At 49.0% G+C, this 138,707-nt stretch overlaps 4 protein-coding genes and 2 long non-coding RNA genes across 11 annotated transcripts; 3 read left to right on the top strand and 3 right to left on the bottom strand.

Moving 5' to 3' along the window:
* Positions 1-17,250: 17,250 nt before the first annotated feature.
* Positions 17,251-46,922, bottom strand: TP53 (tumor protein p53). 2 transcript variants are annotated; one of them, XM_082197783.1, is made up of 10 exons: positions 46,774-46,922; positions 38,921-39,032; positions 37,133-37,339; positions 32,061-32,247; positions 30,045-30,160; positions 28,653-28,762; positions 25,584-25,834; positions 22,914-23,014; positions 20,846-20,940; positions 17,251-18,303 (listed from the first exon to the last, which is right to left on the bottom strand). In XM_082197783.1, the coding sequence occupies exons 2-10, from the start codon at positions 38,993-38,995 to the stop codon at positions 18,264-18,266; spliced, it is 1,182 nt and encodes a 393-aa protein (XP_082053909.1). In that variant the 5' UTR covers positions 38,996-39,032; positions 46,774-46,922; the 3' UTR covers positions 17,251-18,263. The 2 variants fall into 2 exon arrangements, with proteins under 2 accessions (XP_082053909.1, XP_082053910.1); XM_082197784.1 differs by lacking the exon at positions 46,774-46,922 and adding an exon at positions 46,359-46,539.
* A 7,866-nt stretch (positions 46,923-54,788) lies between these two features.
* Positions 54,789-59,389, top strand: LOC309518148. Of its 3 annotated transcripts, none has more exons than XR_014213360.1 (3): positions 54,799-54,851; positions 56,586-56,626; positions 58,623-59,389. It is a non-coding gene; the product is annotated as an uncharacterized lncRNA (long non-coding RNA). The 3 variants fall into 3 exon arrangements; XR_014213361.1 differs by lacking the exon at positions 54,799-54,851 and adding an exon at positions 56,340-56,523 and having other exon boundaries at positions 58,415-59,389; XR_014213362.1 differs by lacking the exon at positions 58,623-59,389 and having other exon boundaries at positions 54,789-54,851; positions 56,586-56,757.
* A 30-nt stretch (positions 59,390-59,419) lies between these two features.
* On the bottom strand, positions 59,420-63,759 carry LOC309518157. Its single transcript, XR_014213372.1, has 2 exons — positions 63,443-63,759; positions 59,420-59,965 (listed from the first exon to the last, which is right to left on the bottom strand). It is a non-coding gene; the product is annotated as an uncharacterized lncRNA (long non-coding RNA).
* LOC309518102 (thialysine N-epsilon-acetyltransferase-like) lies at positions 61,915-70,068 on the top strand. Its single transcript, XM_082197936.1, has 6 exons — positions 61,915-62,211; positions 63,766-63,817; positions 64,548-64,631; positions 65,406-65,504; positions 67,486-67,526; positions 69,641-70,068. The coding sequence occupies exons 1-6, from the start codon at positions 62,149-62,151 to the stop codon at positions 69,827-69,829; spliced, it is 528 nt and encodes a 175-aa protein (XP_082054062.1). The 5' UTR covers positions 61,915-62,148; the 3' UTR covers positions 69,830-70,068.
* A 10,324-nt stretch (positions 70,069-80,392) lies between these two features.
* Positions 80,393-94,674, bottom strand: TRIP6 (thyroid hormone receptor interactor 6). 2 transcript variants are annotated; one of them, XM_082197692.1, is made up of 9 exons: positions 94,395-94,674; positions 92,127-92,185; positions 88,151-88,267; positions 85,376-86,032; positions 84,061-84,151; positions 83,601-83,770; positions 82,624-82,802; positions 82,111-82,231; positions 80,393-81,576 (listed from the first exon to the last, which is right to left on the bottom strand). In XM_082197692.1, the coding sequence occupies exons 1-9, from the start codon at positions 94,588-94,590 to the stop codon at positions 81,445-81,447; spliced, it is 1,722 nt and encodes a 573-aa protein (XP_082053818.1). In that variant the 5' UTR covers positions 94,591-94,674; the 3' UTR covers positions 80,393-81,444. The 2 variants fall into 2 exon arrangements, with proteins under 2 accessions (XP_082053818.1, XP_082053817.1); XM_082197691.1 differs by having other exon boundaries at positions 92,127-92,239; positions 94,395-94,671.
* A 13,537-nt stretch (positions 94,675-108,211) lies between these two features.
* On the top strand, positions 108,212-125,710 carry BCL6B (BCL6B transcription repressor). Of its 2 annotated transcripts, none has more exons than XM_082197732.1 (9): positions 108,212-108,347; positions 112,475-112,646; positions 113,609-113,830; positions 115,504-115,923; positions 117,427-117,536; positions 119,073-119,264; positions 121,352-121,482; positions 122,553-122,690; positions 124,759-125,710. In XM_082197732.1, exons 2-9 carry the CDS (start codon positions 112,480-112,482, stop codon positions 124,888-124,890), a joined length of 1,512 nt encoding a protein of 503 aa, XP_082053858.1. In that variant the 5' UTR covers positions 108,212-108,347; positions 112,475-112,479; the 3' UTR covers positions 124,891-125,710. The 2 variants fall into 2 exon arrangements, with proteins under 2 accessions (XP_082053858.1, XP_082053859.1); XM_082197733.1 differs by having other exon boundaries at positions 108,212-108,401.
* Positions 125,711-138,707: the final 12,997 nt, after the last annotated feature.

The raw sequence follows: 138,707 nt of genomic DNA, 5'->3' as shown, positions 1-138,707 counted from the left end.
CGCCGCAACGAGACAGATTGTATTCTTCTAATCTCCATGAGTAACGCAGTAGCTCCATCCCGGGTCTCCAGCACAATCAGCTTCTGGCAGGACACTCTCTGCAGCCCCAGCAAACCCGATTTGCAGGGTTCGGCGTTTGAGCAGCTAGACATTATTTAGGAGCGGATCTGCAAGCCCCTCTGCAAAGCACTATCTGCTTAAAAACATCATACAGAGGCAGACACATGCCAACAGGGGTGAGCCAGCAATAAATCACACTGTGCCAATTTGAGTTAACTCTTTATTTTTCCACCTTCGCTGCATCAAGCAGTTGGTCCCTTACCTTTCCCGCCCCGACCTGGCCACAGTGATCCATGAGACCGTCACCTCCAGGCTTGACTACTGTAATTCGCTCTACGCGGGGCTGCCCTTGAAGCTGTCCCAGAAACTCCAGTGGGTGCAGAATGCTGCGAGGCTCCTCACGGGGTCTCTGCCATGGGAGCATATTCACCCAGTGCTTTTCCAGCTGCACTGGCTCCCGGTGGAGTACAGGGTCTTCTCATGAGGTGGCCAAAGTCTTGGAGCCTCAGCTTCAGGATCTGTCCTTCCAGGGAGCACTCAGGGCTGATTTCCTTCAGAATGGAGAGGTTTGATCTTCTTGCAGTCCATGGGACTCTCAAGAGTCTCCTCCAGCACCATAATTCAAAAGCATCCATTCTTCGGCAGTCAGCCTTCTTTATGGTCCAGCTCTCACTTCCGTACATCACTGCTGGGAAAACCATAGCTTTAACTATACGGACCTTTGTTGGCAAGGTGATGTCTCTACTTTTTAAGATGCTGTCTAGGTTTGTCACTTAGGTAGGATTGCCATATTTCGCAAAGTGAAAACCCCAACGCAACCGTTGCAGAGCTTTTCTTGGCAAAGCTGTTGAGCTTCTTTTCGCTTTTACGGAAAAATCAGCAAAAACGACACTGACAATTAGCCAGCTTCACAGATATTCGGCCAACTTCCGCACGTACACTGCTTCTGACTGCAGTATTCCGGATTATGTCTGTGAAATTCCAGACGTATGGCAGCTCTTCTGTGTCTCCTCTTTTCCAGGTTCAAGACACCTCCAACCCTTTTCCAGGATATTCCATTACACCCCTTGCTTCCTATTTCCCCCTCTATCCCTGCATTGGCAACAGACCACATTCTGCACATGCTCAGTGCTCCTTTCGCCGCCTGGGGTTTCTTTTTTTCCTTTTTAAAAAAGATTGTATTGATTTTATTGCATATTACAACAGATCACAGAAGGAAAGAAAAAGAAAAATAATAAGATACAGTGCATATCTTAACAAAAACAAACATTAAACAAAAATGGACTTCCTTTCATCAAAGTGTGACTTTATTGTTATTACTATAATTTTAATTGTTGTGTCATTGACATTAGTAAAGGGACCCCTGACCATTAGGTCCAGTCGTGGCCGACTCTGGGGTTGCGGCGCTCATCTCGCTTTACTGGCCGAGGGAGCCGGCGTACAGCTTCTGGGTCATGTGGCCAGCAGGACTAAGCCGCTTCCGGCGAACCAGAGCAGCGCACGGAAATGCCGTTTACCTTCCCGCCGGAGCGGTACCAATTTATCTACTTGAACTTTGACATGCTTTCAAACTGCTAGGTTGGCAGGAGCAGGGACCGAGCAACGGGAGCTCACCCCGTCGCGGGGATTCAAACCGCCGACCTTCTGATCGGCAAGCCCTAGGCTCTGTGGTTTAACCCACAGCGCCACCTGCGTCCCTTTTGTCATTGACATTACTTTGCCTTTATTTCTCTCATTTCTTTTCCCCCCTACACTTTTCCCAAAAGTGGCCGGCTGGGGTTTCATTAGGACGCAATGAGAGACCTGGATCAGGCCAATGGCCCACCTGGACTAGCACCCTTTGTAGAGGGTTGGACAGGACCTTCCAACTCTACAACTCCACGAAAGTTTGCTTGGTGGCCTCCTGTGGCAGGGAGTTCCACAGTCGAACAGCACACCGCACGACGAAGGGCTTTATTTTACCTGCGCTGAATTTCCCAACGTCCGGCTTTGCCAGGTGTCCCCTTCCAAAACCCTGCCATTCTACAATCCTAGGATGCGGGCTGGCTGGCGGGCTGGCACGCCCCCCCCACTGCGCGCTGCAACATTTTGTTGCAGGCCTGGCCTGCCTGCAACCTTCCAGATTGCGAGACAGACAGGCAGCTTGTGTGTGTGTGTGTGTGTGTGTGTGTGTGTGTGTGTTTTAATGCGGCTTGCGCTTTACCAACCAGCCTCCCCGCCTGCCTCCAGCTTATATTCCCCAGGGGCTTTCAGGCTGCATTTTGTCCGACTGCCCAGCTGGCCCCTTGCCACCCTCTGCTTCTCAGCCGCGGTGCTGCTTGATGCCAGACTGGGGGAAAGAGAAGGCAGAGAAGAGGAGGAGGAGGAGGGGGAAAGCTCTCATTTTGCTGCGGCCTCACATGCCCTCGGCTCTGCGGAGTCATGAAACGCATTTTGACTTGGCGCTGTGCCCTGCTGCTAGTCTCCCGTTGCCACGTCCGCCCGCCCAAATCTCTGCCACCAACATCCCTCCTGCACCAGACACCCCCCTCTCCTTCGCAGTCAAAACTCCTGCCCCACCCAACCCGGCAAAAACAAATAAATTAAAAAATCCCCTGCCAGGGGCAGATCGATGCCAACATAAAGCGGCCTCGTTCATGAGCAATTACCCAATCGATTTCACCCCAGACTGGCTAGCAGGAGTCACTAGGGGCTATGGAGCCCAGCCTAGTGGGGAGGGGGCCGTTTCTGGGGGCCTGGGCAGATTCATAGAATCATAGAGTTGGAAGAGACCCCAAGGGCCATCGAGTCCAACCCCCTGCCAAGCAGGAAACACCATCAGAGCAATCCTGACATATGGTTGTCAAGCCTCTGCTTAAAGACCTCCAAAGGAGGAGACTCCACCACACTCCTTGGCAGCAAATTCCACTGTCAAACAGCTCTTACTGTCAGGAAGTTCTTCCTAATGTTTAGGTGGAATCTTCTTTCTTGTAGTTTGGATCCATTGCTCCGTGTCCGCTTCTCTGGAGCAGCAGAAAACAACCTTTCTCCCTCCTCTATGTGACATCCTTTTATATATTTGAACATGGCTATCATATCACCCCTTAACCTCCTCTTCTCCAGGCTAAACATGCCCAGATTCATGGGGGAGAATATGGCCCTTCAGAGAGCCTAAGCCAGATAGGGATTTGTAGGTCACAACCAGAGCTTAGAATTGTGCCCAGATTTCTTCTTTGGCGACCCCTCGTAGCTGAGTAAGATTGTCTTCCATAAACATGGTTTTAACAATGAGTCCGTAAGTGACTGTGGAGGCCAGTTCAGGATCCACACGTCCTTCCACAGTGGGGACATTGGTTTCCAGGCGGGAGTCCATCACGGTGTGGATTTGCCAAGCGTGCCTTCCTCTTAGGATGTTTCTCCCTTGTGTCCTGAGTTTGAGTATCTTCAAAGCCCACAACACCTTTGGTCAAGGCTGTTCTCCAACTGGAGCGCTCGCAGGCCAGTGTTTCCCAGTTGTCAGTGTTTATACTACTTTTTTTTTTTTTAGATTTGCTTTGAGACAGTCTTTAAACCTCTTTTGTTGAGCACCAGCATTACGCTTTCCATTTTTAAGTTCGGAATAGAGTAGTTGCTTTGGAAGACGACAATCAGGCATCCGCACAACATGACCAGTCCAACAAAGTTGACGTTGAAGAATCGTTGCTCCGACACTGGTGATCTTTGCTTCTTCCAGTACCCTGATATTAGTTCGCCTGTCTTCCCAAGTGATGTGTAGAATTTTTCGGAGACACTGCTGATGGAATCTTTCGTGGAGTTGGAGATGGCATTAATAATAATAATAAATAATAATAATAATAATAATATATTTTATTTGTATCCCGCCCTCCCCGGCCAAGAACGGCTAGCATCATAAAAACAACACAATATGCATAAAAACAGACATCAATTAATTAAAATACATCTTAAAATTAATTCAGATAAGTTAAAAGCTTGTGAGTGGTCCATACCTCAATGGAGGGAAACGGTTATGGGTTTCAGGGCAGCAGATCCCGGGAAGAGGTTTAGGGGGCACCAAGCCCTAAATTCAATCCACGATGGCCTCCCTAGGTAGGGCTGGGGGAAATCACCTGAGTCTCAAAACTGCCAAGCCGCCCCCAGCCTGTGTAGACCTTGCTAAAACTCAAAACTGCCGTATTTTTCGCTCTATAACACGCACCAGACCATAACGCGCACGTAGTTTTTAGAGGAGGAAAACAAGAAAAAAAATATTCTAAACGAAATAGTGGATATATGATTTTTGTGGTTCATGCTGTGGCCACAGACATGTGATCTGACGGTGAGTTTGGGGTAGCCCAATGCAAAAATCCTGAGGATCCATGTGGATCCATGCTTTGTAACCACGGAGGAGGGAAGGAAGGGGAACCATGGATCCTCTGCTCACGACTGCAGCAGATCCCCTCCGCCACCCGCCACCCGCAGGCATTCGCTCCATAACATGCACAGACATTTCCCCTTACTTTCTAGGAGGAAAAAAGTGAGTGCTATGGTGCAAAAAATACGGTAATTCCTCTGGGTTTCTCCCTGAAGGAGGAGTCCTATTTCACGATAATAAAAGCATCAGTTGTGAAAAGTCACTTTGTAATACTAATAATAATAATTTGTTATTTACACACTGCCCATGCGGCTGAGTTTCCCCAGTCACTCTGGGCAGCTCCCAACAAAATATTAAAAATACAATAAAACATCGGGCATTAAAAACTTCCCTAAACAGGGCTGCCTTCAGATGTCTTCTAAAAGTCATCTGGTGGGAGGGTGTTCCACAGGGCGGGTGCCACCACCGAGAAGGCCCTCTGCCTGGTTCCCTGTAACGTGGCTTCCCACACTGAGGAAACTGCCAGAAGGCCCTCGGAGCTGGACCTCAGTGTCCGGGCAGAACGATGGGGGTGTGGACGCTCCTTCAGGTTTGAGGCTGTTTAGGGCTTTCAAGGTCAGCACCAACACTTTGAATTGTGCTTGGAAATGCCCTGGGAGCCAATGTTGGTCTTTCAAGACTGGTGTCATGTGGTCTCCCAGTCCCCAGTCTAGCTGCCACATTCTGGATTAGTTGCAGTTTCCGGGTCACCTTCAAAGGTAGCCCCACATAGAGCGCATTGCAGCAGTCCAAGCAGGAGATAACCAGAGCATGTGCCACTCTGGTAAGTAAAAGAAAGACTGTGGGTGTGTGAGTGTGCAGGGGGAATGGACATTTTGTTAAGGCTGAAGTAGAAGCTGCAACAAAATGTTGCAGCATGGGATGAGGTGATTATTGCCAGCCAGCTTTCCAATAATCAGTATCTCTCTCTCCCTCTCTCTTTCTCTCTCTTTCCCAATACAGTGGTAATAATAATAATAATAATAATAATAATAATAATAATAATAATAATAATTTATTATTTATACCCCGCCCATCTGGCTGAGTCTCCCCAGCCACTCTGGGCGGCTCCCAATCAGTGTTAAAAACAGTACAGCGTTACATATTAAAAACTTCCCTGAACAGGGCTGCCTTAAGATGTCTTCTGAATGTCAGGTAATTATTTATCTCTTTGACATCTGATGGGAGGGCGTTCCACAGGGTGGGCGCCACCACCGAGAAGGCCCTCTGTCTGGTTCCCTGTAGCCTCACTTCTCGCAATGAGGGAACCGCCAGAAGGCCCTTGACGCTGGATCTCATTGTCCGGGCTGAACGATGGGGTGGAGACGCTCCTTCAGGTATACAGGACCGAGGCCGTCTTAACCTAGGGTTAAGAACTTAATTTGTTCCGGAGGTCGGTTCTTAACCTGAAACTGTTCTTAACCTGAAGCACCACTTTAGCTCATGGGGCCTCCTGCTGCCGCCAGAGCACAATTTCTGTTCTCATCCTGAAGCAAAGTTCTCAACCTGAGGTAATATTTCTGGGTTAGCGGAGTCTGTAACCTGAAGCGTCTGTAACCCGAGGTACCATTGTACTAGGCATTCAGTGAAGCTGAACGCTGCAAGGTTCTGGCCAGAAGAAAAAATAAAGTCCTTTTTCACGCAGCCCAGAGTTAGCGTCTTATTCTTTTCCTCGCTAAATATTTCCCATGCTTCTGCAAATCTTGGGGTCCCATCCTCCCCAGAGCCTCGCCTGTACGGGGATGGCACTGTTTGCACCACGTAAATGAAAATAAAATCCTTGCAGAATCAGTCTCTCTCTCTCTCTCTCTCTCCTGGCACCTGGCCCAGGAACCGCCAGGCTTTTGTGAATGGAAGGAGCAAGACCGCTTGTGGAAGGGGGGTGTTGTGGCTAGGGGTGTCGTCAAGGCTTTCGGCACAGAATGTTCCCAACTCTTTCCCTGGAGAAACAGTATGGCTATCGTCGCCGTCGCCTCTCCTGCTCCAACAGGCTGAAATTCATCTGGTGGAGATTACCCTCATTGCTGCTGCTGTGTTATAAACAGCACCTGTGCTATTGACACCTGCCCTGCTTCTCCTCAAGGTATTGAGTCATAGTACCACAGAGCCTAGGACTTGCCGATCAGAAGGTTGGCGGTTCGAATCCCCGCGACGGGGTGAGCTCCCATTGCCCGGTCCCTGCTCCTGCCCACCTAGCAGTTCGAAAGCACGTCAAAGTGCAAGTAGATAAATAGGTACCACTCCGGCGGGAAGGTAAACGGTGTTTCCGTGTGCTGCTCTGGTTCGCCAGAAGCGGCTTAGTCCTGCTGGCCACATGACCCGGAAGCTGTACGCCGGCTCCCTCGGCCAGTAAAGTGAGATGAGCACCGCAATCCCAGAGTTGGCCACGACTGGACCTAATGGTCAGGGGTCCCTTTACCTTTAAGTCGGCGCAAGATTTTTGGGATTCAATTCTGACAGAAAGCGAGAAGTATTACCAGAGGAACGTCTGTCTGCTGTCCAAAATGAATTCCGCTAAAGATTTTTGATGATGGCAATGTTGATGCGTTGTCAAAATAACTGGTAGTACGCTTATCTTGCTGGCTCAAGTAATAATTGCAGCTCAACCCAAAACAGCCGGAAATCGTACACCGAGCCCTTGGTGCCACTCACTCTGGTATAGAGCAATAATGGAGAAAATCACACATAATTCGAGATAATGACTAGATGATAATTTGACAAGACAATAATTCTCTCTTTATACGATTGGACATTCCTTTATATTTGTATTGTGGATACGTGCCCTATTCTATTATCCTAATACTATGTTTGTAGGTTGCTAAGTTGCAAAAAAAATCACAAATGGCCGTGGCCTTATTGATTGATTATTGATTATTACTTAAGCAACAAAACCATCATTTTCAGATTGCCCTCGTCACAAGCCGGGCAAACCTGAAACTATATTTGACAATCAGAAAATGCCAATATTATTTCCTGAGACATTTGTTCCATGAACCCATGCGCAACTGTACTCATGTTCCGTTTTACATTTTCACTTTTCCAGAAGGATAGCTCCGTCAGTAGAGCACAAGGCTCTTAATCTCAGGGTTGTGGGTTTGAACCCCGCCTCGTGCAAAAAAAATCCCTTCATTTCAGGGGGTTAGACTAGATGACCTGTGTCTCCCCTTCCAACCTGATGCTATGATCTCTTAATTTCCACCTGTTATAACTGTTCTCTGCAGTGCTTTTTTTCGGGGGGGGGGACGCAGGGGGACGCATACCCCCAAACATTTTGTGAATCTAAGTTTGGCCTCATTGAGCAAACTTTTCCAGCAGGTGGCCGGTCCACCGTCCTTCAGACCTTGTCGGGGGCCAGACTATATTTTTTTGGGGGAAATGAACAAATTCTCAAGCCCCACAAATAACCCAGAGATGTGTTTATTTAAAAACACCAGGCGGGCCCCACAAATAACCCAGAGATGCATAAATAAAAGGGCACATTCTACTCATGTAAAAACACCCTGATTCCCGGACCGTCTGCGGGCCAGATTTAGAAGGCGATTGGGCCGTATCTGGCCCCTGGACCTTAGCTTGCCTACCCATGTCATTGAGGGTCAGTATTTCAATATGAGCAGGAAAATGAAAGTACCCCTAAACATTTTTTTTTGGCGGGGGGAAGCACTGGTTCTCTGTGTTATTAAATGAAATAAAAACATCTCTGCAAAAAGGTGTTGCAGGAATTTATGTATAGGTTGGGGGGGTTGCCCCTCCAGCAGATATCATGCACATGCAGCCCACTACCAAAACCAGCACAATCGCTTTTGTGACTTTTGTGACTTGTCCCCACAAAACACTCCATCACAGTTTCTTCCTATCTATTCAAAGGGCCTCTGCTGCAGAATACCAAATGTAAGAATTCACTGATCAATGGATCTCTGTACTGGCTCACTGGGAAAACTTCAGAAATTCATATAGACATGTGAACTCAGCTCCTCAGCAGCCCCTTTTCTTGAGTGATCATCCCTGGCATCCTGATACCTGAGTGCCATTCCAGAAAGAACAAACCCAGATGAAGACAAAAGGGTGTGATTAACTTGGCTGGGAAACAGGGAAATGTAAAGATCTCTTTTGTTCCACTTGATGGGTGTGTGATGGAGGGCAAGGGGAACCATGGGGCAGGGTCCAGGATGCTCAGATTCCTGCCACCAGACCTCCCCTTTCATGATGTAACCGTGATGTAGTTTGGGGGGGTGTAACATGGGGATGAGCAGCTAATAAAAGTTTGGGGGCTCTTTTGTTTGGGGCTTCCATCTTGTTCCACCTTGTGGCAGGTGGGAGTCCTGTCACGACAGTCTTCCATAAAGACAAAGCATACTGGCTGCTGTTTTGCTCCAGTTTTCCTGGCTGGTGCCCTTGTTTTTTGTCCAAGGGAGCCCTCAGATTTCTCCGTTAACAAAGGCAAACCCACAGAGGCACATCATGGCTGCACACGGGCCCACTATACATGTCCCCAAACCCCCACCCTACCAAAAAAAAGACCCCACCCAGAACGTCCCTCTGTCCCAACCTCTGCAGCCTTCCCAACTTCCAGGGCCGAAAGCGTTAACCCCAACTAATCCTTCTACAAGGACAGAGGAAGAGCAGCAGCTTATGGGATTTTCCTTGGGGTGGGGTGGGATTATCTGGCCTTTGTGTAGGGAGGGGGGGCTTTAGACAGCATCTCTCAAGCGCCCCCCCTCCCCGCTTCCCACTGGCCTGTAGTCTCTGCAAAGAGAGGCACCATACTGTATTTATAGCAGGACTATAAATACTCCCATTGCCTCCTGCTACCTTCTGTTTTCTCCAGTGTAGCCGGGGCGGTGGGTGTTTTCGTTTTTTCCTTGGTGGGGGGCAATGAGAAGATCCAAGGCACAACTTTTGGGGGGTGGGGAGAGGGGTAAATTGGCAAGAAAGCAAATTGTTGTTGTTGTTGTTTAGTCGTTTAGTCCTGTCTGCCTCTTCGTGACCCCCTGGACCAGAGCACGCCAGGCCCTCCTGTCTTCCACTGCCTCGCGCAGTTTGGTCAAACTCATGCTGGTAGCTTCGAGAACACTGTCCCACCATCTCGTCCTCCGTCGTCCCCTTCTACTTGCACCCTCCACCTTCCCCAACATCAGGGTCTTTTCCAGGGAGTCTTCTCTTCTCCTGAGGTGGCCAAAGTCTTGGAGCCTCAGCTTCAGGATCTGTCCTTCCAGTCAGCACTCAGGGCTGATTTCCTTCAGAATGGAGAGGTTGGATCTTCTTGCAGTCCATGGGACTCTCAAGAGTCTCCTCCAGCACCAGAATTCAAAAGCATCATTTCTTTGGCGATCAGCCTTCTTTATGGTCCAGCTCTCACTTCCATACATGACTACTGGGAAAACCATAGCTTGAACTATACGGACCTTTGTCGGCAAGGTGATGTCTCTGCTTTTTAAGATGCTGTCTAGGTTTGTCATCGCTTTTCTCCCAAGAAGCAGGCGTCTTTTAATTTTGTGACTGCTGTCACCATCTGCAGCGATCATGGAGCCCAAGGAAGTAAAACCTCTCACTGCCTCCATTTCTTCCCCTTCTATTTGCCAGGAGGTGATGGGCCCAGTGGCCATGATCTTAGTTATTTTGATGTTGAGCTTCAGACCATATTTTGCACTCTCCTCTTTCACCCTCATTAAAGCTCTGATATCATTTTAAACCTGTTCCTATTTTATCCTTTTGCTAGAAAATAATAATGCTCTTTTAACTCTTTTCACCTTAGTTTTTCCCCCCTGTTGCAAATCCATAGGACTGTGTATTAATATTAAGCTGTACAGAAATGCTTTTGAATGAGTAAACCAGCCCCACAGGCAACCCTAGAGTAAGGGGAAAGGGGTCTGAATTGTGTAGGGCCTGTTTGCTTTTTAAAAAGTTGGGTGTGTGTCTCTGTGTTACAAAGCGTTGCGGCCCTTGGTGTGGCAGGATGGTTAGAGTGCCTTGCTAGGACCTGGGAGAGACCTGCGTTCGAATCTCCCACTTGACAGTTGCTGCCTCTCTCAGAGCAATCCGCCTCGCAGGCTTGTTGTAGTGATTTAAATACAACTTTGAACACCTTGGAGAAAAAGATGGGCTTTAACTGCAATAAAATTCACAAAAACACAACATTTAGGGACCCTCCAGACTGTTTTTGTATTTGCATTTTGCACCGATAATGACAACATTAAATAAGATGTCTGCAGAAGACATCTGAAGGCAGCCCTGTTTAGGGAAGCTTTTAATGTTTAACAGACCACTGTATTTTAATACTTTGTTGGAAGCCGCCCAGGGTGGCTGGGGAGACCCAGCCAGATGGGCAGGTTATAAATAATAAATTATTATTATTATTATTTATTATTAAGACCACTCGTGCAAAAATGGCTTTTTCTGACATGAAATAATTAATAATAATAATAATAATAATAATAATAATAATAATAATAATAATACTTCATGTCAGAAAAAGCCATTTTCACACGAGTGGTCATAATAATAATAATAATAATAATAATAATAATAATAATAATAATAATTTATTTATACCCCGCCCATCTGGCTGGGCTTCCCCAGCCACTCTGGGCGGCTTCCAAAAAAACATTAAAATACTACAATACATCAAACATTAAAAGCTTCCCTAAACAGGGCTGCCTTCAGATGTCTTCTGAAAGTCTGGTAGTTGTTCTCTTATTGCTTATTTATCGCGTTCATAGCCCACCATAGCTTAGCTCTCGGGAACAAAGCTTTTTATGATCTCGCCAAGCGACTCCAAACTTTAACAAACTGCAGAATTATATATATAGGGAAGTTTTATAATGTTGGAAGCTGCCCTGAGTGGCTGGGGCAGCCCAGCCAGATGGGCAGGGGTACTGTCAGGGTTACTTCCAGATCCTAGCTCACAGAGGATCACGCTAGCCAGCGGTCGTTAAATAAAAGTCTTTATTGAGTTACAGTCTCCATTCTTGAGCTGCTGCGTGCAACCCTACGTCTTATGCTTAGATCGGCGAAGCTCCGTCTGAGTCTCCGCCCCTTGCGCACCAACTTAATATCCTAGCCCTGCTCCACCTTTTCCGCCTGACAGTTCTCCTCTGGATCCCTCTGCCCCCCTGGGTCTCTTCCTTCCGGGATTCTTCTGACGCTGACCCCCCTGACTCCCCTGTCTCCTTGCGCCGGGCTTTAGGACCTGGCTCCCTTTCCGGGCTGCCTACTGCGCCACCTTCCTGTGCATTTGAACTTGGCGCGCGCGCCCAACCTTCCACTTTCCGTCTAACCGTCACTTCGCTCCCCGATGAAGGTGTGGCCACTCCTGACTCGTGCCCTCCCTCCTGTTGCGAGCTGCCAGCGCTAGCTCCCTGGCGCTCTTCCTCTTCCCTACTCTCTGGCGGTGACGTGGGTCCCGATCTCCAACTGCTCCCCTCTGAGTCCCTTCTGGCTCTTTCTTCCTGGGGTGTCCCCCTAGTCTCCCCCCTTGCCCTGGCCACTGGTGATCCTCTTTGTGAATCTTCTGATTCACTGGAAAGACTCGGAGATCTCGGGTCGTCGTCATCACTCATCCTTTCTTCTGCCTCCTCCCCCTCGCTCTCTGTTTCCTCCCTTGCCCTCGCCTCTGCTCCTGAACCCCTGACAGGTACGAATTGTTGTTGTTGGTTATTATTATTATTTCCCTCCACAAAGGTCGACACAACCACCCTGCGAGGCGGGCTGAGCGTGCGAGAAACAGAATGGAACGAGGCGGAATAAAATGAAAAACAGGCTCGTTTTCCTCCTGTCCCTGCCAAAGCTGAGCCCATAGCTGCCTCGCCACCAGGGCTACTTCAAGGTCGAAGGAAGGGCAGGATGCCAGGCTGCTCTCTGCAGAAGGAACTTGGCAGCGCCCACCGACTGGGGGATGTGGAAGGACGGGACGATTCGGGTGAGAGGAGGAAAGCTGGGCTCTGTTCCTTTTCCTCCACCCCCCCGCTTCCCCCCCCCCAACATGGCAAAGTCACCCCGCCATCGCCAACTTGGTGCCCTCCGGGGGCTTTGGGCTACAGCTCCCAGGCAGCGTGGTTAGTGCAGGGGTCGGCAAGCTTTTTCAGCGGGGGGCTGGTGCACTGTCCTCAGAACTTGTGGGGGGACGGACTATATACATATATATATATATTAATAATAATGTTTATTAAAGTTTCACAAACAATAAAAAATTTCCAAAATTTAAACATAAGAAAAACTACAAAGATATAAAAATACAAAAACAAAACACAATAGAAAACAGATAACAAAAGAAAAGAAGGAAAAAAAGAACAAAAACAAAAAAAACTATATTTTGAAAAAAAATAAATGAACGAATTCCTATGCCCCACAAATCACCCAGAGATGCATTTTAAATAAAAGCACACCTTCTACTCATGTCGAAACACCAGGCAGGCCCCGCAAATAACCCAGGGATGAATTTCAAATAAAAGGGCACATTTTACTCATGTGAAAACACGCTGATCCCCGGACCGTCGACGGGCCGGATTGAGAAGGCGATTGGGCCGGATCTGGCCCCCGGGCCTTAGTTTGCCTACCCATGGTAGAGGGCTGGGCTGGGACCTGGGTTCGAATCCTGACTCGGCTACCGTCTCTCAGCCTGTGTCGGAGCCAGGAGAGTCCAGGGTTCGAATCCCCCGCTCAGCCGCCCTGAAGCAAGCTCACTGGCCCGCTGCCTCTCAACCCAGCCGACCTCGAAAGGTTGTTGTGACGGTTAAATGAGGGGGGAAGAACCGTGCGCACGCCCGCCCCCCCCCAGCCTCAAACTCCTTGCAGGAAAAAAAAGACAGCGAAGAATATCTGGAGGGTGCCAGGTTGCCGGCTGCAGAAGACGTGTGTGGGGTCTGCTTTGCACGGAGCTTTCATATAAAGGAGGGTGTGGGGTGACTTGGCTCAGCCCCCCCCCTTCATAGAAGGCAAAAAACCCAATTTCTTGAGGGTGGGGGACTCTCAAGATTTCTTCATGGCGGGGGAGAGCAGGGATTTGGCAGCGGCAAAGGCAAGCTGTGTCCTGATTCCATTCACCCCACGTCTCCCCCCCTTTTTTTTTACAATTCTGCATCTCCCATTCATAAGAGTCCTATTTTTGCTCTTGAATGGATGCAGCGAAAATGGTCCCCAGGAGACAGATTTCTGCCTTGTGCAGCGCTGCCTCCTCCTGGCGCAGCATGGGAACTGCAGCACTCTCCTGGGCAACTGTTCAGTGACCAAGGAGCCAGCCTTGCAAGGCTGTTGTTGCGGCCAAATTGCCACCCTCAGAAAACAGCAGACGGGCTGGATGGAGCGGGGAGGACCCAAACCACCGAAGGGCAAGAAATGATATTCTGACAAAAAATGGGCTTTCCGGCCTTGGGAGATTTTTAAAGAGGTCAGATGGCAATCTCTGTCCAGGTTTTGTTTGCTGCGACTCTGGCATGGCAGGGGTTGGACTAGATGACCCTAGGGTGTATCTTAAAGGTAAAGGGACCCCTGACCATTAGGTCCAGTCGTGGCCGACTCTGGGGTTGCGCACTCATCTCGCTTTACTGGCCGAGGGAGCCGGTGTACAGCTTCCGGGTCATGTGGTCAGCAGGACTAAGCCGCTTCTGGCCAACCAGAGCAGCACACGGAAACGCTGTTTACCTTCCCGCCAGAGCGGTGCCTATTTATCTACTTGCACTTTAACGTGCTTTCAAACTTCTAGGTTGGCAGGAACCGAGCAACGGGAGCTCACCCCATCGCGGGGATTCGAACTGCCAACCTTCTGATCGGCAAGTCCTAGGCTCTGTGGTTTAGCCCACAGCGCCACCCACGTCCAAGTCCACAGTTCTGATTTCCCCTTGTTCAGCAGGCAAGAGTTTCTGTCTTGATCCTTGAGCTGTAGTTAAAAAGATATTCCCATTGCATGCAGATGGCCTGTTTTGATCTCTAGCATTGAGAAAAAGGTGTTGACACCAGCCTGTTTCTGAAACATGCAAAACATGGACCCACTTATAAACGCCATCTCCAACTTCTTGAAAGATTCCATCAACGGCGTCTCCCAAAATTTTTTCACATCACTTGGGAAGACAGGTGAACTAATATCAGTGTACTGGAAGAAGCAAAGATCACCAGTGTTGGAGCAATGATTCTTCAACGTCAACTTTGTTGGACTGGTCATGTTGTGCGGATGGATGCCTGATCGTCTTCCAAAGCAACTACTCTATTCTGAACTTAAAAATGGAAAGCGTAATGCTGGTGGTCAACAAAAGAGGTTGAAAGACTCTCTCAAGGCAAATATTTAAAAATGGAGTATAAACACCAACAACTGGGAAACACTGACCTGCGAGCGCTCCAGTTGGAGAACAGCCTTGACCAAAGGTGTCGTGGGCTTTGAAGACACTCGAACTCAGGACTCAAGGGAGAAACATGCTAAGAGGAAGGCACGCTTGGCAAATCCACACCGGGATCAACTCCCACCTGGAAACCAATGTCCCCACTGTGGAAGGATGTGTGGATCCAGAAATGGCCTCCACGGTCACTTACGGATTCACTGTTAAAACCGTGTTTATGGAAGACAATCTTACTCGGCTACGAGTGATCGCCAAAGAAATCTGGGCACAATTCTAAGCGCTGGTTGTGACCTACAAATCCCTATGTGGCTTAGGCTCTCTGAAGGACCATATTCTCCCCCATGAATCTGCCATCTCTGGGGGGAGGTCATTTTCTCTCCCGCCACCCTCCCAGCAATGCTTGGTGGCGTTAGACGGGGCCTTCTCAGTGGTGGCTCCCTTCCTGGAGTTTAGATTGGCTTTCGTCCTTTCAACGGCAGGCGGAGACATTTCCTTCTTTCAACAGGCTTGGGGGAACCGACGGCTTTTATTGAAGGCGGTTGGTTTTCGTTGCTGTGGTTGCCCGTTTTCGACAGTCTGGGAGTTGTAGCTCAGCAAGCTGGAGTGGTGCAAGAGTCACTGCGACCTCTGGATCTGAAGCTCGCAGGGTGGTCTTGCAGGGCGAGGGGCACTCCCTGCCTCTCCTGGCCTAAGCTACCTGGCAGGGCTGTTGTAAGTAAGGAGGGAGCACTCAAGAGATTTTCAGGTGAAGGGCAGTCGAGCCATGTGGCCCCCCAAGTTTGGAATGGAAGGTGGGATATAAAAAAGGCAGGAGACTACGCTGTGGGGCTGCCTCCTCCCACCAGACATTCATCCAACACCTTCATCGCCCAGATTTCAGAGGACTCTGAAGACACACCTTTTTCGATGCCCCAGGTGTCTCTTTTTGGGGACCCAACTTAATTTCTGCGGCTGAAAGTTGTTAGACATTGCATTACTTAAAAAAAACAAAAACAAGCCAGAATGAAAAAGTTGTGATGGCCTGGGATTCAGACTTGGAGGCTGAACCTGAGGAATCCCAGCCTGCACATAGAATCATAGAGTTGGAAGAGACCACAAGGGCCATCGAGTCCAACCCCCTGCTAAGCAGGAAACACCATCAGAGCACTCCTGACATATGGTTGTCAAGCCTCTGCTTAAAGACCTCCAAAGTAGGAGACTCCACCACACTCCTTGGCAGCAAATTCCACTGTCGAACAGCTCTTACTGTCAGGAAGTTCTTCCTAATGTTTAGGTGGAATCTTCTTTCTTGTAGTTTGGATCCATTGCTCCGTGTCCGCTTCTCTGGAGCAGCAGAAAACAACCTTTCTCCCTCCTCTATGTGACATCCTTTTATATATTTGAACATGGCTATCATATCACCCCTTAACCTCCTCTTCTCCAGGCTAAACATGCCCAGCTCCCTTAGCCGTTCCTCATAAGGCATCGTTTCCAGGCCTTTGACCATTTTGGTTGCCCTCCTCTGGACACGTTCCAGTTTGTCAGTGTCCTCCTTGAACTGTGGTGCCCAGAACTGGACACAGTACTCCAGGTGAGGTCTGACCAGAGCAGAATACAGGGGCACTATTCCTTCCCTTGATCTAGATGCTATACTCCTATTGATGAGGCCCAGAATTGCATTGGCTTTTTTAGCTGCCACGTCACACTGTGCACAGGATTCCCCGCCTCCAGAACCAGCTGAGCCAGGGCTGGGGCTTGAGCCTGAAGGGCCCTCACCTGTGCCGGATCCTCAGGAGCAGACACCAGCTGAATCCGCTCTGGCTCCTGAGATGATGGAGGACCCATTGCCTGCAGGTGCTCCACTCTCAGCCCCGTCGGGGGAAGGTGAGGTTGCCTCTGGGTCCAGTAACCCTCCAGCCTCTCCTGAGCTGCAGAGGCTCAGGGCAGAGAGGCGGAGGGAACTAAGTTCTCGCAGGAGGAGTGCTCGCCTGCAGGCCAGGAGAGGCGACTCACCTGTGGACCGGGGCTGCCCTATGCCTCGGGGCAGATAAAAGCCATCCAGCCCAGTCCCAGGTTGCGGGAGCAACATCGCTGGTTACCTGTTCCTGCTGGCACCCTGTCCTGCTTTCTGCCAGAGTTCCTGACCTCACCCGACTCCCTGCCTTGGACCCCGTTTCAGCCTTGGACCGGATATGGACCACGCCGCACGATAACCGCCCCCCCCCCGGGGGTCAGCACAAAAGTAATGTTCAGCTTATGGCAAAGAGCGAAGCTGTTTGACATTGCATTATTATTATTATTATTATTATTATTATTATTATTATTATTATTATTATTATTTATTTTAGAAAACCCAGAATGAAAAGTAATGTTCAGCTTATGGCAAAGAGCGAACGATAAAGAAATAAGCAACAACAAAATAATAATATAAAAATACAAACATCTGGGGTGTGTCCCCCCCGGATTTAGAGTCACAAAATACCGCTTGGAGGGATGTTAAGAGGAAAAAACAGGAACAGGAGCAAAGTCTTATCTTTTATTAAAGTACAAAAAATGAGGTTCTACAAAAAGCCATGCAAGGAAAATCGAAGCATATAAAATAAACTACAAAGCAATTAATTGGGGGGGGGAGGCGGAGGATAAAAGGAGAGGGCTTTGCTAAACTTCGGGACAATTAATTGCGGGGGGAAGGGCTGTATGGGAGAGTTTGCTAATGCGTCAGATCATTGTAGTTTTGGGTTTTGTTTTTCTTTCTCCTTTTCTACCTTCCATGATTATTTTATTTGGAAACACACACACACACACCCTCCATTGCCAACCTGGTTTGCCTTTCCAGATGTTCTGGTGCTCCACTCCAGACAGCGATGGCCACCACAGAGCACTGGGAATTGTAGTACAGAGCGCCCGGTGGGCACACCAGGTTGGGGGAAAGGCTGCGCGGTCAAGGAATGTGGAGTATAACCGGGTCTCCACAGTCTAATACTGAACTGAATTAGGGGGTGGGAATGAGTGCCCAACATTTCGCCCTTCCCGTTCCTTAGCAAGCCCTCGCCTGGGGAAATGTATGTGGGGCAGGTTGCAGCGTTACGAAATAAGCAGCAGCTCTTTTGTAAAATAAAAAATAGAAATTAAAAAAAGGAATACTGTTTGAGAAACTCAATTTTTATAAAAATAAAAATAAAAAACGAAGTTTTGACGGAGCAACAGTTCTCCATTCCTCAGTGAGGCGGTTCAGGAAAAAAAACAAGAACTGGCAGTTATTTTGTGCAATTAGGAGAGTGCAGCCTGTCCCAAACCATTTGATGGCAGGGGGGGCGATAAAAAGAGGCACCCCTCCCGCAGCAGCTATAAGGGAAACTCTGATTGGTCCAGGGAGGTTCAGCACTGCTGTGACCTGGCCCAATCAGAAGGCTGGAGAATGGCTCAACCATAAGAAGGGACTTTGGGGGGGGGGGAATGGGGTGAGGAGTTGGGGGGAACAGGGGGGATAGGAGAAGCAGCGCCCCTATTCAGTTGTCCTTCACAACCACAGCCATCTTCTTCTGGAGCCTGGGCAAATAAGAGATGGAAAAGGAGGTGTTAATTTAAGGTTCTCCGTATTTCAAAAAGCGAAAATCTGGAGGTTTTGAGCTATTTTTAAGAAATCGGCCCAAATCGACACTCCCTGACATTTAATAATAATAATAAATTTTATTTATACCCTGCCCTCTGCAGAAAAGGCCAGATTTTTAAAGAAATCCACCCAAATCTACACTCCCCGACATTTAATAATAATAATAAATTTTATTTATACCCCGCCCTCCCCAGCCAAGGCCGGGCTCAGGGCGGCTAACAACCAATAACAAAAACAAGTTGAACGATTACAACTTAAACACAAGATTAAAATGCAACATTAAAACGCAGCCTCATCACAGGAGGAGAAAGGAAAAAAAGAAAGAGGGGGAGGAAATCAAATTTCAGCGATTTCCGCCTGCACGCCGTTTACAAGGGCCAAATAATTCGGCCAGCCCAATTAATCTGAATTTATGGTGCGGTTTACCTCTGTGGATCAGGGCACAAGATCGACATGACTCTAATTATGACATGAAACCGACTGTGATGAGCTCTGGTGACTCTGGACCAAGTCAAGTTGCCAGCCGCTGGCTCAAAGAAAGGCATTTCGGAATATTCTAAATGGCCTCGGTCCAATATACCTGAAGGATCATTCTGCCCGGACACTGAGGTCCAGCTCCGAGGGCCTTCTGGCGGTTCCCTCCCTGCGAGAAGCCCAGTTACAGGGAACCAGGCAGAGGGCCTTATTGGTGGTGGCACCTGCACTCTGGAACGCCCTCCCGTCAGATGTCCAAGAGAACAACAACTACCAAACTTTTAGAAGACATCTGAAGGCAGCCCTGTTTAGGGAAGCTTTTAACGTTTAATAGGCTACTGTATTTTAGTGTTTTGTTGGAAGCCGCCCAGAGTGGCTGGGGAAACCCAGCCAGATGGGCGGGGTATGAATAATAAATTATTATTATTATAATTATTTTTTTATAAAATTTTATTAAGTTTTATCAAACAGAAAGATTTAGAAAAATACAAAAATAAAAAGTACAAAATACAAAAGTATCAATAAGAAAAAAACAAACATTAAACACAAAAAAGAGAAAAAGAAAAAACACATATAAAAGAAAAACAAAATTTCCCTCTTTCTTACTCGTCTTTAAATAACTTATTTTCCTGACTTCCTCACGTCTCCCCTTTTTGTATCCCTTTTTTAAACGTTGGTTCAGCAAATTCATATCCTAATTAGTTTATCTATTATTGATCCCCTCTTACATTTTTCCTTGTTGGTAGAACCCCTTCAATTCATTTCAATGTCTCAGCATTCATATTATTATTATTATAATTATTATCCTGAATATTCACCCACCTCCCACTTAAGGATGAAAACAGGCAAAATTGGTTGCCAAGGACAGAAGACTCAACTCCTTGATGACACCCATCCTCACAATATCGTTGACTTGAAGGCAGACATAAACACTTAGGTTCGGATAATGCTGAGCTGCCATATGTCCAGGTTTTCCAGGACAAGTCCTCTTTTGGGGAGTCGCCATGCCCTCCTGGGCAGATTTTTGCATTTTACATGAAATGTCCTGGTTCTGGGGGGGTTCTTTGTTTTTTTAAAAATTGGGGGGTAGCCCACACTCATAACAGGAGGAGCGAGAAGCCATTATTGGGTGGGGGGAAGAGAAATCAGCAAGCTCTTAAGGCGGGGTGTACTAAGCCTTGAGCGGCTCGAGTCAGTGAGCCAAGCTGCGCCTCGCAAAAGCAAGCAAGCAAGGAAAGGTTTAAAATTCACTGCATGCAATGCCCTAAAAGAAAATGTGATGAAAATAATGTATAGATGGTATATTACACCTGTCAGGTTAGAGAAATTGTATAAAGTTAGTAATAAATGCTGGAAATGTAAAGAAAAAGAGGGAACATTTTATCACATGTGGTGGGAATGTAAAAAGGTGAAATGCTTCTGGGAGATGATATATATTGAAATGAAAAAAAAATGTTGAAATATACTTTTATAAAGAAACCAGAAGCATTTTTACTGGGCATTGTTGGGAGTGATATAAATCGAAAGGAATATAAGCTCTTTTTATATGCAATAACAGCAGCAAGAATATTACTGGCCCAAAAATGAAAGCAAGAAGAACTACCGACGATTGAAGAATGGAGGATGAAGTTAATGGACTATGCAGAACTAGATAAACTAACAAGAAGGATTCGAAACCGGCGGGACCAGAAATTCACGGAAGACTGGAGTAAATTTACGGACTATTTGAAAAGTATTTGTGAAGATCAGACGACGTTTGTAGGTTTGCAAGACGTTTTGTGAGGTGAATTATTGGAAGTATTGAAAAAATGGAGAAGGGGGAGGATGATTTGTTAAGAGATGTAAAGGCAATATAAAGTTAAGAAATGCGTAAGAAGTGGTTAAAACGGTGGGTCATCAGAGGTGCTGATGGAAGTCTAAAAAGATCTAAAAATCAGTGCCAGTCGACACTTGAGACAGATGGAGTCAGGAGAAGGGCAAAGGAGGCAGCGTTTAACCACTCACACTTTGGCCGGCTCCTTGTTTTGCTTCATCAAATCTTGAAACTCGATGGCTTCTTTTATTTTCTTCAGCAGCTGGTACAGCTTCCGGTCACGAGTCTGGAAAGGGAGGAGGAAATATTGTCATTATCAATTCTTCCCATCGTGTTTATTTATACCTTCGCCTTCCCCCACGGACCAGGAACCGAAGCGGCTTACAAAAATTAAAACAGCGCATCTCATCTCAGCTATCTGCCAATCTCCCATTCCCACCACCCTTCTGAGTAATACCCCTCCCCACCTTCTCACTATATAGAAGGATCTGGCAACTTCTGTTTCAGTGTATCTGAAGAAGTGTGCATGCACACGAAAGCTCATACCAAGAACTAACTTAGTTGGTCTTTAAGGTGCTACTGGAAGGCATTTTTTTTATTAAAACAGCGCAGATTGAGATACGAAAAAGCTAAGCGGTGGAAGATCATTGTTCCAAAGTAATTAAGATGCAATTTATTTATTTTTAAAAAAACCTATTAAAATGTAGATAATAAAAGCAGCATGGCACTAGACTATTTAAAAGCCCTTTCCTTAAAATCCCATTGCTTCCCAAGAGCCTGTTGGAATAAAATCATTTTCACCTGCCGGTGGAAGGACAGTCTGGCTTCTCTAAGCAGGGAGTTCCAAAGGTGTCTGGGAGCAGCCACCACCAAGAAGGCCCTGTTCCATGTCCCCACCTGTGAGGGTGGCAGGACCGAGAGAAGCCCCCCCCCCACCGAAGATCTCAGAGTCTGGGCAGGTTTGTATGAGGGAAATACAGTCCTCAGGCACCCTGGGCGCAAGCCATACACAGGGCCTTCTTGGTGGTGGCTCCTCCCAGGGAACTTGGGTTCCAAGAAGTGCTGTTTTGGGGGGACAGGAGGCGGGCGGGTGTGGAAGATTCCCTGGTCCTGAACGAGGCAACTGTGCCCCTGAAAGAGCAGATACACAGCCTGAGACTCATTTTGCACTCACAGCTGTCCATGGAGGCGCAGGTTAATTCTGTGTCCAGGGCAGCTGTCAACCATCTCCATCTGGTACGCAGGATGAGACCCTACCTGCCCGCGGACTGTCTCACCAGGGTGGTGCATGCTCTGGTTATCTCCCGCTTGGACTACTGCAACGCGCTCTACGTGGGGCTACCTTTGAAGGTGACCCGGAAACTGCAATTAATCCAGAATGTGGCAGCCAGACTGGTGACTGGGGGCGGCCGCCGGGACAACATAACACCGGTCTTGAAAGACCTACATTGGCTCCCAGTACGTTTCCGAGCACAATTCAAAGTGCTGGTGTTAACCTTTAAAGCCCTAAACGGCCTCGGTCCTGGATACCTGAAGGAGCGTCTCCACCTCCATCGTTCTGCCCGGACACTGAGGTCCAGCTCCGAGGGCCTTCTGGCGGTTCCCTCCCTGCAAGAAGCCAAGTTACAGGGAACCAGGCAGAGGGCCTTCTTGGTGGTGGCGCCCGCCCTGTGGAACGCCCTCCCACCAGATGTCAAAGAGAAAAACAACTACCTGACATTTAGAAGACATCTGAAGGCAGCCCTGTTTAGGGAAGCTTAAAATGTGTGACATTTTAATGTATTTTTAATACAATAAACCCGGACACTGAGGTCCAGCTCTGAGGGCCTTCTGGCGGTTCCCTCATTGTGAGAAATGAGGTTACAGGGAACCAGGCAGAGGGCCTTCTCGGTGGTGGCGCCCGCCCTGTGGAACGCCCTCCCACCAGATGTCAAGGAAATAAGTAGTTATCTTCTCTTTAAAAGACATCTGAAGGCAGCCCTGTTCAGGGAAGTTTTTAATATTTAATGCTGTATTGTTTTTAACACTCGATTGGGAGCCGCCCAGAGTGGCTGGGGAAACTCAGCCAGATGGGCGGGGTATAAATAATAAATTATTATTATTATTTATTATTATTAATCAGGGAGCGGCCATCTTGCAGCCCCCTCGCAGTCCGAGGGGGGACACTTAAGCCGAAAGGACGCAGTTCGGCGGCAACATTTACGCAAGGTCCGGGACGCGGCTTTCAGGCTTTTCCGCCCCCCGCCCCGCGAAAGTCACCTGGATGGTGTAAACTCTTCCTTCAGCGCTACTGCCGACGCCACTGGGAGCTTCCACGATCCGCTTTTTGGAGCCTCCCAAATCGCTGCTCTGAGAGAAAGCTGTGGAAAGGGACAGGAGGAAGGGTCGATTTATTTTATTTATTAAATCTGCACACACACACACCCCACTTCATGTGCAGCTCTCAGGGCGCTTTTCAACGGTTTGCCACGGAACAAATGCAAAAGGCGTAATAACAATAAAAATCAAAGCAACCATCTCACATGTAGTAATAATATAATTTTATTTATATAACCGCCCTCCCCAGCAGAAGCCGGGCTCAGAGCGGCTAACAACAGTAAAAGTAACACAGTTTACATAAAATCGCAATCAATTAATTGAGATACATTCTAAAATCAATTCATTCTATAATCAATTCAGAGTCAAATTAATGGCAGCCATTGGGCTAGAGTTCTATGAGGATTACAGAAGGAGGGGGTCAGACGTCCAAAGGTCTGCTTGAAGAGGAACAAATATTAAAACAGTGTTACCTTGGCTCCCGGACAAATTGGCTGCCAAAGACCAGAAGCAAGTGTTCCGGTTTGCAAACGTTTTTTGGAAACCGAACGGACGGACTTCCAGAACGGATTGAATTCGTGAACTACGGTACCACTGTATATGCGTCCCCTTTTGAAAGTGCCCTCCGCCCAGGAAAAAAACCCCCCAAACCCAACCATAGAACAGAGGGAGAGAATTGCATTGAGGGGGCAGGCTTGCATTTAAAAATACTTTTATTTTAAAAAACCAGAAGCCTTTTTATTGGGTATAGTGGGTGACGAGATACCAAGGGAGGATAAAAGACTGTTTATGTGTGCGACAACTGCGGCGAGAATCATTTTAGCCCCAAAATGGAAACAAGAAGAAATACTGACGCAAGAAGAGCGGAAGATGAAAATGATGGACTGTGCAGAACTGGCAAATTTGACAAGAAAAATCCGAAACCAGTATTCCCAAAAGGACTGGAGTAAATTTATACAATATTTGAAAGATCACTGTAAGCAATTAACATCACTAGCAGGGTTGCCTGAAGACTTGTGATGGGAAATTTTCTACCTTTCTATATTTAAGTTTCGAGTCCTGTTGTAATGAGTGCAATTAGAACTGGAAAACGCAATGTCAATCAATTGTTTTTGTACCTGGTGTTGGCCGCCCTGAGCCTGGTCTTGGCTGGGGAGGGCGGGGTATAAATAAATTTTATTATTATTATTATTAAAATGCAATGATATAAAGGTTAATTTTGAAAGCCGTGAGGCGGGAGGGAAGGAAGTACCGTATTTTTCGCTCTATAACACGCAACAGACCATAACATGCACGTAGTTTTTAAGAGGAGGAAAACAAGAAAAAAAATATTCTAAACGAAATAGTGGGTATATGATTTTTGTGATTGATGCTGTGGCCACAGACATGTGATCTGACAGTGAGTTTGGAGTAGCCCAATGCAAAAATCCTGAGGATCCATGTGGATCCGTGCTTTGTAACCACGGAGGAGGGAAGGAAGGGGAACCATGGATCCTCTGCTCACGACTGCAGCAGATCCCCCCCCCGCCACCCGCAGGCATTCGCTCCATAACACGCACAGACATTTCCCCTTACTTTCTAGGAGGAAAAAAGTGAGTGTTATGGTGCAAAAAATATGGTAAGTCAATAGGCTCTCAAGAGCCAGGGCAGTAAAGTAGAGAACGATGGTGTGAATGTATATTATTACTGTATTTTTTGCTCTATAAGACGCACCTTTTCCCTTCTAAAAAGTAAGGGAAAATGTGTGTGCATCTTATGGAGCGAGTGCAGGCTGCGCAGTGCTCCCTCTCCCTGTTCTAGCTTCTGGCTTAACTGCGCGAAGCCTCCACAGGGCAGTGGGGTGCCTTCATCCTGCTGCCCTGCAGAGGCTTCACAGGCTGTCCCAGAAGCCTCCGCAGGTCACGGGGATGAAAGCTCCCCGTGCCCTGTGGAGGCTTCGCGCAAACTAGACCAGCTAGACGGAGCGCTGCGCAGTGCTCCCTCTAGCTATTCTGGCTTTTGGATGGCCCCGCAAAGCCTCCGCAGGGCAGGGGGATGTAAGCTCCCTGTACTCTGTGGAAACTTCGCGCAATGCTAGACCAGCTATCCCAGCGGCTATCCCAGAAGCCAGATCCCTCTTGCTGTTCTGGCTTCTGGGATTCAGAATCCCCCCCCTTTATTTCCTCCCCCCCAAACTAGGTGCGTCCTATCATCTGGTGTGTCCTATAGAGCAAAAAATACGGTAAACGGAAAAGAAATAAAAATTACAGTGGTGCCCCGCAAGACGAATGCCTCGCAAGACGGAAAACTCGCTAGACGAAAGAGTTTTCCGTTTTGGAGGTGCTTCGCAAAACGAATCTCCTATGGGCTTGCTTCGCAAGACGAAAATGTCTTGCGAGTTCCTGCGGGTTTTTTCCCCTCCCCCCTTTTCCTAAGCCGCTAAGTCGCTTATCAGCTGATCCGATAAGCCGCTAATCCGCTAAAAGACGCTAATAGCGCTAATCCGCTAATCCTTCAATGGGCTTGCTTCGCAAGACAAAAAAACCGCTAGACGAAGAGAATCACAGAACGGATTCTTTTCGTCTTGCGAGGCACCACTGTATATATATATATCTGAGTAGCAGGCTTGCTTACACGCTCCTGGGCTCCCCGACAACCATTCCTGGGACGACTCCTCTTCAGACTTGCACTGTTTGGCGTTCCCGCTGCCGGCTTCCAGTCGACTCCGCTTGGCGTTCCCACCGCCGTCAGAGTCGGGTTTATTCCTCTTGGTGCTAATTCCAGAGGGAGCCATTCTCTTGAAGTTTTCTTCCTCCGTCTTGCGGTCCCGGCCTGGGCAGGCGCAGACACGGGCCTCAAAGCAGCGTCGTCCGAGGAGCTGGCCCCTGTGGAGAAAGGGGGCAGGATGAGGAGAGGAGACGTCAGACGAGGGAAAACCTTTTTCCTTTTTCTTTGCAGACTCACATCTGAGAAGGCTTCCGGGGGCCGCATACAAGCAGCAAAGGCAGAAAGGGAAGAAGGAATGAATGGGATTTTTTTTTTTACCTCCGCGAACTAGGCTCCCCATGCAGACAAAGAAATAAATAATAATAATAATAATAATAATAATTATTATTTATTTATTTCCCGCCCTCCCCAGCCGAAGCCGGGCTCAGAGCGGCTAACAACAGTAAAATGATACAACACCTGGGCACCCACTTTGCAAATTTGCAAATGACAGCAAGGAAGTCAGGTGACGGCGTTCTCGCAAGTGGTTACAGTGGTCCCTTGGTTCTCAAACGTCTTGGTACCCAAACAACTTGGAACCCAAACACTGCAAACTCGGAAGTGTTCCAGTTTGCGAACTTTTTTCGGAAGCCAAACATGCTCCGTTTTGAGTGTTATGTAATAATAATAATAATAATTTATTTATACCCCGCCCATCTGGCTGGGCTTCCTCAGCCACTCTGGGCGGCTTCCAACAAAATATTAAAACACAGTAAAGCATCAAACATTAAAAGCTTCCCTAAACAGGGCTGCCTTCAGATGTCTTCTAAAAGTCTGGTAGTAGTTGTTCTCTTTGACATCTGGTGGGAGGACGTTCCACAGGCTTCCATTTTGAGTGTTATGCTGAGGTTTGTCAGTTTTTGCTATTTACAGTGGTACCTCAGGTTACAGACTCCACTAACCCAGAAATAGTACCTCGGGTTAAGAACTTTGCTTCAGGATGAGAACAGACGTTGCGCAACGGCAGCAGAGGGAGGCCCCATTAGCTAAAGCTTAACCTCAGGTTAAGAACAGTTTCAGGTTAAGAATGGTCCTCCGGAACAAATTAAGTACTTAACCCGAGGTATTTTGCGTTTTTCCGGCTCTTTTTTGTGACTATGCGGGACCCAGTTCAGCTACTGATTGATTGTGTGACTGCAGCACATTGTTTATTGCTTTCGTTTTATGGATCAATGGTCTTGTTAGAGAGTAAAATCCATGTTTAAATTGCTGTCTCAGGGGTTGTTTTTAAAAGTCCGGAACGGATCGATCCGTTTTGCATTACTTTCTATGGGAAAGCGCACCTTGGTTTTGGAACGCTTTGGTTTTGGAACGGACCTCCGGAACGGATGAAGTTTGAGAACCAAGGTACTGCTATAGCCAGATTTGGACAGGATCCCTCCCTTCCTTGTGGTTCAACAGGATCAGTACCCACCCACCCACCGTCACAGATCTCTAGAGTCACTGGGCAACCTTCTCCCCCCCCCAACCCTGGACCCATAGCTAGAGCAAGGATCTATATAATAATATAATAATAAATTTTTATTTATACCCTGCCCTTCCTGGTTCAAAAACCGGGCTCAGGGCAGCTAACAACAAATTTAAAACACTTAATTGGCTCCTTACCTCTCTCGCCCTGACCTAGCCACTGTGATCCACGCGGCGGTCACCTCCAGACTGGATTATTGTAACTCGCTCTACATGGGGCTGCCCTTGAGACTGACCCAGAAACTCCAGCGGGTGCAGAATGCCGCAGCGAGACTCCTTAGGGGTCCTCGCTCCGAGATCACATTCACCCGGTGCTATACCAGCTGAACTGGCTCCCGGTGGAGTACAGGATCAGGTTCAAGGTGCTGGTTTTAACCTTTAAAGCCCTATACGGCCTAGGACCCTCGTACCTACGGGACCGCCTCTCCTGGTATGTCCCACAGAGAAATTTACGGTCTGCAAATAAAAACACTAAAGATCCCAGGCCTCAGAGAGGTTAGGCTGGCCTCAACCAGAGGCAGGGCTTTTTCGGCTGTGGCCCCGATCTGGCGGAACGCTCTGCCACAAGAGACTAGGGCCCTGCAGGACTTGACATCTTTCCGCAGGGCCTGCAAGACAGAGTTGTTCCGCCTGGCCTTTGGCCAAGGCACAGTCTGACCCCCTCCTCTGGCAACCTGCACAAAATTTTGCTTAATCGGTTGCCATCAATTTGATTTTAATTAATTTTTATAATGAAATATTTTTAGAATGTGTGATTATTTGACTGTTTGATTATTTGATTGTTGTTAGCCGCCCTGAGCCCGGCTTCAGCTGGGGAGGGCGGGATATAAATAAAATTTATTAATTATTATTATTATTATTAATTATTTATTATTTATAAAAGCGGCATAAAATACAGTATAAAAACATGAAAAACAATAAAAATAAAAAAATCAATTAGATAATCCCCAGGGCTAGCTGGCTGAATTGGTCCTACTTGGGCCAGCGAGGAGACCAGGGGAGAATTAGCTGTGGGGTCTCAGAGCGGGTGATCTTCATAAAAAGGGGAAGGGAGGGGAATAAAAGATCAGGCTGGATTCAAATTAAAGGCCAGGCGGAATAGCTCTGTCTTACAGGCCCGACGGAAGGAGGTTAAATCCTGAAGGGCCCTGGTCTCAAGGGATCTAGAGTCAAGTACCAGAGAAATTTTCAAGTGACCGTCAAGCTGGTCCTCAGATCTCACGAGAAATCTGGTTCTAGAGTTGCTTCAACTCTGCCTGTGACCTCTCTATCTGCAAACAGGAGTTCAGAGTCCCATCTCCCGGCCCCAGACCCAGGGGCACTGGCCTCATCCTTCCCAGAGAACCCAGGAGTCCTGGAAGCCAGGAGACAGCGCCCCCAATGCACTCTCGAGGGCCCTCCTTGGGGGGCAAGGAGGTGCCGGGGGGAGGAGGGAGAAGAGAGGAAGAGGATGAGAAGTGTTTTACGCACAGGTGGGTCTCCAGGGTGATGATGATCAGGATGGGGCGGCGGTTCATGCCCCCCTGGCAGGAACTGTTGCACATGAAGTTGTAGAGGATTTTGCTGCTCTCCGTCCCCAGCTGAAAGGCAAAGAGGGGGCAGGAATTGGGGCACAAGGACCTGCTGATCTCCCCCCCCCCCAGACTATTCAAGGGGAGCGTCTTTGCAAGGTGCAGTGCAAAATTATTACTACTATAATTACAATTATTATCAGCAGGGAGAAAGTGTGCAATTTTCTTTGCAAGCCGCATTGTATTAAAATTACAGTGGTACCTCAGGTTACAGACTCCGCTAACCCAGAAATAGTACCTCGGGTTAAGAACTTTGCTTCAGGATGAGAACAGAAATCGCGCAGTGGCGGCGCAGCAGCCGTGGGAGGCCCCATTAGATAAAGTGGTGATTCAGGTTAAGAACAGTTTCAGGTTAAGAACGGACCTCTGGAACGAATTAAGTACTTAACCAGAGGTAACGGTAAAGGGACCCCTGACCATTAGGTCCAGTCGTGGCCGACTCTGGGGTTGCAGTGCTCATCTCGCTTTATTGGCTGAGGGAGCCGGCATACAGCTTCTGGGTCCTGTGGCCAGCAAGACCACGCCACTTCTGGCGAACCAGAGCAGCGCACGAGACGCTGTTTACCTTCCCCGCCAGAGCGGTACCTATTTATCTACTTGCACTGGTGCGCTTTCGAACTGCTAGCTTGGCAGGAGCAGGGACCGAGCAACAGGAGCTCACCCCGTTGCGGGGATTCGAACCGCCAACCTTCTGATCGGCAAGTCCCAGGCTCTGTGGTTTAACCCACAGTGCCACCTGCGTCCCTATAGCCAGAGGTACCACTGTATAATTAATATTATTAATTAAACGTGCATACTATAGCCCTACATCCAAAGATCTCGGGCGGTTCACAGCGTTAAAAATACAGCGGAACCTCAGTTGTCGAAGCTTCGGAGGCAGAACAATTTGGAACCCAAACGCCGACAGATTCGGAAGAGAATGCTTCCGTTTTTGAACGGCTTCCAAGGCACGGTTCTCCATCTGTCAATGGATTTTGCCGGCCAGCGATCGCACCTCTGTTGTCGAACATTTCGGAAACCGAAAGGCCTTCCAGAACGGATTACAGTTCGGCAACCGAGGTTTCGCTGTTAACGCAAGATAAAAAACGCTCCATCGCCAAACAGAGTTCGGAAACTTCAGTTTGGAGCAGAACTCAGCAGCCAGGACAAGACAGCTTGACCCATTTGCACCGATCCTGGCCCGACGTCACCGGCTGCCGTGACACCTGAACGCAAAAGGTAGATCTCCAGCGTGATCCGGGGATCTTTTCCCGGTCCAAGCCCCCTCCCCCAACGCCCCAATTTCGATAACCTGGGGTGCCTCGTAGGGAACGACGACGCTGTGGCGCTTGGTGTTCTGGTCAGATAAGTACTGGGCCTGCCGGTTCCCTTCCACCCGGATCAGGTGCTCGGCGGGGGCGATGCCTCCTGGAGGACACAAAACCGGATCGGGGCCGGGCGGGGGAGGGAGAAAGGGGGGAGAGAGAGAGAGAGAGAGAGAGAGAGAGAAAAGCGTGGGGACGGCTGCTTTGCAAAAGGGACAAAGGATTGGGTGCGGATGGCACCTGCGGCGCTCAAAACGGGAACGTGTGCCGCGTGATGGTTTTGACGGCGTGGCCTCTGAGCGCGCACAGAGGGCCCACCCCACACCGGAGGCTAACCACCCCCAAACCGCCTGCTCCACATAGGTAAAGATAAAGGGCCCCCTGATCATTAGGTCTAGTCAAGGCCGACTCTGCGGTTGCGGCACTCATCTCGCTTTATTGGCCGAGGGAGCCGGCGTACAGCTTCCGGGTCATATGGCCAGCATGACTAAGCCACTTCTGGCAAACCAGAGCAGCGCACGGAAAGGCCGTTTACCCTCCCGCCAGAGCGGTACCTATTTATCTACTTGCACTGGTGTGCCTTCGAACTGTTAGGTTGGCAGGAGCAGGGACCGAGCAACGGGAGCTCACCCCGTCGTGGGGATTTGAACCGCCGACCTTCTGATCGGCAAGTCCTAGGCTCTGTGGTTTAACCCACAGCGCCACCCGCGTCCCTCGGAGTAAATCTCAAGGAGGGTTACCTGGGGAGATGCTAAGAGGCAAGAGGAAGTCAGGTGAGCACTGGGGGCGTAAATCGCCGCCCAGCTTAGGAAAGGTCCTTTCGCCAGATCAAGCTCATCCTGTTTCACTGAATTAATCAAACTAGTTTCAATCAGGTTCTGAGCCAATGCGCAATTCATCGCTCTTGTTCCGAGATTTATGGTGTTATTCTTATCTCCCTCAGTGCGCTGTCCGAACCACTCTTCCGAATAACGTTTTTTAATAGTGCAGGGGAACCGATTCTCAAACTTTTCCCCACGAGTTGCACTTCCAGGATAAAAATCTGTTCATGCGACACCAAATTTGTTGCTAAGAAATACGACGGAAAATGAAAAGAAACAACTGCTCTGTTTATAGTGAATAACACAGTTGCTTTATAATTTAATTGTATATAATCTAATTGCACTTTAGACCCAGGTTGAGGTAGCCAAAACTGAATGTCTAGGCACCTTTTCTTTATAGTGAGGATTATTATTATTATTATTATTATTGCTTTTATTTCTGTCCCACTTTGTTTTTGTTTTTAAGTTCCTCTTCAACCAGACCTTTTGTTGTTGTTGTTGTTATTTATACTTTTCAAGTTTATACATTTCATTTATTTATTTACCGTATTTTTCGCTCTATAAGACGCACCAGACCACAAGACGCACCTAGTTTTTGGAGGAGGAAAACAAGAAAAAAAATATTCTGAATCTCAGAAGCCAGAACAGCAAGAGGGATCGCTGCGCAGTGAAAGCAGCAATCCCTCTCGCTGTTCTGGCTTCTGGGATAGCTGCGCAGCCTGCATTCGCTCCATAAGACGCACACACATTTCCCCTTATTTTTTAGGAGGGGAAAAGTGAGTCTTATAGAGCAAAAAATACGGTATTTATTTGTGTTTGTTTTCCTTTCTGTTTCCCTTTTCCTCTTTTTTTGTAACCTTCCTTAATTTCTTTTTCCTTTTTCAAGTGTGCAAGTATTGATTTCTATGTATTTGCCAATAAAATTGAATAACATTTTTAATACATATATAATACATATATATATAAATCAAGTCTTACTGACTAGTCATTTAAATAATCGTGATTTGATCTGATTTAAATCAAACCCACCCTGACCACAAAGCATGCATTTGGACGGGGGAGGAAAGAGGAAGCGTGCACTGGGTTCGAATCCTTTGTAGACAAGGCCTTGTCCTCGTCCCCAGAGACCAGCCCCCCCCCCTTGCCCAAAAGAGCCAGCCCATTCCCTCTGCGGGAGCTTACCGCGGCTGCCCTCGCCAGAGCGCTCGTGGTGCGGGCATCGCTTGACCACCTCGGCGATGTGCTCCGACTTCTTGAAGATGGCCGTGGTGCGGATGATGGCCGAGGGAGGGGGCGGCGTGGCCACTTTGATGAGGACGGGGCAAGTCTTGCCCATCTGGCAGTAGAGCTTGTTGAGATCCGGTGAGTACTACACGTTGAAAAAGAGAGGGAGAGAGAACATTACAAGATGGAAATGATACGATTTATTATCATCACCTTGCCAACAAAGGTCCGTCTAGTTAAAGCTCTGGTTTTCCCAGTAGTGATGTATGGGAGTGAGAGCTGGACCATCAAGAAGGCTCATCGCCGAAGAATGGATGCTTTTGAATTCTGGTGCTGGAGGAGACTCTTGGGAGTCCCATGGACTGCAAGAAGATCAAACCTCTCCATTCTGAAGGAAATCAGCCCTGAGTGCTCACTGGAAGGACAGATCCTAAAGCTGAAGCTCCAAGACTTTGGCCACCTCATGAGAAGAGAAGACTCCCTGGTGTTGGGAAAGATGGAGGGCACAAGGAGAAGGGGATGACAGAGGATGAGATGGTGGGACAGTGTTCTTGAAGCTACCAGAATGAGTTTGACCAAACTGCGGGAGGCAGTGGAAGCCAGGAGTGCCTGGCGTGCTCTGGTCCTGGGGGTCACGAAGAGGCAGACACTACTAAACAACAACAACAGGCGCCGGCGCAGCTTGCAAGCACACAAGCAACATTTAAAAAACAGCTTAAAAAGCAAGTTAAAAAGGATAACTGTAAGATGTCCAAACAACTGGCTCCTCCAGCCTCCGAGGGAACCCAGGCGTCCGGGCCCCCCTCAACCTCGGAGTCGAATCTATACTCATTCTGGCGCTGTAAACCCTACAATTCTGTCCCACCCCACCTCAACAGCTCCCTTCTTCTCTCCCCAAATGCCCTAGATCAAATACTGGTAGATCACCGGATGTCTGCGGTAGATCACCGGCTCTCCGCAAAGCAGCTCAAGAACTTTGGCTCCCCTAAAAAAAGCTCAAAAACTTCCCCCCAAAACAGGGCTTTCCTTCCTACAAAAAACAGCTCAACGACTTTGACCTGAACCCCTAAAAAACGGGAGTAGATCACTGCCAGTTTTTAACTCTGCGAGTACCGTATTTTTCGCCCTGTAGGATGCGCTTTTTCCCCTCCAAAAATGAAGGGGAAATGTTTGTGCGTCCTATGGAGCGAATGCAGGCTTTTGCTGAAGCCTGGAGAGCGAGAGGGGTTGGTGCGCGCCGGGGGGGGGTTATTTCCCCCCAAAAAAACTATGGGGCGAAAAATACGGTAGATCACGAGTTGGCCACCTCTGGCCTAGATTTTATATGCTTGCAGGATAATCCAGCCCCCTCCTTCACCCTCACAGGAATGTATTAAGCCTGACCCACCCCCAAGAATTTTTAGCACCCCTCAAAAAACGTAGGAATCAATTCACACCCATCCTTTTAGGTAACCCCCCCCCCCAAAAAAAACCCCAGCAGTCTTTTTGCTGGCCCTTTGCTTTACATTAAAATTCCTTTCCTGACACTGTTTTTTTTGGGGGGGGGGATAGTGATCTCGACCACACAGGATTTCCCCCCCAAAAAAAAGCCACACACACCACGATCCTATTAACATGCTCAAAGTTCAACTAACCTTTTCGGCCATCACGGCACAAGATCGAGGGATTTAATTTCGGACACTGAGCACTCCCAGCAACACACGAAACTCAATGAACTGCGCAAGGAGGAGAGCAAAACATGTCCAAACTTGCCTTGCGGAGTTGTTTGGGGGGGGGGCCTGGAGAAAAGGGGCCTGGTCTCAAGTCCAGCCTCCTCAAATATCCGCCTTTAAAAAGCTGCGAGACTCGGGTCGCAGTCACAACATGCGACCAAAGCACCACTTCCCAAAGCCGGGAGTTTTTTCCGCCCAAAGAATTGCGGGAACTGTAGTTTACTGAGGGTGCTCAGAGGCAAGAGGAGGCCCCTTCCCTAGTGTCCCGTCCCCACTGTGGGATCTACAATTCCCAGAGCAGTTTAATAATCAACCACCACCCCTTTCTGGGAATTGTAGCTCTGTGAGGGAAAGAAGGGGAGCCTTAAACTATAACTCCCAGAACTCTTGGGTGGGAGGAAGCGATTGACGGGTTAAAAGTGGGACGGTGCTGCTTTAAATGTACAGTGGTACCTCCGCTTAAGTGCTTAATTCGTTCCGGAGGTCGGTTCTTAACCTGAAGCACCACTTTAGCTAATGGGGCCTCCTGCTGCTGCCGCGCCGCTGGAGCCCGATTTCTGTTCTCATCCTGAAGCAAAGTTCTTAACCTGAAGCACTATTTCTGGGTTAGCAGAGTATGTAACCTGAAGCGTATGTAACCTGAGGTACCACTGTACAGTGGCGCCCCGCAAGACGAATGCCTCGCAAGACGGAAAACTCGCTAGACGAAAGAGTTTTCCGTTTTGGAGGTGCTTCGCAAAACGAATCTCCTATGGGCTTGCTTCGCAAGACGAAAATGTCTTGTGAGTTCCTGCGGGGTTTTTTTCCCTCCCCCCCTTTTTCTAAGTCGCTAAGCCACTTATCAGCTGATCCGATAAGGCGATAAGCCGCTAAAAGCGCTAATCCGTCAATGGGCTTGCTTCACAAGATGAAAAAACAGCTAGATGAAGAGAATCACAGAACGGATTCTTTTCGTCTTGCGAGGCACCACAGTATAGTGAAAATGGGGCCTTAGGAATTTCTTGACAAGTCTTCAAAGTGAATTTCCTTATCCCATCTGCGCCATACATTTAATCTCTTTAAACGGTAAAAACTGAGCGCACCCCCCAATGTATGTATGTATGTATGTATATCTATCCATCTATCTCAGGGAAACTGTAGTTTATAAAGGGTCCGAATATCCCTTTTACAAAAACCAGAGTTCCCTGGGAAGAAGGATGGACTGTTAAACTACTCTGGGAATTATAGTTCTGTGAGGGGAATAGGGGCTCTCTCAGCACCTGGAACAAGCTACAGCTCCCAGAATCCTTTGGGGTCGGTGAAGCCATGATGGTTTGGACGTGTGGCATCACAGCGCTTCAAACGCATGGCGCCAAGGCGGCCGACATCCTTCAGCTGGGTTCCCCTGAGCTGCTTTGAACTACAACTCCCACCGGTCGCCAGGCGGCACGGCAGGAGTCAAGGATGGGCGCCATCTGCCCAAAGTGCATTTCTAAAAAGAATGTGGCTATTTCTGAACATTTTGGGAAGGAGAGAGGAGGCTAGGGTCTTCTGCTTGTGAAAATGAAGCGTTAATGGGTGACAGAGATTGGCACCAAGATATAAGACTTTGAAAAGCTGGTATCACTGGACCCAAGTTCAGCTATTCCTGCCATCGCAAAAGGGTTTGACAACATTTGACAAATTCTACGATTCTACAAATCGATTAAATTAGTTAAGAATTAATTGTAGAGTTAGTTACAGTGGTGCCCCGCAAGACGAAATTAATTCGTTCCGCAATTTTTGTCGTCTAGCGAATTTTTCGTCTTGCGAAGCACGAAATCCCATAGGAATGCATTGAAAATCAATTAATGCGTTCCTATGGTCAAAAAAAGTCCAAACAAAGCCAAATTTGGTACAACAACAGTTTATTAACTGCTCTTTAAAGTCACACATACTGTAAAGAGCAGTTCAAAAATTTAAGGGAAAATAAATTAACTTTATAAACAAAACATGTCTTTGTTTTTAGTCAAAGAAAAAAAGTCGCGAGACGTTTTCGTCTTGCGAAGCAAGCCCATAGGGGAAATTCGTCTTGCGAGGCAAATCGCGAACGGAAAAACCTTTCGTCTAGCGAGTTTTTTGTATTGCGAGGCATTCGTCTTGCGGGGCACCACTGTAATTTTGAAAGCCAGGGCAGTAAAGTCAATAATGATATTGTAAATGTATATTATTAACTGGGAAATTAAGATTGCTGGAAGAAATATCAACAACCTCAGATATGCAGATGACGCCACCTTGATGGCAGAAAGTGAGGAGGAATTAAAGAACCTTTTAATGAGGGTGAGAGAGGAAAATGCAAAATATGGTCTGAAGCTCAACATCAAATAAACGAAGATCGTGGCCACTGGTCCCATCACCTCCTGGGAAATAGAAGGGGAAGAAATGGAGGCAGTGAGAGATTTTACTATCTTGGGCTCCAGGATCACTGCAGATGGTGACAGCTGTCTTGAAATTAAAAGACGCCTGCTTCTTGGGAGAAAAGCAATGACAAACCTAGACAGCATCTTAAAAAGCAGAGACATCACCTTGCCGACAAAGGTCCGTATAGTTAAAGCTATGGTTTTCCCAGTAGTGATGTATGGAAGTGAGAGCTGGACCATAAAGAAGGTCCATAAACGACCATATATTCAACACAAAAAAACAGCGACAATTTGTTGCTGACAAAGTATAGCTGGGCATATAAAGGGCCCCGTTACCTTCAGTAGCTTATAATAATAATAATAATTTATTATTTATACCCCACCCATCTGGCTGGGTTTCCCCAGCCACTCTGGGCAGCTTCCAACAGAATATTAAAAGGTAAAGGGACCCCTGACCGACTTTGGGGTTGCGGCACTCATCTCACTTTATTGGCCAAGGGAGCCGGCATACAGCTTCTGGGTCATGTGGCTAGCATGGCTAAGCCGCTTCTGGTGAACCAGAGCAGCACACGGAAACACCGTTTACCTTCCCGCCGGAACGGTACCTATTTATCTACTTGCACTGGTGGGCTTTCGAACTGCTAGGTGGGCAGGAGCAGGGACTGAGCAACGGGAGCTCACCCTGTCATTGCGGGGATTCGAACTGATCGGCAAGTCCTAGGCTCTGTGGTTTCACCCACAGCGCCACCCGCATCCCAACAGAATATTAAAAACATGATAAAACATCAAACATTAAAAACTTCCCCAAACAGGGCTGCCTTCAGATGCTTAGGGCCTCATCAGACCTAAATCCGGCCCCCAATGTACCCCAACCCATTATTATTTTTTAAAATAGATCATTTCCGCTGCCCCACTTCCACCCCCCTGCCCAGCTCCGTACGGTGCAGGTGACAGATTTGGCGGTCCCCGACGGCTCAAACGCCAACTCGAACCCGTGCTCGCCAGGGTAGTTTTCAGTGGAAGGGACGGCCGAGGTGGTGGGGAGGATTATGGCCTCGCTGCTCTGCTCGCCCCCCTGGGGGGCACTGCCCTCCTCCGGAAAAGGAAGGGCAAAGGTCTCCAGGGTCAGGTCTTTATGAAGTTCCTCCTGGGAGGGGCAGAGGGTGGGAAGAGAGAAAGAAATTAAAAAGAGAATTACGGGGTTGCAATTTGAAGGGAGCTGAGCGAGCCGAAGCAATGTGGTCTGAGCAGGACAAGTGCCCAAATATCATCATCATCTTCTTCTTCCAGTGGTACCTCGGTTCTCAAACTTCATCAGTTCCAGAAGTCCGTTCCAAAACCAAGGCGCGCTTTCCCGTAGAAAGCAACGCAAAACAGATTAATCCCTTCCAGACTTTTGAAAGCAACCCCTAAAACAGAACTTTAAGATGGATTTTACTCTCTAACGAGACCATGGATCCATAAAACGAAAGCAAAAAAACCCATGTACTGCAATCACTCAATCACTCAATCACTCAATCCATCGGTAGCCAAAAAACCCCGTATTTTTCGCTCCATAAGACGCACCTAGTTTTTAGAGGAGGAAAACAAGGGGAAAAAATATTCTGAATGAAACAGTGGATGTATGATTTTTGTGGTTCATGCTGTGGCCACAGACACGATATGTGATTTGATGGTGAGTTTGGGGTAGCCCAATGCAAAAATCCTGAGGATCCATGTGGATCCGTGCTTTGTAACCACGTTTTTGCGCCATTGTGGCCCCACGAAACAGTGGGTGCGTGATTTTTTTTTGGGTGCAGGCTGTAGCCATGGACATGCTATGTGATCTGATGGTGAATTTGGGGGGACCCAATGCAAAAATCCTGAGGATCCATGGGCTGTTACCTCCCCCCTCCCAGGCAGCCTCCTTTACCAGTAGCGTCCCTTATCTCCCTCCCCGATCGCTTGCCGATCAGCTGCTTCCTTTCAACACCCCCTTCCCTCTTTCTAAAAAAAAAAAAGAGCATGATCTTCTTTTCTCCCCTGGGCAATTTGGCTCCAGGGACCAGGCATTCGCTCCATAAGACACACAGACATTTCCCCTTACTTTTTAGGAGGAAAAAAGTGCGTCTTATGGAGCAAAAAATACAGTAGTTTCCTATTTAACTTACATTATAGTCCAAAGGCTATTCATCAGGAAATAAGGATTTATTTCCTGTTTTAAGTTTTTCATGTGTGCTAAAACTCAGTCCAAGTTTAAAAAACAAAACAAAAAAAACCATTTAACCCCATCAGTTAATAAACATGGATACATATGCTATAAAGTTATTCTTTTAGTTAAATAGTTTCGATTGTTATTAAGGAAATGGTTATTTTTCTCTTTCCAGCAAAGTACAGCAGAAAAGTTGTCCAACTATAAACAGTTGACTTATTAAACCTCACAATAATTACACAATTATCTATGTATTTCTAACAGTATAAACAAATCAGTAATTTTTGATATAACTGTAAAAACCACTCTGAAAATTTATTCATTCCAAAAATGAAACCTTCATCTGGTTGTAAATATTAAGATTATACCAGCAAGAATGAATCATTCTGTAAAAAAATAAATGATTTAAATCAAGTCTTACTAACTAGTAATTTAAATTGTGATTTAAATCGATTTGATTTAAATCAAATCCACCCTGTATTAGATCAAACCGATCGAGTCCCTTTCCAACTCTACAATTCTACTAATTCCACTTACCTCAAAATCTGTGCTGGACTGCATGCAAGTCCATAGCTCATTGAACACCGCGTCGGATTCAAACAACTGTTCCATCTTCAAAGCCGGGAGCAGGAGAAGCAGACAGATGTCGCTTGAAAATAAGATACAGATTTGTTAGATATCGGTCCCTCTATCTCAGGCCTAGGCAAACTCCGGCCCTCCAGGTGTTTTGGGAATACAACTCCCATCATCCCTAGCTAACAGGACCAGTGGTCCGGGACGAAGGGAAATGTAGTCCCAAACATCTGGAGGGCTGGAGTTTGCCTATGCCTGCTGTCTCCTTCGTTCAGCCTTCTCCAGCCCAATGCCTTTCCAGATGTTTCGGGCCTACAACTCCCACCATCCTCTGCTGCGGATGATGGGAACTGTAGTCCCAAACATCTGGAGGGCTGGAGTTTGCCTAGGCCTGCTCTGCCTCCTCCATCCAGCCTTCTCCAGATGTTTTGGGACTATAACTCCCATCATCCTCTGCTGCGGATGATGGGAATTGTAGTCTTAAACATCTGGAGGGCCAGAGTTTGCCTTGGCCTGCTCTGCCTCCTCCGTTCAGCCTTCTCCAGCCCAATGCCTTTAAAGATGTTTGGGGACTACAACTCCCATCATCCTCTGCCGCGGATGATGGGAATTGTAGTCCAAAACATCTGGAAAGGGGACCAGATCGAGGGAGGAGGACTTCGTTTCAAAACAGGTAATCTGCTAATCACAGTTCTCTTTCTCCCCCTTACTCCAAGGCAAACCATCAAGGGGAAGGCGCAGAGACGATACCTAGGCCACTCGCATACATGAATTCGTTTGCAATATTACTGCACTGCAACAGAAACACAGGATTGTACAACTGGAAGGAACCCAGGAGTCATCTAGTCCAAGCCCTTCATCTGGTTGTAACTATTAAGATAATAACAGCAAGAATTAGTCTTTGGGGGGGGGATTTAAATCAAGTCTTACTGACAAGTGATTTAAACCAATTTGAAGATATTTTTATTAGTTTTACAAGAAATTTTAAGACAGTACTAACATATACAAAGACATACAAACATGTATAGTTTCATAAACAAATTTTCATAAACTTCGTTCCTCAGACTTCCCCATACCTCCCCTTTCTGCATCCCAATGCCCAAAGTTTTTCAGCAACTTCTAATAATTCTGTCAAAGGTATGTCTTACTAGCATTTCCTTCAATCTGGTATTATCTCGCTGTAACCCTTTCATTCTAAAAACCTTGACATCTTAACCTTCATCAAGTTTGTAGTAGTCCTTAAGATAAATTTTAAATTTCTTCCATTCTTCTTCTGCCATCTCTTTCCCCTGATCGCGGATTCTGCCGGTCATCTCCGCCAATGTCATATAGTCCATCACTTTCATCTGCCATTCTTCCAGAGTGGGGATTTAAACCAATTTGATTTAGTTGTGGTTGCTGCTCATATTTTGTTAGCTAAAAAGTGGAAAACCCAAGAATTACCAACGATAAAAGAATGGCAGGTGAAGATGGTGGATTTTTCGGAGCTAGCCGACCTAACCGGAAGAGTCCAGGAAGAGTGGATTAAATTTAATGATTACTTAGTTAAATATGGTTAAGTTAAATTAACTGAAAACAGCTTGCAGATACTTAATTGGCATTGGATTTTATTTATGTTAAGTGTCGAATTAATATGTTTAAATCCATAAGGTGAAGATTTAAGGGTGTTAATGTTTAAGTTAAATTTCATAAGAATTGGGATTTGGAAAACCGTTAAAAGGATATGCAATGAAATTCAACCAAGGGGAAGCGAGGAAGTCACTGAACAATGTTAATAAGTGTAATTTTCAATAAGGCTATGATTCATTTATGTTTGTTTGTTTGTCTTGTGTGTTTGTTTGTTTGTTTATAATATTGTGAAAACCAATAATTTTTTTGAAAAATAAACCAATTTGATTTAAATCAGAACCACCCCGGATACAGCCGACAATCGGATTGGCTCTTTTTGCTGCTGCATCCCACTGCTGGCCTCATGTCTAGCTACAGGGGTCCCTTGGTTCTCAAACGCCTTGGTACTCAAACAACTTGGAACCCAAACACTGCAAACCTGGAAGTAATTGTTCCGGTTTAGGAACTTTTTCCGGAAGCCGAACATGCTCCGTTTTGAGTGCCACACATCTGGTTTGAGTGTTATGTCTCTTTTTGCTATTTATTTTGCCTTTTTGTTTTTGCGGCTCTTTTTTTGCTGTTATTGTGACTGTGTGGAACCCAGTTCCGCTACTGATGGATTGACTGTGTGACTGCAGTACATTGTTTATTGCTTTCATTTTATGGATCAGCGGTCTTGTTAGAGCAGGGGTAGGCAAACCGAGGCCCGCGAGCCGGATCCGGCCCAATCGCCTTCTCAATCCAGCCTGGACAATCCGTGAATCAGCGTGTTTTTACATGTGTCCTTTTATTTAAAATGCATCTCTGGGTTATTTGTGGGGCCTGCCTGGTGTTTTTACATGAGAAGAATGTGTCCTTTTATTTAAAATGCATCTCTGGGTTATTTGTGGGGCACAGGAATTCATTCACTTTCCCCCCCTTCAAAATATAGTCTGGCCCCCCACAAGGTCTGTCTGAGGCACAGTGGACCGGCCAACGGCTGAAAAAGGTTGCTGACCCCTGCCTTAGAGAGTAAAATTCATGTTAAATTGCTGTTTTAGGGGTTGTTTTTAAAAGTCTGGAACGGATTAATCCGCTTTGCATGACTTTCTATGGGAAAGTGCGCCTTGGTTTTGGAACACGCTTTGGTTTTGGAACAGACCTCCGGAACGGATTACGTTTGAGAACCAAGGTACTAAGACCATCATTTCTCACTGGATGGGGAAGATAATAAAACATGGCAAAGGCATAGCTGCCAACCGTCCCTTATTTGGCGGGACAGTCCCTTATCCCAGCGCCATGTCCCTCTGCCGTCCCTTATTGATGATGTCCCTTAAATTTCCCGGGTTTCAAAGGAAGCAGCTCCTCTCCCTCCCTCCCTGCCGGCCAGGGAGGAGGGAGGCTCCAGCTGTGTTGCTTGGCTGCATTGCTCACCCAATAAGGAGTCTGAGAACGACTGGGGGGTGGAGCTTGCATGCCTTGTGCCAATCAAATCGGCCGCGTTGCCTGGGGACTCGCCTTTGCTCAGCGCTTCCCAGCGGAGAGGGGACAGTGGTTTTCCTTGCTGCATCCCCTTTGCCGGGTTGCTGCGCTGTGGGAACCATCGCTTGAGGCTTCGTTTGGCTGCTGGCTGGGCTTTCTGCCTTTGGCTCAGAAGTTGAACATACCTGTGCTCTGAAAATCCCTTATTTTGGCTGCTGATCCCTTATTTTTGAGGCTGCTGGTCCCTTATTTTCAAATCTGTAAGCTATGGGCAAAGGCAGGAAAGCTTATGACACTTTCAGTTGCCCAAGGACCCCAAACAGGTGTCAATCAGCCAAGGAAGAGATCCTTATGGCCTTATGGATTCTCCCAGAATCTTAAATGTCCGGAAATTCTCAGGATTTACTAAGCTGAACTCTCTTGGCACATCACTAAGTTTTACCAACTAATACTGACCGCACGAAACAGACTTAACTCAATTATCTGATCATGAGAGCAGCAACTCGTGGGCACCACGTAATAATACATATTCCCCATATTCCTACAAGGGACGCGGGTGGCGCTGTGGGTTAAACCACAGAGCCTAGGGCTTGCTGATCAGAAGGTTGGTGGTTTGAATCCTCGTGACGGGGTGAGCTCCCGTTGCTCGGTCCCTGCTCCTGCCAACCTAGCAGTTCGAAAGCACGTCAAAGTGCAAGTAGATAAATAGGTACCACTCCAGCGGGAAGGTAAACGGCGTTTCTGTGCCCTGCTTAGTCCTGCTGGCCACATGACCTGGAAGCTGTACTCCGGCTCCCTCGGCCAGTAAAGCGAGATGAGCGCCGCAACCCCAGAGTCGTCTGCGACTGGACCTAATGGTCAGGGGTCCCTTTACCTTTACCTATACAGTGGTGCCTCGCAAGACGAAAAAAATTCGTTCCGCGAGTCTTTTCGTCTTGCGGTGTTTTTCGTCTTGCGAAGCACGGTCCGTCGCAACTGCACCTCTTCAAGCGGCTTTTTTAAAAAAGCGCAAGACGTTTTCGTCTTGCGAAGCAAGCCCATAGGGAAATTCGTCTAGCGAAGCAACGCAAAAACCCTTTCGTCTAGCAAGCTTTTTGTCTTGCGAGCCACCACTGTATTCCTACAAACCACACTGGCTTAAAATATTGAGTATTTGGGGAAAAGGTGGCTTCTCAGCTTATGCTAAAGTATTTTTCTATACCTGATGCTAATCTCTCGAAAATATTTATTCAGGACTGAACATGCCACCGGTCCTCAGTGTGGGGTTTGTTTGTTTTTTCTTCTCCCCGCCTCCTCATCTATTCACCTTACTCTGCTTTTACTACAATAAAAAATGCAATCCATGTATGCACTTTGTTATAAGGAAAACACTGCTCCCTTTCCCTTACTCTCCTTTTCCCACCTCCTTTGTTGCCTTTCTTGGGGCCAACAGGAACACAATACAGTGGTACCTCGGGTTAAGTACTTAATTCGTTCCGGAGGTCCGTTCTTAACGTGAAACTGTTCTTAACCTGAAGCACCACTTTTGCTAATGGGGCCTCCTGCTGCTGCCGCGCCGCCGGAGCACAATTTCTGTTCTCATCCTGAAGCAAAGTTCTTAACCTGAAGCACTATTTCTGGGTTAGCGGAGTCTGTAACCTGAAGCGTATGTAACCTGAGGCACCGCTGTATATGTAATCCAAATTTCCAGCAGATCTGCATTTGAAACCAGGAGCCCCACCAGTTAAATCAGACACACCCAAAGTCCGTTTTGGGGCCTAATCCGGCCTGCTGGTCACAGTTTAATCCGGCCTCTGAGGCAGTTTATTTCCTGGGGTAAAATCCTAAAAAAATCTCAACAACTTCAATCCTAAAGAAAGCTCAACAACTCTGAGGTAAAATCCTTAAAAAAGCTCAACTTCAATCCTAAAAAAAGGTTAACAACTTTGGTCGGCCCTCACAGCCCTTCATTTCATCAAATCTGGCCCTCTCTGAAAAAAGTTTGGACGCCACTGACTAAAATAAAAAATGCAATGCAAGTATGCACTTTGTTATAAGAAAAATACTGCTCCCTTTCCCTCACACTCCTTTTCCCACCTCCTTTGTTGCCTCTGCGTTTGAAAGCAGAAGCCCCACCAGCTGAATGCATTCTGGGTTAATTTTTTTTTTTTTTTAAAAATCCATTTATTCATTAGGAAGAGCAGGATATAAATTTTAATAATAATAATTCCACTGATTAAAAAATAAAATAGATTCTTTTCTGTGCATGCACAAACAAATAACCCTAAGCAGGCAACCAGGATTTTATTTATGTTAAGTGTCGAATTAATATGTTTAATTTTATACTGTGAAGATCTAAGGATGTTAATGTTTAAGTTAAATTTTATAAGACTTGTGACTTGGGAAACCATTAAAAGGACATGCAATGAAATTCAACCAAGGGGAAGCGAAATAAAAAAATTCCTTTCAGTAGCACCTTATAGACCAACTAAGTTAGTTCTTGGTATGAGCTTTCGTGTGCATGCACACTTCTTCAGATACACACATAGTGTGCATGCACACGAAAGCTCATACCAAGAACTAACTTAGTTGGTCTATAAGGTGCTACTGGAAGGAATTTTTTTATTTTGACTATGGCAGACCAACACGGCTACCTATCTGTAAGGGGAAGCGAGGAAGTCACTTAACAAAGTTAACAAGTGTAATTTTCAATAAGGCTATGATTTATGTTTGTTTGTCTTATGTGTTTGTTTATAATGTCTTGAAAACCAATAATTTATTTATTTATTTTTTTGGGGGGGGGACCCTAAGCAGGCAATCATTGTAGAAAAAAAAAAATAACAACAGATAAGAGGAAGGCCTAAACTCTCCTTCCCCAGCCAGAAACGTTCTTAGTACGTTCCTTTCCGGCCTCCAGGCAGGAAAAAGGGTTCTTTGGCCCGGGTCGTACCATTCCTTAAGGCGGGGGGGTGTATATTGAGAAAGCTCGCCAACTACGCTTCGCTCCCTATCGTGTCTCCACACACAATCCTTGCTACACCGCTGTCCCGCTTTACACGCGACGCTCGAGTTATCAGAAGGGCAAAAATGTATACACAAATGTATAAGGCGCCTAGCAGTTCCCCATCACCCCTCCTGGCATCGTTATGGTTCCTTCTGACACCAGGGCGGACTGTACCATGTAGCAGGTTTCCGGACAGGGGGGGGAAATGGTAAATCTAGGGCAAAGGTTTAATTCTATTAAAGGGGCAGGAACGCATTTAGGGGGGATTCGTTCCCACGGTGGGGTTTGGGGTTCTTTTGAACAAAGAAATCAATGATTGGGACTAGTGCTGGGTTTATGCACAAAGCAAGTAAAAGCTGCAATTTAGGGTACAAAAATAATGAATAAGTTTTTCATACCTGGTAAAATAACATTAAAAGGATAGCAGGCTCTCAAAGCAGACGTTAAAAAGTTTTCTGACTTGCAAATCGTCCAGTATTTTTCACTCAAATGAATTTCATATGCAAATAAATTTAATGCATGGAATATGTTTGTAGCCGGAGCATCCTCTTGCAGTAAACCTATTTGCATATGAAATACCTCCGACACGGGACACACTGATAAATCAAGAATATTGCGGGGGGGGGTCAGATTTTTTTGGGGGGGAGAGATATACATATTACGTCGGTTCCATTTACCCTCTCGCAAACACCTATACACAAAAGCAGTCTTCCTCAACATCTGGAGCCCTCCAGTTGTGTGGTTTTTTTGCATTCCCAAACAGCTGGAGGGAACCAGGGTCTTTTTCTTTTCAGGACGGTGGAAACTCCGAGATGGAAACATTTTTAAGCAGGAAACTTCCGATCATCTTTGCTCTCCCTCTCTCTTCCCTGCCCTTCCCTGCAATCTTTGCACACTTCAATGAAAAATTGCACTGCGGGCCTCAGACCTCTGTAAGGATCGGGATCGCGCCCCCCCCAAAAGGTAACGTTCCCCCCCCCTTTCCAGAAAGATCTAGAAACGCTGCCTCTCCCCACCGTTTACCTGGGAGTAAGCCCCACTGAACACAATGGGTCTACTTTCCAGGGAAGCACATTGGCTCTTAAGCAACATCTAAAAAAAATAAACTTGCAAGTTTGCATTCGCTGGTAGGATTCGGACCGGCTTACTTCCCGAGTAAACGCCTGCGGGGATCGGGCCGCGAGCTCCTTTTTCAATCTCGGAGGGACGCACAAGAACGGGGGTGGGAGAGAAGGAAGCCCCGTTTTTCCGACCCTCTTGGGGGGCAAAGTGGGGTGGGGTGGGGGAGAGATTGGGGAAGCGCCTCCCCTTTCTCCCCCCCCCAAGCCGTGCTAAGCGAAAGTTCCTCACCAAAGCGAGGCCTCCCCTTTCTCCTCCTCCGGTTCCCTGCACGGGCAAATCCCGGGGGAGGCCGAGCTAACGTTCCACGGATGGAACCCCGCGGCCGCCAACGTTCCACGGGATAGAACACGGCGGCCGCCAACGTTCCACGGGATGGAACGCGACGGCCGCCAACGTTCTTCCCGTGGAACCCTGGCGCTGGCAACGTTCTACGCCCCCGCTCCTTTTTCAATGGGGCTCATCCGTGGGACGGAAGCGGCTCATCGGCCGGTGACTCAACCCCGCCAGAAAAAAATAAACAATTCCGCATAACCCGCGCGCGCCTACCACGGCCTGGCCTTTACCCGGGTGGGCAGGAACTCTGTTTTCTTAAACCCCCCCCCAAAAAAAAAAGGAAGGGCAAAGGCTGTGGCAATCTCTTTACCTGCTCCAGGTAGCGGCCCCTCCACCAGCAGCCCGGCCTCGCCCCTCGCCCTCCGGCCGACTGAACTGTAAGCGGCGGCAAAATCAGATGGGATCAGCGGAGGCGTGGAAAGGGCCATGCTGCGGGGATTCCCCTGTTTGGTTCCCGCGGGTGAGCTCAGTCTCGCGAGCGGAAGCCGCGGGCGCCATCTTGAGGAAGGGCACGGGGGTTGGGGCGGGGCTTAGCGAGGCGAGCGGATGCGCGCCAGAGTCCAGGCGAGGAAGCTGCTGTCCGCCCTAGGGGTCACTTATACAGTACAGTACTGTATCCCTCAACACGCTTCCGGGCTTCGTGTTGAAAATGAAAGTTTCAGACACAAGAATGCGAGGCCAGTGGCTGGCCAGATGCCGCCCCCACCAAAGCCCTTTTAACCCCTGGCATTCAGAGATAGACTGCCTCTGGCTATGGAGGGTGCATTCATTTAGCTCAGGTATCCGCAAATTAAAAGAAATTAAAAGACGCCTGCTTCTTGGGAGAAAAGCAATGACAAACCTAGACAGCATCTTAAAAAGCAGAGACATCACCTTGCAAACAAAGGTCCGTATAGTTAAAGCTCTGGTTTCCCCAGGAGTGATGTATGGAAGTGAGAGCTGTACCATCAAGAAGGCTGATCGCCGAAGAATGGATGCTTTTGAATTCTGGTGCTGGAGGAGACTCTGGAGAGTCCCATGGACTGCAAGAAGATCCAACCTCTCCATTCTGAAGGAAATCAGCCCTGAGTGCTCACTGGAAGGACAGATCCTGAAGCTGAGGCTCCAAGACTTTGCCACCTCCTGAGAAGAGAAGACTCCCTGGAAAAGACCCTGATGTTGGGAAAGATGGAGGGCACAAGGAGAAGGGGACGACAGAGGACGAGATGGTGGGACAGTGTTCTCGAAGAGACCAGCATGAGTTTGAAAAAAAACTGTGGGAGGCAGTGGAAGACAGGAGTGCCTGGCGTGCTCTGGTCCAGGGGGTCAGGAAGAGTCGGACATGACTAAACGACTCAATAACAACATCCCCAAACTCAGCCCTCTAGATCAGGGGTCAGCAAACCTCAGACCTTGTGGGGGGGGGCTGGACTATATTTTGGGAATAATGAACAAATCCCTATGCCCGACAAATCACCCAGAGATGCATTTTAAATAAAAGGACACGTTCTACTCATGTAAAAACACACTAATTCCCAGACCGTCCCTGGGCCGGATTTAGAAGGCGATTGGGCTGGATTCGGCCCCCGGGCCTTAGTTTGCCTACCCATGCCCTGGTGGTCCTTTGCAACTCAACATGTCTATGATTCTATCACTGTATCGGCCATCAAACTGGTCCAGGAGGGCTCATCTTACACGCTTAAGTATTCCAGCAATTAGGGTGGTGCTGTGGGTTAAAGCACAGAGCCTAGGACTTGCTGATCAGAAGGTCGGTGGTTCGAATCCCCGTGACGGAGTGAGCTCCCGTTGCTCGGTCCCTGCTCCTGCCAACCTAGCAGTTCGAAAGCACGTCAAAGTGCAAGTAGATAAATAAGTACCACTCCGGCAGGAAGGTAAACGGCATTTCCGTATGCTGCTCTGGTTCGCCATAAGCGGCTTCGTCATGCTGGCCACATGACCCGGAAGCTGTACACCGGCTCCCTTGGCAAGTACAGCGAGATGAGCGCCGCAACCCCAGAGTCGGCCACGACTGGACGTAACAATTAGGGGTCCCTTTACCTTTACCTATCCCAGTAATTGCAAATTTGCCCCTCGCAGAATTACAGTTCCCAGCACCCTTAGCAAACTAAAGTTCCCAGGCTTATTTGCAGGAAGCCTTCAATGTATGATTCTACGTGATGTGAACAGGGTTCGTAAAATCGCAGAGCCGTCAAATCCTGCACTGATGCAGAGCTCAAGGTGGGAAGAGGCGAGAGCCGACGCCTGCCTGGATTTGCCGGAAAAGGTAAACTTTGGGCGAGGAAGGGAGGCGTTTGGACCTGCTTCTGGAATTTGTGCCCAGCGGCCGTTGGGTGTCAAACCAGTTTTGCCCTCACACGCAGGGGTTGGCGTGGGTGGGGTGTGAGCGCCTGTACCAAAGGGTTTATTGTATGAACCAAAAGCCGTAACAATTTCATTGCAATTTGCCAAACCGCAAAACGTACCGTTGCTCACAGCAAGGGCACAAAGCAAGGCATCGGCGATTTAAAGAAATGCCGCCGGAATCCATAAGTACCATCAGCTACCAGTTCATACCCAGCTTCACTTTTGCTAGGCCTCCAAATCTCCAGCCCCCCCCCATCGTAGAGTTGCAAGGGACCTGAGGGTCATCTAGTCCTACCCCCTTGCAATTCACTGATTTTTTTGCAACATTAGGGTTGCCATACGTCCAGGAAATCCTGGACACGTCCTCTTTTTTTGGGCTGACATGCCCATCTGGGGGGACGTTGATATTTGATAGCAAATGTCCATTTGGGTGTTTTTTGGGGGGAGTCAGGCTCAGGCGACAACTTTTTCTGTCCCGATATTTACCTCTTGAAATATAGCAACCCTACTTCTCTGTTTCCTGTCTTCCTTGCAGCCAGAGCATCTAATACACACACACACACACACACACACACATATATATATATATATTAAATCTACATCCTTGTTTCGCTCCATTTAACGTTTTAAAGGCTTCAGCCAGGCTCCCTTTACACCAACTCTGACCCTTATCTCTGTATTGCTATGGAATCCTTGAATCAATTCCTCCCGCAAATCCTGATTGTTTTTCTTGTGAATGATTCAGTTAGTTTGCAAGTAGTCTAGTAAGGTAAAGGTAAAGGGACCCCTGACCATTAGGTCCAGTCGTGGCCAACTCTGGGGTTGCGGTGCTCATCTCGCTCTATGGGCCAAGGGAGCCGGCATACAGCTTCCGGGTCATGTGGCCAGCAGAACTAAGCCGCTTCTGGCGAACCAGAGCAGCACACGGAAACACCATTTACCTTCCCGCCAGAGCGGTACCTATTTATCTACTTGCACTGGTGTGCTTTCGAACTACTAGGTTGGCAGGAGCAGGGACCGAGCAACGGGAGCTCACCCCGTCGCGGGGATTCGAACCGCCAACCTTCTGATCGGCAAGTCCTAGGCTCTGTGGTTTAGCCCACAGCGCCACCCGCGTCCCTCTCAAGTAGCCTAGTAGTGGATCGTTTATTTAGAAGGTGCAAAACATAAAACATGGGTAGGCAATCTAAGACCCCGGGGGCCGGATCCGGCCCAATCGCCTTCTGAATCCGGCCCGTGGATGGTCCGGGAATCAGCGTGTTTTTACATGAGTAGAATGTGTTCTTTTCTTTAAAATGCCTCTCTGGGTGATTTGTGGGGCATAGGAATTTGTTCATTATTTTCCCCCAAAATATAGTCCAGCCCCCCCACAAGGTCTGAGGGACAGTGGCCAGCCCCCTGCTGAAAAAGTTTGCTGACCCCTGACATAAAGCAAGGAGGAAAAAGCTCAGTCGGGAGAACACAATACTCTTAATCTCTGGGTCCTGGGTTCGAGCCCCATCTTGGGCGAAACATTTCTGCATTGCAGGGAGTTGGTTTAGACGGCCCTGTGCTCCCTTTCCAACTTTACAAATTATTTCAAGAAATATCTAGCAAGCTAATTGGAGATAGTTAAGAGGATGGTACCTTGCCCCTTCTTAAAAATCTGTGGAAAGGATGCTCAGTTTCCAGCTCTGTGTGTTTTGTTGCTGCATGACTCATTTTTTCTTCTTCCAGGTACTTTCCCACTTTAGAAGCATAACAAAAGCCCTTTGTGCTTCGTCAGGTGCCCCAGCATCCTGTCTCCAGCAGAGAGAAGCTCTCTGTCAGCTCCCAGCCTGGTGTCTGGAATTCAGAGTTAATCCTTTTCTTTAAAAAAATGTTGTGGATTTGTTTACAAACCAACAGAATAAAGGTTCTATACGGCCTTGGTTCAAAATTGGGAAAGGAGTACGACAAGGCTGTATATTGTCTCCCTGCTTATTTAACTTCTATGCAGAATTCATCATGCGAAAGGCTTACAGCAACAATCCAAATTATTTAGATCGAAAGTCTTTCAGGATTTGGAGATGGAGGTTTTGGTGTTCCCCAAATCACGGTGGGCTCTCGTTCCTTGCAGGTTTTTAAGCAGAAGTCGGATGGTCAGTGTAGAGACAATACTGAGCTTTTCCTTTGGGAATTAGAGAGACAGAACTACCTAAATTGTATAGAAATGTATTTATGTTTGCGACAACAGCAGCAAGAATGGAAAAGAGCAGAAATCCCAGCAAAGGAAGAACGGATGCAAAAACTTGTGGCATATGCAGAAATGGCAAAAATCACTGGAAGAATGAGAAATCTAGACAACAAACTTTTTAAATAAAAGAATGGAAACGGCTTATTGAATATTTACAGATAAATTGCAAACAGATAAACACATTGGCAGGATTATTGTAATAACCTGCAGTTTTATAAGAGTATATATTTACAGTAGATAATCAAATGAATTTGGATATGCAGAAGATATTGGAAAATAAATTTAAGGAGCCGCAGAAAGAGGGGGAAGGGAGTCGGATTTTGAAATGTTGAATTGATTGTAAAACGAATGAAAATGTATAAATTTGAAAAGCATAAAGAAAAAACTAAAAAAAGAGGGAGACAATACTGAGGTTAATGGACCAATGATCTGGCTCATTATAAGGCAGATTCCTCTGTTTTCTCCCTGCCCTCCCTATTGTGATGAAGCGTTCTGTAGAACCTGGAAGCTTACTAGTGACTCAGTAATATTTTGGTTGGCCCTAAGGTACTTTCCCAATTTTGATCCAACCAGTTGTTCCATATCCAGTTCTAACTGTAGCTTCTTGTCCCGCATAGAGATTTCTCAGGAGACAGATAAGGTGATCAGGCACCCCCATTGCTTTAAGAACTTGCCATAGTTTGCTGTGGTCGACACAGTTAAAAGCTTTTGCATAGTCAATGAAGCAGAAGTAGATGTTTTTCTGCAACTCTCTAGCTTTCTCCACAATCCAGCGCATGTTTGCAATTTGGTCTCTGGTTCCTCTGCCCCTTCGAAATCCAACTTGCACTTCTGGGAGTTCTCGGTCCACATACTGCTTAAGCCTGCCTTGTAGAATTTTAAGCATAACCTTGCTAGCGTGTGAAATGAGTGCAATTGTGCGGTAGTTGGAGCATTCTTTGGCACTGCCCTTCTTTGGGATTGGGATGTAGACTGATCTTCTCCAATCCTCTGGCCACTGCTGAGTTTTCCAAAACTTGGAAAACCAAAATATTGAGTGTAGCACCTTAACAGCATCATCTTTTAAAATTTTAAATAGTTCAGCTGGAATGTCATCACTTCCACTGGCCTTGTTATTAGCAGTGCTTTCTAAATATCTTTGCAGAAGCTTACGAAAAGCTTGGCCTATCACTCAACATCCCAAAAAACCAAAGTGCTGCACCAACAAGCACAAAACAACCCCTCTGCAGCGCCACAAATCCAACTCAATGATGTAACGTTGGAAAATGTCAATCACTTCTCCTTCCTGGGCAGTTATCTTTCCACAAGGGCCGACACTGATGCCGAAATCCAGCATCGCCTGAGCTCTGCGAGTGCGGCTTTTTCCCAATTGATGTGCAATGTGTTTGAGAACAGGGACCTTCGCAAGGAAACCAAAATGCTCGTTTACAAAGCTATTGTACTACCAACCTTACTGTATGCTTGTGAAACATGGACCCAGTTATAAACGCCATCTCCAACTCCTTGAAAGATTCCATCAATGGAGTCTCCAAAAAAATTTACACATCGCTTGGGAAGACAGACAAACTAATACCAGGGTACTGGAAGAAGCAAAGATCACCAGTGTTGAAGCAACGATTCTTCAACATCAACTTCGCTGAACTGGTCATGTTGTGCGGATGCCTGATGATCGTCTTCCAAAGCAACTACTCTATTCTGAATTTAAAAATGGAAAGCGTAATGCTGGTGGTCAACAAAAGAGGTTGAAAGACTGTCTCAAGGCAAATCTTAAAAAATGTAGTATAAACACTGAAAACTGGGAAACACTGGCCTGCGAGCACTCCAGTTGGAAAACAGCCTTTACCAAAGGTGTCATGGGCTTTGAGGACACTCAAACTCAGGACGCAAGGGAGAAACGTGCTAAGAGGAAGGCACGCTTGGCAAATCCACACCGTGATCAACTCCCATCAGGAAACCAATGTCCCCACTGTGGAAGGACGTGTGGATCCAGAATTGGCCTCCACAGTCACTTACGGACTCATTGTTAAAACTGTGTTTATGGAAGACAATCTTACTCGGCTACGAGGGATCGCCGAAGAAGAAGAAGCTTTCTAAGGCCCATTTGACTTCACTCTCCAGGATGTCTGACTCAAGGTCAGCAACCACACTGCCTGGGGTCTTTCTGGTATACCGCATTTTTCGCTCTATAAGACGCACCAGACCACAAGACACACCTAGTTTTTGGAGGAGGAAAACAAGAAAAAAAATATTCTGAATCTCAGAAGCCAGAACAGCAAGAGGGATCGCTACGCAGTGAAAGCAGCGATCTCTCTTGCTGTTCTGGCTTCTGGGATAGCTGCGCAGCCTGCATTCGCTCCATAAGACGCACACACATTTCCCCTTACTTTTTAGGAGGGGAAAAGTGAGTCTTATAGAGCAAAAAATACGGTAATTCTTCTGTGTATTCTTGCCACCTATTCTTGACGTCTTCTGCTTCTGTTAGGTCCTTACCACTTCTGTCCTTTATTATGTTAATCGTTGCAAGAAGAGTTGAACACGACTAAACGACAACAACATCAAAAGGTATTGCAGGACAGTTTGCAGATTTCTCTCTCTCCTGACGAACCAAACATAGCTTCCCTGTCCTTTTCCCCTCCCTGACCACAAGGTGCCACCAGACTCCAGACCATAAGGACGAAAAGTAGTTTTGTTCTGAAATACAAGTGGAAGCTGGAACTGTTTGTGGAATTGGTGGGAGGGGGACGGGAATGGGGGGAGGCCAAGGCAGCAGCTTCCAAACTGGACTTGTTCTGCTGCTCACAGGTTCCGCACCCGTGGCCTCGACCGCATTGCAAGGTTGTTGTGACGATCAGGTGGGGAGAGGGGGGAAACCATGCGTGCCATCTTGAGCTGGAAAAGCAGGACGGAAACGGAAGAACTACTAAATAAACTGCAGACGGTCCTGTTTTCCTCTGCAAAAAAATCCCCTCCACAAACCGTTCTCTTTTATCTAAACCAGGGGTCCCCAAACTATGGCCCGCGGGCCGGATAAAGCTTGAGGGATTTGTTTATCCGGGCCACGGTGACCCCTGCCGCCTCCTGCTCTTACCGGCGCTGCGCTGCGCAGCTGCCCACTTCTGGGTCAGAGGAGCACCAGAAATAGCTTGTGCACATGCACAAGTGTTATTTGAGCATGTGCAAGCGTTATTTGCGCATGCGCAAGCGTTACTTGTGCATGTGTTGGTACTGACCTTGAAAGCCCTAAACGGCCTCAGTCCAGTATACCTGAAGGAGCGTCTCCACCCCCATCGTTCTGCCCGGACACTGAGGTCCAGCTCCGAGGGCCTTCTGGCGGTTCCCTCCCTGCGAGAAGCCAAGCTACAGGGAACCAGGCAGAGGGCCTTCTCGGTGGTGGCGCCCGCCCTGTGGAACGCCCTCCCACCAGATGTCAAAGAGAACAACAACTACCAGACTTTTAGAAGACATCTGAAGGCAGCCCTGTTTAGGGAAGCTTTTAATGTTTAATTGGTTATTGTATTTTAGTGTTTTGTTGGAAGCTGCCCAGAGTGGCTGGGGAAGCCCAGCCAGATGGGCGGGGTATAAATAATAAATTATTATTATTATTATTATTATTATTATTATTATTATTATGCGCAAGCGTTATTTGTGTATGCACAAGCGCTATTTCCGGTGCACATCCGGGCAGAGGAGGCCCGTGCACATGCACACAAGCTATTTCCAGTGCTCCTCCGACCCGGAAGCGCGCCAGAAATAGTGTGTGCGCATGCGTATGGGCACGCGCCCTCCAGCCCGCCATGTGATCAGCACTGGAGACACCGGCCCGTTGCGCGGTAAGTTTGCTGACCCCTGAGACCTTCCTTCCCACTGAAGGCAGACGTCAACCCTCGCCCTCTGTTCCAAGGTGCATCCGTCTGAAATCTCGCCTCTCGCTGCTCAGAAGGCAGGTACGGGCACCTGTGGACGCCTTGAACCTCCGCTGCTCAAAGGTCTCCGTTGTGCGACAGCCATCGCCCAATCGCCTCCTCCTTTGTTCCTTTCTTTCTGCACAAATGCTGCCTCACTCAAGTGTTGAGAAACGCGGTTATCAAGACGGGCACCGTTCCCCAGAGATGAAAGGGCTGGGTGTGCTCAAAAGGGGATCAGACCCCTATGCTGCCTTATCTTTTTTCAAATTTTTCAAATTAATTTTCCATTTTTAACACAACACAAAACAACAAACATATAAAAAAGAAAAACAAACATGCATTCAAAATTTCTTACAATTAAAAATCCATTCCATTTTAGGTGACTTCCTCAAATCCTTCCTAACTGATTTTCATTACATTTCATTTTGGCAATTTTCCAATACCCACGTCTAATAAAATTAACTTGTTCAGATTACTAACTTCCTTTCTTTTCACAATATTCTCAATCCATCATCTTATACATTCAACATAATTTAATGTTGAATGTATAATGTCCAGAGGACAGGATCACACTTCAAAACGACCTTGACAGATTAGAGAACTGGGCAAAAACAAACAAGATGAACTTTAACAGGGAGAAATTTAAAGTATTGCACTTGGGCAAAAAAAATGAGAGGCACAAATACAAGATGGGGGACACCTGGCTTGAGAGCAGTACATGTGAAAAGGATCTAGGAGTCTTGGTTGACCACAAACTTGACATGAGCCAACAGTGTGACGCGGCAGCTAAAAAAGCCAATGCAATTCTGGGCTGCATCAATAGGAGTATAGGATCTAGATCAAGGGAAGTAATAGCGCCACTGTATTCTGCTCTGGTCAGACCTCACCTGGAGTACTGTGTCCAGTTCTGGGCACCACAGTTCAAGAAGGACACTGACCAACTGGAACGTGTCCAGAGGAGAGCAACCAAAATGGTCAAAGGCCTGGAAACGATGCCTTATGAGGAACGGCTAAGGGAGCTGGGCATGTTTAGCCTGGAGAAGAGGAGGTTAAGGGGTGATATGATAGCCATGTTCAAATATATAAAAGGATGTCACATAGAGGAGGGAGAAAGGTTGTTTTCTGCTGCTCCAGAGAAGCGGACACGGAGCAATGGATCCAAACTACAAGAAAGAAGATTCCACCTAAACATTAGGAAGAACTTCCTGACAGTAAGAGCTGTTTGACAGTGGAATTTGCTGCCAAGGAGTGTGGTGGCGTCTCCTACTTTGGAGGTCTTTAAGCAGAGGCTTGACAACCATATGTCAGGAGTGCTCTGATGGTGTTTCCTGCTTGGCAGAGGGTTGGACTCGATGGCCCTTGTGGTCTCTTCCAACTCTATGATTCTATGATTCTAATCCTAAACTAAATTTAGTACTTGCAAGTATTTCCTCTTATGTGATATTAGTGTATTTTACTAAATGTTCCTTAAATTTCATCCACTCTTCTTGATGTTCCTCCTCTCTCTGGTAAGGTCGGCTAGCTCCAAAAAGTCCAACTATGGTGCCTTCTCCAGCATCTTTGATCTGCAAGGAGGTGGGAGTGTTTTCGTGCTCAGGTTCGCAGCGGGTTGGTCTGTTCATAAACTAAGCTGTTCTGTTTTTCCTCCCCCCATTTTAGAATATCTAACTGTGAAGATACACAGAATGAAAGGGTTTAAGGTCAGTGAGAAAGGAGAAGATATTGAATTATTTGGGTAGGTTTGAACAATCTGAGGCAATTAAAATGTTAAAAGTTAAATAAACCTTGTGGATGGAGGAGCGTTAATGTATATAAAATTGTACATATGGTTGATTTGAATATGTTATTATTGATTATGTATACCCAATGTATCAGCCACCTGGGGGGTTTCACTGTTTGTGTTTTGGTTGTTGGTTAAAAAAAAAAATTAAACTAAGCTGTTCTTAAACCAAGGTAAAGGTAAAGGGACCCCTGACCATTAGGTCCAGTCGTGGCTGACTCTGGGGTTGCTCATCTCGCTTTATTGGCCGAGGGAGCCGGCGTACAGCTTCCGGGTCATGTGGCCAGCAGGACTAAGCCGCTTCTGGTGAACCAGAGCAGCGCACGGAAACACCGTTTACCTTCCCACCGGAGTGGTACCTATTTATCTACTTGCACTTTGAGGTGCTTTCGAACTGCTAGGTTGGCAGGAGCAGGAACCGAGCAACGGGAGCTCACCCCGTCATTGCGGGGATTCGAACAGCTGACCTTCTGATCAGCAAGTCCTAGGCTCTGTACAATTAACACCAACGATAAGGTAAAAACCAACTTTCTCCATATTTGGGTCGGCTCAGCTAAACAAGTGTGTTTAAAGCAGGTGGTTCCACAGCGCAGGTGCTGCCACACCAAAGCATTGATTTCCTACGCATGCAGAATTCATTTTATGGTCACGTAGGTATAAATGGGATCTCACAGAAAAAAACAGCAGCCATTGCCGCTAGGAGCCATTTATTTGACAATCCCTGAAGACGACCCCCCTGCTGCGAGTTGTCAGTGGAGACGCCCCCTTCGATTGCAGCCACTTCTGGGGCCAGGAAAGCGTCTCTGTACCGTGACTATTCGCCTGGCACTGAGGTGCAGTCTGTTACGATATGGATGCAATGCGGCAGCGAGCTGCAGCTAGCTGGAAAGCAAAACATGATGGGAATGTTGGGACTGTACCGTGGGAACCAGAGGGACAGTCTATTCACTGTGCGGAGCACCGGAATTAGCTCAGAGTGTATCATGAGCTGTACAGGAAGTACAGAAGGAGGAGTTTAATAGCTCTCGGTTGTTGGAGTTTGATGAGAGCAGACGTGTTTCTCTGTAACGCTGCAAGGACAGAAATAAAGACATGTAAATACATTTCTGTCTATCTCTTTTCCCCTCCCTGGGGGGAGCAGGGAGCAGGGAAGAATGGCGTGTCCTTCTCACGCTGAGGAGGATTGCTGATCGCGACCTAGCCTGTATCCTGCCGGTAAACGCAGACAGGGAGGTCGACTGGAGATCAAGCCGGGTGCCTGGAGAGTGGAGTTCTGCGCAGTCAAGAAAATATTGGGTTTGGGCGGGAGTTGAATGAGGCTCTGCCTTGGACCGCACCTTTTCTTTGAGAATTACCGTACATAACTTTATGACATAGCAATTGTTGTTATACTTTTCCATTCACCATATAGATAGGGTATGTACCTTTGGTTCTTTTTCACATGATTTTGACATTATAGTTTATGTGTATCAAGGTAAAATGTAAGGGGACCCCTAACCATTAGGTCCAGTCGTGACCAACTCTGGGGTTGTGGCGCTCATCTCGCTTTACTGGCCGAGGGAGCCGGCGTACAGCTTCCGGGTCATGTGGCCAGCATGACTAAGCCGCTTCTGGCGAACCAGAGCAGCGCACGAAAATGCCGTTCACCTTCCCGCCGGAGTGGTACCTATTAATCTACTTTCACTTTGACGTGCTTTCGAACTGCTAGGTGGGCAGGAGCAGGGACCGAGCAACGGGAGCTCACCTCGTCGTGGGGATTTGAACCGCCAACCTTCTGATCAGCAAGTCCTAGGCTCTGTGGTTTAACCCACAGCGCCACCCACGTCTCATACACTTTGTGTGTATAGTTCATAATATTTTGAGTTTATTGTAGTTACCATGCATATGCAGGTCATTGTTTTAGTATTCTTTTATAGTTTATGAAGCAATTCCGTATCCTTCTGCTGTGCTGAAGAAGAATTCCACCAAACAGTGGGTATATCCGGAATCACTGTTCACAACGTCTGTTTGCGAACCATTTTGGCAGCGTTGGACGCCATAAACAAAGCTTTACAGCTTCTTTTCACCAGATAAGAATCTGATACATTGCTTCTTTCAGAGACCTATAAGACTTACGTTTATTTGGTTTTATATTTTCAAGAGAATCCATTAAGAGTGCATATTTTGTGACTTTCAGAGATTCATACGTTTTCTGTTTATGTGATTTAATATATTTCATATTATATAAAGAGTGTGTATTGATATCGTATCATTGAATTTGGTCACCGTGGTGCCTTGGATATTACTACAGAACCTTTTCCTTGAGAACGGGGAGGCGGCGGCCACTGACCCACAATTTCTCCTAACTCAGCAACTAGGTTCTCTGACGCATATAGAAGGGAAAACGCTGCCAAGGCAAAGTTGGTTTAGATACCCGTTTGCAGATAACATATCAGAAACAGAGGCACAATGTGCATGTAATCTGGATTGTGTAAAATTATGTAAGAATTCGTAAAGGGGCGATCACAGAGTTCACGCAGAGCAGAATCCCCTTGACCCAGAGACAAACAAACTCCAGGGGCATCTTAAAGACTGACATATTTGTGTGTGTGTCAGGGGAGTGTCATGGGCTTCAGCCGTATTAAATGTGATTGGCTATAAGATTGAGGGGGTTGGGTTTGCATGCAGGAAAAACCCCTGATGGCAGCTGCAAGGAAGCTAGGCTAGCATGTGATTGATAACAACAACCACAACCACAACAACAATTTATTACTTATACCCCGTCCATCTGGCCGGGCCTCCCCAGCTACTCTGGGCAGCTCCCAACAGAATAGGAAAAGCACGATAAAACATCAAACATTAAAAGCTTCCCTAAACAGGGCTGCCTTCAGATGTCCTCTAAAAGTCAGGTAGTTGTTTATTTCCTTGACATCTGGTGGGAGGGTGTTCCACAGGGAGGGCGCCACCACCAAGAAGGCCCTGTGCCTGGTTACCTGTAACTTGGCTTCTCGCAGGGAAGGAACTGCCAGAAGGCCCTCGGAGTGGGACCTCAGTGTCCGGGCAGAAAGATGGGGGTGGAGATTCTCCTTCAGGTCTCCTGGGCCTTTGAGGCCGTTTAGGGTTTTCAAGGTCAGCACCAACACTTTGAATTGTGCTCGGAAACATATTGGGAGCCAGCGTAGGTCTTTCAGGACCTGTGTTATATGGTCTCGGCGGCCACTCCCAGATTGATTGATTGATTGATAATACATTTCTATGTTGCTTTCCATTCAGATGAATCCTAAACAATATATAACGGGGACACACCAAAATGTCACAAGTACAGCATAAATTATATGTGATGTGATTAACAAATCATCGAAAGGAACATAAGGACATAAGGGTAGATTGCTGGACCAGACAAAGATCCCATCGAGACCAACATTCTCACAGTGGCCAAAAAAAGATGCCCATTATGGGAAACCTCCAAGCAGGATTCGAACACAAGAGCAACATCCACATCTCCCGTAGTTTCCCACAACTGGCATTCAGATTGGTGGCCATCACTGTCCCTTGTGGCGGGGAGTTCCACAGTTTAACTCTGCACCGCACGAATAAATCCTTTCTTTTCTCTGTCCTGAATTTCCCGACATTCGGCTGCCTCCATGTTCCAGGGTTATGGAAGGGAGAAAAACTTTTAGAAACTTCGATCGTGTCGCCTCTTCCTCGTCTAAAGCAATTACAACCTCCTTCTTGGCCATTTCCAGGGTGTGTCTGCTGTTGCATTTGACCTGGTCTGCCTACGATGCTGCTTGTGAATGAACGAAACTTTCTTTGCGTCAGCCGTCGGCCGTAGCAACAAAAGAACATTGCAACATACACAGAACAAAATAAAAAGTTGATTATATAAAACACAGTTTAGGGTCCTAAACCAACAGTCAAATAGCAGACCTTATACAAGATTCTGCTTGTGTGTGAAGCGTGTGGCATTAAGCGGGGTGGAGTAAAGGAACCCTGGATAGTGGTTGTTGTTTAGTTGTTTAGTCATGTCTGACTCTTTGTGGCCCCCTGGACCAGAGCACGCCAGGCCCTCCTGTCTTCCAGAAAGTGAGGAGGAATTAAAAAACCTTTTAATGGGGGTGAAAGAGGAGAGCGCAAAATATGGTCTGAAGCTCAACATCAAAAAAACGAAGATCATGGCCACTGGTCCCATCACCTCCTGGCAAACAGAAGGGGAAGAAATGAAGGCAGTGAGAGATTTTACTTTCTTGGGCTCCATGATCACTGCAGATGGTGACAGCAGCCACAAAATTAAAAGACGCCTGCTTTGTGGGAGAAAAGCAATGACAAACCTAGACAGCATCTTAAAAAGCAGAGACATCACCTTGCCGACAAAGGTCCGTATAGTTTTCCCAGTAGCGATGTATGGAAGTGAGCGCTGGACCATAAAGAAGGCTGATCGCTGAAGAATGGATGCTTTTGAATTCTGGTGCTGGAGGAGACTCTTGAGAGTCCCATGGACTGCAAGAAGATCCAACCTCTCCATTCTGAAGGAAATCAGCCCTGAGTGCTCACTGGAAGGACGGATCCTGAAGCTGAGGCGCCAAGACTTTGCCACCTCAGGAGAAGAGAAGACTCCCTGGAAAAGACCCTGATGTTTGGAAAGATGGAGGGCGCAAGGAGAAGGGGACGGCAGAGGATGAGATGGTGGGACAGTGTTCTCGAAGCTACCAGCATGAGTTTGACCAAACTGCGGGAGGCAGTGGAAGACAGGAGGGCCTGGCGTGCTCTGGTCCAGGGGGTCACGAAGAGTTGGACACCACTAAACGACTAAATAACAACAAGTTGCCAGGATGATGCCCGCCCCACCCGCAACGTGAAACCACTTTGCTGGTGCCCGGGAGCAGCCCGGACGCATGGAAGCAGCCAGGACGGTGTTTTTTTTTGGGGGGGGGACTTTTTTTGGGGGGGTGCAGAACCGACGTGATTGGTCAGTTAGAGAAGTATTTTTACTGCCTTGATCTGGCGGGGGGGCGCAGCTGCCCCCCCCCCACGGCAAGTCCAGTGCTCGGACGCACAGTTGGCGCATCCCCCCACAGGCTCGGATCTGGGGAGGAGGGTGGCAGAAGGGCGCAACAGACACCCCCCCCCGCTCAGGTGGGGGCTGGCTGCGGTTCTCCCTTGGTTCTCTACCGCTTGCCCCGCCCCTTTTGCGTGGGCGGGCGCCCCCTCTCGCCCCAGGCGACTTAGAGACGCGCTCCTCCGCGGCGTTAAAAATTCCCACGCTTTGCGCCGCTACTGCGGAGTCGCACTTTTCCACCTCTCGCCGGCACGAATCTTCCCAGGTGGGAAAAGATCTCACTTTTTCACGGGAGATCGGGAAGGCTGCGCCTGCCACGGGGGGCGTGGGGCGTATAATAAAAAACGCAGGTTACTGGTAACGCAAAGGGAGGCTTTGGAGACGCGCGTCGCCGGCGGAGGGGGATGGAGTGTGTCATCCGAGAAGCCACCGTCGACGATTGCGAGAATCTCATGAGCTTGATACACGTGAGTGCGGTCTTGAGTTCGAATTCCGCGGACAGGTTTCTCGCCACTGTGAGAACAGGTGGCTGGGCAGTGCCAGGTTTACGCATAAGCTAAACAAGCTATAGCTCAAGACTCCACACTCTTGCCACCCTCATTAAAAAAAAAAATATTTATTAAAAGTTTTCAATCAAACCAAATTATATATTCCAAATTATACAAATTATGGGGGCCCCAAAAATTTTAAAAGGAAACAACTGGATGTACATTTCCAAAATATAAGATAAAAAACGAATAAAATAAAACCTACATACAGCAACATTGTTTTGTGTTGTGTAGGCTCCTATTTGTTATGTGCAAATGGCTTTAAAGGTAAAGGGACCCCCAGTGGCGTAGCGTGGGTTGTCAGCACCCGGGGCAAGGCAAGTAATTTGCGCCCCCTAACCCGTGGATTTGCGCCCCCTAACCCTAACCCCCAGATGTTGAGCCCGGTGCGGCCGGCCCCCCCTGCACCCCCCATGCTACGCCACTGGGGACCCCTGACCATTAGGTCCAGTCGTGGCCGACTCTGGGGTTGCGGCGCTCATCTCGCTTTACTGGCCGAGGGAGCCGGCGTACAGCTTCCGGGTCGTGTGGCCAGCAGGACTAAGCCGCTTCTGGCGAACCAGAGCAGCGCACGGAAACGCCATTCACCTTCCTGCCAGAGCGGTACCTATTTATTTACTTGCACTTTGACATGCTTTCGAACTGCTAGGTTGGCAGGAGCAGGGACCGAGCAATGGGAGCTCACCGCGTCATTGCAGGGATTTGAACTGCTGACCTTCTGATCAGCAAGCCCTAGGCTCTGTGGTTTAACCCACAGCGCCACCCGCGTCCCTTGCAAATGGCTTTATATACCTCTTTAAAAGGTAAAGGTAAAGGGACCCCTGACCATTAAGTCCAGTCGCGGACGACTCTCTGGTTGCGGCGCTCACCTCGCTTTACAGGCCAAGGGAGCTGGCGTTTGTCCACAGCTTTTCCGGGTCATGCGGCCAGCATGACTAAGCCATTTCTGGCGAACCAGAGCAGCGCACAGAAACGCCGTTTACCTTCCCGCCGGAGTGGTACCTATTTATCTACTTGCACTTTGACGTGCTTTCAAACTGCTATACCTATTAGTTCCATAAATGACCATATAGCATATATTCAACACACAAAAAACAGCGACAATTTGTTGTTGACAAAGGACAGCTGGACATATAAAGGGCCCCATTACCTTGCTTAGGGCCTCATCAAACCTAAATCCGGCCCTGGTGCTGGGCTCAAGTTGGTAGAGCACAAGACTCCTTCATCTGAGGGTCACGGGTTCGAGTTCCGCATCAGGCTAAAGATTCCCGCATTGCGGGGGCCGGGGTTCAGCTAGATGTCCCTTGGGGGTCCCGTCCAACTCTACCGTTCTGTGATTCTACACCACTCATAGTAGATCAATACTCTAAAGAAGTCTGGCACACAGAGAACCCTGGGCGAGGCCTGGCCCAGCGCCAGGGAGCTTTTGCACATTGACCTGAATGCCTGCTCTCTGTTTTTCGTTCTGCCCAGGAGATTGCTGACTTTCACCACTTATTGGAGGACGTGACGATCAATTCTCAAGGTAAGGCTGGAGGTGTTGCACTAGGCGTGCCGGGTGCGAATCCATCAGCTCTCTCCACGCCAAGAAAGAGTTCCAGGAAGTTTTGCTGCAAACTGCCTTTAAACTTGTTACCCAAAAAAGTTGCAAATACAAATTAGCCCATCGCTCTTAAGCAAGTGGCGATGCAGTCCCGAGTTTTCTTTTAAGTTCTTACTTGTTAATATAGTTAATATAGCATACTGGGACTTTCCTGTTTCATATTTATTTATTTGATCAGTTTTGTACACCGCTTGATTGTAAAACAAAAAACAAAACACCCTCAAAACTGCTTCCCCCCAAAAAGACGAAGGAATAAAATCATCAATCAGAAGGCTCTTCTTGAGTTCCCTCTAACCACTGCACCACACTACCACAATTCGTTGACTCTGCCTCTTTCGTTGGTTGCGGCTCCACCCTAACCGATGGCAAAACGGGAGAGTCCAACTAAACATTAGCAAGAATTTTAGAGTGGTGAAAGCGGTTTGAAACTGGAACGGACTCCTTTGGGAAATGGCGGACTCTCTTTCAGAGGTTTTTAAACAGGTTTGATAGCCACCTGTTGGGGATTCTTGAATTGCGATTCCGGCATTGCAGGGGGTTGGACTAGATGACCCCGAGGTCCATTTCAACTCTGCAATTCCGTTTGGCCAGGTCCAGAGTGGACTCGTCCTAAAACACTTTTTCCTTCCTTGTTTTCCTTCCCGGCACGCAGTTTTAAAAGTGGACGGCTTTGGCAAGGACCCCTTCTTCAAATGCCTCCTGGCTGAACAGCCTGTGGAAAATGGGTGCAAGCCAGGTAAGGGCCACCCCCACCCTAAGCTCAGCTCCTTGATGTCAATTACTCCAAGGTGTAAAGTGCTAGTAAGTTGGAGGGACAGAGCAAGAGGAAGAAATTTCCTCTCTCCTACCGCCGTTTACTCCGTTGCATGAAAACCTATCCTTTGCTATTTCCCCCAATGCTCCCCCACCCTAAGGACAGTTCCTTGGTGTAAATTACTCCAAGGTGTAAAGTGCTAGTAAGCTGAAGGGGCAGAGCAAGAGGAATAATTTCTCTCCTACTGCCGTTTACTCTATTGCATGAAGACCTATCCTTTGCTATTTCCCCCAATGCTCCCCCACCCTAAGGTCAGTTCCTTGGTGTAAATTACTTCAAGGGGTAAAGTGCTAGTAAGTTGAAGGGGCAGAGCAAGAGGAATAATTTCTCTCCTACTGTTGTTTAATCTATTGCATGAAGACCTATCCTTTGCTATTTCCCCCAATGTTCCCCCACCCTAAGCTCAGCTCCTCAGTGTAAATTACTCAAAGGTGTAAAGTGCTAGTAAGTTGAAGGGTCAGAGCAAGAGGAAGAATTTTTCTCTCTCCTACCGCCATTTACTCCGTTGCATGAAGATCTATTCTTTGCTATTTCCCCCAATGCACCCCTACCCTAAGCTCAGCTCCTTGGTGTAAATTACTCCAAGGTGTAAAGTGCTAGTAAGTTGAAAGGACAGAGCAAGAGGAATAATATTTTCTCCTACCACCGTTTACTCCATTGCATGAAGACCTATCTTTGCTATTTTCCCCACTGCAGCTCGTCCTGTTGGCCATGCCCTGTACTTCTTTGGGTACAATGTCAACCACGGGAGAATGGTGTACCTGGAAAACCTCTACGTGGTGGCAGAATTCAGAGGTACGTGAGGGCATCATCCGGGAGCATCCAGCCAAGTTACAGCAGTGTCAGGGGCTGTGACGCACCTGGGGGATTCTGTCGACCAATCAAGAGCCTCCTCTCTCCCTCCTCGGAGAAGATGCTGCAACTCCGCTTTTGTGCTGGGTATATAGAATGATAGTGCTGGAAAGGGACCTCACTGGGTCATCTAGCCCAACCCTCGCAAATAATAATAATTTATTATTTATACCCCGCCCATCTGGCTGAGTTTCCCCAGCCACTCTGGGTGGCTTCCAACAAAACATTAAAATACAACACAGTGGTACCTTGGTTTAAGAACAGCTTAGTTTATGAACAACTTGGATTAAGAAAGCTGCAAACCTGGGGATAAAATCGGGATATGGAATTATGAAAACCTTGATGATGAGAGGCAGGACTGTGATTTGGAAAATGCTTCGGAATTCAGACCGTGGGAAGTCAACAAAAAAATTAAGATTATAATTTGGAAGACAATTGGACTTCTTTTATTTTAGTTTTTTATCTTTACTGGATTGGATAGGATATGTTAATTGGATGTTCTTATTGGAAAATTAATAAACGCTCTAACAAAAAAGAAAAGAAAAGAAAGAAAGCTGCAAACCCGGAAGTAGGTGTTTCGGTTTGTGAACTTTGCCTTGGAAGCTGAACATGTCTGACTTCCTGTTGAGTGTGTTCTGTTTGTAAATTGAGTCCTCCGCTGTGATGGGAATTACGCCTTGGCTTAAGAACGGACTTCCGGAACGGATTAGGTTCGTCAACCAAGGTACCACTGTAATTCACCAAACATTAAAAACTTCTCTAAAGAGGAGTAATGCCGCAAACAGACCCTTAACTTGGAGGTGAGTAAGGAGGCTTAAAAACTAGCCTTCCCCAATCCGGTGGCCTTCCAGATGTTTTTGGACTACCACTCCCACCGTCCAAAACATCTGGCGGGCACCCGGGTCAATTCATTCTAAAATCAATTCAAAATCAAATTAATGGCAACCACTAATTATTCTCCTAGTTAACTACTGAGTGGCACACCGCGGGTCAGGCTAGATGACCCCTGAGGTCCCTTCCAACTTTCCAGTTCTGTGATTCTTAAAAAAACTAGGCTGTGTGTGTTTGGGCAGAAAGATCATCCATAGCTACTCTAGGTCACCGGACTATGGACCTGGGAGAAAGTGTGTGGAGTTAGAACAAAATCACTTACAAAGGTGTTGGCAATTGGACGAGAATCTATAATATAGATAAAGGATTTCGAAAGAGGTTGTGGGCCGAACCGAAGGAGAAGGAGCCCTTTCAAAACTGAAGTTGCTCCTGTTTTTAAAAGAAGTTACGCCTCAGAGTAAGACTGGTGTAATTGTGCAACACCCTCCTATTTAACTGCCTTTTATATAAGTGAAAACATGCCTTATTATGGTCGTCTTCCTTACAACTCGGCACAAGGAAGAGCGACACAGCCTGCGAAAATTGTTCCCATCCTCTTTCCTCCTTTTGTAAATAAAGAGTAACTTTGCTGGTGTAAAATGGTTCGATTCTCGCTTATCTCTTATACTGTGGTTTAAAAAGCAACTTTGGACTCCGACGCCCGGACTCCTTCTCCCATTTACATCCCAGTGAGAGAGTTGGGAATTGTAGAGTCAGAACCCACTGCAATGAGGATCTGGCAAATGCCTGAAGAATCACACCAATAATAGTTCAAAAATTGGATTCTTCTGGTTTCCCCCTTGCTATGGTCTATGTATAATGTTTTACAGTCCAGTGTTTATTAATCTATGTGCTTTTTACGGAACCCCCTAGTTTTTTGGGTGGAGTTCTTATTCGGAAGCTAGCGCCCTCCAGCTGTTTTGCGCTACAACTCCCATCGGCGCCGCGGCTGGTGGGAGTTGTAGTTCCAAATGGCCGGCGGGCGCCAAGTTGGGGAAGGCTGTTTTTGTTGCGGTTCATACCGACTCCTCTTTCTGTCCACCTTCTCCGCCAGGCAAAGGAATCGGGAAGCAGTTACTGAGCAAAGTAGCAGAGGTGAGTTGGAAGCCTGAAATCCTGGTCATATTTTGAGTTGGACGATGGGGGTGGAGACGCTCCTTCCGGTCTACTGGGCCTTTGAGGTCGTTTAGGGCTTTAAAGGTCAGCACCAACACTTTGAATTGTGCTCGGAAACGTCCTGGGAGCCAGTGTAGGTCTTTCAGGACTGGTGTTATATGGTCTCGGCGGCTGCTCCCAGTCCCCAGTCTAGCTGCTGCATTCTGGATTAGTTGTAGTTTCCGGGTCACCTTCAAAGGTAGCCCCACGTAGAGCGCATTGCAGTAGTCCAAGCGGGAGATAACCAGAGCATGCGCCACTCTGGCGAGACAGTCCACAGACAGGGTCTCATCCTGCGTACCAGATGGAGCTGGTAAACAGCTGCCCTGGACACAGAACTGACCTGCGCCTCCATGGACAGCGGTGAGTCCAGAATGACTCCCAGGCTGCGCACCTGGTCCTTCAGGGGCACAGTTGCCCCATTCAGGACCAGGGAGTCCCCCACACCTGCCCGCTACCTGTCCCCCAAAAACAGTACTTGTCTTGTCAGGATTCTACCTCAATCTGCTAGCCGCCATCCATCCTCCAACCGCCTCCAGGCACTCACACAGGACCTTCACCGCCTTCACTGGTTCTGATTTGAAAGAGAGGTAGAGCTGGGTATCATCTGCATACTGATGAACACACCACACTCATCCAAGTGGCGTGGGGAGTGTTTTCAAGGCAAGGTCCTAGAATTGCCGAGTTGGAAGGGACCCCAAGGGTCATCTAGTCCAACCCGCTGCAGTGCACCCAGGGCCAGATTTAGGATGGATGAGGCCCTAAGCTACTGAAGGTAATGGGGCCCTTTAAATGTCCAAATTGTCGCTGTTTTTTGTGTGCTGAATATATGCTATATGGCAATTTATGGATCTAATAGGTATCTCAAGCCATTTGCACATAAAATTTGTATTTTATCAAAGCAATTTTTAAAAATGTATTTTTATTAAAGATTTTCTTGGTGCAATGTCCCTCTTTTCTTTTCAAGTAACATTTTTTACGGATCGGTTTCATTTGTTGAGACATTAATCAAAGTGATTGTTGAACTGAAATACAATTAAGTAGAAGAATATTAATAGTGAAATGCAATTAAGAAGAAGTATATTAATAGTGAAATAGTGAAATTACAAAGCTCTAACTTAAAAGGATTTTTTATTCATAACTAACCTCATAATGCAAACACATTGGCATTTGGCAATAACAAAAGCTCCTCCAGAAACACAGTTTACAAAAACTTACAATCTAGTCTCTAGAAACTTGCTGTAACATGAAATAATAAGAGGTGTGGATATATGATGCAAACTACTAATAATTAGAAATAGCAGAATGTAGGCACCCTGAGAAACAGTGTCTATCCAAATGCGATTTTGGTTTTAAACGCAGTGTAAGGTAGTCTCTGTCGGAGTATACTGTATTTAATTATGGCGGTTTCCAAAAAAATATTAAAATACTGTGATACATCAAACATTAATAGCAGGCTTGTTGGTTTTTGAATGTCTGATTTCATTGTTCTGTATGGGACAATGACAAAAAAGATTATCATATTGTATATCTAGAAAGGAGCAAACACGTGATATTTTAGGGAGCAGGCTAGCAGGCGGGGCCCATGACTTACATCTAGGAACCTACACAACACAAAACACTGCTGCTGTAGGTAGGTTTTATTTTATTTGTTTTTTTATCTTATATTTTGGAAATGTACATCCAGGTGTTTTTTTCCCCTTTAAATATTTTGGGGCCCCCCAAGAGAGTGGGGCCCAAAGCTATGCAGTCATACCTCGGGTTACAGACACTTCAGGTTGCGTTTTTCCAGGTTACAGACCGCCGAAACCCGGAAGTTCCACAATGGGTTACTTCCGGGTTTCGGCGGTCGAAGTGCTAAATCGCTCTTTGCACATGCACAGATGCGCCAAATTGCAGTCCGTGTGTGCACAGGCGCGCCGCTGCAGGTTGGGAACGTGCATCCCGCACGGATCACGTTCGCAACGCGAGCGTCCACTGTAGCTTGTTTAGCTTATACGTAAATCCAGCGAATCTTTGCTATGTCCGTTCTCTGTCCTCCTCCTCGGATGTAGATTGCCCTGGAGACCGGCTGCGTGGAGATGAAATTTGTCGCCATGGAATGGAACCGGCCGGCCAAGGAGTTTTACGTCCGCCTGGGGGCTCACGACACCACCGACTCCGAAGATTTGCACTGCATGGTTCTGGATCTGGACGCCTTACAAAGGCTGCGGCAACACGGGAAAGAGAAGATCTCTCGCTGAACTCCCTGTTAAATGGGAAGGCCAAAGAGCGCCCCCTGCTGTTATACATAACAGAGTTTATACTGTACATAAAGAGTTTATTTCACTCGACTAACCTGGCTGGGAAAAGGGAGAGGAAGGAAAAAAATTCGCAGGAGACTATACCTTACGCAGATTTCTTCCTGTGAAACTTTAGAGGATTCCATAGCGAAATATAGACTATACCTTTAAATAAAAGCCTGTAGGAGTTTTGTAAGCCTGTTTTTGTTTCGTTTTGCGTGTTTTTTAAATTAAATTTCAATTTTTACAAATATCATTTCCATTCAAATATAATCAACTTTAAACAAATATAGGATTCATTGAATCCTTGGACCTCTCTCCAATCCCTCGTGGTTTCCATTGCAACTCTTTTCCTAGGTAAAGGGATCCCTGACCATTAGGTCCAGTCACGGATGACTCTGGGGTTGCGGCGCTCATCTCGCTTTATTGGCCGAGGGAGCCGGCATACAGCTTCCGGGTCATGTGGCCAGCATGACTAAGCCGCTTCTGGCGAACCAGAGCAGCGTACGGAAACGCTGTTTACCTTCCTGCCGGAGTGGTACCTATTTATCTACTTGCACTTTGATGTGCTTTCGAACTGCTAGGTTGGCAGGAGCAGGGACCGAGCAACGGGAGCTCACCCCGTCGCGGGGATTCAAACCACCGACCTTCTGATCGGCAAGTCCTAGGCTCTGTGGTTTAACCCACAGCACCACCCGCCAGCTGTCCTTTTTGCCCAATGTCCTGTTCTCACAGTGGTGCTTGTGCAAAGCCCAAATAGATATCTAAATAAATAGATCCAGTAAGCAAATAAATAGTTTTTTATTCAGGGTCTGCGTTGGCATACCCACCCACGGCCCATGGGTTTCCTGACCCAGAGCCACAGAACCGCGGGAAGTATGGCCATTTAGCTGCCCCCGCTGGGAACTGTCGAGAGCAATTGCAACCTTTAACGGGGATCCCTCTGGGACGCAGCCCCTTATCTCTGAGACGTTCTCCCCAGGGAAATCCGTAAAATGCTTCAGTTGGAGCCTTCAGAAGAAAAACACCCTGTGACCTTTTTAAAATTCCTGTCTGCTTTTTGGTACACGAGAACATCAGCGCCAGCTGCATCCGGCCAATGTCTGTGGCCAACCTGTCTGAAACCTGCTAGCAGGACTCGAATACAAGACCAGCACTCTCGCCGCCTGTGGTTTCCAGAAACTGGTACCCAGAAGCATTAAAGGCCACCAAACACTAATAAAAATAAAAATAAAAATAAAAAAATAAAAATAAAAATAAAAATAAAAATAAAAATAAAAATAAAAATAAAAATAAAAATAAAATAATTTATTATTTATACCCCGCCCATCTGGCTGGGTTTCCCCAGCCACTCTGGGCGGCTTCCAACAAAACACTAAAATTCAATAACCAATTAATCATTAAACGCTTCCCTAAACAGGGCTGCCTTCAGATGTCTTCTAAAAGTTTGGTAGTTGTTTTTTCTCTTTTGACATCTGGTGGGAGGGAGTTCCACAGGGCGGGCGCCACCACCAAGAAGGCCCTCTGCCTGGTTCCCTGTAACTTGGCTTCTCGCAGGGAGGGAACCGCCAGAAGGCCCTCGGAGCTGGACCTCAGTGACCGGGCAGAATGATGGGGGTGGAGATGCTCCTTCAGGTCTACTGGGCCTTTGAGGGCTTTCAAGGTCAGCACCAACACTTTGAATGGTGCTCGGAAACGTCCTGGGAGCCAATGTAGGTCTTTCAAGACTGGTGTTATATGGTCTCGGCGGCCGCTCCCAGTCCCCAGTCTGGCTGCCACATTCTGGATTAGTTGTAGTTTCTGGGTCACCTTCAAAGGTAGCCCCACGTAGAGCGTGTTGCAGTAGTCCAAGCGGGAGATAACCAGAGCATGCACCACTCTGGCCGGACAGTCTGCAGGCAGGGAGGGTCTCATCCTGCGCACCAGATGGAGCTGGTAGACAGCTGCCCTGGACACAGAACTGACCTGCGCCTCCATGGACAGCTGAGTCCAAAATGACTCCCAGGCTGCGCACCTGGTCCTTCGGGGGCACAGTTGCCCCATTCAGGACCAGGGAGTCCCCCACACCCGCCCGCCTCCTGTCCCCCCAAAACAGCACTTCTGTCTTGTCAGGATTCAACCTCAGTCTGTTAGCCGCCATCCATCCTCCAACCGCCTCCAGGCACTCACACAGGACCTTTAAAGAAGGATTAGAGCAGACACCCCCAACCTTTGGCCCTCCAGAGGTTTTGGACTACAATTCCCATCATCCCTGACCATGGGTCCTCTTCGCTAGGGATCATGGGAGTTGTAGGCCAAAACATCCGGAGGGCCAAAGGTTGGGGGTGCCTGGATTAGAGTAATTCATCACGGGAGCACAGTCCCGAGGCAGCAGTGCCTGCAGATACCAGTTCGAATCCTGCTGGTGGGTTTTCCTATTGCGGTTGGCCACTGCAAGAACAGGACGCTGGGCTCAATGGGCCCTTCGTGGCCTGATCCTGCGGACTCTTACATCCACAGCAAACTTTCACTTCCTTGGCCTTGCCCCAGAGGAGACCCTCTGGAGGTGGGCTTCCCGTTCATTATGGGATGGAAGGAGGAGGTGGCGGCGTTTGGTTTCACCCACCTGCAGCCCCGAAAGCACCTTGGAACTTAGCATCCGTTAGGGTCAGGATCTGACGGAATCGACAAACCCAGATTTGGGGATCTCTGGGGAGCTTTCCAGGCCAGCAGTTCCCATTAGCAGAATATTAGGGTGACCGCAGAGACATCACCTTGCCAACAAAGGTCCGTATAGTAAAAGCTCTGGTTTTCCCAGTAGTGATGTAGGGAAGTGAGAGTTGGATCATAAAGAAGGCTGATCGCCGAAGAATGGATGCTTTTGAATTCTGGTGCTGGAGGAGACTCTTGAGAGTCCCATGGACTGCAAGAAGATCCAACCTCTCCATTCTGAAGGAAATCAGCCCTGAGTGCTCACTGGAAGGACAGATCCTGAAGCTGAGGCTCCAAGACTTTGGCCACCTCAGGAGAAGAGAAGACTCCCTGGAAAAGACCCTGGTGTTGGGAAAGATGGAGGGCACAAGGAGAAGGGGACGACGGAGGAACAGTGTTCTCGAAGCTGCCAGCATGAGTTTGACCAAACTGCGGGAGGCAGTGGAAGACAGGAGGGCCTGGCGTGCTCTGGTCCAGGGGGTCACGAAGAGTCGGACATGACTAGACGACTAAACAACAACAACGCTGGCACGTCCGACCACCCTGTGTGGTTGGCACCCGTCTCTGCCTCGTCTTCCCGCTTCTCTTGACGTGCCCACGCTCTCCTTCCTCCCAGGGGGTAATTAAAACCCTTTTTACATAAAAACCCCCATCAGGTTTAATCTCCATCAAAGGGAAAGGTTATTAGAAAAGCGTGGAGATAACCCAGGCGCGTCTCACGCTTCCTTCGCAGACCCAGAGGAGACCTGTGGGTTTCTGGAGGTGGAATGGGGTTCTAGAGGAGGGGTGGGGAACATCAAGCCTGCAGAATCCTACAAGGGACCCCAGAGGTCATCCATCCCAGCCCCCTTGCAATGCAAGAATCTCAGCTAAAATCTCCCTGGCAGATGGCCACCCGGCCTCTGCTTAAAATCCCCGAAGGAAGGAGACCGTTCCACTGTCGAATGGCTCTTACTGCCGGAAAGTTCTTCCTGATGTTTAGCTGGAATCTCCTTCCTCGTAACCTGAAGCTGTGGGTTCGAGTCCTGCCCACTGGAGAGCTTTTGTTTTGTTTTTTTATCAGAAAGGTACAAGACACAGAATTCAGGGTTGAGACTTGGGTAGAGAACATCATCTATGTTCCTCCAGATGTTCACAGGCTACAGCTGTTAATAGCCAGCATGATTGACGATTAGAGAGGATGAGAGTTGTATCCGTTCCTGAAAGACCTACATTTGGCTGCCGGTACATTTCCGAGCACAAGTCAAAGTGTTGGTGCTGACCATGAAAACCCTAAACAGCTTCAAAGGCCCAGTAGACCTGAAGGAGCGTCTCCACCCCCATCGTTCTGCCCAGACACTGAGGTCCAGCTCCGAGGGCCTTCTGGCGGTTCCCTCCCTGCGAGAAGCCAAGTCACAGGGAACCAGGCAGAGGGCCTTCTCGGTGGTGGCGCCCACCCTGTGGAACGCCCTCCCACCAGATGTCAAGGAAATAAACAACTAGCTGACTTTTAGAAGACATCTGAAGGCAGCCCTGTTTGGGGAGGTTTTTAATGTTTGATGTTTTATCGTGTTTTCCATATTCTGTTGTGAGCCACCCAGAGTGGCTGGGGAAACCCAGCCAGATGGACGGGGTATAAGTAATAAATTGTTGTTGTTGTTGTTGTTGTTGTTGTTGTTGTTGTTATCAATCACATGCTAGCCTAGCTTACTTGCAGCTGCAATCAGGGGTTTTTCCTGCATGCAAACCCAAACCTTCTCAATCTTATAGCCAAGTACATTTAATACGGCCGAAGCCATATAAACAACTATCTGACTTTTAGAAGACAATTGAAGGCAGCCCTGTTCATGGAGGTTTTAAATGTTTGATGTTTTATCGTGTTTTTAATATTCTGTTGGGAGCCGCCCAATATATTATTATTATTTATCCCGGAAACCTCTAGATGCCGACCAGGTTTTTTGGGGAGGTGAGTAAGGGCTCTTCCATACTGAAGGGAGAGGGTAGATTGAGAGATGGGATTCCTGGGCCCTTAAGGAAGTGAGCGAAGTATAGAATACAGTGGTGCCTCACAAGATGAAAATAATCCGTTCTGTGATTCTCTCCGTCTAGCGGTTTTTTCGTCTTGCGAAGCAAGCCCATTGACGGATTAGAGGATTAGCGCTATTAGCGGCTTATCTGGTGATCGGATCAGCTGATAAGCAGCTTAGCGGCTTAGAAAAAGGGGGGAGGGGGAGAAACCAGCAGGAACTCGCAAGACATTGTCTTCTTGCGAAGCAAGCCCATAGGAAATTCGTTTTGCGAAGCACCTCCAAAACGGAAAACTCTTTCGTCTAGCGAGTTTTCCATCTTGCGAGGCATTCGTCTTGCGGGGCACCACTGTAATGGAATTGCAGAGTGGAAGAGTTGTAAGGGATCTGCAGGTGTCATCTAGTCTAACTCACCTTCAATGCGCCAACTGGAAACGAATAATTATGTCTGCCTCAAAACTTTCACAAACACAACTGAATGTGGAATCATGTCCAATTGTCTACATCATCAATGCACAATTAATGCAGCAGGATACCTCAGTTGGTTAGAGTGCGGTGCGGATAACGCCAAGGTTGTAGGTTTGATCCCCGTAAAGGACAGCTGCGTATTCCTGCATCGCAGGGGGGCTGGACTGGATTATCCAGGTGAGGTCTGACCAGAGCAGAATAAAGTGGCACTATTACTTCCCTTGAGCTAGATGCTATACTCCTATTGATGCAGCCCAGAATTGCATTGGCTTTTTTAGCTGCCGCGTCACACTGTTGGCTCATGTCAAGTTTGTGGTCAACCAAGACTCCTAGATCCTTTTCACATGTACTGCTCTCAAGCCAGGTGTCCCCCATCTTGTATTTGTGCCTCTCATTTTTTTTGCCCAAGTGCAATGCTTAGCAAAAGGACGAAACAGCCATGAAACAGCCAGAAAACGGGTGCTTTATTGCGAAGCATCAACATGTTACAATATCCAAAAAGAGGAGGAGAGAGTTTATTTCACAAGCGGCAACAGAGAAAGAGGGAAGCTACAAGGGTCCTGATCCGGACTGAGGGTGGAGGGAGGCGAATAGGTCCTGAAGACCACTACACACCCATTAGCACAGACAGGCCCGTCTTACCCATAGAGGCTAGTGGTGCGGGACGCCAGGGCACCACTTTTTGCCAGGCGCCAGGTGAGAGTCCGGGGAACACCGAACGAGCGTGCTGAGCATAGCTGTCAACCGTCCCTTATTTGGCGGGAAACTCCCTTATCCCAGCGCCGTGTCCCGCTGCTGTCCCTTATTGATGATGTCCCTTAAATTTCCCGGGTTTCATGCTCGCCCGGCTCGGGAGGGAAGCAGCGGCTCGGGGTCCTCTGCTGCGTGTTCACGAGCTGCTGCGTCTCCGTCTCTCCCTTTCCCCCTCAGGGGTGTGTCGTGAGGAGACGGGTGGTGGTGAGCAGGCAGGCAGCCCCTCTCTTGCGAGACTTCCGCCATGCTGCCAGGGGAAGCTGGAGGCAGCAGTGGCAGCGGAGGCAGTCTCAAGGAGGAGTAAGAGGAGGGGATGGGGTTGGACGCAGAAGGGCGGCGCTTCAGCGGCCACGGTGGCACTGCAACCACCTCATGCCGGGCTCGTGGGCGGCCTGGGCGAGAGTCTCTCCCCCCCCTCAGGCGGGGAAGGGCCAATGGAACTCCTTGCACCAGGACGACGGCAGCCCCGACGTGCTGCTTAGCATCCCCTCCAACCAGTGCAGCATCTTAATGTAGTGATTTCCCTCTCTGCATCCCTTTCATAACTCTATTTTTATAAATCATTTGTCCATCCATAGTTCACATTTTTACTACAAGTTTTCTGCCCATCCTACCAATGCATGTAACTCTTTACAATAGCTTTTCAACTAAATTATAAACTTTCCCCATTCTTTATTAAAGAGGTCCTCTTCCTGGTTTCTAATTCTGCCTGTAAGCTTTGCCACCTCGATGTCGTTCATCAGTTTTGTCTGCCACTCTTCTTTGGTCGGAGTTGTAGACCCTTAGGATCATCCAGTCCAACCCCCCTGCAAAACACAGTCAGTGGCAGCCAAAGCAGCGTGGCTCCATCAGTGCCGGATTTCTGTATAAGTTAAGCAAAATCCCTTATTTTGGCTGCTGATCCCTTATTTTCGAGGCTGCTGGTCCCTTATTTTCAAATCTGTAAGTTGACAGCTATGGTGCTGAGCGAGCGAGGGCGCGTACGCCGCTCTTGCTGAGCGCTGGCTCAGTTTTTTCCCTTCTAGCCTGCAGGCGCCAAATTCTGCCAGGCGCCAGAAGGCTAAAAGGGGAAAAACCGAGCCGACATTCGGCGGGAGCGGCGCATGCGCACTCGCTCGCTCAGCGCAGGCCTGCTCACTTGGCGTGCTGACTGCCATGGCCACCGTGGCACAAAGCGATCAGCTGAGGCAGGAGGCGCCGCGACCAGCCTTCACCCCTTCCCCTCCGGAGGAGCCACCCTCCAGCCGCTGCCCGCCACAATCTTTGCGCCACGGCGCCAGATATGCTTAAGACAGCCCTGAGCACAGATTTGTTAGCACATTGCATTGAAAGCTACATAGGAGGGGTTGGGTTAGGGGCTCCACATAGATCTGGGGCAAGTTGAAGGCTGAAGAAGAGGAAACAGAGGCAGGCAGATTTTCAAGCGCTATTGCCTAACCTGGCACCCTCCAAACGTTACGGACTACAAATCCCATCGTCCTGAGCCAGCTTCGCCGATTGAGTCACGGACGATGGGAGTTGTAGTCCAGTGATGTCTGGGGAAGACCCCAAGGCTGAAGAACGCCGGCTTGGAGCGACCTTCATCAACCTCGCCCCTCCCTGGGAAAAAATATATGGACTACAAATCCCATCATCCTGAGTCGGTTTAGCCAGTAGCCGTGGATGATGGGAATCGTAGTCCGGAACATCGGGTGCACACGACGAGGTCACAGTAACACACGCAGCCCTGGAGGCGATGCTCTAGCAGGAGGTGAGCGTTTTCCAGTAGAAAGTCTTGCAGCCGGCTTTCCGCTCCCGGGGGGGCTGCCAGGGGGCAGGCGGGCGGGCAGAGTGGTGGGGGCCGGGGTGGTGGGCTCGCCGGAGGCCGGAGATGGCTCGCAGGACGAGGTGGTCCGAGGAGTCCTGGTTGTGTGGGAAAGGAAGCAAATTGGGGGAGATTCCCCCCCCCAAAAAATAAAGAACACGCTATAAATATACACATATGCAGTCAAGAAATAGATATATATGTTATTATATAAAGAACACGTCATATATTACATACATACACCCCACTCCAATCCATGCAAGTCTGCAAATTACCCACAATGCCTGCCTGGCAGGGGGTTGGACTAGATGACCCCGGGTCCCTTTCGACTCTACGGATCTATGACCAGCCCGGGTAAAGAGGGGCATCTGCAACATTATTTGGAGTCTGAAAATGGAGGCCTCTGTGGGGAGGAAGTTCCTCAGTTTAGCAGCCACCACAGAGGCGTTTGTTGGAGGGCAGTGTGGTGTAGTGGTTAGAGTTTTGGGGCTAAGACCTTGGAGACCCGGGTTCGAATCCCAGCGAGAACATAAAGCTTTGTGATGACCTCGAGCCAGTCGCTCTCTCTCAGACTAACCTATCTAGCAAGATAATAATGTGTGGGGATTAAATGAGAGACCCTGGCACAAGCTACCTTAAGCTCCTTGTGGGGGGAAAGGGGGATACTAATGAATAAATAAAAATGTGTTTTTTCTACTTGCGGTCCCAAGTCAGGCTACAAAATTAAATCTGTAGGTCTTCAGAGGTCTAAAGTAATCTAGCCTACAAAGTTTGGAAGGGAACTGAAGATCACCCATCAATTCTCTCACCTCCAAAAGGAAAAAGTGTGTTGCTTAACTCCCCTGGAAGAATTTCCATCCCAGATTTAGGACTTCCTTTCCTCCAAGTCTGTCGATCTTCTCCCCGCCTCCCACCAGGCAAACTCACACTTGTCTCCCTGAATTTGGGAGCAAACCCAGAAATCGCTCGCCCCTTAAACAATATTCTCTGCTTTGCATCATTTTCTTGTGTTGTTTTTTTTAATGTTGTGGACCAGATAATGTCAAACAGGCAAGCTATTCCTTCACTTCTGTATCTCTCAAACATATATCCCGACTCTACAATTCTATGGAATAAAATAAAATAATTAAAATCTAGGGAGGGGTGTTCACTACCCCCTACTCTCTGCAATAATTCTTTCCATGGATTGCGAACGAAACGGCCCAAATTGGCACGAATTATAAAATTGGTTGTTTGTTTAGATTACAATTTTAATTCAGCTGAAGCGCATGCCCTTTCTTAAATAAAAAAATTCATTTAAAAACACACATACCCTGATTTCCCTAGAAACTTACCATCCTGCCCCCTGATATTTGGGGGAAATAAAAAATAAAATCTGCACAATTGCTCTCCACTCCTATTTTTGAGAATCCCAAACGCAACACCCTAGTTGTCTATTTTGGGGGTTTACAACTAGGAAGACCTCCCCCCTAGTTTCTCCCCAAACCTTACCTGGCTCTCAGGGGGTAGGAATTTCGGGGGGCTGGCATGGAGGGTTTCCCTGGGCATCATGCAAACAGCTAGCAGGAACAGACACAGCTGGGGAGACGACCTCATGGTTGCAGCCGTGGGCAAGCTGGCACACCTTAGTGGGCAGCAGGTGCCAGGAACACCCCTTTTATAAATCTCTTCCCCCTCCCCTGTAAGGAGGCAGCCAATGGAATCGCAGGGGGAGGCTGGCAGCAGCCAGAACGATGGGGGTGGAGACGCTCCTTCAGGTATACTGGGCCTTTGAGGCCGTTTAGGGCTTTCAAGGTCAGCACCAACACTTTGAATTGTGCTCGGAAACGTACTGGGAGCCAATGTAGGTCTTTCAAGACCGGTGTTATGTGGTCTCGGCGGCCGCCCCCAGTCACCAGTCTTTTTGCCGCATTCTGGATTAGTTGTAGTTTCCGGGTCACCTTCAAAGGTAGCCCCACGCAGAGCGCATTGCAGTAGTCCAAGCGGGAGACAACCAGAGCATGCACCACTCTGGCGAGACAGTCTGCGGGCAGGAAGGGTCTCATCCTGCGTACCAGATGGCGCTGATAAACAGCTGCCCTGGACACAGAATTGACTTTCTTCTCAAGGGCTAAAAAAAGCTCAGTTTTCATGCCAATAGAGTGGCTTTGGGGTGCTGGAGATGGGAACCCTGCTGCAGATATATGGGTCTCTGACACCCCCATATCCAGACCTCAACACCTCTGCTTGCAGTATATCCCACCTCCACTGTCCAGGCCCAGCTGAATCACCACGTCTGTCCCCAACCTGATGGGAATAATTTACCTGCGAGATCACGGCGAGAGCTGCCACAGATCCGAAATTTGCAAAAGATCGGTCCTTTACACTTTGGAACTCTCTGCTTATTGATATCAGGCAAGAAACTTTGCTGTGCTCTTTTCAGCGCTTCACAAACGATTCTCGTTTAGACAAGGCTACCCAAGGTGTGCAGAACGCCGATGTGTTTTAATCCAGATTCCAGTTTGCTGCCGATTTCATCACTTGAATGTTTTAAAGAGTTGTTTCGACTGATCGTTTCATTCACTCAGAAAACCCAAAGTGGCCACCCAGATGGGCGAGGTACAAATAATAAAATTATCAAAATTATTTTTATCTCATTGTTGTTTTTCAACACAATCAAGTGGAGTAATATATTTTATGAAATAAGTAAATAATTTGCCGGCTGCTGCAATCCGAGCCCAGGTAACAGCTCTCCCGGTCCCCTGGGTTGGGTTCGGGGGGCAGTTCAGCAAAAGCCCCCCCCCCAAATTAGCAGACACAAGGTGAAGTTTGACACATCTTTAATTAAATTCTGACACATAACGCACATGAACGCAATGCCCCACGCCCTGGGGGAAGACGCTTGTGGGGTGGGGAGTTTAATGTATTTTTAAAAAATACCCATCCTTTAAAAAAAACACTCACACACAGAGAAGGAACTTGAGGAATTATTAAAACAAATAAAACCAAGAGCTAGGGATATAGACCCCGATGTTGATATCCCATTTCCCTCAGTTAGTGGCAATGGTGGAGGAGCGAGGAAGGGTATTATAGTAAAATTCACCCTTTTTCTAAGCTGCTGCTGCTGCCCTCCAGTGTTCTGGATTCCAATCCAACCAACCCCCAGCCAGCACAGCTAGCTGGAGGCTGATGGGAGTTGTAGGCCAAAGCATTTGGACGGCACCTGCTTGGTTAAGGCTGCTGTAACTGACCGGGGGGGGGGAGAGGGGAGATGGCACATAGCTAAGACCAGCTTATAGGTTTAGGGGAGCCCTCAAGGCAGGGAAATGGTGGGGCTGGTGGTAGAGAGAAGACAGAGATGTGCAGAGAGAAGACAGAGAGGTGCAGAGAGAAGACAGAGATATGCAGAGCGAAGACAGAGATATGCAGAGCGAAGACAGATATATACGGAGCGAAGACAGACACAATCCGCTTCCACTTTGAGAAATGCAGGGTTGATGTTCGAAGCCGCCAACCCGCAGAGGAGAATTGGGGTGGGGGTAGGGGGGGAAGGAGGGAGGGAGGCAGCCAGGGCAGGACAGGAAAGTGGGGCAGCAGGGAGAAAAAGTTAGGGAGAGTTAGGGGCTTGAGATGCACTGCTGCTGCCCCCGAGACACACAGCAAGGGTTTCTATGGCCAAAGGAAAAGAGGGCTGAAATGAACGTCAAGAAATTCCTAGAACAGAAGGGTTGGAAAGGCCCCAACGGGTTGTCTATCGCAACCGCCTACAACTCCGTGATAAAGGCAACAGGAAGTGGGGTGCAAAATGTGAGCAGTTGAGGAGGCGGAAACCCATAGAGAAAACCAACAAGGAGACGGAGGGGAGGCAGAAGCCATCAGCAGTCCGTGGTGATCTTGGAGGAGAGCTCCTGGATCCGCCGAGCGCTGCAGCTCTTGCAAAGGATGTGGCCGTCCAGCGGGTAGCAGCCTCGGCCTTCGCCCTCCGAGGAGAGGAGCAGCCCACACTCCTGGCAGGGAAGAGAGAAGAGAATTGGTGGCTGGTATCCGTCCGTCTCGAGAGACAACGGAGTGCGCCTCCAGGGGGAAAGTCAAACCCCTGCATCAGCAGCACTGAAGTGACCCGCCCCCCCCCGCAGGCGCAGGTGTGTCTGGGGGTCCTGGGCTGCCCAGATGACCAGACCCCCCTCTCGGCCTCGCAGGTGTGGCCCAAAGGAAAGCATGGGTTTGAGACCCATCAGCTCCTCTCACCTGGTTTAGCCGGCCAGTCAAAGCCGTTTCTGGGTATTGTGGCTGCCGTCGCACGCGGAAGCTTCTAGAAGCCCCAGGTGAGTGCGGAGTGCAGGTGGGGACCAAAAGGGAACAAACTACCCAAGAAGGAACACAGGTGTCCCCCAACCAGAGGTCCTCCTCCTCCTCTCCAACAGAGCATAATGTTAACCTGCGGAACACCCTCCCACAAGAGACAGGGATGGCCACTAACCTGGATGGCCTCAGAAGAGGACTGGACAAAGAGACCGGGAGCCCGGCCAAAGTGGTCTCACCTCGCATTTGTAGCAGCCTATGTGAAAACTGCGGTCCAGGGCGACGATTCGCACGGTCTCCTCCTTTCCAGGCTCTGGCATGATGGCATTACCACAAACTGAGCACCGGGGGGCAAACTTCCTGCCGGGGGGGGGGGGTGGAGACAAGGATTAAGGCATTTAGAAGCGAATTTTCTCCCGCTTTTAGCTCAGATCTGCTAGAGGAGGGAGAATATCCGCGCGTCGTCAAACCTGCGGAACTCCCTGCCACAGGAGATGCCCACCAACATGGATGGGGTTAAAGGAGGATGAGACAAACTCCTGGAAGATAGGGCAATTTGTAGGTTTTAAAAGCTGTATTTCAAATGGATGTAAAACTTTGGACTTTAGGGAGAATTGTGGGCGAATCAGAGTTACCATCTGCTCCAAACCCCAAAGCATGCTGGGAGGACAGCGCCACGGGTGCCCACGAACCCCCCCTCCCCATCCAATAAAGTTCCATTTAGCAAAAATGGGGGGGGGGGAGAGATTTACCGGTGGAAGTCTTCGATGCAGTGAATTTGGCTGGTGGCATCGACCGTGAACGGGACGCCATCAAGGCAGCGATGGCAAACCACACAGGTGAAGCACTGTGGGTGGTAGGCTTTCCCCATCGCTCGCAGGATCCGGTCCATGATGGGTTTGGAGCACATAGAACATTTTTCCAGGGTTACCTGGCGAGAGGAGGGAAAGAGGGTTTCAACCTACAGAATGTGCATAATAATAATAATAATAATAACAATAATAATAATTTATTATTTATACCCTGCCCATCTGGGGTATAGCCCCAGCCACTGCAACAAAGTATTAAAATATAGCGGTCTGTTAAACATTAAACGCTTCCCTAAACAGGGCTGCCTTCAGATGTCTTCTAAAAGTCAGATAGCTGTTTATTTCCTGGACATCTGGTGGGAGGGTATTCCACAGGGCGGGAGCCACCACCAAGAAGGCCCTGTGCCTGGTTCCCTGTAACTTGGCTTCTTGCAGGGAGGGAACCGCCAGAAGGCCCTCGGAGCTGGACCTCAGTGTCCGGGCAGAACGATGGGGGTGGAGACGCTCCTTCAGGTCTACTGGGCCTTTGAGGCCGTTTAGGGCTTTCAAGGTCAGCACCAACACTTTGAATTGTGCTCGGAAACGTCCTGGGAGCCAGTGTAGGTCTCCCAGGACCGGTGTTATATGGTCTCGGCAGCCGCAGTCTAGCTGCCACATTCTGGATTAGTTGTAGTTTCCGGGTCACCTTCAAAGGGAGCCCCACGTAGAGCGCATTGCAGTAGTCCAAGCGGGAGATAACCAGAGCATGCACCACTCTGGCGAGACAGTCTGCGGGCAGGGAGGGTCTCATCCTGCGTACCAGATGGAGCTGGTAGACACCTGCCCTGGACACAGAATTGACTTCCTTCTCAAGGCCACTCTGGCGAGACTGCACCCCCCCCCACCTGCCAGGACCCCCTAACCCCCGCTGCCCCACTCACGACGTAGCAGGATTCACAGAAGGAGCGGCGGTCGATGGCGTAGAACGGCTGCCCGCGCAGGCGGCATCGGCAGGTGGCGCAGGTGAAGCACTCCACGTGGAAGACCTGGTCCATGGCCACGCAGCCCGTCCCGTCGCCAACCACGTTCTCCCCGCAGCGGGCGCAGCGGCCTGTCAGGGAGGAAGGAGCGCGTTCGGAGGCCTTTTCCGGGGTCCCCGCTCCCCCAAAATGCCCCTGCCAGCAACTCTCTACAACCCAGCCTGACTTCAGGCAAGGGAAGGGTTCCCCAGCTCCTGTCTGCAGATAGACTGCTCCTTGCCGTGGAGGCTCCACCGACAGCCGAGACGGACACAGCTGCCGACCAGACCGCCCCCTCCCCTCTCAGCCTCTGCGGAACCCGGTTCTGAAGCCATGCCACCGAGTGGTTGTCATCTCTTGGGGTGCCAAAAAAAAACCTCACCGAAATACTCGCCCGACGGAGGGTTGTTCATGTCGTACACCAGCTTCTTCGTCAGCCGGTCCAGCTCCTCTTCGGGGCGGCTGGGGGGAACCTGGTGGGTCAAGATGGAGGGCAGAGAGAAAGAACCATGAGCCCCCCTCCCTTCTCAAGCCATCTATAGCCCTCTCCTCCTTCTTGAATCTGCTTAATCCTCTTTTAAAGCCAACCAGGTTGGTGCTCATTCCTGTGGCAGGGAGTTCCACCGTCTAACTACGCCCAGCACAAAGGAGGAGCGTCTTCTATCTGCTCCGAATCTCCCAACATCCAGCTTCGCTGGTTGCCCACCAGTCCTAGAGCTACGAGAAAGAAGGAGGGAACTTTCCCGCTTCCTCCAGCATACGGTCACTTTTATAAACCTCTTAACGTGTCTCTCCTTACATGCCTTTGGTCCAAACTAAAAAAATATTGCAAACACTGCAGCCCTTTCTTCCTAGGGGAGTCGCTCCCTCCGCTTGATCCTTCCGGCTCTGCCCTTTGCGGAACCTTTCCCAGCTCAACAATACTGCAGAATCGTTGAGTAAGGAAGGGTCCCCCAAAGGTCATCCAGCCCAACCCGCCTGCAACGCGGCAATCGCAGCTAAAGAATTAAAGAATCGCTAATGGGGGGAAGCCAGCCAGCCTCTGCTGGAGAACTGCCAATAAAGAAAGATAGATAGATACATAAAGATTATTATTGATTAAATCTGTATACTGCCCTTCGCCCAAAGAACCCCAGGGCAGTTCAGACATGGACAGAATGGACAGATAATAATAATAATAATAATAATAATAATAATAATAATAATAGTAATAAAAAATAATTATTAATTAAATTTGTATGCTGCCTTCATCCAAAGAACCCTAGGGCAGTTCAGACATGGACAGATAACAACAACAACAACAACAACAACAACAACAGTAATAAAAAATAATTATTAATTAAATTTGTATGCTGCCTTCATCCAAAGAACCCTAGGGCAGTTCAGACATAGACAGATGATGATGATGATGATGATGATTCTATATTGTCCCTCATCCAAAGACCCCCAGGGCAGTTCAGATACAGACAGGTAGATAACGATTGTTTATTAAATTTGCATGCCCCACCTTCCTCTGAAGTTCCCCAGGGCAGTTCAGAAACGGAAGCTTCTTGTTCCCGCCCTCTGCAATACCCCCTCTCTCCTCTTGACGGGAAAACAAAATAAAACCTGCCAGAATCTCTTGTGACTCGAACACAGGACACCCCCCCCCCGTACAAATGGCCCTCGCCCGCCTCCCCCCAGGGCCCTCCTCTTACCTGGTGCTGAAACCTCAGTCCTCCGCCCGCCGGCGGCGGCATCTGCGAAGCCACCGCCATCTCCTCCTTGCCAGGTTTCGCCAACCCGGGGTGGTACTGCCCCACCGGTGCCCCGGCCTTGCCAGGCCCCGGGTAGAACTCCCCTTCGGCCATCCGCCGGCCGTACGATGGCGGCTCCGGGTACCAGGGCTCAGCGTCGTGGCCCCGGGGCCGGCCGCCCACCTCCGAGGCGTACTGAGGGGGCGGTTTCGCCCGGTAGCCCAGCCGGGGGGATGGCGGGCCGTACGCCTGCTCCGCCCGGCGCTGGGGCTGGTTGTACCCGGCGACCGGCTGCGCCACCTTGACCTGGACGTTGAAGGGCGGGCCGGCGGACGAGGAAGCCGTGGCGTACGAGGCGGGCATGGGCTGAGGGTACGGTTTGGCGGCCGCGCCCGGCCGGTGGTAGCCAGCGGTGTAGGGGTCCCCGGAGACGGCGGCACCGCCGTACGGGGCAGGGGCCGGCTGCCCGCCGTAAGCGGCGCTCTTGGCGTAGGCGTCGAAACCCGGAGGCTTGGCGGGGGCGGAGAAGGTTCCGGAAGGGCCCGGTTTGTAGGCAGAGGCGGGCTTGGCGATGCCAGCCTGAGGGAGGCTGTGGGAGAAGGGAGCAGGCTCCAAATTCTGTGGGGGGGAAGAAGGGGCATGGATCAGGGACCAGGACAAAACTGGCGAATGATACGAGCAATGCTGGTAGCTGTGCTACAGGTAAACCCAGGGAGGAAGCTCTGAATCTCCAGGTTGCGAGTTCGAGACCCACACTGGGCAAAAGATTCCCGCCGCTGGGAGAGATCATCAGGGGGTTTGGGCTGGGAGTCCATCAGTATGCAGATGATACCCAGGTCTACCTCTCCTTTAAATCAGAACCAGTGAAGGCGGTGAAGGTCCTGTGTGAGTGTCTGGAAGCGGTTGGAGGATGGATGGCGGCTAATGGATTGGGGTTGAATCCTGACAAGACAGAAGTACTCTTCTTGGGGGACAGGGGAAGGGCAGGTGTGGAGGACTCCCTGGTCCTGAATGGGGCAACTGTGCCCCTGAAGGACCAGGTGCGCAGCCTGGGAGTCATTTTGGACTCACAGCTGTCCATGGAGGCGCAGGTCAGTTCTGTGTCCAGGACAGCTGTCCACCAGCAGGATGAGACCCTTCCTGCCCGCAGACTGTCTGGCCAGAGTGGCGCATGCTCTGGTTATCTCCCGCTTGGACTACTGCCATGTGCTCTACATGGGGCTACCTTTGAAGGTGACCCGGAAACTGCAATTAATGCACAATGCAGCAGCTAGACTGGGGACTAGGAGTGGCCGCCAAGACCACATAACACCGGTCTTGAGAGATCTGCATTGGCTCCCAGGACGTTTCCAAGCAGAATTCCAAGTGTTGGTGTTGACCTTGAAAGCCCCAAACGGCCTCAAGGGCCCAGTAGTCCTGAAGGAGCGTCTCCACCCCCATCGTTCTGCCCGGACACTGAGGTCCAGCTCCGAGGGCCTTTTGGCAGTTCCCTCCCTGCGAGAAGTGAAGCTACAGGGAACCAGGCAGAGGGCCTTCTCGGTGGTGGCGCCCGCCCTGTGGAATCCGCCCTCCCAGCAGATGTGAAAGAGATAAGCAGCTAACCTATCTTTAAAAGACATCTGAAGGCAGCCCTGTTTAGGGAAGTTTTTAAATATTTAATGCTGTACTGTTTGTAACACTTGCAGTGGCGTAGCGTGGGGGGTGCCAGGGGGGCTGGCCGCACCGGGCGCAACATGGGCGGGGGGCGCGCTCGCACTAGCAGCTCTCTGCCCCTACTAAAATCCACGGGTTAGGGAGCCCGCGCTCGCTCGGCTTGGCGAGGAGGTCGCGGAAGGGGGAGAGCGAAGCCTTCTGCCGCGGGCAAAAAAAGGAGAGGAAGCCGGAGGGAGAGGAGCTTTATGGTAATTGCGGCTCTCTCTCCACTGGCCGCCTGGGTAGTGAGCCGAGGCGAGCAGGGAGTCTGGCGAGGGGGCGGGAAGAGACTTTTCCACCTCGCCTGGTGAAAAAGGAGAGTGGAGTCTCCTCAGGGCGCTCTCAGGCAGGGCAGGGCAAGGCAAGCAGAGCGAGGAGGAGAGAGAGGGGAAGGGGGGGGAAGCAGCCAGGAAATGCTGCGGTGTGGAGGAGGAATCAATTAAGGAGAGAAAGCGAAAAGCCTTGGAGAAAGGGAAAAAAGGAAAGAAAAGAGGCAGCTCCAGGAGAGCGCAGGGGAAAGAGAAGCCTCGCTGCTGCTGCTTGGGAGAATAAATTACTGTACTTGCCTTGCCCCGGGTTAGGGGGCGCAAATTACTTGCCTTGCCCCAGGTGCTGATAACCCACGCTACGCCGCTGACGCCAGGCACTCCTGTCTTCCACTGCCTCCCACAGTTTGGTCAAACTCATGCTGGTACCCAGTGGCGTAGCGTGGGGGGTGCAGGGGGGGCCGGCCGCAACATCTGGGGGTTAGGGTTAGGGGGGCAAATCCACAGGTTAGGGGGCGCAAATCCACGGGTTAGGGGGTGCAAATTACTTGCCTTGCCCCGGGTGCTGACAACCCACGCTACGCCACTGAACACTTGATTGGAAGCCGCCCAGAGTGGCTGGGGAAACTCAGCCAGATGGGCGGAGTATAAATAATAATATATTATTATTATTATTATTATTATTATTATTATTATTCTACGAGGGTGGGTAGGCACAGCAGGTAGGCATCGCCTCTGACTGCCCCGCCCCCCCGAATTCCCGGACGGTGTCTCTCACCTGCCTCTCGCCACGGCGCTGCCGGGCACTCTCCAAATCGGCCAGCATGCTGGTGAGGGAGTCTATCTGGACGTCGATGCTGGAGGGTCGGGGAGGACCTTGCTCAAGAGGCGCCCCCTGTTGGCAAAAAGAGAAGGGTGAGCGAGGGGCAGGTGGGATGCCCCCTTCTGGAAAAATCTGGGGCTTCGGAGGTGGGGTGGTCTCTTGGCACCGATTGGCCGATGGGTGGCGAGAGAAACCGCTCTGAAGCCTGGGAGACCCCTCCTAACCCCCCCCCCAAATCTCCCCTACAGTTGGGTTAATAATAATAATAATAATAATAATAATAATAATAATAATAATAATATTTTATTTATATCCCACCCTCCCTGGCAGAAGCCAGGCTCAGAGCGGCTAACAACAGTAAAAGTGACACAGTTTACATAAAATCACAATCAATTAATTAAAATACATTCTAAAATCAATTCATTCTAGAGGCAATTCAGAATCAAACTCATGACAACCATTGGGTTAGAGCTCTATGAGGATTACAGAAGGAGAGAGGGGGTCAGGCTGTGCCTTGGCCAAAGGCTTGGTGGAACAGCTCTGTCTTGCAGGCCCTGCAGAAAGATGTCAAGTCCCGCAGGGCCCTAGTCTCTTCTGACAGAGCGTTCCGCCAGATCGGGGCCACAGCCGAAAAAGCCCTGGCTCTGGTTGAGGCCAGCCTAACCTCTCTGTGGCCAGGGACCTCCAAGATATTTTTATTTGAAGACCGTAAGATCCTCCGTGGGACATACCAGGAGAGGCAGTCCCGTAGGTACGAGGGTCTGAGGTCATATAGCTTTTAAAGGTTAAAACCAGCGACTTAAACCTGATCCTGCACTCTATGGGAAAATGGAAAGATGGAAAAATGCCACCTTTGTTATAGCTGCGAGCGGTGCCTCCATGGAAAGGGAGGCATCGAAGATTACACCCAAACTCTTAACGGACGGCGCTGGCACTAATTGCGCAAGAGATGGGAGCATAGCTGTCAACTTACAGATTTGAAAATAAGGGACCAGCAGCCTCGAAAATAAGGGATCAGCAGCCAAAATAAGAGATTTTCTGGGCACAGGTATGTTCAACTTCTGAGCCAAAGGCAGAAAGCCCAGCCAGCAGCCAAACGAAGCCTCAAGCCGCGGTTCCCACAGCGCAGCAACCCGGCAAAGGGGATGCAGAAAGGAAAACCACCGTTCCCTCTCCGCTGGGAAGCGCTGAGCAAAGGCGAGTCCCCAGGCAAGGCGGCCGATTTGATCGGCACAAGGCATGCAAGCTCCACCCCCCAGTCGTTCTCAGACTCCTTATTGGGTGAGCAACACAGCCCAGCAACACAGCTGGAGCCTCCCTCCTCCCTGGCCGGCCAGCAGGGAGGGAGAGGAGCTGCTTCCTTTGAAACCCGGGAAATTTAAGGGACATCATCAATAAGGGACAGCAGCGGGACACGGCGCTGGGATAAGGGACTGTCCCGCCAAATAAGGGACAGCTGACAGCTATGGATGGGATTTGCTCCCCCCCCAATCCTATATCGTCCCAACCCAACCAAAAATCTTTTAAACCAAGGATGGTGAACGTATCCTGGACTCTCACCTGAGCGTAGCCAGGGGTCAAACACCTTTCTCCCTTTCTGTGAGGCAGAAACGGCGGCCAAGTAAAAAAAAAAACAACCTGTATTTTCCCGCTTATAAGACTATATTTTCCCGCAATTTTTTAAAGTTTAAAATTGCGGGGTCGTCTTATACACAGAATGCTGCAATTCTTTATTTCTTAATTTGGGGCTCAAAAAATAGGGGTCGTCTTATACGTGGGGGTGGAAAAATAGGGTAATTTTATAAGTCGTGTGTCCTTGTTTCTCAATTTGATCCTTTACCCGGTTTTGTATGTTTTGTGGTATTTTATGCACAGCGACTTATTTTTACTGATTGTAGCTTAGTAATTTTTATTGTAACGGATGAGTGTAAACTGTTTAACTATTATTTGCTGATATTTCACTTTAAGGTTTACTCTTATATTCTAGTGGATTGTTGAATATTTGATATCAGTTGTTTATTTTAAACAACTATCCGACTTTTAGAAGACTCCCGACGGCAGCCCTGTTTAGGGAAGTTTTGAATGTTTGATGTTTTATCCTGTTTTTAATATTCTGTTCGGAGCTGCCCAGAGTGGCTGGGTGAACCCAGCCAGATGGGCGGGGTATAAATTATAAATTATTATTAATATTATTAAAGTTATTGTGACTTTTTTGTATCGGGTCAGATTGTTATTAGGTGTGTGATCTTTGCTGTCTATTTTGCTGTTTCTACACCTTGCAAACCACCTTGCGGAGAGTAATATAGAAAGGCAATATACAAATTGAAATTGAAATGAAATTAAAACACCCATCTATTTTAAAGCAGGCCTTGCCAGACTTGTAAGATTGCACTGCTCTATTTTGCTATTTATTGATATTTAACTGAATGTTTCATTAATAGTTTCTCTAGTTTCTTGCCAACGTGTTCCTTCGTCATTTTGGGTTCCTTTTCCCCCAATTATCTTACTTGTGTTTTACATAAACCGCTTGGGGTTTTTTTTGTATACGAAGCGATAGATATACAGCTATTATTCCTGCACATTTTCTGTGCACACCGCAAGCAGATTCCACAGCGACGGCTGACACACCTTTACCTGCCGCTCACCTGACAGCAGGACTGGGGCATATGGGTTAAACAGACTCCACTGTCGTGGGGCATTTATTTAACTATAAAACTGTTTATGTACTGCCACATCCTAAAGATATATACTTCAAAGTGGTTTGTGGCAATAAAAGAATAAAGCCATGCGATAAAACCATAAAATAAAAACCCCAGCTGCCCAGAGTGGCTGGGGAAACCCAGCCAAATGGGCGGGGTGTGAATAAATTATTATTATTATTATTTGAAAAAGGGGTTTTAAACACGCATCAGTTAAGCCTTGCAGGAGGAAGTGTTCCTAAACGCCTGCACAGGCCTGGAGAAATAGAAGCGTTTTCGGCCGGTGTTTAAAAGAAGGTGCCCACTGAATCTCCAGTGGCAGAGAGTCCCACAGGACCAGGCCAATGACACAAAGAGCTTGGGTTACCGTTGTTGTCAAACGAGCCTCGCCAACTCATCCCTGCAGATGATGCCAGGGACTGAGCTGGGATGTAAGGGAGCAGACAAAATAAGGGCTTTAACTGAGTGGGTGGCGGCTTTCCACAGCCAGAGCTGCACCATGTGGATTTCTGCCTGGCAAACAATTATTGGTCAAGGGACTCAGGAGCACTGGCCCCTTTTCAGTACAGTGGCACCTTGGTTCTCAAACGCCTTCGTGGTTCTCAAACGCCAAAAACCCAGAAGTGCTCCAGTTTCCGAACGTTTTTCGGAAGCCGAACATCCGATATGGCTATCGGCTATTGTTTCTGGGGCCCCTGCACCAATCAGAAGCTGTGCCTTGGTTTTCAAACACTTCAGAAGTCAAACAGACTTCTAGAACGGATTAAGTTTGGCGCTTTTGTTTTTGCTATTTATTTTGTGTTTTTGTTTTTGAGGCTTTTTCGATTAATTTGGGGTTTTTTTGCGACTGTGTGGAACCCAGTTCAGCTAGTGACTGATTGACTGACACTTGCCCATGCGCAAATAACACTTGCGCATGCGCGCAAACTATTTCCGGTGCTCCTCTGACCCGGAAGTGGGCAGGCGCGCAGCGCAGCGCCGGTAAGAGCGGGCGGCGGCAGCGGGCGTCGCAGCGGGCCGGATAAACGAGTCCCTAGGGCCTTATCCGGCCCGCGGACCTTAGTTTGGGGACCACTGATCTAGAGCCAGGCACCAAATAAATCATAACAGTGACCGTCAGGCTAGTCCTCAGATCTCACAAGAAATCTGATCCTAGTCCAATGGGGTTTGGGGAATTGGCGAATCCCATAACCTGGTGTTACCGCGCAAACCCACCTGCAAGGCCAGCTTACCTGCAAGGGGTACCCAGGAGGAGAAGCGCTGCCCCAGGAACCCCCAGATCCTCTCTCGCCTGCAGAAGGGTAATGATGGTCGCCGGTGGCGTCGTGAACATGGGGCAGAGTGCCTGGAGAAAACGAATGGGGGGGGGGGGGAGAGAAGAGAAGAAACCAAGAGGGAGGTTTATTGTTTTCCATCTATTAAATAAAACTTACACACCCCTTAGGGACGCGGGTGGCGCTGTGGTCTAAACCACAGAGCCTAGGACTTGCCGATCAGAAGGTCGGCGGTTCGAATCCCCACGACAGGGTGAGCTCTCGTTGCTCGGTCCCTGCTCCTGCCAACCTAGCAGTTCAAAAGCATGCCAGTGCAAGTAGATAAATAGGTACCGCTCCGGCAGGAAGGTAAACGGCATTTCCGTGCGCTGCTCTGGTTCGCCAGAAGCGGCTTAGTCCTGCTGGCCACATGACCCGGAAGCTGTACGCTGGCTCCCTCAGCCAATAAAGTGAGATGAGCGCCGCAACCCCAGAGTCGGCCACAACTGGACCTAATGGTCAGGGGTCCCTTTACCTTTACTTTACACACCCCTTAGGGACACAAGTAGCGCTGTGGTCTAAACCACAGAGCCTAGGACTTGTTGATCGGAAGGTCGGCGGTTCGAATCCCCGCGACGGGGTGAGCTCCCATTGCTCGGTCCCTGCTCCTGCCAACCTAGCAGTTCAAAAGCACGTCAAAGTGCAAGTAGATAAATAGGCACCGCTCCGGCGGGAAGGTAAACGGCGTTTCTGTGCGCTGCTCTGGTTCGCCAGAAGCGGCTTAGTATGCTGGCCACATGACCCGGAAGCTGTACGCCGGCTCCCTTGGCCAATAAAGCGAGATGAGCGCCACAACCCCAGAGTCGTCCGCAACTGGACCTAATGGTCAGGGGTCCCTTTACCTTACACACACCTTGACTGCCTAAGAGAAGCAACGCCTCAAAGAGGTTTCAGAAAATACACAATTTTATTATTATACAAATACACACATTATTATTTTTCGCCTATTAAGTAAAACGTTACACACCCCTTGACTGCATGAGAGAAGTAACGCCTCAAAGAGGTTTGGGAAAAGATTCGCAATTTGCAACGACGGTTTAAAAACACGCAAAAAAAGGCCCAGAAAGGTTAAGATTCACAAGCGTTTGGGTCGGCTTGCCCGAACGTGAATGTTTTTTTTAGCAGGTGCCAGAAGGAAGACTGTGGAGGAAACTGCTTGTTATCAAGAGTCAGGAAGTTCCAAAGGTTCGGTAGGAATAAGATTTTTTCCAGCTTCCGGCCAGTTAGGATCTGCTCAAAGCAGATTTTTTTCTAAACATTGCTAGGTGGGCTTTCCCAAGTCCCCACTATCTGATTTTCATTTTACCTCATCTTTAGCCGTTTACATATATCATAATTTCTAACCATTTTTTTTAAAAAATCCCGCTTAATTCAACCATAAAAATCTTCACATTTTATCACTTACAAATACCGTATTTTTCGCACCATAGGACGCACTTTTTCCCTCCTAAAAAGCAAGGGGAAATGTTGTGTGCGTCCTATGGAGCGAATGCAGGGGGGAGGCAGGCGGGAAAAGCCCCCAAGAGCCGCACACAAGCTCCGTGAGCTCTTGCGGGCTTTTCAACAGGAGGGAGAAGGGACTGACTGGCGGCATCAGTCCCTTCTCCCACCTCCCAGAAAAGCCAGGAGAAGCCGCGATCTCATTAAAGGGATTGCGCGGCTTCTGCGGGCTTTTGCGAGAGGTGAGGGAATCCCCCCACCTCCCAGTAAAGCCAGAAAAGCCCTGTGCAGCCCCTCCAGCAAGGAGAGGCTGCACGGGGCTATGGATTCTTTAGCGCCACGCAGGGGGAAGCCAAAACAGCGAGCAGAATCCATCCCGCTCGCTGCCTTGGCTTGATCCATAGCTGCACGCAACCCCTCCGGCAGGGAGAGGTTGTGTACAGCCTGTACGCTGCTCTTTGGGGCTGCGGGGGGGGGGGAGAGATTTTTTTCCTTGAATTCCCCCCCTAAAAACTGGGTGCGCCCTATGCTCCGGTGCGCCCTATGGTGCGAAAAATACGGTAATACTATTTTAAAATGCACTATCTTCTACTTCTAACCCTACAGCCTATACCCACTTCCAAAGCTAGTCTAAGATTTAAATATGGTAATCCTGGAATTGCAGAGTTGTTAGGGACACCCAAAGGTCATCCATCCCAACCCGCAGCCATGCAAAGAATTCCTTGGCGTTCTCCGCCGCCACCTTACCTGGCACGGGGGGTAGGTACTGCGTTGGCACACTCATCGTCCCGTTGGCCTCCAGAGACCCATAGGTGGGTTGGGGGGCACCGGGAGAAGAAGCAAAACTCTTCTGGGGCTTGAAGGCGGCCGGAGCAGAAACTGTGACCCCAGCCTGTCCCGGGACCCCTACCTGTTTCGGGGGGAGCCAGGTGGGGCCAGACATCACGTGGGGGCTAGGAAAAATTAAAAAGAGAGAATTTTGTATTTTATTTTAAGAAATCAGGGCCTCAGAAGTTGCCGTGGAGAGCTTTTTCCTTTCTCATTTTTTAAATTTAGTTTTGCATACAGTGGTACCTCGGGTAAAGTACTTAATTCGTTCCGGAGGTCCGTACTTATCCTGAAACTGTTCTTAACCTGAAGCACCACTTTAGCTAATGGGGCCTCCTGCTGCCGTGGCACCGCAAGAGTGCGATTTCTGTTCTCATCCTGAAGCAAAGTACTTAACCTGAAGCACTTTTTCTGAGTCTGTAACCTGAGGTACCACTGTAATAATAATAATAATAATAATAATAATAATAATAATAATAAATTATTTATACCCCATCCATCTGGCTGGGTTTTCCCAGCCACTCTGGGCAGCTTCCAACAAAGTGTTAAAATACAGTGGTCTGTTAAACATTAAAAGCTTCCCTAAACGCCTTCAGATGTCTTCTAAAAGTCTGGTAGTTGTTGTTCTCTTTGACATCTGGTAGGGAGGGTGCCACCACCAAGAAGGCCCTCTGCAACTTGGCTTCTCGCAGTGAGGGAACCGCCAGAAGGCCCTCGGAGCTGGACCTCAGTGTCCGGGCTGAACGATGGGGGTGGAGACGCTCCTTCAGGTATACTGGGCCTTTGAGGCCGTTTAGGGCTTCAAAGGTCAACACCAACACTTTGAATTGCGCCTGGAAATGTACTGGGAGCCAATGTAGGTCTTTCAAGACCGGTGTTATATGGTCTCGGCGGCTGCTCCCAGTCACCAGTCTAGCTGCCGCATTCTGGATTAATTGCAGTTTCCGGGTCACCTTCAAAGGTAGCCCCACGTAGAGCGCATGGCAGTAGTCCAAGCGGGAGATAACTAGAGCATGCACCACTCTGGCGAGACAGACAGCGGGCAGGGAGGGTCTCATCCTGCGTACCAGATGGAGCTGCCCAGATTTTAATTTACAACTATACCACAGCTCATCCGAAGTTACAAGATCCCCATGGATCTCTGGACTTCCCCCTCCCCCCCCCTTCCAGGGGTCCAATAGTTAAACCTTTTCTACCGCATCTTTTTAAAAAATAATCCAGATTTTTTATAACTCCATTGCGTCCGTAGTTCCCGTTACATTACAAGTGTTGTTACAGTCCTGCTAACATTAGCAGAGCGCGTTCTTGGGGCCCAGGACTCCTGAGTCCGTTCCGCAGCATCTGAACTCTTTGCGAGACAGCCTTAGACAATCGAAGGAAGAAATATTTTATTTTATTTTATTTCTATCCCACCTTTGAGGGACGCGGTTGGTGCTGTGGGTTAAACCACAGAGCCTAGGGCTTGCTGATCAGAAGGTCAGCAGTTCAAATCCCTGCAATGACGGGGTGAGCTCCCGTTGCTCAGTCCCTGCTCCTGCCAACCTAGGAGTTCAAGTGCAAGTAGATAAATAGGTACCGCTCCGGCGAGAATGTAAACGGCGTTTCCGTGCTCTGCTCTGGTTCGCCAGAAGCGGCTTAGTCCTGCTGGCCACAATAAAGCGAGATGAGCGCCGCAACCCCAGAGTCAGCCACGACTGGACCTAATGGTCAGGGGTCCCTTTACCTTTTACGTATCCCACCTTTTTCTCCAAGGTGGGTCCAGTGCTTTTTCTCTCTTTCCAAAAAAAAAAAAAAATTCTCAAAAAAAATTACTCAAGAAAACCACCATTTTATTTGGCGGGACAGTCCCTTATCCCAGCGCCGTGTCCCGCTGCTGTCCCTTATTGATGATGTCCCTTAAATTTCCCGGGTTTCAAAGGAAGCAGCTCCTCTCCCCCCCCTCCCTGCCGGCCAGGGAGGGGGGAGGCTCCAGCTGTGTTGCTTGGCTGCGTTGCTCACCCAATAAGGAGTCTGAGAACGACTGGGGGGTGGAGCTTGCATGCCTTGTGCCAATCAAATCGGCCGCGTTGCCTGGGGACTCGCCTTTGCTCAGCGCTTCCCAGCGGAGAGGTGACGGTGGTTTTCCTTGCTGCATCCCCTTTGCTGGGTTGCTGCGCTGTGGGAACCACCGCTTGAGGCCTTGTTTGGCAGCTGGTTGACTAAAATCCCTTATTTTGGCTGCTGATCCCTTATTTTCAAGGCTGCTGGTCCCTTATTTTCAAATCTGTAAGTTGACAGCTATGGTTCAGTCGCCTTCAGGCGGCTACCTTGGAAGCCTGGAGAGCGAGAGGGGTCACTGCGCACCAACCCCTCTCGCTTTCCAGGCTTCAGTGAAGGCAACCCGAAGCCTCCGGAGCGCAGCGGGAACACCCGCCGCCCTCTGGAGGCTTCGGGTTCTTTCGACCTGCTCTTTGGGGCTGGTGGGGGGAAGCCCACTGCCAGCCCCAAAGAGCAGGTCGGGGAGCAGCGGAAAGCCGTGCAGCCTTCCCGCTGCTCCGCAAGCTTCTCGGGGCTGCCGGGAAAGCCCAGGTCCCCCCCCCAGCCCCAAAGAGCAAAGAAGCCTTCTGCCATAAGGTAAAAGGTAAAGGGACCCCTGACCATTAGGTCCAGTCATGACCGACTCTGGGGTTGCGGCGCTCATCTCGCTTTATTGGCCGAGGGAGCCGGGGTACAGCTTCAGGGTCATGTGTCCAGCATGATGAAGCCGCTTCTGGCGAACCAGAGCAGCGCACGGAAACACCGTTTACCGTCCCGCCAGAGTGGTACCCATTTATCTACTTGCACTTGGACGTGCTTTCAAACTGCTAGGTTGGCAGGAGCTGGGACCGAGCAACAGGAGCTCACCCCATCATTGCGGGGATTCGAACCGCCGACCTTCTGATCGGCAAGTCCTAGGCTCTGTGGTTTAACCCACAGCGCCACCCGCGTCCCTTGGCTTCTGCCATAGCCGCGCGCGACCTCTCCAGCCGGGAGAGGCTGCGCGCGTCTATGGCAATACCCCCACCTCCCGCAAAAGCCCACAGGAGCCGCGCACCCTTTAAGGAGAACGCGGCTCCTGCGGGCTTTTCTACGAGGGGGGAGAAGGGACTGACTGAGTTCCGCAAGTTTTTTCTTCTTGCGAGTTCTTCGTCTTGCGAAGCACGGTTTCCCATAGGAATGCATTGAAAATCAATCAATGCGTTCCTATGGAGACCGTCCGGGGACAGAGGGGAAGCGCCGCGCGCCTTCCCCTCTGTCCCCTCTTTTGAAGCAAGGGGCGGAGGGGAGAAGATCACTTCTCGGGGTCCGGGGAAAGAGGGGAAGGTGCGCGCGCCTTCCCCTCTGTCCCCGGAGATTGCGGGGCTGGCAACGGGGAGAAGCGATCTTGTCCCCGCCGCCCCTTGCTTCAAAAGAGGTCCGGGGACAGCGGGGAAGACGCGCTGCGCTTCCCCGCTATCCCCGGAGTTTTCGGGGCAAGCTTCGTTTTGCGATGCAAGCCCATAGGGAAATGCGTCTTGCGAAGCGGCTAAGAAAACGAAAAATTCCTTCGTCTAGCGAGTTTTTCGTCTTCCGAGGCGTTCGTCTTGCGGGGTACCACTGTACTTTTTAGGAGGGGGAAAGTGCATCTTATGGAGCAGAAAATACGGTACCCTTCCCCAAAATGGTGCCCTCTAGGTGGTTCAGACCCATCTGAGGCTACCTGGTTGGGAAAGGTGGCTTCAACCTCAGATGTTCAGAAAATCCACAGCTTCTTAAGAACACACACCAAAAGGCCAACTGCGAAAAGCTGGTGGTCTCGTGGTTGTAGTGCCAGACCAATGAATCTCACTCCCCCTCTTTCTTTTTTCCTTTCTCCTTCTGTTATGAGGCTGCATTTTAATGTTTTAAAGTTGTATTTTAATCTTGTTTTTTTAAGTTGTATTCATTCAACTTGTTTTTATTATTGGTTATTGGCCGCCCTCAGCCCGGCCTTGGCTGGTGAGGGCGGGGTATAAATAACATTTATTATTATTATTATTGTGTGTGTGTGTGTGTGGCCTCGGGGGCCGGTCCCTGCCTCTCAGCCTGGCCCCCGCCTCCCTCGCAAGGCTGTTGTGAGGATGGAAGGAGGAGAAGTGGGGAAACGCCTTCTCCTATGAAAAAAGATGGCCTGCGGATGCAATAAGCAGAATCATCAAAGGAGGTCCAGATCGGGAGGATAACTTCTAGGTTTCAGTAAAAAAATAAAATATAAATCCTATTTCACTGGGGAAGTTTAGATGAGGAGTTTCTGGAGCAACCAAGGTGGAATATAAATAATAAAATTGTTATCATTATTCCTTCTGCAAATGCCGTCCAAAAAGGACTTCAGCAAGGAGATTTGGGGGGGGGGTGGAAGGGAAACGCTTGCTACGTGGGGCTACCTTTGAAGGTGACCCGGAAACTACAACTAATCCAGAATGCAGCAGCCAGACTGGGGACTGGGAGCGGCCGCCGAGACGATATAACACCAGTCCTGAAAGACCTACATTGGCTCCCAGTACGTTTCCGAGCACAATTCAAAGTGTTGGTGCTGACCTTGAAAGCCCTAAACGGCCTTGGTCCAGATATCTGAAGGAGCGTCTCCACCCCCATCGTTCTACCCGGACACTGAGGTCCAGCTCCGAGGGCCATTTGGCGGTTCCCTCCCTGCAAGAAGCCAAGTTACAGGGAACCAGGCAGAGGGCCTTCTTGGTGGTGGCTCCCGCCTTGTGAAACACCCTCCCACCAGATGTCAAAGAGAACAACAACTACCAGACTTCTAGAAGACATCTGAAGGCAGCCCTGTTTAGGGAAGCTTTTAATGTTTGATGTATCACAGTATTTTAATATTCTTTTGGAAGCCGCCCAGAGTGGCTGGGGAAGCCCAGCCAGACGGGCGGGGTATAAATAATAAATTATTATTATTATTATTATTATTATTATTATTATTATTATTATTATTGCTGTAATTGCACAAATGTGGGTTCCAGCAACACCCTCACGCCACGCCACAGAGTGGGCTAGCAGCTTTTTAAGGGGGGTCATAGGAATGAACCCCCTTTTCTTGGTCAAAGCCAGATCTGACATTCCCCCACCCCTTCCCCAAATCGCCCAGCTTCTCAGCCCCCCCCCCTTAATATCATGTCAGGGTCTGCTCCAAAGCCACACCCAGACCCTCTTGGTGGCAGTTATGGGTCGGGCCCCATAGGCCAGGTTTTTAAGGCACTTTGCACATGCCCTGCGCTCCAGGGGTTGTTTCAAGCCGGGCCCCCCAGCTCAGGACGAGGCCTACTAGTGCACCCCCCTCCTTGCAAGAACCCAGGCGTCCGGGCCCCCAAACCCTCCGACCCACCCAAGATCCACAAGGCTGCTGCTGCCGCCCCACAACTCTGGGTTGCAGCAAGTAGGAACCCAGGCGTCCGAGCTCTCCCCCTCCATTTCCAAAGGGGCTCTCTGTCGCCCCCAAAGTGGGAGCGGGGAGGCCCCTATTAGCCCCCCATGCACAGGGGGGTGGGGGGTGGAGGGAGAGGGGGTCCTGGGGGGCCAGCCAACTTTCACCCTAGAGAATATATGGGGACCCCCTCCTTGCAAGAACCCAGGCGTCCAGGCCCCCAAGCCCTCCGACCCACCCAAGACCCCCAAGGCTGCTGCTGCCGCCCCACAGCTCTGGGTTGCAGGAAGGAGGAACCCAGGCGTCCGAGCTCTCCCCCTCCATCTCTATCGCCCCCAAAGTGGGAGCGGGGAGCCCCCTATTAGCCCCCATGCACAGGGGTGGGGTGGGGGAGAGGGGGTCCTGGGAGGCCAGCCAACTTTCACCCTAGAGAATATATGGGGAGGAAAAAGGAGGAAAGGGGAAGAGGGCAAGGGACGCGCCCAGCTCAGAAAGAGGGGGCCGATTTCCCCACCCTAAAAACTGCATCAGGCTTGAATGCAATGGGTGGGGTGGCGGGGGGGGGGCGTCTCCTGCAGCCTTTCCCCCCCCCGGGGGCTCACCTGATCCCAGGATCTGGCAGCTTGTGGGGTCGATCTTCCTTGCGCCCCAGCTCGATCCCCTCCCGGGCCGAGGCTTTTCTTGCAAACTTTCTTCCGTCCCGCAGAAAACTTTCCTTCCCTTTCTCTCTCCCCCCCCCCCCGCGCCTCCCACGCAACACTTTTTTTTTCTCAATGGACCCCCCCGGGGTGACGTCACCGCATTCCAGAGCGTCACGTGGAGCCTGGGAATTCCTGCCACTTCCGGTGGGAGGAGGGCGAGGGGTGGGGTGGGGGGTCTGGGAGGGGGCGGGGCGGAGGGTCCCCTCCCCTCCCCCCAATTGCCTCTCTCGGACTCCTGGGTTCCTCTTGGAAGAGGAGGTCTTCTTCTGTAGGGTTTTTTTTTAGAGTAAAGGGCTTGGGGGGGGGCTCCCCTGGGGGGCAAGGGTGGGGGTGGGGAAGGCGCAGGACGCCTGGGTCCTCCAGGGAAGGATTGCGCCTCTAGGTGGGTCAGGATGTTTTTTTTTTGGGGGGGAGAAGGACTCCTGAGTCCTCTAAAAAAGGGGTCTGTCTCTAGTGGGGCGCCAGTTCAAGGGGCGGAGCAGGACTCCTGGGTCCTCTTTGTTTCATATGGCCAGAGTGTTTTGAATTTTGCCTTTAAAAGTTAAAAGTTTCTTAAAATCATAATAAAAGTGGTTTTTCCTGGGGGGGGGGGTACCAGCAGGGCAGGACTCCTGGGTCCTCTTGGGCAAGGGGAGGGGAAAGTAAGGTACAAGAAGGTGGGGGAGGGGAGCAGGACTCCTGGGTTCCCCTGGGAAAGGGGTGCCTGCGCCTCCAGTGGCCCGGACGCCTGGGTCCCCTTCCCCAGGAAAGAAGGCCTGGTGGGAAACCAAGATTCCTGACCTTGCTTCGGAGGGCAGTTGGGCCTAGTGGGCGGAGGCAGGCTTGGAAAAGGAGAGGGGCTGGCGCTCTTTCTCGTCCCCCCCCCCTCCACCTCGCCTAGGGAGCTGTGATGCAGAGTTGCGTGTCTGAGACAGGGACTGGGTGTGCCAGTCGGTCGGCGGGGTCTACATGTCCTGGCACGCCTGGCAGGGGAGCGGATTGTATCCTGCCTCTGCCGCTGTCTGAGGAATCCGCAGTCAGAGCTCTTGCGCCAGCCTTCCAGGCGCACTCGGACTACAAATCCCATCGGCGGAGGGGTGGCCTGGATGGCCTTTGGGTGCCACCTCCTTAAGAAGGCGTGGGATTTCGCGGCTGTCGCAAGGGGGGGGGTCCGAGCTCACCCTTCCCCAGCTGAGGACCCCCCAAGTGGCCTGGACTACGAATCCCATCAGGGAAGGCCGGTGTGGCGCAGCGGTTAAAGTGCTGGACTAATAATAATAATAATAATAATAATAATACTTTTTTATTTATACCCCGCCCTCCCCAGCCAGAGCCTGGCTCAGGGCGGCTAACACCAAATATGAATAATAATAATAATAATAATAATAATATTAATAATAATAATAATAATTTATTATTTATACCCCGCCCATCTGGCTGGGCTTACCCAGCCACTCTGGGCGGCTTCCAAAAAGTATTAAAATACTGTGATACATCAAACAATAAGACGTAATTGGGGGGGGGGGACTAAAACAGTTAATTAAAATATGGCTTAAAACTCTCAGCTGAACTCGCAGGACTGTTGTGAGTATTAAACGAGAACCATGTGCGGTATTGTTTAGTTCCATGGAGGAAAATGGTGGGGTTGCAATGCAATGCAATACCATTAAGTGCAATTAGATAAAATAAAATAATTACATTACATTAAATTAAATGGTTGTAACTAAACTAGAATCCCAAAACTGTTCGGTGATTCTAATGAGCTTTGCGTAAATATGACCTGCTACCCTGAATTGAGAGTCGACACTTTCCCCTATTACATTTTTTCACCTTGGGGGGCGATGTGTGGGGTCCCCATTAACTTTAGAACAACAACCCTGTGCGGTCAGGCTGCCTGATATATTTCGTGGCAGAGTCGAGATCTGAACCCGGATCCTTGGTGGTTTTGTTTTCGCTTGCCGTGGATGAAATTGGTGGCGGCGTCTCATTCCTACAGCATAGGTGGCACATTGGGTCAGTGCACCAGAAGGATGGTGATTTGAGCCCACCCAGGGGTGACTGGGGGGGGCAGGATTCCTGCATAGAAGCGGGTTGGACTAGATGACCCTTGGGGTCCTTCCCGTGGGCTGATGGGAGTTGTAGTCCAAAACATCTGGACGCCACCAGGTTGGGAAAAGAGTGTCTTAGCTAGCCAAGGAAGGTCCCCAGAACCTCTTTTCTGCTTCTAACGCCAGAACTAAGCATTTAGACGTCAGAACTAGGTATAAAGAAACCAGGACATGTGCAGAGTGCAAAAGACCCTAGGAATTCCTGGTGGTAAGAGCCGTTTGATAGCGGAATGGACTCCCTCGTGATGAGCTCTCCTTCCTTGGAGGTTTTTCAAGGCTGCCTGCCAGGGATTTTTCGAGCTCCGATTCCTGCCTTGCAGCGGGGCTGGACTGGATGATCGCTGGGTGCCCCTCCCAATTTGCAAGTCTACGATTCACGTTCATATATACGCCTGGAGGTGATCGGGAGAGGCTTCTGAGGAAGGAGGCGGGGATTTGACCTGCCGAGCGAGCTCACATATGCCCCCCCCAAAGGGAAATGGACGTGAATCACTGTCTCGTTCGCCCTGGCACACTCCCAACCTTATAGGGCCCTCTTTATCAATCTTGGCCGCGGCTCAAACGCTTTAATAGACACCAGAGAGCCGGAAAGAGCAAATATCGCCGCAGCTCTGTGTGTGGGATGAGTCGGGGAGGGAACGGTGGGATGGTGCAGTGGTTAGAGCGCAGGTCGGTCCTTTCCGTCAGGCCAAAGAAGCCTTGGAGGGGGGGTGAGGGGTGGAGAGAAGGCTATAGATCAGGAAAAACAGGCATCTGGCAAAGAAAGGGTGGTTCTCCAGCCAGCTGCCACATTGGCACTCTGGCGGTCTGGACTGAGGCCTGTCCACAATCTTCTTCCACCCGAGGCAAGCAAGCGTCTATTTTTAAGGCTGGACATGCCCCCCCTGCTGACCGCTGCAGTGTTCTGTGAAATCCGAAATCTAAATATAATACGAATCGTCAGGAGCATCTCAGAGTCCTTTTGCTATTTCGGACCTGGGAACTTCTTCCAACAGCTCACCAAGTCTCCCCAAACTATACAGCTGCCTCCAGGACCTCAATTCTGCCTTCTCAGGTTTTCCAGACACCCCACCCACAGGTGGGACACGGGTGGCGCTGTGGGTTAAACCACAGAGCCTAGGGCTTGCCGATCAGAAGGTCAGTGATTCGAATCCCCGCAACGGGGTGAGCTCCCGTTGCTCAGTCGCTGCTCCTGCCCACCTAGCAGTTCGAAAGCACCTCAAAGTGCAAGTAGATAAATAGGTACTGCTCCGGCGGAAAGGTAAACGGTGTTTCTGTGCGCTGCTCTGGTTCACCAGAAGCGGCTTAGTCCTGCTGGCCACATGACCCGGAAGCTGTATGCTGGCTCCCTCGGCCAGTAAAGCGAGATGAGCGCTGCAACCCCAGAGTTGGCCATCACTGGACCTGATGGTCGGGGTCCCTTTACCTTTACCTAGCCGTGTAAGGGACGCAGGAGGCGTTGTGGGTCAAACTACAGAGCCTAGGGCTTGCTGATCAGAAGGTGGGCAGTTCGAATCCCTACAGCAGGGTGAGCTCCCGTTGCTCAGTTCCAGCTCCTGCCAACCTAGCAGTTCAAAAGCACACAGTGCAAGTAGATAAATAGGCACCGCTCCGGCGGGAAGGTAAACGGCGTTTCCGTGCGCTGCTCTGGTTCGCCAGAAGCGGCTTAGTCCTGCTGGCCGCATGACCCGGAAGCTGTACGCCGGCTCCCTCAGCCAATAAAGCAAGATGAGCGCCGCAACCCCAGAATTGTCCACGACTGGACCTAACGGTCAGGGGTCCCTTTACCCTTTACCTTTACCTAGGTTTTCCAGACACCCCACCCACAGCACCACCCAAAAGCTTCCCATTTATTTCACCTCAACCCTGCGAAGTAGATGAGGCCGAGAGAAGCAGGGACTGGTCCTAACGCCAATGAGCCTCATGGGTGCAGTGAGGGAATTCGAACCCGACTCCAGTGCTCTAACCACTGCGACAAACTGGCTCTCAATAGAGAGGGCCGTTTATTTGCTCATTTCGTTTTGATCCGACCAACAAGCAGAAGGGGGTGTGCATGGCTCTCTTCCTTCGTCCTGATACCCTTGTGTGGTAGGGCAGGCTGAGAGATGGTAGCTGAGGCAGAATTCGAACCCAGATCCCAGTCCAGCCCTCTACCATGGGTAGGCAAACTAAGGCCCGGGGGCCGGATGTGGCCCAATCGCCTTCTCAATCCGGCCCGCGGACGCTCCGGGAATCAGCATGTTTTTACATGAGTAGAATGTGTCATTTTATTTAAAATGCATCTCTGGGTTATTTGTGGGGCATAGGAATTCGTTCTTTCTCTTTTCCCCCCAAAATATAGTCCGGCCCCCCACAAGGTCTGAGGGACAGTGGACCTGCCCCCTGCTGAAAACGTTTGCTGACCCCTGCGCTAAGCTATAGCTTGTTTAAAAAGTAAAGGCAAAGTTCGGAAGAGAACTTTAAAGGGTGCCTCTGGAACAGTGCAGAATTCGCACTCGTCTCAAGCCAGCTCTGGGATCCGGCATGCCCATTTCAGCACGGCTAAGTCTCTCCAGCGGCATGTTTTCCCGACACAATGTAGGAGGAAGACCAAGTGTGAGGATAACTCAGTCCGTGGCAGATGGCAAGGCCTTATTGGTGTTGGCACCCCAGTTATGGCTGTTCACATTGCAATCACTGAATGCTCTTCTGCATGGAACTGGAACAATATCCTCTCACCTAGAAAGCTAGTCTGTCAGCAACGAGGGTGAAACCGAGTCCCCTCCCTGACACTGGGGCGGGTTGAGCTAGAGGACCCTTTGGTGTCCCCATCAAACTGCGTGGTTCTGTGATTTTATAACAGGCCAGTTTTCAGCGCATGAGAGCCACTCTCCTGCTATATAACAGTCCAGAAAGGGGTCAGCAAACTTTTTCAGCAGGGGGCCGGTCCACTGTCTCTCAGACCTTGTGGGGGCCGGACTATATTTTTGGGGGGGAAATAAAAAATGAACAAATTCCTATGCCCCACAAATAACCCAGAGATGCATTTTAAATAAAAGGACACATTCTACTCACGCTGATTCCTGGACCGTCTGCAGGCTGATTGGGCCGGATCCGGCCCCCGGGCCTTAGTTTGCCTACCCATGGTCCAGAGAGACAGGTTTGCTCTCTCACCTGCTGTTTGGAAGAACTGGAACACAAGAAGAGCAGAGGTTACAAGGAAGGAAGGATGTTTGGACTGGGTATCCATCAATATGTGGATGATACCCATCTCCATCTCTCTTTTAAATCAGAACCAGTGAAGGCGGTGAAGGTCCTGTGTGAGTGTCTGGAGGCGGTTGGAGGATGGATGGCGGCTAACAGATTGAGGTGGAATCCTGACAAGACAGAAGTACTGTTTTAGGGGGACAGCGGGCAGGCGGGTGTGGGGGACTCCCTGGTCCTGAATGGGGCAACTGTGCTCCTGAAGGACCAGTTGCGCAGCCTGGGAGTCATTCTGGACTTAGCGCTGTCCATGGAGGCGCAGTTCAGTTCTGTGTCCAGGGCAGCTGCTTACCAACTCCATCTGGTACGCAGGATGAGACCCTCACTGCCCGCAGACTGTCTGGCCAGAGTGGTGCATGCTCTGGTTATCTCCTGCTTGGACTACTGCAATGCGCTCTACGTGGGGCTACCTTTGAAGGTGACCTGGAAACTACAACTAATCCAGAATGCGGCAGCTAGACTGGGGACTGGGAGTGGCCACCAATACCACATAACACCAGTCTTGAAATACCTACACTGGCTCCCAGTATGTTTCTGAGCACAATTCAAAGTGTTGGTGCTGACCTTAAAAGCCCTAAACAGCATCAAAGACCCAGTATACCTGAAGGAGCATCTCCACCCCCATCGTTCTGCCCTGACACTGAGGTCCAGCTCCAAGGGCCTTCTGGCAGTTCCCTCCCTGCGAGAAGGGAGCTTACATGGTAACCAGGCAGAGGGCCTTCTCGGTAGTGGCCCCCGCCCTGTGGAACGCCCTCCCATCAGATGTCAAAGAGAAAAACAACTACCAGACTTGTAGAAGACATCCTGCTTGGCAGGGGGTTGGACTTGATGGCCCTTGTGGTCTCTTCCAACTCTATGATTCTATGATTCTATGATCTGAAGGCAGCCCTGTTTAGGGAAGCATTTAATGTTTGATGCATTACTGTATTTTAATAGTTTGTTGGAAGCCGCCCAGAGTGGCTGGGGAAGCCCAGCCAGATGGGCGGGGTATAAATGGCAAATTATTATTATTATTATTATTATTATTATTATTATTATTATTATTATTATTCCCACACATACGCAGAGTGCTCTCACCGCCTTCATTGAGCAAGTAGTGCAGACTGCTCCACATAATCACCCCCGTGAATCTGAGTTTGGTGGTTCAGGAATTCGAAGGCAAGAGGATAGGAGTCCACGCGAGGCAGACACCTGCTGTGCAATATCTTGTAGTAAAGGAGAGACGCAGGATGAGGCCAGCTCCTCTATTTGAGCCTGGCGTCAGAGGAAGCAAGTCTCTGGGTTTTGCAAAAACCACACAGGCAGGCGCCAGAAAAAAAACACCTCTGCCCTCCTGTGGAGACAGCGCGTAGCCATGGCCTGGCTAGCAGCCGTCTAGATTGGTGGCCATCGCTGCTTCTTGTGGCGGGGAGTTCCGCAGATTAACCGTGCGTCGCGGGAAGAAGTCCTCCTTTCCACGCTGTCCCAAATCTTCCAACACTCACTGGAGTTAGGAGAGAAGGGGAAATCGACTTTTTCTCCGTCCACAATCTCCATGCAGCGCCCCTTTCCATTCCCACCTGCGTGGAGTTGGGGGGGGGAGAGAGAAATGCCCTCGGCACATCCTCAGAGGCACTCTGCCTCTGTTGCGGCTTCGGATATTCCACTGCTGGGGGAACTGGGGACTCCCCCCCCCCCCGCCGCCGCCGCGCTCTTCCCTCCGTATTTTGGCTCCGTTTGAACTCCGGACCAAAAACTCAGGAAAAGCTGGGGGGGGGGGAGGAAGAGAGGAGGAAATGGTCTCATGCAAACAGGTGCATCCTCTCTCCGGCCTTCGCCCACCCCCAAAATAAAAAAAGAACAAAACCTTACTAACCCCTCCGACGCGCGCCCTCTGCTTGCGAGAAATCTCACAATGTAAGGAAGCGTGAAACAAAGTCTAGAAAAAAGCCTTAGGGGTCGGGGAGGGGGCTTTGAAGCAGGGACCCCCCCCCCGCCATTCAGTGCGTTTGGCAAGATATCAAGATTTGGGGAACTGAAAGAAGGCAGTCAGGGTTTTTTTGGGGGGGTCATGCTTCCATCTTTGGGGTTCTGCGCTAAGACGCGGAGCTTCCCTGAGTTGTAAGCGCCCCCCTCTTTTTCCTGAAAGTGCTATAAATACACCCACTCCTGCCCCCCCCCAAAAAAAACACACAGACACACCTCTCTCTCCTTCGCCGTACAGCTGTGCCAAACTCTGAAAGGAAGGATGTGTGACTTAACTCCGTTTCCCCTCCGACGTTATAAAAAGGCCACACCGGCCCGGCCGTCCTCTGAGGCTGGTTCTCGGGGCGCCGCGGCTTCAGGGGGGGTGAAAGGGGGTTCAGCTGGCTTTCTGGCCCCCTCCCCACCTGAAGCGGGCAGGGACAGCACCTTGCAGGCGGCTCCAAGAAAGACCCTGCGGGACAGGGCGGTAAGCGCTCAAAACCAGGCGTTCCCAAGGACGCGCAAAAGGGGTGGAGGGCAGGTGGGTTTTTTTTTCTTGGGGGGGGGGAGAGAAACGGGGTTCAAGGAGTGAAGGAGAGGCTACCCGTGGCCGCTACCACTAGCCAAGAGGGCTATGATCTGCGCCGTCCCCTGTCGGAGGCAGTAAATGCGTCTGGATGATAGCTGCGGGAAGAGTTTCTCGTGCGCGCGGGTCCCGGTGCGCGGGTTTCTCCATCGTGGGTACCAGCTTGGCCCACCGGGAAAAGAGGGTGGGGGGGCCTGGATGAGTCCAGGGTCTTCTTAGGTTCTTAGGAGCGGGCTGGGAGGAAAAGGGACCCCCGGGGGTGGTTTGTGGGGGGAGAGGCGGCGGTCTCGGTTTCCATGGTCTCATGCGCTTGCCTTGCGCTTTTCTCCCCCAAAGGCTCAGAACGGCATCTACGCAACATCGTGCAGGTAAAGCGCACTCCGTTAAAAATAAAAAATGTATTTGGAATACAGTGGTACCTCGGGTTAAGTACTTAATTCGTTCCGGAGGTCCGTTCTTAACCTGAAGCTGTTCTTAACCTGAAGCACCACTTTAGCTAATGGGGTCTCCTGCTGCCGCTGCGCCGCCGGAGCACAATTTCTGTTCTCATCCTGAAGCAAAGTTCTTAACCCGAGGTATTATTTCTGGGTTAGCAGAGTCTGTAACCTGAGGCGCCTGTAACCTGAAGCGTATGCAACCCGAGGTACCACTGTATCAATATAAATGTATATCTGTGACATCAAATGAAAATGATTTCAAAAAAGCAAATCAAAATCTTGGGAATTGTAGTTTCCCCCTCGGGGTGCGATGATTCCAAGGAGCTTTGGAGAGCTACAGTTCCCAGGACTCTTAAGTGGCTTTGAACGCATAGTGCGTGGGCAAATCTGAAATCCCGTTGCGGTTTAAGAACCCTGGCGACTGAAGTTGAAGCCTTCGCAGAGCTACAGTTCCCAGCACCCTTAATCAGCTACAGCGCCCGAGATTTTCTGGAGGAGAAATGCGCTTCGGATGTACGCACCGGACCGGGACGCGGGAGAGACCTGAGTTCGAATCCCCACTCGGCTGTGAAGCTCCTTGTCACTGGCTCTCTGCTTCACCTGTCTCGCGGGGTTGTCGTGGGGGTTAAATGAGGAGGGGGGGGTGTTAAAGAACCATGCGCGCCCCTTTGTGCAAACTGGAGAAAAAGGCGAGATTTAAATGCAATCGGTTGATCCATCAAAATATTTGCAGGTGCCTTGAATCCCGACTCGGGAAGAAGGCAGGATATAAATGCATTAAATAAATACAGAAAATTTGGTGCAGGGAACTTTGGATCGTGGGAACTAGGGACTCCAGATTTGGTGCAAGGGATCGTGGGAACTAGGGACTCCGGGGAGGGGTTTTCCGTGACTTCTTGGAGCTGCGTGCGGCCGCAAAAGGCAGGGCGCCAGGACTTCTGCGTTCTTCAGTAAATGAATGGGCGGGAGGATCAAAGAGGCGGCAGGCGGCCAGGACTCCTGGGTTCCCTCCTCCGGCTCTGAGTTAAGTCCCTGGCATGAGAAGGCTGTCCTGTGTGCGGTGGACTCCCCTTTGATGGATGTCTCTAAACAGAGCTCAGGTGGCCATCTGTCAGGGATTCTTCAGCTATGATCCTTGCATTGCAGGGGGTGGACTAGATCAGTGTTTCCCAACTGGTGTTCCGCGGCACACTAGTGTGCCGTGAGACACCGGCTGGTGTGCCGTGGGAGGGAGGCGGGCGAGTCGGGCGGCGAGAGGCGGCGGCGGCGAGGATCCGCGTCGAGCCGGGGGCGGCTCCGCGGTGGTGGTGCCGAGCGGCGGGGCAGCGCGCGCAAAAGGGAGGAGCGCGAGACAGCGGAGGAGGAGGAGGCCGGCATGTCCGGGCAGCAGCAGCAACAGCAGCAGCAGCAACTCCCGGCGACGGCTCCTCCTCCGCCCGCTATCGCCGCCACCACCACAACAGCCGCCGCCGCCTCAGCTGCCGCCGTCCCTCAGTCCCTCGCTCTGCTGCCTCCTCCCACCCCGGCAAGGGGAAGGGAAAAAACGTTCACTTTTGTGCGTCCCTCCCGGCGTGACGCTGCGCGCTGACGTCACGGGGCGGGGCTTTAATGGTGGTGTGCCGCGAGATTTTTTCCCGGTAAACAGGTGTGCCGTTGCCCAAAAACGTTTGGGAAACACTGGACTAGATGGCCGCTGGGTACCCCTTCCGACTCTCCAGTTCTCTATATGACTCCAGGACAGCCGAGCTCATGGCAGCTCAGTCCAGTGGCGTAGCGTGGGGGTGCAGGGGGGGCGGCTGCACCGGGCGCAACATCTGGGGGTTAGGGGGTGCTAATCCACGGGTTAGGGGGCGCAAATTACTTGCCTTGCCCCGGGTGCTGACAACCCACGCTACGCCACTGGCTCAGTCGGCAGAGTGTGAGGCTCTCTCTCTCTCTCATTTTCTAATTTACATTTCAAAATATCCATTTAAGCAACCTTAAATCAAAGATTTCCTTTCTTCTCTTTCCGTGGTTCATTTTGCATACCAAACATCCCTGCATGTTTTACATGAACGAAACTATCAGTAAACCATTGTTACATCCATCAAAACTTATTTACACTGCTAGATTTATCTTAATGCTACCAGCATTTTTAGGGACGCGGGTGGCGCTGTGGGTTAAACCACAGAGCCTAGGACTCGCCGATCAGAAGGTCGGCGGTTTGAATCCCTGCAACGGGGTGAGCTCCCGTTGCTCGGTCCCTGCCAACCTAGCAGTTTGAAAGCACACCAGTGCAAGTAGATAAATAGGTAAAGGCGGGAAGGTAAACGGCGTTTCCGTGCGCTGCTCTGGTTCGCCAGAAGTGGCTTAGTCATGCTGGTCACATGACCCAGAAGTTGTACGCCAGCTCCCTCAGCCAATAAAGCGAGATGAGCGCCGCAACCCCAGAGTCATCCGCGATAGGACCTAACGGTCAGGGGTCCCTTTACCTTTACCTTTTTACCAGCATTTTTAAAGGAACACAATTTTCACCCATATATTCAGTAAACGTTTTCCAATCTTCTCTAAACGTATCTTCTTCTTGTTCTCTTATTCTATATGTTAAATCTGCAATTGCATGTATTCCGTCAGTTTAAGTTGCCATGCTTCTTTGCTTGGGACCTCGCTCGTTTTCCATTTTGGGGCTAACAAAACACGGGCCGCAGTAGTGGCGTACATAAATAGTCTTTTTTGACACCCTCTGAATTATCCCCAGCAAAGAGGACTCTGTGGGGTTTTTTTGGAAAGGTACTTTTAAACATTTTTTTCCAATTCATTATATATCATTTCCCAATACTCTTTTACCCTTTTACAAGTCCACCACATGTGATAAAACGTAACCTCATTACATCTCCAGCACTTACCCGATTATGACTTAAACATTTTAGCAAGTCTACTCAGAGTTAAATACCATCTATAAATCATTTTCAGGTAGGTGTCCTTCAATGAATAACATGCTGTGAACTTCAAATCACTCTTCCAAAGTTTTCCCCAGAGATTCAAATCTATATATTTTGTGTGTGTGTGGATATCTCTCTCTCTCTCTAATTTTCGTGATCTTTTAGGTTTTCCTGCTTTTGGTGTAACTGTATATGCTTTTAATTTCTTTTCTTTCTTTTCTTTTTATAGATCATCTTTACTGCATTAAAAAATTTACAGAAATGAGAACAAATTAATCCTTACACCCACTTGTACCAAAAAGAATACGATACATAAAAGAAAATATAAAAAGTGGAAAAGAAAAAAAAATACTTGTCAAGTTCATGTTATTTAAGGAGTACAAACCATCGTTTAAATATTTGATACACAAACTTCATAGCAACACATTACCTTCATATTCTCTCTTTCTTTCCCCCCCTTTTACCATCACATTCTTCCTATTCCTCTAAACTGGTTTGAGTCTCTTGGGTCTTAACTGACTTCCCTCTCTATATTATGTCCTGTATCTATTGCCCAGCAGACTGGCAGGCTCTTCGTCTCAGGGCTACGGGTTCGAGTTCTGCAATGGCGGGTTGGGCTAGATGACCTTTGGTGGTCTCCGCGATTCTAAGGCTCTTCCCGCTCCTGTAGGTGTGATGGCCGGGCCACGCGACCAGAGCGACGTGCGCGAGTTCACGCGCCACTCCGGCGACGTCCTGATGAACCTGAACGAGCTCCGGAAAAGGCACTTCCTCACGGACGTCACCTTGCGAGTGGGGGGCTGCCCCTTGCAGGCCCACAAAGCTGTCCTCACTGCCTGCAGGTGAGCGTCCCACCCTACCTGTGTGTGTCTGTGCCACGCGTGGCCAAGGGGGTCCGCAGGAGGGCAGCGGCGGCTTGTGAAAGCGCAAGAGGGAGCGACAAGAGCATGTGGCTGAGGAACGCTTGGTTCAGTACCGGATTTGAGACCTTGGGCTCGTCTGGAGAGATGGGACATTAGCCAGCTGTGTGGTTAACATTTATCCAATGAAAATAGGGACACCCTATTCCATGGTAATTAGGGACGCGGGTGGCGCTGTGGGTTAAACCACAGAGCCTCTTGGACTGGCCGATCAGAAGGTCGGCGGTTCGAATCCCCGTGATGGGGTGAGCTCCCGTTGCTCGGTCCCTGCTCCTGCCAACCTAGCAGTTTGAAAGCCCCTCAAAGTGCAAGTAGATAAATAGGTACCGCTCCGGCAGGAAGGTAAACAACGCTTCCATGCACTGCTGTGGTTCGCCAGAAGCAGCTTAGTCATGTTTTGATGTTTTATCACGTTATTATTATTATTATTATTATTATTATTATTATTATTATTATTCTGTTGGGAGCCGCCCAGAGTGGCTGGGGAAATCCAGCCAGATTGGGGGGATATAAATAAATTATTATTATTACTATTACTATTACTATTACTATTATTATTTCTGTTGGGAGCTGCCCAGAGTGGCTGGGGAATCCCAGCCAGATTGGCGACGTATAAATAAATTATTATTATTATTATTATTATTATTATTATTATTATTAATTATATTCACAAATCCTAACCAGGGTGCTCCATAACCACAGTCTTGCAAAGGAAACCATGGTTTGCCCTGTGTGAGTGTCCCACATCCCATCACAGAACGTGGCCGCAACTAGAGCATGCTGGGAACTGCGGTCCCTTCTCCTCTGCTTGCGGGAGCAGTGCATGCTGGGACTTGCGGTCCTCTTGCCCTGACCCCTCTCCTCCTTCTCTGTGCCCTTTGCAGCGGGTTTTTCTACTCCATCTTCCTGGGCCAGGGGGGCCACGAGGTCAGCGTACTCACCTTACCCAGTTCCATCGAGCCCGCCGGCTTCCAGGCCCTCCTCGACTTCATGTACACGTCCCGCCTGGTCCTCACGCCGGGCACGGTGCCCGCGGTCCTGGCTGCCGCCTCTTACCTGCAGATGGAGCACGTGGTGGAGAGTTGCCATCGCTTCATCCAGGCCAGGTACGCGGGTGGGGAGGGCAAGAGGGGTGCCCCCAGAGAACATAGCTGTCAAGCGTCCCTTATTTGGCGGGAAAGTCCCATGTCCCAGTGCCGTGTCCCGCTGCTGTCCCTTATTGATGATGTCCCTTAAATTTCCCGGGTTTCAAAGGAAGCAGCTCCTCTCCCTCCCTCCCTGCCGGCCAGGGAGGAGGGAGGCTCCAGCTGTGTTGCTTGGCTGCGTTGCTCACCCAATAAGGAGTCTGAGAACAACTGGGGGGTGGAGCTTGCATGCCTTGTGCCAATCAAATCGGATGCGTTGCCTGGGGACTTGCCTTTGCTCAGCGCTTCCCAGCGGAGAGGGGACGGTGGTTTCCCTTGCTGCATCCCCTTTGCCGGGTTGCTGCGCTGTGGGAACCACCGCTTGAGGCTTCGTTTGGCTGCTGGCTGGGCTTTCTGCCTTTGGCTCAGAAGTTGAACATACCTGTGCTTGGAAAATCCCTTATTTTGGCTGCTGATCCCTTATTTTTGAGGCTGCTGATCCCTTATTTTCGAGGCTGCTGGTCCCTTATTTTCAAATCTGTAAGTTGACAGCTATGCCAGAGAACAAACCACAGAGAAACGGGTTGGAGGATTCGAGGCAGGCGCAATGAAGCGCTTTTTCAGGCAGAGGAACTGCGGAACTCCCTGCCACTTGAGGCAGCGACCGCAGCCAACTTGGATGGCTTTGAAAGAAGACTGGACCAATTCGAAAAGGCTATTTGGGGGAGGGCTATTAGCCAGAACAGCTATTCTCTGCCTCCATAATCAGAGGCAGCAAGTGTTTCTGTGTCTGAGTTGATGGAAAACGCAGAAAGGGAGTGTGGTCTTGTGTTCGAATCCTCCCTGGGGGTTTCTCATCGTGGGAATCTTTGAGAGCAGGACGCTGCCGGGCCAGTGAAATCAAACGTGGGAGGCAAGTCGGTGTGACATTCGTCAAAATATCAGCACTCCGCCGTTCTTAAAACATATCTGGTACCCTTGCCTAAGGAAATAAGCTCTGAACAGGTGCTAGGACCAGTCTGGATAGTTAGCCTTGGTGAAGACTTGACGTTTTTATCCCCCCAAAATTTTTTGATTGACTTTCCACTGAAATGAGGCTGCATTTTAATGTTTCAATGTTGTATTTTAATCTTGTTTTTAAAGTTGTATTTCAATCAATTGTTTTTATATTTGGTGTTAGCCGCCCTGAGCCAGGTCCTGGCTGGGGAGGGGGGGTATAAATGAAATTTTTATTTATTATTAATTATTATTATTATTATTATTATTATTATTATTATTATTATTATTGAAGCAGACTGGAGAAGGGCCCTTCCTCGTCTTAATGGCAGCCGTGGAAATTTGGGAAGATGACAACAAAGGCTTCTTTAATTCAGAAGCCCAATCTCACTTCTCTGGTTCAGGGCAGACAAAGCATTTTTTCCACGCAGCCCAGTGGAACTCACTGCCACAGGACGGCTTAAAAATAGGTTCAGGCAGATACACGGAGCAGCCAGCTATTGAAGGCAAGTAGCCAGAACGGCTAAGCTCTGCCGTCGCAGTTGGGGGGCGGCAAATGCTTCTGAATAATCCCAGTTGCTGGAAATCAGAGGTCCTGTGTTCAAATTCTGACTGTGGGTTGGAATCTGACTTTCTTCTGTTCTGATGTTCTTACGCAGCTACGACCGGGTGACCTTCTTCCTGACCCCCCCAGCGCCCACCTTCCTCCGCCACAGACCCCTAGAAGACGCCGGGGGGTCCCTTGCCCCCAGTTTCCCAAGGCAGGGCCAAGAAGAACCCCCCACCGTCGCTGGGGCCTCCGGCTGCCCTCTGCCGGCTCCCTACTGCCCAAAGGACAAGGAATTGGGGTCTGCGATGTCGCCGGGGGCCGGGGACCAGTCCCCCCCGGGCCAGCCGGCCTCCCCCTGCGAGTCCAGCGGCTGCGCCCCCCCAGGCGCGGACCCCAAAACCTGCCACTGGAAGAAGTATCGCTTCATCGTCCTCAACTCCATGCTGTGCGAGGGGAGGCCGGACCCCCCCGAATTGCACGGCCAGGCCGGCCGGGATGGAGACCCCGGGGATGGAAGCCGCCTTCACAGGTCAGGGGGCCAGTGGGGGCTTTACAGATGGACTGCGGCCTGCAGGTTGGGAAAATGGTGTTTCCAAGTTACAGGGAACCAGGCAGAGGGCCTTCTCGGTGGTGGCTCCTGGCCTGTGGAACGCCCTCCCACCAGATGTCAAAGAGATAAACAACTATCTGACTTTTAGAAGACACCTGAAAGCAGCCCTGTCTAGGGAAGCTTTTAATGTTTAATAGGTTATTGTATTTTAGTGTTCTGTTGGAAGCCGCCCAGAGTGGCTGGGGAAGCCCAGCCAGATGGGCGGGGTATAAATAAGAAATTATTACAGTGGTACCTCAGGTTAAGTACTTAATTTGTTCCGGAGGTCCATACTTAACCTGAAACTGTTCTTAACCTGAAGCACCACTTTAGCTAATGGGGCCTCCTGCTGCTGCGCCTGCTGTGAGACCTGTGATGAAAGACTGTGAAAATCCCTGAAACGAGAAGGAATCGACTAGAAATATTATCTTATAGAATTAAACTAAATAACAAAAATCAAAAAGTTTAAGGAAAAAAATTAGAAGAACCTAGAACTGAACAAAGCCTTAACGGGATGCCAGCTACAAATCTCGTTTCACTGGACTATTCAGTTTCCTCAGAAGGAAATCGAGAAATCGTAAACCTTAAATGATTTTAAAGAAACGCAAGAACAGGGCTGAAACGCTCCCCTGAGTTTACAAAAAGGGTTTGAAAACCTAAATGGCAAGTTTTAGACATGTTGTTGTTGTTTAGTCTTTTAGTCGTGTCCGACTCTTCGTGACCCCCTGGACCAGAGCACGCCAGGCCCTCCTGTCTTCCACTGCCTCCCGCAGTTTGATCAAACTCATGCTGGTAGCTTCGAGAACACAGTCCCACCATCTCGTCCTCCGTCGTCCCCTTCTCCTTGTGCCCTCAATCTTTCCCAACATCAGGGTCTTTTCCAGGGAGTCTTCTCTTCTCATGAGGTGGCCAAAGTACTGGAGCCTCAGCTTCAGGATCTGTCCTTCCAGGGAGCACTCAGGGCTGATTTCCTTCAGAATGGAGAGGTTTGATCTTCTTGCAGTCCATGGGACTCCCAAGAGTCTCCTCCAGCACCATAATTCAAAAGCATCCATTCTTCGGCCATCAGCCTTCTTTATGGTCCAGCTCTCACTTCCATACATCACTACTGGGAAAACCAGAGCTTGAACTATATGGACCTTTGTTGGCAAGGTGATAGCACAAATTCAAAGAAAGGAATACAAGATAAGCTGTTTTAGATTTTAAAACAAACTCAAGAACAGGGCTGAACCGCTCCTTTGGTCTAGATGTTACTGCTGATGTTAAAGACTTATTTCTAGTTGATTACTTCTCGTTTCAGGGATTTTCACGCTATTTCATTTGTTTTGTGTAATTTCTCGGTTCCTTGACTGTCTTTTTTCTACTGTGATGAAAGACTGGCTATAGATAGGAAGGACGTTTTCTGCCTGGCTCTGACCCTTCCTTCCTTCCGCTCTTGCCCAGGCTGCCTTCCTCTCAGCCCCACTGCTCCGCCTGCAACCAGCCAGCCCCCCTGCTTTGCTCCCACCCTCCAGAAGACGCTTCCATGGGGCAGGGAGACCCCTGTGGTTCTGGTGAGTGGGAAGGAGCTGTTTCTGTTTTTCTCTTTTCCAATCTGCCCCCGTAGGAACTGAACCCGGACCCTGTGGTCGCCACCGGGTGCCTGTCTTCGTGCGCCCCCTCGTTGCGAGGGCCGGAGGGCCGCAACACGAGGACAGGGCCTTTTTGGTGGTGGCTCCCCGCTTGTGGAATGCTGTCCTCAGGGAGGCTTGCCTGGCCCCATCATTAGACATTTCTTTTCTGCCAGGTTTTGGGCTTTGAATTATCTGTAGCCTCCTTGAATGGGTGGGATGTTTCAACCCTGCTTTTTTCCAAAGCGAGATCGCAGAGAGCCTTCTCGGTGGTGGCGCCCACCCTGTGGAATGCCCTCCCGTCAGATGTCAAGGAAATAAACAGCTATCAGACTTTTAGAAGACATCTGAAGGCAGCCCTGTTTAGGGAAGTTTTGAATGTTTGATGTTTTATCATGTTTTTAATATCCTGTTGGAAGCTGTCCAGAGTGGCTGGGGAGGCCCGGCCAGATGGGCAGGGTATAAGTATATTATTATTATTATTATTATTATTATTATTATTATTATTATTATTATTATTATTGTTTTCCTCCTGTGCTGGTTCTAACATATGCCTCTGTCCATTTATACGTTGTAAGTTGCTCTGAGTTCCTCTGGTTATAAAAAAAAAGTGACTGATAAGTTTTTTAAATTCATTTTTCTTTTTCATTCATTACATACATCTCAAATTCTTAACATTTACTGTATATTCCTCCCTCCCCTCCAGGGCTTCCCCCAACTTCCGCTTCTGGTTTATTTCTGTTTTCACCCACTTTGCTATCACTTTAAAGTTATTAATAACATAACACCTAAAAACATAAAAATAAAAGCAACCACACCATCATATTTCACTTTCCTTCTAAACATTTTCTAATGTTGATAATGTAAATGTTTGTTTAAATCCTGTTAAATCTATTGACTTTCTTTGTTTCTGAAAATATAATATAATATGAGTGGTTCCCAATCTTTTTCAAAGTCTCTGTTGCCTTTTTCTCTTAGTCTTTCTGTCATTTTTGCCAGTTCTGCATAGTTCAGCAGAACTGTCATTGCCATTGTTCTTTAGTGACTGATAAATTTAATCAATGAATAAGTCTCCATCTCTCCGCATCAGTTCGCAATTTGTTTATTTTTCTAAACGGATCTCGTGAAAACCCACCAGGATATTAGTGCGAATTTCTCGTAACGTGCACAAGGTCGAACGCCGTTTTGCCTCGTTTTCACATTTTTGGCAGAGCGGTGTTGCATATCGCAACACCTTTTTAACATTAATAATAATAATAATAGATGAGTCAGTTGGTTAGAGCATGGTGCTGATAACGCCAAGTTGCGGGTTCGAATCCCATACGATATTCCTGAATTGCAGCGGGTTGGACTAAATGACCCCTTAACCCTAACCTCTTGCAACTCTACAATTCCATGAGTCTATGAAAAAGGGATTTCGGGGCAGAGAGTGTGTTTTTGCACGGACTGGGCAAATGGCTTGCGCTTGTGACTCCCCAGGGGCTGGCCCTTACGACTGCAGTGCCTGCGACTTAGGATACCTGGAGGAAGATGAAGAAGAGGGGGGAGGAGGAGGGAGGAGTCCCCCAGACTCAGGAAGCGCCTTCGAGGAGAAGCCGTACAAATGCCATTTCTGCAACTCGGCCTTCCGCTACAAAGGGAACCTAACAAGCCACAGATCTCTGCATACCGGTTGGTTTTGCTTTACTTTGAACAATGTCTAAACTGGGCTTTCATCCAGAATATGGGCTCCGGGCCGGTGCATATAAAACTCAAATGTCTATACAGTGGATGACGGGTTGTGAATGTGATCCACGCTGGAGGCATGTCCGCAACCCGCAGTGTTCGCAACCTGCAGCGGCGCGTCTGCGCACGTGCGGGTTGCGATTCGGTGTTTCTGCACATGCGCAAAGTGTGATTTAGCGTTTCTGCGCATGCGCAACTGCCGAAACCTGGAAGTAACCCGTTCTAGTATTTCCAGGTTTCGGCGGCCTGGGTGGCGCTGTGGGTAAAACCTCAGCGCCTAGGACTTGCCGATCGTCAGGTCGGCGGTTCGAATCCCTGCGGCGGGGTGCGCTCCCGTCGTTCGGTCCAAGCGCCTGCCAACCTAGCAGTTCGAAAGCACCCCCGGGTGCAAGTAGATAAATAGGGACCGCTTTATAGCGGGAAGGTAAACGGCGTTTCCGTGTGCTGCGCTGGCTCGCCAGATGCAGCTTGTCACGCTGGCCACGTGACCCGGAAGTGTCTGCGGACAGCGCTGGCCCCCGGCCTCTTAAGTGAGATGGGCGCACAACCCTAGAGTCGGACATGACTGGCCCGTACGGGCAGGGGTACCTTTACCTTAACCCGAAAAAACACAACCTGAAGCATCTGTAACCCAAGGTATGACTGTATATCTATATATCGATATGGATAATCAAAACAATAAATTAAACTTCAACAGGGACAAATGTCAGGTTCTGTATTTAGGCAGGAAGAACCAGAATGACAAATATAAGATGGGGGACGCCTGGCTTACTAGCAGTACATGCGGCCTAGGACCCTCGTACCTATGGGACTGCCTTTCCTGGTATGCCCCGCGGAGGACCTACCGTATTTTTCGCCCTATAGGACGTACTTTTCCCCCTCCAAAAATGAAGGGGAAATGTGTGCGCGTCCTATGGGGCGAATGCAGGCTTTCACTGGAGCATGAGGAGTCGGTGCGCACTGACCCCTTTCACTCTCCAGGCTTCAGGAAGCTATCCACAAGCCTTGGGAGCCCGCGGGAGTTCCCACCGGGCTCCCAAGGCTTGCGGACAGCAGCCTGCAGCCGAAAACCCGGGGAGTGCAGCGGAGCGCGCCCCAGGCTTCGGGCAGCTCTCCGCAACCCTTGGGAGCCCGGCGTGACTTCCCGCCGGGCTCCCTAGGTTTGCGGACAGCAGCCTGTTCTGGGGGCTGGGGTCGGCTGGGGGGGGGAATATTATTATTATTATTATTTGGGCCGGTGCGCCCTATGGGGCGGAAAATATGGTAAATAACAACACTGGAAGTCCCGAGCCCCAGGGGCAGGGCCTTTTCAGCTCTGGCCCCGGCCTGGTGGAACACCCAGCAAAAGAAGCTAATGGTATTCTAATCTGCATCCGCAGAAGTCTAGTGCCCAGATCAAGGGAAGGAATAGTCCCGCTCTTCTCTTCCTTGGTTAGAGCTCACCTGGAGTCCTCTGTCCAGTTTGGGACACCACCATTTAAGGATATTGACAAGCTGTAAGGTGTGCCGAGGAGGGTGAAGAAGATGGTCAAGGGTCTGGAAACAAAGCCATATGAGGAATGGTTGAAGTAACTGGGTATGTTTAGCCAGGAGAAGAGGAGAGCTGAAAGCCATCTTCAAATATCTGAAGGGCTGTCCCATGGAGGAGGAAGCAAGCTTGTTTTCTCCTGCTCTGGAGGGTAAGACTCGAACCCGTGGCTTCAAGTTTCAAGAAAGGAGATTCTGACTAAATATTAGGAAGAACTTCCTGACAGCAAGAGCTGTCCGACAGGAGAACGGACTCCCTTGGAAAGTGGTGGACTCTCCTTCCTTGGAGGTTTTTAAGCAGAGGTTGGGCGGCCATCTGTCAGGGATGCTTTAGCTGAGATGCCTGCATCGCAGGGGGTTAGGCTGGATGACCTCTGGGGGTCCCTTCCAGGAGTCTATTCAGAATGGGGAGATGGAGTCCCCTATCGGTGGGTGAGGGGGGCATTCAGAATAGTGTGACCGGCCCCTGAAGCCTCACCTGTGCCACTGCTACCTGTCACGCTTAGGAGAGAAGCCGTACCACTGTGGGATTTGCGGCGCCCAGTTCAACCGCCCGGCGAATCTCAAGACTCACCTGCGTATTCACTCCGGGGAGAAGCCCTACAAGTGTGAGACCTGCGGATCTCGTTTTGTGCAGGTAAAGAAAAAAGTGGGGGGAGATACCTGGCAGGTGTGGGGGGCTCCCTGGTCCTGAATGGGGCAACTGTGCCCCTGAAGGACCAGGTGTGCAGCCTGGGAGTCATTCTGGACTCACCGCTGTCCATGGAGGCGAAGGTCAGTTCTGTATCCAGGGCAGCTGTCTGCCAGCTCCATCTGGTACGCAGGATGAGACCCTTCCTGCCCGCAGACTGTCTCGCCAGAGTGGCGCATGCTCTGGTTATCTCTCGCTTGTACTGCTGCAATGTGCTCTATGTGGGGCTAACTTTGAAGGTGACCCAGAAACTACAACTAATCCAGAATGCGGCAGCTAGACTGGTGACTGGGAGCGGCCGCCGAGACCATATAACACTGGTTTTGAAAGACCTACACTGGCTCCCAGTATGTTTCTGAGCACAATTCAAAGTGTTGGCGCTGACCTTGAAAGCCCTAAACAGCCTCAAAGGCCCAGTAGACCTGAAGGAGCGTCTCCACCCCCATCGTCCAGCCCGGACACTGAGGTCCAGCTCCGAGGGCCTTCTGGCGGTTCCCTCATTGCGAGAAGTGAGGTTACAGGGAACCAGGCAGAGGGCCTTCTCGGTGGTGGCCTTCTCGGGGGTTGGACTCGATGGCCCTTGTGGTCTATTCCAACTCTATGATTCTATGATTCTATGTGGCGCCCTCCCTGTGGAACGCCCTCCCACCAGATGTCAAAGAGAAAAATAAGTACCAAACTTTTAGAAGACATCTGAGGGCAGCCCTGTTTAGGGAAGCTTTTAATGTTTAATAGGTTATTGTATTTTAGTGTTTTGTTGGAAGCTGCCCAGAGTGGCTGGGGAAACCCAGCCAGATGGGCGGGGTATAAATAATAAATTATTATTATTATTATATTATTATAAACATAGCCCTATTAAGAAATTGAGGTTTTAAGTTTCAGACAGACTCAAAAACAGGGCTGAAGCGCTCCTGACTGCTGATGTTAAAGAATGCGCTATCCTGGAGGCTGAAGGTATGCAATCGCGGAACCGCAGAGCTGTCCACCCACCGGTCATTCCTCCTTCCTTCTCCCAGGTCGCTCACTTGAGAGCCCATGTCCTGATCCACACCGGGGAGAAGCCCTACCCCTGCGGGACGTGCGGGACTCGATTTCGGCACCTCCAGACCCTGAAGAGCCATCTCCGTATCCACACGGGAGAGAAGCCTTATCATGTGAGTGGAGAGGGAGCTATATATACCGTATTTTTTGCTCTATAAGACTCACTTTTTCCCTCCTAAAAAGTAAGGGGAAATGTGTGTGCGTCTTATGGAGCGAATGCAGGCTGCGCAGCTATCCCAGAAGCAAGAACAGCAAGAGGGATCGCTGCTTTCACTGCGTAGCAATTCCTCTTGCTGTTCTGGCTTCTGAGATTCAGAATAATTCTTTTCTTGTTTTCCTCCTCCAAAAACTAGGTGCGTCTTGTGGTCTGGTGCGTCTTATAGAGCGAAAAATACGGTATATATATACTGTATTTTATGCTGCTGCTATGTTGTACAGTCATACCTCAGGTTACAGACGCTTCGGGTTGTGCACTGCGCCAAACCTGGAATGTCCCCCAGAGGAACTTATGGTCTTCAAACAAAAACATCTTAGAGGTTAGGCTGGCCTCAACCAGAGCCAGGGCCTTTTCGGCCGTGGCCCCGATCTGGTGGAACGCCCTGTCCCAAGAGACTAGGGCCCTGTGGGACTTGACATCTTTCCGCACGGCCTGCAAGACAGAGCTGTTCCACCAAGCATTTGGCCAGGGCACAGCCTGACTCCCTCCCTCGGCAATCTTCACAGAACTCTAGCCCAATGGTTGCTATTAACCTGATTTGAATTAATTTTATAATGAAATGATTTTAGAATGTTGTATTATTTTACTCTTGTTAGCCGCCCTGAGCCCGGCTTCGGCTGGGGAGGGCGGGATATAAATAAAAATTTATTATTATTATTATTATTATTATTATTATTGGTGTGTTTGGTGTGGCGGACGAGAAACGGGTCTTGGTGACCAGGGGCGTAGGAAGGGGGGCAGGGGGCGGTGCGCCCCACGTTCCATCATGGAGGGGGGGGACGACAAATTATCAAGGAACAGTTACTGCCCTACTAGGGCGGTTCATAATTTATTTATTTTTAAATGTCTGCTCCAAAGGCTTTATCTTACTACACTAGGGATTATATAGCTATATATGAAATTTCATGCATATCAGTTAAAATCCTGACCCTCCTCCACGACAATACAGTGGATGCTCGGGTTGCGAACGTGATCCGTGCGGGATGCACATTCGCAACTCGCAGCGTTCGCAAGCTGCAGCACCGCGTCTGCGCATGTGCGGGTCGTGATTCAGCATTTCTGCGCATGCGCAAAGGTCGATATAGTGGTTCTGCACATGTGCGAGCGTCGAAACCCAGAAGTAACTCGTTCCGGGTTTGGCGCGGTGCGCAACCCGAAATCGCGCAACCCGAAGCGTCTGTAACCCGAAGTATGACAGTACAACATAGCAGCAGCATAAAATACAGTATAAAATCATGAATGACAATAAAATTCAAAGTTCAGAAATCAAAATGGGGGAAATCCATCTAATAAGTACAGTGGTACCTTGGGTTACATACGCTTCAGGTTACAGACTCTGCTAAGAAATAGTGCTTCAGGTTAAGAACTTTGCTTCAGGGTGAGAACAGAAATTTTGCTCCGGTGGCGCGGCAGCAGCAGGAGGCCCCATTAGCTAAAGTGGTACCTCAGGTTAAGAACAGTTTCAGGTTAAGAACGGACCTCCGGAACGAATTAAGTACTTAACCCCCCGAGGTACCACTGTATTATATAGTCACCAGGGCTAGCTGGCTGAATTGGTCCTACTTGGGCCAGCGATGAGACCAGGGGAGAATTAGCTGTGGGATCCCAGAGTGGGTGATCTTCATAAAAAGGGGAGGGGGAGGGAAAAGAAGGGAAATAAAAGATCAGGCTGAATTCAAATTAAAGGCCAGGTGGAATAGCTCTGTCTTACAGGCCCGGCGGAAGGAGGTTAATTCCTGCAGGGCCCTGGTCTCCTGGGACAGAGCATTCCACCAGGTCGGAGCCACCACTGAAAAGGCCCTGGCCCTGGTGGAGGATAGTCCGGCTTCCTTAGGGCCCGGGACTTCTAAACTATGGTTATTCATGGGCCTTAAGGTCCTCTGCGGGGCACCGGTTTGGGGAAAACCGCCTTGCAGCACTCTGAGACGTAGGCGCCCGCCTTGACACCTGTCTGCTTTCTGCAGTGCGAGAAATGTGACGTCCGCTTCCGCCATAAGAGCCAGTTGCGGCTTCACCTGCGACAGAAACACGGCGCCATCACCAACACGAAGATCCGCTACAAAGTCCTCGAAGGGCCTTACGCTGGTCTCTGCTGAGCGGGGAGCGTATTGCGCGGTTTCGGCCGGATCCACAAATCCGCCGACTGGCGGATTCTGCACTCAGGTATCTGAGTGGAATCTTCCGTATCCTGCACCTGAGAGCTGGACCTTTTCGGTGTCTGAAACGCAGAATATCCGACGCCCTAAATGGCGCGTGTCACATTCTTGCATAGCTGTCAATTTTTCTCACGAGGAATCCTATTCGGAATAAGGGAATTTTAAAAAAGGAAAACATTGGCAGCTATGCATTCTTGGCGACTGCATTTTTTCATTATTTAAAGAGGTTCCTGCAAATAATTATATATATAAAAAGAAACATTCAGACGTCTGCCAGATCCAAACCCTGAAATTTAGATAATTCGGCGAGTTTCGAATGTTTAAATTGAGAGCTAATTATTATTCAGAATCAGGGCGGGGGAGATATTGAGCAAACATTCTTGCTTCATGCCCCCATCTCCCAAGATATAAACCCACTAGGCGCTACTCCCCTCTTGGGGGTTAGAGAAGAAACCCCCAAAACTGATGTACGGCTCTGCAGGCAGAGCTGTGATAGTAAAAGCAGAATTTCCAAGCCACGTCTAGTCTCTTGCTTTCTTTGTTTATATGTTCCTTTTTGTGTCGCCTGGGAAGCGGTGCAAAAATTCGGTGCTCGGAGGGGGAGAGGTGTAAGGCAGGCGAGAAAGTCTGCGAATTAGGAGCAGAAAAAGCTGTTACGCCTGCTGTACACCTCTTGGGCTGCATAAATGCACTGTCCCTTTAAGGCACACCCTTTCCCCCAAAGGATTCTGGGAACTGTAGTTTGCTGAGGCCGCATGGGGTTTAATTCCCAGAATCCTCTGGGGCACGTTCATCCCAGAACTTGACTCCTTTGACTAGCAAAGTCTCTCAGGCAGACTTTTCCCTGCTCCTGACAGCAGGAGATTCGAACCCAGAACCTTCTGCGTGCAAAGCAAGGGTCCCTGCTACTGACCCCCCCACCCTAGCTATGGACTCTGCTTTTCTCCTCCACAGGACATAAGCTAGACGTTAAGAGGAGTTTATTAGAATCATTGTTTGACTTCATTTTGTTTTTTTAACGTTATGTGTAATGTACTTTGCTCTTTCTAAATGTGTCATTTTGCTGGCCAAATCTGTCTTGTCTGTTCTCAGTGCTCCATTGTTATTCTTGATTATTATTATTATTATTATTGCTGCTGCTGTTTCCTTCTTCCGACTGCGATGCTGCTTTGTTTGCCAATTTTCCTCTTAACATCGAAGAGACGTTGCGGGTCACGTGGGCCGATTCCACCTCGTACCATTAAAGCGCTGTGCGATACCACTTTAAACAGCCACGGCTTCCCCCAGAGAATCATGGGAACTGTAGTTTGTTCATGACACCGAGAGTTGTTAGGGGGGGCCTTCTATTCTCCCCACGGAGCAACAGTTCCCAGAATTCCCTGGGAGGTGGGATTGACTCTCATGGGAGTCCTGGGAGCTATAGTTTGCTAAGAGTGTTGCGGGGAGACACCCCATCTGCCCCTCCTAGTACTATAGTTCCCAGAGTGCTTTAACCATCGATCCCTCTTCCCGGGGGATTCTGGGAATTGTGCCTCTGCAGTGGGGGCAGGGGGAAAGGCAGGGTCCCATATTTCAGGAAGTAAAAATCTGGACACAAAAAGCTTTGTTTATTTTTTATAATATTTTATTAATAGAATATTAATTCTTTTAACAATAGAAAAGTTTAGAAAAATACAAAAACAAAAAGATACAAAATTACAAAATACAAAAATACAGACATTAAACACAAAGAAAGAAAAAGAAAAAACACATATAAAAGAAAACAAAAATTCCCTCTTTCTTAATTTCTCATCTTTAGTTAACTTATTTTCCTGACTTCCTCACGCCTCCCATTTTTGTATCCCTTTTAAAAATTGGTTCAGCAAATTCATGTCCTATTAGTTTATCTGTTATTAATCCCATCTTACATTTTACCTTGTTGCTAGAACCCCTTCAATTCATTTCAATGTCATCAGCATTCAAAAATTTATAAAAAGCTTTTTTAAAGGAAAGTCGTTGAGTCCAGATTTGCCCGGACACTTAATTTCGTCGTTGGAATCCCGGGAAAGTCCGGGTGTACGGCTTTCTTAGCACCCTTGGGTGTCAGTTCCCATAATTCCTTGGGGGAAGCGCCAGCTGTTTAAAGTGGAATCAAAGCGCTTTGAAAGGATGGTGTGGACGAAGCCATATTCAGAGAACCTTATCCGGAATTGGGCCTGGCAGGAGCAGAAAGTGGGGAAGGGGGACACAGTGAGGTCTGGAATCTCAGCCTAAGAACTTTCCAGAAGTTTCTAGAAGAGGTCTGGAACCTCAGAAAGAGAGGAAAAAGCTAATGAACAATAGGAAACGCCTTGAGAAAGCACCAGCCTGCCTCCTCCAGATTTTGATTTTTCCTTTTTCTTTGCACGCATGCATCAGTTTTCAGGAAATGAGACGATTTCCATTTTTAAAGGGAGTTATTAGGAAAAGGCCTCCCCTCCAGTGAGAGAGGAAGGAAGGTTCTGCGTTGATATGGGGCTGAAGACGACACCCCCCCAAAGTGGAAAATGAATGTCGGTGCCTGATCCCCGAAGACCTGGGTTCGAAAGGTGCGCTTTTTGAAGGCGCCCCTGGTGTCTGGGCAAAGGGGCATGTCGTGGAATTGTGGCTTTCAATGCCAGGAATTGGGTCAATCGGGCTGGTTCCCTTTTGGTCTGGGTAAAGTTTGGAGGGGGGCGCAGAAAGATACCAAGGGTCTGTCTGGGTTTTGAAATATATCTATATGTATTTATTCACGCACGCCTGCAACAAAACAATCTCTTTGTAAGGTCGCCAAACTTTATATCCTTGCGTTGTTTCAATAAAGCTAAAGTTGTCCGGCGATCGTTCGTCGTTTCTCGAACATCTTGAATGGGGACTTTAAAATAAAAAACCTGTCTTGTTGGGTAGGCCATATATATATGACCTTAAATTATTATTTCAACAATGAGGGTACCTGAGTGGCCAGCTAAGGCCATTTTCTTGCGAAGAAACTTTCCGGACTGGTTCAGCAACCACCTCTCTTAGATACTGGCTTAGAACGTATGTCCGAGCCCACAACCTGCGGAGACCGAGCCGTCGATAGCCCTCTCTCCTCTGTCAATTTGTCCAGTCCTCTTAGGTATATCTGAGATTGCCAGCGCTCGCTGCCTCCAGTGGCAGTGAGTTCCACAGCTGACCTCAGCTCTTGGCTGCAAGAATGGGAAGGGATAGATAGATAAACTTTACAGTGGTACCTCTGGTTACGTACTTAATTCGTTCCGGAGGTCCGTTCTTAACCTGAAACTGTTCTTAACCTGAAGCACTACTTTAGCTAACGGGGCCTCCTGCTGCTGCCGGAGCACGATTTCTGTTCTCATCCTGAAGCAAAGTTCTTAACCCGAGGTAATATTTCTGGGCTAGCGAAGTCTGTAACCTGAAGCATCTGTAACCTGAAGCGTATGTGACCCGAGGTACCACTGTATTTGCATTAGGCAATGGCCATGGCAACATAAAACAAGCAATATATACAGATAAAAAGACAGCAATGGCTAAAAAGGGCACTCAAATGGCCAAGATTATTGTTCAGATAGTGGTCCTTAATCTCATTGCACCCTCAATAAACCACAGCTGACCTCAGCTCTTGGGCTGCAAGAATGGGAAGGGAACCCAGGGCATCATCCAGACTGACCCGCTCCCCACTAAACCCACCGCAGTATAACGCAGATAGGGCCTGCTTTTGGCGGCAGCTGGCGCTCCGAGTAGGGCGTTCCCGCATGCGCCAGTAATAATAATAATAATAATAATAATAATAATAATAATAATAATAATAATTTATTATTTGTACCCCGCCCATCTGGCTGGGTTTCCCCAGCCACTCTGGGCGGCTTCCATAGAAACCAAAAATACAGTAAAATATCACAGATTAAAAACTTCCCTGAACAGGGCTGCCTTAAGATGTCTTCTGAATGTCAGGTAGTTATTTATCGTTTTGACATCTGATGGGAGGGTGTTCCACAGGGCGGGCGCCACCACCGAGAAGGCCCTCTGCCTGGTTCCCTGTAGCTTTGCTTCTCGCAATGAGGAACCGCCAGAAGGCCCTCGGCGCTGGAGCTCAGCGTCCGGGCAGAACGATGGGGGTGGAGACGCTCCTTCAGGTCTACTGGGTCTTTGAGGCCGTTTAGGGCTTTCAAGGTCAGCACCAACACTTTGAATTGTGCTCGGAAACGTACTGGGAGCCAATGTAGGTCTTTCAAGACCGGTGTTATGTGGTCTCGGCAGCCGCCCCCAGTCCCCAGTCTAGCTGCCGCATTCTGGATTAGCTGTAGTTTCCGAGTCACCTTCAAAGGTAGCCCCATGTACCAAACACACACACACACACACACACACACACACACAAAACTCAGCAGCTCCCAAGCCAGCTGCAAGCCCAACTTTCTGCCCATCCGAAAGACTTCTGCTTTCTCCGAAAAAAGAATGGTTAAGGGAAACCACCCTGCTCTGTTTCCTGGCCTAACAAAGCCTCCCAGGGCAGCTGCATCCTGGTGATGAATCTGTTACCACCGTGTCTCGTGCGCCAAAGCATCCAATTTTTCCTCCCTTGGGGGGGAGCTGAACATGGATGGGGTGGGAGTTGAATTTGCAAGGCCCGAGTCTCAGATCCGGAACTTGCCTCTACACTTTCCCTTTGCAGAGGGTAGGCAAGGGGTTTCGAAGTCACAATTTGCTCATCTTTCAAAGGAAAGCGACTCCCTCCCCCCCCCCCCTTGCCGTTTTTTTCATATCAAAGGTGCCGGGATTAAGCAAACTTTTACTACGGATACCGGGAGTCTATCCTGTTTTGGTAGAGGTTTTCCTGGTGCTGGGTTCTCCCTCCAACAGGGACGGATGTGTGCATTACGCGATTTCTCCCGGAAACTCTCCGCTCAGGGACAAATAAGGATTAAAAAACTGTACTCCGGAACGGCTGCGAAGTTCCGGGCGGGTTTGCTAGGTTACCTTTCGGAGAGAAAGGTCTGGGCAGAAAGTTTCTGCAGACAGAAAATTGTGGGTCGTGGCAGAGTTGGGCCCAGCAGGCTGGGGGTCTCTAATAATAATAATAATAATAATAATAATAATAATAATAATAATAATTTATTATTTATACCCGCCCATCTGCCTGGGTTTCCTCAGCCACTCTGGGTGGCTTCCAACAAAATATTAAAATACGGTAATGCATCAAACATTAAAAGCTTCCCTAAACAGGGCTGCCTTCGGATGTCTTCTAAAAGTCTGGTAGTTGTTGTTCTCTTTGACATCTGGTGGGAGGGCGCCACCACCGAGAAGGCCCTCTGCCTGGTTCCCTGTAACTGGGCTTCTCGCAGGGAGGGAACTGCCAGAAGGCCCTCGGAGCTGGACCTCAGTGTCTGGGCAGAACGATGGGGGTGGAGACGCTCCTTCAGGTCTACTGGGCCTTTGAGGCCATTTAGGGCTTTCAAGGTCAGCACCAACACTTTGAATTGTGCTCAGAAACGTACTGGGAGCCAATGTAGGTCTTTCAAGACTGGTGTTATGTGGTCTCCCAGTCCCCAGTCTGGCTGCTACATTCTGGATTAGTTGTAGTTTCCGGGTCACCTTCAAAGGTAGCCCCATGTAGAGCGCATGGCAGTAGTCCAAGCGGAAGATAACCAGAGCATGCACCACTCTGGCCAGACAGTCCGCGGGCAGAGAGGGTCTCATCCTGCGTACCAGATGGAGCTGGTAAACAGCTGCCCTGGACACAGATTTGACCTGCCCCTCCATGGACAGCTGTGAGTCCAAAATGACTCCCAGGCTGCACACCTGGTCCTTCAGGGGCACAGTTGCCCCATTCAATACCAAAGAGTCCCCCACACCTGCCCACCCCCTGTCTCCCCAAAACAGCACTTCTGTCTTGTCAGGATTCAACCTCAATCTGCGCAAGTCTCATGGAAACAGGCAGGAGGTGAGTTTGGCCCAGCAGGAACCGGCAGCCGGTGCTGGTCTCTGAGCACAGCTGCCGTACGCCGACAAGGCCTCCCTGCTGTCAGCAATCGCGCTGCAGCATTCTGCTCTAACCGCAGCTTCAGGATCAAGTGCGAGGGAAGCCCCACGTAGAGCGCATGGCAGTAGTCCAGCCTCGAAGCACCTCATGAAGCTGGGTGGGTCCCACACCCCCAGAAAAAAGCCCCCGTGGAGCCCCAATCCGCCCCCCAGCACCCCACACCAGATACTATTCAACTCTAGCTTCAGTCCTCTTTCCTGTGCCCCACACATTCTGCTCCCGAAAGCCCTCTTATTGTTCTCGAACCCACCACACCCAGCTTGGCAGGAAAGTCGGGTGAATCACTTGCTCAGAAGTGGCCCTTCTGGAAGAGGCTCCAGCCAGCTTGAATTTTGCTCGTGTGAGGGATTTGCACTCGAAGCACTGTGCTGAGAGTTGATGTAAAGGTAAAGAGACCCCTGACCGTTAGGTCCAGTCGTGGACAACTCTGGGGTAGCGGCCCTCATCTCGCTTTATTGGCCGAGGGAGCCGGCGTACAGCTTCCGGGTCATGTGGCCAGCATGACTAAGCTGCTTCTGGCGAACCAGAGCAGCGCACGAAAACGCCGTTTACCTTCCCGCCGGAGTGGTACCTATTTATCTACTTGCACTTTGACGTGCTTTCGAACTGCTAGGTTGGCAGGAGCAGGGACCAAGCAACGGGAGCTAACCCCGTCACGGGGATTTGAACCGCCAACCTTCTGATCGGCAAGTCCTAGGCTCTGTGGTTTAGACCACAGCACCACCTGCATCCCTTGAGAGTTGATGGGATACCCCCTATTCCTAGGGTTGGCATTTCCCCAAAAGTAAAAATCTGGACAAATCCACCCAGATGTGAAATGACGGCCCGATTCCCGGACATGTCCAGAAAAACCCAGGCGTATGGCAGCCCTACTATTTGACCCTGGGCCGGATTTAGGTTTGATGAGGCCCTAAGCTACTGATGGGTAATGGTAATGGGGCTCTCTTTATATGTCCAGCTGTCCTTTGTCAACAACAAATTGTTGCTGTTCTTTTTTGTGTCGAATATATGCTATATGGTAATTTATGGATGGGGACAGCAGCAACGAAATTAAAATTTTTCTTGGGGAAAAAGCAATGACAAACCTAGAAAGCATCCTAAAACACAGAGATATCACCTTGCTGACAAAGGTCCGTAAAGCTATGGTTTTCCCAGTAGTGATGTATGGAAGTGAGAGCTGGACCATAAAGAAGGCTGATCGCCGAAGAATGGATGCTTTTGAATTCTGGTGCTGGAGGAGACTCTTGAGAGTCCCATGGACTGCAAGAAGATCAAACCTCTCCATTCTTAGGGAAATCAGCCCTGAGTGCTCACTGGAAGGACAGATCCTGAAGCTGAGGCTCCAAGACTTGGGCCACCTCATGAGAAGACTCCCTGGAAAAGACCCTGATGTTGGGAAAGATGGAGGGCACAAGGAGAAGGGGACGACGGAGGACGAGATGGTGGGACTGTGTTCTCGAAGCTACCAGCATGAGTTTGACCAAACTGCGGGAGGCAGTGGAAGACAGGAGGGCCTGGCGTGCTCTGGTCCAGGGGGTCACGAAGAGTCGGACATGACTAAACGACTAAACGACTAAACGACAACAATTTATGGATCTAATAGGTATCTGAAGCCATTTGCACATAGCAAAATATGTATTTTATCAAAGTAATTGTTGAACTGAAATACAATTAAGAAGAAGTATATTTGTTGTTGTTTAGTCGTTTAGTCATGTCCGACTCTTATTTAAAGAAACAACAAAAACGAATTGGACTCCTTGGAGAAACATACACACATTTATTTGTTAACACAATAGATGGATAGTTTAGAGGTTTTTACATTTTTGTAATATGCAGATAACAATATATGTTAACAAATCAGAAAGAGGAACAGAGGGAAGTCGTAGGGGGGGGAATACAATTGTTGGAATAATTTGTTATGTGAAAATAGTTAATAATTAAAAAAAAAAACGTTTTGGTGTGGATGTGGCCACAGGCTGCCTTGGGCTGCTGGGAGTTCCAGGGCACCCGGATGGCAAAGACCAGATTAAGGCCTCGGATGGGGCCTCCTGGCCTTTTTGCACTACAGCCCCGCTGTCTCTCGCTTCCACCCACGCGGCGCAGGAGGTCTGAGGCAAGGGAAGCAGCCTCTGGCCCTTTTGTTCAGATTCCTGCCGGACGCCTGCAGTCATTTTTCCTGCTGGGATATTTTTAGCGCCGCGCCAGAGCAACCCACTTCCTGCAGAGAAAGGATTTGGAAGGGGAGAGAAAGGATGAGGCCCCGATCCATTATCTTCCTAGCCCTTGACACACCACGACAGCGCAGGCACCACAATCACAACATTGGCATATCATTTTTTCATACATATATAATTTTTCTGCTTCACAATTTAAAATATTCATTTAGACAACCTTCAAATATCCACACCTTCCCTTCTTCTCTTTCCCTGGTTCGTTTTGCATATCATAAATCCCTGCATAAAAAACGAAGATCATGGCCACTGGTCCCATCACCTCCTGGCAAATAGAAGGGGAAGAAATGGAGGCAGTGAGAGATTTTACTTTCTTGGGCTCCATGATCACTGCAGATGGTGACAGCAGCCACGAAATTAAAAGATGCCTGCTTCTTGGAAGAAAAGCAATGACCAACCTAGACAGCATCTTAAAAAGCAGAGACATCACCTTGCCGACAAAGGTCCGTATAGTAAAAGCTCTGGTTTTCCCAGTAGTGATGTATGGAAGTGAGAGCTGGACCATAAAGAAGGCTGATCTCCGAAGAATGGATGCTTTTGAATTCTGGTGCTGGAGGAGACTCTTGAGAGTCCCATGGACTGCAAGAAGATCAAACCTCTCCATTCTGAAGGAAATCAGCCCTGAGTGCTCGCTGGAAGGACAGATCCTGAAGCTGAGGCTCCAAGGCTTTGGCCACCTCATGAGAAGAGAAGACTCCCTGGAAAAGACCCTGATGTTGGGAAAGATGGAGGGCGCAACGGCTCAGCTCACAGCCCAAACCATAGCTGTCAACGTTTCCCTTTTTTAAAGGGAAATTCCCTTATTCCAAATAGGATTCCTCGCAAGAAAAGGGAAAAGTTGACAGCTATGGCCCAAACTCTGCCTCTTGCTCCCCTGTACCATCCCATTCATTTGATGGTACAGAACAATTTACAGTGGTACCTTGGTTCTCAAACAGAATCCGTTCCAGAAGTCTGTTCCAAAACCAAAGCGTTCCAAAACCGAGGCGCGCTTTCTCATAGAAAGTAATGGGAAACAGATCAACCCCTTCTAGACTTTCAAAAACAACCCCTAAAACAGCAAATTTAACATGGATTTCACTCTCTAACGAGACCATTGATCCATAAAATGAAAGCAATAAGCAATGTACTGCAGTCACACAATCCATCCATCCATCAGGAACTGAACTGGGTTCCACACAGTCACAAAAACGAAACGAAAAAGAGCTGCGAAAACGAAACCGCAAAATAAATGGCAAAAACAGACAGACCTCAGCATAACACTCAAAACGGAAGCGTTACACTCAAAATGGAGCACGTTCGGCTTCCGAAAAAAAGTTCACAAACTGGAACACTTACTTCAGGGTTTGCAGTGTATGGGTTCCAAGCAAAATATGTATTTCATCAAAGTAATTGTGGAACTGAAATACAAGTATATTAATAGTGAAATAAAATTAAGAAGAAGTATATTGGGGGGGTGGCGCTGTGGGTTAAACCACAGAGCCTTGGACTGATCAGAAGGTCGGCGGTTCGAATCCCCGTGACGGGGTGAGCTCCCGTTGCTCGGTCCCTGCTCCTGCCAACCTAGCAGTTCGAAAGCACGTCAAAGTGCAAGTACAGTGGTGCCTCGCAAGACGAAAAGAATCTGTTCTGTGATTCTCTTCGTCTAGCGGTTTGGGGGGGAAAGGGAAAAAAACCCGCAGGAACTCGCAAGACATAGGAGATTCGTTTTGCGAAGCACCTCCAAAAAGGAAAACTCTTTCGTCTAGCGAGTTTTCCGTCTTGTGAGGCATTCGTCTTAGGGGCACCACTGTAGATAAATAGGTACCGCTCTGGCGGGAAGGCAAACGGCGTTTCCGTGCGCTGCTCTGGTTCGCCAGAAGCGGCTTAGTCCTGCTGGCCACATGACCTGGAAGCTGTATGCCGGCTCCCTCGGCCAGTAAAGCGAGATGAGTGCCGCAACCCCAGAGTCGGCCACGACTGGACCTAATGGTCAGGGATCCCTTTACCTTATATTTGGGGGGGGGCAAAAGAGTGGGGCCCTAAGCTATAGCTTCTTTAGCTTATAGGTAAATCCGGCACTGGAGTCACCCTATTTGTGGATTTCCACTGCTTTGAAACGATTTGTGCCTTGATATGACTTCCATGTCTGGAAACCATTTCTGCAAAAGGTGATTTTTTGTATGTCCACCCCGATGAAACCGCAACGGCGCTTACACAGAACAAGCGAGATGAACAGGAAGGAAAAGGGCCTTGTGCCAGGGTGACGATGGGCGCTGGCGGCCCATTCTGCCCTGGGATGACTCACCAGCGGAGAAGGCGGTTCTGCTGGCTTGGAGAGAGGCCTGGGCACCTGTTTCCTGCGGCCGCGGGACTCAAGGAAGGAGCTTGAGGAGTGTGTGTGTGTGTGTGTGTGTGTGTGTGTGTGTGTGTGTTTGGGCAAGGTCTCGTTTCCCACCCACCCACCCCGACTTGCCTCTGTTGCAGGAATTTATGTTTTTGTTTTTTTAAAAAAGATATTTATTAAAAGTTTTTAAGATATAACAAGAAAAAAGAAAAATAAACATACAAAATAAAAAACAGTTAAAAACACACATTAATTTTCAATAACATAACTTCCATACACTTATTTCCTCGGACCTCCTCATACCTCCCTTCTTTGTATTCCAGTTCGATTTGTTAGTTCAGCAAATCCTTACCATTAAACTTTTACCCATTTGTGAAACCTCTTTTTTTCATATCTCTTAAAGCATTACAGCTGGAAACCGCTTAGTTTCTTTCCAACATCCTTCTAACATTCATTAATTTTACAATATTTCTGTAAATAGCCTTTAAATTTCTTCCAGTCTTCTTTCACCGACTCTTCTCCCTGATCTCGGATTCAGCCAGTCATTTCTGCCAATTCCATGTAGTCAATCACCTTCATCTGCCATTCTTCCAGAGTGGGTAAATCTTGTGTCTTCCAATACTTTGCAATAAGTATTCTTGCTGCTGTTGTGGCATACATAAAGAAAGTTCTGTCCTTCTTTGGCACCAATTGGCCGACAATGCCCAAGAGAAAGGCCTCTGGTTTCTTCAGGAAGGTATATTTAAATACCTTTTTCAGTTCATTATATATCATTTCCCAGAAAGCCTTAATCTTTGGGCACGTGCACCAATGGTGAAAGAATGTACCTTCCGTTTCTTTACATTTCCAACATTTGTAGGAATTTATGTATAGGTTGACCCCTCTGGCAGATATCATGCACATGCAGCCCACTACCAACCAGCACAATCACTTTTGTGGCTTTTGTGATTTGTCCCCACAAAACACTTTCATCACAGTTTCTTCCAATCTATTCAAAGGGCCTTTGCTGCACGATACCAAATGTAACAATTCACTGATAATTGTATCTATGTACTGGGACGTGGGTGGCGCTGTGGGTTAAACCACAGAGCCTAGGACTTGCCGATCAGAAGGTCAGTGGTTCGAATCCCCACGAAGGGGTGAGCTCCCGTTGCTCGGTCCCTGCTCCTGCCAACCTAGCGGTTCGAAAGCACGTAAAGTGCAAGTAGATAGATAGGTACCGCTCCGGTGGGAAGGTAAATGGTGTTTCCAGGTGCTGCTCTGGTTCGCCAGAAGCGGCTTAGTCATGCTGGACACGTGACACGGAAGCTGTACGCCGGCTCCCTCAAAAGTCCAGAGGAACTGGGCTCCAGCCAGGCTGGTCTAGCAAGATAGATAGATAGATAATACTTTATTCGGCTATAAGCCCACCAGGTAAAACCAATCGGTAAATAAAATAGCATTTTACATTCTAAAATATCAACTAAAATATTTCAGCGCATAGTCTCGTTCACATTACATACAGTCTCTAGATGTACCATATTGTGGCCTTGAATATAAAGATGGTGGATAGAGTTTACTAGATTTTAATAGTCATGCAGCATTCCATGAAGTCTTTTACATGAAAGAACAGAATTCAGGAATCTTGCAACCTGTAATGTTCTATAAGAGTCAATGTCCTGGAGTAGATAGGCTAGATGTAATTCAGGTGGTTTAGCAACAGTTTCCAAAATGATTGAACTCAGAATCCTTGATCGGGGAACAATATATAAAGGACAATTAAACAAGATATGATGAAGGGATTCTATTGATTTGTTGCCACATGCGCATAAAACAGAGGTTTTACCATTAGAAAATCTATTGTTCAGCACATTTGAGGGGAACACATTAAATCTGGCACTAACAAAAGCGAACCTATGCGACGCAGCCGATAAGGTAGACAGATATCGAGTCTGATCTAGCAAGCAGGCCAACTCACCTCCTGGTACAGCAGCTGCTAAAAATGTAGCGGTGTGCTAGGCGCTGTACAGAACGTGACGCATGGATAGGGTGGCCAGGTCTCGAGCACCCCAGACCCTGTGGTTTTAGAGTCCAGTGCCGAGACCTAGGGGCCGCCAGGATTCTCTCAGCGGCTCCCAGCTGGTTGCCCAGGAAAGTATAAAGACAAGGGAAGGTTTCTGACGGTCCTTTTTTATTCAATACAGTGGTACCTCAGGTTACATACACTTCAGGTTACATATGCTTCAGGTTACAGACTCCACTAACCCAGAAATAGTACCTCGAGTTAAGAACTTTGCTTCAGGATGAGAACACAAATTGCGTGGCGGCGGCAGGAGGCCCCATTAGCTAAAGTGGTGCTTCAGGTTAAGAACAGTTTCAGGTTAAGAATGGACCTCCGGAACTAATTAAGTTCTTAACCTCTGTTTTACAGAGACAGGCTATAGGACCCAGCTTCTTGGATAATGGTGTTGTCCCGAGTGAATGTCTGACGCTGTGTTGTTTTTAATATTCGGTTGGAAGCCCCCCAGAGTGGCTGGGGAAACCCAGTCAGATGGGCGGGGTATAAATAATAATAATAATAATTAATCTTCATCACACCACCCCATCTCTCCCACTTCCTCATTCGTCACTTCTATGGGTGCTGCTATGTGCCCTCTGTCTTTGAGACGGTGGAAGAAGATTGGAAGAAATTTAAGGACTATCTTGGGAAATACTACAAAAGTATTTTGTACTTAGTTGGTCTTTAAGGTGCTACTGGTTAGTACTTAGTTGGTCTTTAAGGTGCTACTGGAAGGAATTTTTTTATTTTGACTACAAAAGTAATGAATCTTAAAATGATGTTGGTTAGAATTTAAGTGGTTATCAGCTGTAATGAATACGACAATTGGGGGGGGGAGGAAGGTGGAGAATTAAGGGAAAATTGATGGTGAAGATTTGCTGAATGAATAATTTGAATTGGAATACAAAAAGGGGAGGTATGAGGAGGTCCGAGAAATAAGTTAAAAGAAAATAAGTGAAGGGAATTATATGTGTTTTTATTTTTCTATTTCTGTTTTATGTCTTTTTTGTATAACCTTTGAAAACTTAATAAATATATTTTAAAAAAATATGTGCCCTCTGTCTTTGAGCTCTTTGCTCTCCCACCCTCATTTTTTAAAAAAAAGTAATATTTGTTTGGTTTTTC

This window comes from Podarcis vaucheri (assembly GCF_965113315.1).
Source record: "Podarcis vaucheri genome assembly, chromosome: 13".
Taxonomy (NCBI): domain Eukaryota; kingdom Metazoa; phylum Chordata; class Lepidosauria; order Squamata; family Lacertidae; genus Podarcis; species Podarcis vaucheri.
This window is presented reverse-complemented; position numbering and strand designations above follow the sequence as displayed.

Bases quoted from the DNA above. Each gene is read 5' to 3' on its own strand.
- TP53 (XM_082197783.1), bottom strand. From the start codon at position 38,995: ATGGAACAGTTGTTTGAATCCGACGCGGTGTTCAATGAGCTATGGACT. The intron at 28,763-30,044 runs GTTATCGAAATT...TTTGCCTTTCAG, and splicing joins TTCCCTACGAGGCACCCCAG to CTGGGGACGGAGAGCAGCAA. The intron at 23,015-25,583 runs GTAAGCAAGCCT...CCCTTTCCACAG, and splicing joins GTCGGGGAGCCCAGGAGCGT to CTTTCTCTCAGAGCAGCGAT.
- TRIP6 (XM_082197691.1), bottom strand. From the start codon at position 94,590: ATGTCTGGCCCCACCTGGCTCCCCCCGAAACAGGTAGGGGTCCCGGGA. The intron at 92,240-94,394 runs GTAAGGTGGCGG...CGTTTTCTCCAG, and splicing joins GTACCTACCCCCCGTGCCAG to GCACTCTGCCCCATGTTCAC. The intron at 88,268-92,126 runs GTAAGCTGGCCT...TTTTGCCAACAG, and splicing joins CTCCTGGGTACCCCTTGCAG to GGGGCGCCTCTTGAGCAAGG.
- BCL6B (XM_082197732.1), top strand. From the start codon at position 112,480: ATGGCCGGGCCACGCGACCAGAGCGACGTGCGCGAGTTCACGCGCCAC. The intron at 117,537-119,072 runs GTGAGTGGGAAG...GTGACTCCCCAG, and splicing joins GGGAGACCCCTGTGGTTCTG to GGGCTGGCCCTTACGACTGC. The intron at 121,483-122,552 runs GTAAAGAAAAAA...TCCTTCTCCCAG, and splicing joins GCGGATCTCGTTTTGTGCAG to GTCGCTCACTTGAGAGCCCA.
- LOC309518102 (XM_082197936.1), top strand. From the start codon at position 62,149: ATGGAGTGTGTCATCCGAGAAGCCACCGTCGACGATTGCGAGAATCTC. The intron at 62,212-63,765 runs GTGAGTGCGGTC...CGTTCTGCCCAG, and splicing joins ATCTCATGAGCTTGATACAC to GAGATTGCTGACTTTCACCA. The intron at 64,632-65,405 runs GTAAGGGCCACC...TCCCCACTGCAG, and splicing joins GGAAAATGGGTGCAAGCCAG to CTCGTCCTGTTGGCCATGCC.